General features: G+C 40.4%; 15 protein-coding genes and 1 long non-coding RNA gene across 28 annotated transcripts; 9 read left to right on the top strand and 7 right to left on the bottom strand.

The window, feature by feature from the left end:
• Positions 1–3,293: 3,293 nt before the first annotated feature.
• Positions 3,294–6,670, bottom strand: LOC112195214 (bifunctional protein FolD 1, mitochondrial). The gene is made up of 5 exons (XM_024335585.2): positions 6,355–6,670; positions 5,555–5,871; positions 4,380–4,616; positions 4,122–4,289; positions 3,294–3,693 (listed from the first exon to the last, which is right to left on the bottom strand). The coding sequence occupies exons 1-5, from the start codon at positions 6,641–6,643 to the stop codon at positions 3,523–3,525; spliced, it is 1,182 nt and encodes a 393-aa protein (XP_024191353.1). The 5' UTR covers positions 6,644–6,670; the 3' UTR covers positions 3,294–3,522.
• A 17,229-nt stretch (positions 6,671–23,899) lies between these two features.
• LOC112191704 (protein SCARECROW) lies at positions 23,900–27,596 on the top strand. Its single transcript, XM_024331107.2, has 2 exons — positions 23,900–26,625; positions 27,052–27,596. The coding sequence occupies exons 1-2, from the start codon at positions 24,710–24,712 to the stop codon at positions 27,509–27,511; spliced, it is 2,376 nt and encodes a 791-aa protein (XP_024186875.1). The 5' UTR covers positions 23,900–24,709; the 3' UTR covers positions 27,512–27,596.
• A 265-nt stretch (positions 27,597–27,861) lies between these two features.
• Positions 27,862–33,393, bottom strand: LOC112193219 (probable galacturonosyltransferase 7). The gene is made up of 10 exons (XM_024333291.2): positions 32,870–33,393; positions 32,642–32,673; positions 32,504–32,548; positions 32,334–32,393; positions 30,848–30,929; positions 30,712–30,761; positions 30,274–30,575; positions 29,592–29,946; positions 28,985–29,500; positions 27,862–28,750 (listed from the first exon to the last, which is right to left on the bottom strand). Exons 1-10 carry the CDS (start codon positions 32,985–32,987, stop codon positions 28,472–28,474), a joined length of 1,839 nt encoding a protein of 612 aa, XP_024189059.1. The 5' UTR covers positions 32,988–33,393; the 3' UTR covers positions 27,862–28,471.
• A 1,040-nt stretch (positions 33,394–34,433) lies between these two features.
• LOC112192375 (leucine-rich repeat receptor protein kinase HPCA1) lies at positions 34,434–40,567 on the bottom strand. Its single transcript, XM_024332073.2, has 19 exons — positions 39,909–40,567; positions 39,477–39,600; positions 39,313–39,384; positions 39,033–39,107; positions 38,855–38,926; positions 38,603–38,764; positions 38,418–38,492; positions 38,179–38,250; positions 38,021–38,092; positions 37,860–37,928; positions 37,701–37,775; positions 37,510–37,581; positions 37,293–37,427; positions 36,741–37,201; positions 36,504–36,653; positions 36,248–36,387; positions 35,930–36,149; positions 35,435–35,670; positions 34,434–35,173 (listed from the first exon to the last, which is right to left on the bottom strand). Exons 1-19 carry the CDS (start codon positions 39,976–39,978, stop codon positions 34,661–34,663), a joined length of 2,865 nt encoding a protein of 954 aa, XP_024187841.1. The 5' UTR covers positions 39,979–40,567; the 3' UTR covers positions 34,434–34,660.
• A 1,767-nt stretch (positions 40,568–42,334) lies between these two features.
• LOC112192377 (leucine-rich repeat receptor protein kinase HPCA1) lies at positions 42,335–45,759 on the bottom strand. The gene is made up of 14 exons (XM_024332075.2): positions 45,244–45,759; positions 44,849–44,972; positions 44,635–44,706; positions 44,416–44,490; positions 44,207–44,278; positions 43,940–44,101; positions 43,756–43,830; positions 43,609–43,680; positions 43,442–43,513; positions 43,293–43,361; positions 43,123–43,197; positions 42,945–43,016; positions 42,725–42,859; positions 42,335–42,623 (listed from the first exon to the last, which is right to left on the bottom strand). The coding sequence occupies exons 1-14, from the start codon at positions 45,326–45,328 to the stop codon at positions 42,566–42,568; spliced, it is 1,218 nt and encodes a 405-aa protein (XP_024187843.1). The 5' UTR covers positions 45,329–45,759; the 3' UTR covers positions 42,335–42,565.
• Positions 45,760–53,933: 8,174 nt separating this feature from the next.
• Positions 53,934–56,841, bottom strand: LOC112192376 (leucine-rich repeat receptor protein kinase HPCA1-like). Its single transcript, XM_024332074.2, has 14 exons — positions 56,577–56,841; positions 56,218–56,341; positions 56,015–56,089; positions 55,798–55,872; positions 55,639–55,710; positions 55,387–55,551; positions 55,220–55,294; positions 55,064–55,135; positions 54,896–54,967; positions 54,737–54,805; positions 54,575–54,649; positions 54,417–54,488; positions 54,189–54,323; positions 53,934–54,090 (listed from the first exon to the last, which is right to left on the bottom strand). The coding sequence occupies exons 1-14, from the start codon at positions 56,659–56,661 to the stop codon at positions 54,033–54,035; spliced, it is 1,224 nt and encodes a 407-aa protein (XP_024187842.1). The 5' UTR covers positions 56,662–56,841; the 3' UTR covers positions 53,934–54,032.
• Positions 56,842–59,832: 2,991 nt separating this feature from the next.
• On the top strand, positions 59,833–61,061 carry LOC112195383 (pentatricopeptide repeat-containing protein At4g38150). The gene has a single exon (XM_024335803.2). It carries the CDS (start codon positions 60,012–60,014, stop codon positions 60,939–60,941), a length of 930 nt encoding a protein of 309 aa, XP_024191571.1. The 5' UTR covers positions 59,833–60,011; the 3' UTR covers positions 60,942–61,061.
• A 5,672-nt stretch (positions 61,062–66,733) lies between these two features.
• Positions 66,734–67,492, top strand: LOC112194043 (pentatricopeptide repeat-containing protein At4g38150). Its single transcript, XM_024334305.1, has one exon. The coding sequence runs from the start codon at positions 66,734–66,736 to the stop codon at positions 67,490–67,492; it is 759 nt and encodes a 252-aa protein (XP_024190073.1).
• A 1,224-nt stretch (positions 67,493–68,716) lies between these two features.
• LOC112194042 (chaperone protein dnaJ A6, chloroplastic) lies at positions 68,717–71,410 on the bottom strand. The gene is made up of 6 exons (XM_024334304.2): positions 71,060–71,410; positions 70,804–70,872; positions 70,457–70,552; positions 70,235–70,320; positions 69,785–70,029; positions 68,717–69,049 (listed from the first exon to the last, which is right to left on the bottom strand). The coding sequence occupies exons 1-6, from the start codon at positions 71,288–71,290 to the stop codon at positions 68,973–68,975; spliced, it is 804 nt and encodes a 267-aa protein (XP_024190072.1). The 5' UTR covers positions 71,291–71,410; the 3' UTR covers positions 68,717–68,972.
• Positions 71,411–72,359: 949 nt separating this feature from the next.
• On the top strand, positions 72,360–74,920 carry LOC112195382 (pentatricopeptide repeat-containing protein At5g02860). The gene is made up of 3 exons (XM_024335802.2): positions 72,360–72,396; positions 72,953–73,693; positions 74,130–74,920. Exons 2-3 carry the CDS (start codon positions 72,967–72,969, stop codon positions 74,828–74,830), a joined length of 1,428 nt encoding a protein of 475 aa, XP_024191570.1. The 5' UTR covers positions 72,360–72,396; positions 72,953–72,966; the 3' UTR covers positions 74,831–74,920.
• A 5,951-nt stretch (positions 74,921–80,871) lies between these two features.
• LOC112195381 (pentatricopeptide repeat-containing protein At5g65560) lies at positions 80,872–83,861 on the top strand. The gene is made up of 3 exons (XM_024335801.2): positions 80,872–81,004; positions 81,469–82,202; positions 82,810–83,861. Exons 2-3 carry the CDS (start codon positions 81,473–81,475, stop codon positions 83,517–83,519), a joined length of 1,440 nt encoding a protein of 479 aa, XP_024191569.1. The 5' UTR covers positions 80,872–81,004; positions 81,469–81,472; the 3' UTR covers positions 83,520–83,861.
• Positions 83,862–84,682: 821 nt separating this feature from the next.
• On the top strand, positions 84,683–87,524 carry LOC112191459 (pentatricopeptide repeat-containing protein At5g02860). Its single transcript, XM_024330808.2, has 3 exons — positions 84,683–84,821; positions 85,265–85,989; positions 86,440–87,524. The coding sequence occupies exons 2-3, from the start codon at positions 85,278–85,280 to the stop codon at positions 87,144–87,146; spliced, it is 1,419 nt and encodes a 472-aa protein (XP_024186576.1). The 5' UTR covers positions 84,683–84,821; positions 85,265–85,277; the 3' UTR covers positions 87,147–87,524.
• A 1,798-nt stretch (positions 87,525–89,322) lies between these two features.
• LOC112195100 (pentatricopeptide repeat-containing protein At4g38150) lies at positions 89,323–90,621 on the top strand. The gene is made up of 2 exons (XM_024335457.2): positions 89,323–89,408; positions 89,573–90,621. The coding sequence occupies exon 2, from the start codon at positions 89,584–89,586 to the stop codon at positions 90,301–90,303; it is 720 nt and encodes a 239-aa protein (XP_024191225.1). The 5' UTR covers positions 89,323–89,408; positions 89,573–89,583; the 3' UTR covers positions 90,304–90,621.
• A 112-nt stretch (positions 90,622–90,733) lies between these two features.
• On the bottom strand, positions 90,734–92,142 carry LOC112195099. The gene is made up of 2 exons (XM_024335456.2): positions 91,999–92,142; positions 90,734–91,681 (listed from the first exon to the last, which is right to left on the bottom strand). Exon 2 carries the CDS (start codon positions 91,648–91,650, stop codon positions 90,877–90,879), a length of 774 nt encoding a protein of 257 aa, XP_024191224.1. The 5' UTR covers positions 91,651–91,681; positions 91,999–92,142; the 3' UTR covers positions 90,734–90,876.
• Positions 92,143–118,281: 26,139 nt separating this feature from the next.
• Positions 118,282–120,355, top strand: LOC112195022 (AAA-ATPase At2g18193). Its single transcript, XM_024335313.2, has one exon. The coding sequence runs from the start codon at positions 118,308–118,310 to the stop codon at positions 119,697–119,699; it is 1,392 nt and encodes a 463-aa protein (XP_024191081.1). The 5' UTR covers positions 118,282–118,307; the 3' UTR covers positions 119,700–120,355.
• Positions 120,356–136,495: 16,140 nt separating this feature from the next.
• Positions 136,496–140,248, top strand: LOC112191568. Of its 13 annotated transcripts, none has more exons than XR_005808893.1 (7): positions 136,496–136,775; positions 137,322–137,504; positions 137,723–137,867; positions 138,169–138,281; positions 138,355–138,437; positions 139,293–139,354; positions 139,505–140,248. It is a non-coding gene; the product is annotated as an uncharacterized LOC112191568 (long non-coding RNA). The 13 variants fall into 13 exon arrangements; XR_002933011.2 differs by having other exon boundaries at positions 138,518–139,354; XR_005808889.1 differs by adding an exon at positions 138,518–138,575 and having other exon boundaries at positions 138,169–138,437.
• The last annotated feature ends 418 nt before the right edge of the window (positions 140,249–140,666 follow it).

Raw genomic sequence — 140,666 nt, 5'->3', positions numbered from 1 at the left:
ATCCCCATAGAGATATGTTGTTACCACATCCATAAGGTGAATGTCAAATTTTTCAGAAACTACCAAACTGACAAGATAGTGGAATGTTATGACGTCCATTACAGGAGATTATGTCTCCTCATAGTCAATTCCAGGGCCTTGCGAGAAACCTTGCGCCACAAGGCAGACTTTATATCTAACAACCTCATTTTTCTCATTATGCTTTCTAACAAAGACTCATTTATGGCCAACAGGCTTTACATTTTGGGGTGTCAGTATTATAGGCCCAAATATTTGTCTCTTTGTTAGTGAATCCAATTTATCTTGGATCGCTTCTTTCCATTTAGGCCAATCTGCTCTTCGTTGACATTCTTCAACAGAGCGAGATTTGATATCATCATGTTCTATAATTCCTTGAGCAATAGAATATGCAAATGCATCATCAAGGATAATAGAATCTCTATTCAACATCTCATGTACACTAGTATAATTCATTGAGATCTCTCTATTCTCTGGAATATTCTCTGGAATTGGTTCTGACATTGGAGCGGCCCCCAATGATATCTCTTGGACATAACCATAATCCAGAATATTCTCATGAGATGAATTATTTATATCGATGATTAACGGATCATTTTGTGCCAAACTCGCTTTTTTTTCTTGGGCGAGAATCCATCGAACCTTTGGGCCTCCCACGCTTCCTCTTAGGGAGCCCAATCTGAGCCACAACGCCATCACCACTAAAGATGGCGCCGCCGTGCCCATTATCCCTAGGGACAACGTCATGTCCTCTAATTTTAGGGACATCAATCCTTGCATGCATATTTGCAGCAGATATGTGTGATCTCGTCACTTTTGCTATATCAGTAAACGCATCAGGCATCGAATCTGCTACTTTCTGAAGATCAAGAATTCTCCGCACTTCAATGTTAGACTGTGCAGTTCGTGGATTAAGATGAGACAAAGTAGGGACAGACCACTACAATTCATGTCGTTCCTGTTGAACATTGTTGTTCTTATCTCCCCCTAACAATTGGAAGACTATCTCATTAAAGTGACAATCCGCAAATCTTGTGGTAAAGAGATCGCCTGTCAAGGGTTCTAAGTAGCGGATAATGGTTGGAGAGTTATATCCAACATAAATGCCCAATTTTCTTTGAGAACCCACTTTGGTGCGCTGTGGCGGCGCAATTGACACATAAACTGCACACCCAAATATGCGCAAGTGTGAGACATCAAGCTCATACCTAGTCACCATCTAGGACTCAAAAAAGGGTTGAATGGTAGTGGGTCTCAGACGAATAAGCACATCTGAATAACCCCAAGCAGAAACAGGGAGATTGGTGCGCATAACCAATGCTCGAGCAACCATTTAAAGTCTTTTAATGGCAGCTTCTGCGAGACCATTTTGGGTATGAACATGAGGGATTGGATGTTCAACTTTAATTCCAAGGGACATGCAATAATCATCAAAAGTTTTTGATGTAAACTCCCTAGCATTGTCAAGACATATTGACTTAATAGGATGATCTGGGTGGTGAGCCCTTAACTTAATAATTTGTGCTAGGAGTTTAGCAAATGCAGCGTTCCTTGTGACCAAAAGCATGACATGTGACCAATGTGTCGATGCATCAACCAACACCATAAAATATCTAAATGATACGCAATGTGGTTGAATAGGTCCAGAAATATCACCTTGGATTCTTTGCAAGATTGGTATATTGTCTTTAGTGTCCTTTGCATAGGATGGTCTCGATCCTAATTTTGCCAAAGAGTAGGCTTTGCAGAACGAAAGATGGGTTTTAGAAGCAACCAAGGAGGATTTTGGTTGAGCCATGAAGTCACAATTGACTTTAGAAGTAGAAAAGTGGTCAAGGAGGCATTTGTGGCATCAAAGCCACTTGTGGACAGCAGGGGGTAGGCGGCGCGGGCCTTGGATGGTCGGATTTGTATAGGGATGGCACCGTGAGGTGCATGGTTGGTCTGTGTGGCTCCTCGAATCAAATTTTGATTCATACTTCTCTTTGTTCTGAAGAATGGATGTTCGTGTGAAATCTTTAATATACAGATCATCATGTCACGACCTAGGTGTCCCAAACGGTCATGTTAAAACCTATATGTGTTGGAATCCCATAGATCATCTCTCATGACATGGTTAGATTAAATGATTTGAATAGTGCTTGCATACAACCCACTAGAACGACACATAAATTTATCTAATACTCGTTTATGTCCGTAGTCATTAGAGGTGATGCAAAAGAACTCTTGTCCATTCTCACAATGTGTTTCCACATGAAAGCCATTGGCTCTTATATCTTTAAAAATCAATAGGGTTCTTCCAGCCCTAGAAGCATATAGAGCTTTAGTGACATTAAGAATTGTGACATTAAGAATTGTGCCATTTGGCAACATAAATTGAGCTGGTCCTCGACCATGAATTAATTTTGATGACCCAGCCATCGTAGTCACTGAAAATCGAGTAGGCGACATCTATAGGAATAATTGCCTATTTCGAAGTATAGCGTGCGTTTGAGCACTATCCACGAGGCATTCTAGCTCTCCGGTAAACATATTGTTGAATCGGAGCTTGAAAGCTTGAAGCGAGGCTAACGTGCAAAAGACAAGGCAGGGCTAACCGTGTGCAAGCGAGGCTAACCGGTGGGCTGCGAGGTGCGTGGGGTGTAGGCGAGACGTAGGTGAGGTCGGGGGTTGAGGCTAACCGCTGGGTGAGAGGGCGCGCAGGGCAGATACTAGCGAGGCTAGCTGGCGCTGCAGGGATGCCGCAGGGGCAGCAAGGAGGACAAGCGCGCAGGGGTGCACGTGGGGCAGGGCTACAGCAACAGCAAGGCTAGCGCGGGCTAGGGGCAATCGAGGCTAGTGAGGGGAGGCTAACGGTGGGGAATTTTTTTCGGTTTTTGGACTTTGGTTTTTAGGGCTAGGGCTCATGATGATAACATGTTTAAGGAAATTGGAATGCAAGAGAGATTGATAAGAGAATTGTGTATCCATTCATTGATAATAGGAGCCCTATATATAGGGAATTGTACAAGGATTCCTATTCTAACTTGAATTGAGAATTCTCTCATATTACAACTATAGAACTAATCTTAGTTTGATAGGCACACCAATAATCAATATTCTTCAACAAACGCAACCTCGTACTCCATAAAATTTGATTTCTGGTGTCCATCTAGTAGAAATAGGCTTAAGAGCTGAAGAAGAAGCTGATAAGGATACCTTTACATGGTAGATACCTTGGCTCGGGGGGTGAAACAAAAGGTGTCTACGTCACACAGGATGTAATTTCAAGGTAATTCAGAAAAAATAAAATCATCCCTTTTGTTAAAACAAAATTGAGTGTATTTGGACACATTGAGTAACTAAATACACATTAGTTGTAATTACACATTGAGTAACTAAATACACATTAGTTGTGATCAGGGTTAAAAGTGGACCGAGTATCCAGCCCAGTAGTTCCCTCACTAAGACCTCAAAAAAGTAGTTCAAAGACAAGGAGAAAGCTATACATTAACAAATTACGGTTCAAGTAAAGGCATAGGCTCGCTTTGCTGAATCAAGAGTATTTGATAGAAGCATAGCAATTGTCATGGGTCCAACTCCTCCAGGAACTGGGGTAATGGCTGACACCACCCGCACTGCTTCTTCATAGCAAACATCTCCTATGAGGCGATAACCTCGCTCACAGCTAGGGTCCTGCCAATACAAATTGGGTTTCGTCAGGTAATTAGTTGGTGTCATTCAAAATGTTAATCGAAGTCAGTTTCTACTTGTACTATATAACAGTTCAATTAATTGTATGAATTCCACCTTTCACCATCAACCTACAAAAGAAAAACTAAACGCTCACATGCAAAGGATGCTATAGTTAAGTAGTCATAGAAAAAGGTTTCTTTCTATTTTTAACCTCTAGACAATAGAAACACTGTAATCCTTACATTTCTATAACATTACATTCTCATTCCTTTCCCTTCCTTCAAGACTTAACAGTTAAAATTCCATTTCTTTATTGCAACAAGTGACATTGGTCACCAATATTTCGAAATTGAAATTAGTAGTGTCAAAATGTAGTCTGTATTTGACTCTCTAAACATTATAATCCACAACGAATGTAGACTGTTTACCACAACTGGATTGGTCCCAACGTCGATGACAACTGCTCCAGGTTTTAGCCAATTTCCACGGACAAGATTAGGCACCCCTGCAGCTGTGACCACAATGTCAGCTTCACAGGTGATATGTTCTGGGTTCTTTGTGAATGCATGTACAATGCTGACTGTTGCATGGTGCCTCTGCACAACATTTGTAGGCAAAACATCATCAATGTATAAATTCTTTTATTATTTTTTTTCTCTATCATTTGAAAAGGAATGTGATATTACCTGCAAAAGCAATGATGCAGGCAATCCTACAATATTACTTCTGCCAATGACAGCAGCTTTCTTCCCAACGATTTCCACGCCAGACCTGAGCAACAACTCAATGCAACCCTTTGGAGTGCATGGAATAAACATAGGCTCCCTTCCTCTCATGGCAAGATTTCCCATATTAATTGGATGGAAGCCATCCACATCTTTCTCTGGACTCAGCACATCCATAATTTTTCTCTCATCCAAATGCTGTCCCAGACAGTTTGTTGTAAGTCATCCAAACAACAGCAGCAAGTTCTGACATGTAATGCATCAAACCTCAACTATTTAGTTGCCATACATGCGATCTAAGAGACATACCTATCCACTAGGGTGTTCATGGGTTAGGTCTTAGTTCTTGGTTTATGATGGAGGGTTCTCTTCAACCAACTTGACCATGTCAGCTTGGGACTTAAAAAGCCTGAAAAACCAGCCTATGGGCTGTAAACCCCAAATTCCCAAACTCTGAACTGCATGGGTTCATACATTTTCCAGATACCATTTTACTTGAAAAGTTCAAAGATGTATGGAGAAACAGTTCCTAATAATAACGTGCAGCAGAAGTGAAAAAAGATTGAAAAGTTGAAAGTGTAAAACACCTAAAGTGATACTTATACCCTTCAAGGACATAAATCGCAATGGGGCAAGCATTTATCGACAGACAAGAAATCCCAAATGCAAACTAATCTTGAAATAAATAAGACTTTAAAAATAATTCAGAAAGCTTCTAATTGGTGGTTGGTTGTGTTAAAGACTTAAAGATTTAGGCTACCAATAATTGGTATTCCTTTTAGTGAGTTTGGTTTAGTGAAGTGTCTATTAAGAACTACAAAATTTTATTACATCATTCTTAATCAAATTATCTGTCTAGTTGATTAAGTATTCTAACAATTCAAGTTTTCTAGGCTTATATCCAGGAAATTATCTACGGCACTCGGGGAGGGAGGAAGGTGTTTAAGTTACAATTATCACTTCCAGATTGAAACTATCAAGCAGCAGTTTCTTACATTCTTCGAATGAGGTAGAACATAAAAGAAATAAAAAACAATATCACAGAGAGACCATTTGGAATACAATTTATAACTTCAATTCTATATGCATATAACAAAGGCTGAATAAATGAGTATTGGCACAGATTAAGAAATTACTTGTGGTAGAGGAAGTTGCACGAGAATACCATGAACAGAGGGATCCACATCAAACTTTGACAATGCTTTAAGAAGCTGATCTTTTGTACAATGCTCAGGCAGGTGAGCCACATTTGATTTGATTCCAACTTCTTCACAAGCCATCATCTTGTTCCGGACATAAGTCTCAGAGTCCTTTCTCTGACCAACCATAATTACACCCAACCCAGGCACCATTCCAATGCTCTCTTTCATCCTCCTTACCTCACTCCCTATTCTTGACCTAATATCGTCTGCGATAGACTTCCCATCAATAACAGCAGCAGTCTGCTCATGGGCTATGGTAAGCATAAGAAAAACAGGGACCCAAATAAATATCATCAAATTTATCAAAAAGGCACTATCACAGATCAGTTTACCCAGAAGCAACATCACCAAATATCACACATTATGATTGAAAAGCAGAAAGTTACAAAAGATTACAGCTTTATTAGAACTGGGGTTTAGCATACATATTTTATAACACCAATCAAATTGGTTGAGAATTGGGTTTTCTCCAGAGTCCAGACCATCACAACATAGTGATTTACCCACAACCAAACTAATGAATTAACACACCCAGAAGCAAAATCATCAAATATCACACATTAATTACAGCTTTACTAGTATATTCATATATTAACACCAATCAAATTGGTTAAGAACTGGGTTTTCTGCAGACCATCACATAGTGACATACCTAGAAGCAAAACAATGAAACACCACCCAGAACATCAGTAGACGAAAGATTGAAAAAGCAGGAAACTTGGGGTGAAACGTACAGCAATTGATAGGAAAATCAAAATGTGAAGAGGGTGGAGAAGGAGTCCAATCGTCAGGAATGTCTAGAGAGACAAGAGGAGGAGACACGATAATTGGGCGGGAGGAGTGAACGTCGTCGTTTAAGGTGTTGAGGGCTCTGGTTCTCCATGGGATTCTCATTATGAGTCCATTGCGCCATGACATGGCCACTCTTGGCATCATTGTGGCTTTGCGCTCTCCCTCTCTCTCTGCCCCTCCTAAACTTGTAATTTGTATTATTCTGAGCCTCCTCGCTTTGCGCTTCACCATTCCAGACTTTACTTATCTACAGAAACCAGTCCCATTGGAGAAAGATTTACCAATCCTCTTAACTTGGGCCTTATCAACAAAACAAAAACCGAAAAAGCCCATTGATACGCAACCCTGCGGTACGTCAATGATTTGAGATAAAACATGCACTGAGAGAGACATAATGCCAAAATCAGCGTTTTGGACACTAAAAAAGCGTGCTGTTATGTGAGTCACATTGCTACCTGTTTTTTTAGGCGTGAAAGCAATCGGCGGTATCAACAAACATGTCACGAATTGATGCACGTGTTCAGCCGTAGGGCACTAATCACTGTCATTTAGAAAGGGAACAGCTGGTTCCATGCACTCCGATTCAACAACCACAGCAAATGCCACGCCAACTTTTAGATCTTGGTGATTCCTTCGAGACTATCACACAAAATGCTACACCAGCTAACTGGTATCAAGTGTACGTCACGCCCCGATTTTTAAACACAAATAAAAATCAATATATAATCTCATAATTATATATACGTGCAGGGCCGGTCCTGACATTTTGGAGGCCTGAGGCGAACATTCATATGATTTTTTTTCCTATAATAAATGAACTCAAATACACTAGTAGCAATGAAAAAAATGGAACAAAAAAATCTATATTGTATTCTTAAATTAGAAAAGACATTGGTAGAAATGAAAAAAAAGAAAAGTGTTTAATACCAAAAGAAACCAGAGAGAGAGAGAGAGAGTATAAAATGAGACTATTTTGTAGCAATGAGAAAAAGAAAGTGCTTAATACAAAAGAAACCATAAAAAGAAAAAGCAGCAGTTTTGCCTCAAACCTGGGTGGCATTCTAAGCCACACTACACAATTACCGCTGATCTAGAATAGCAGCTTGCTATTGTGGTGGCAAAAAATATATATATATAAAGGCTTATTGAACTATAAATATACATAAAAAATAAAAGCTGTCAGAGGCCCGCCTAAGACCGGTGGCCTCAGGTTGCAGCCCTCAGGGCCGGCTCTGCATACTCGATGGTTCAGCCATCAATACAAAATATCTGAAAAAAAAACTTTTTCCTTTTAATCCAAGTACATACTTATGTCATAAACTCACAACGTCGATATATACTCACTCCGCATAGTCATATATTACACGAGTTTACGAATTAAATTGTCACAACAAGATAAAAGTAAATGCTCCTCAGAGCTTACTACATAGCGAAAGTCATATTAATGGCAAAGCCAACAAAATTTGCTTCCTACCCGTTTTGTTGCCAACAAGTTATCTCAGCTTCAGCCACGATTACCTTGACCTGCAGGATTAACCCCTACACCATTGAATAATATACTGAGTTGTCACACAACAAACCCGATAAGCTTATGAAAGCTTGTATGAGTAACTCATGAAACATCAATCAACAACTCACACCAATCAACTTAAGGAAACAATGCAACCATGATTCCTTCCAACATTCCATGTCCTTTCTACCGAATGGATAACATAAGTCACCACCACGACAAGTACTATTTGCTAACTCAACAATGCAATAACCAAACCAGGTCTCATCTAGACAATAAAAGAAAGAATATTCTCGCGACTCTCTTTTAAACTACATACTTATGAGTCTCCAGTAACCTCGACCGTTACCCCCATAAGTTATATTGGCAGATAGACTAGAGCTCTAGCTGATCGTAACCACTCGCCTGGCCAAAGGCGTGATTTTCGATTTCTTGCCTTAGTCACCATATGCGACCTGTCACCATCTATGACATATGATTTTCAGACCCGTTTTGGTCTTAGAATCAAACGTTAAGTAAGCCGCGCCCGACCTAAAAATGTTACATAAATCTAATTGAAGATTTCTCCATCCTTGCTCACCATCTGTGACTCTTGGTATAAAGATTAATACATTTAAAATAAGTCACACTTGACTCAAAAATGTAACCACAAACTCAATACTTTTCAAACAATAGAAAACATCTTTTTACACAATATTGTTTCCCGAAAAGTCACCTTCAACAATAATATGAACACAATCATGCATATTATTCATCACACATCACTCACAAGAATACACACACACACACACACACACACGTAGTCATTCGCTCAAAAATGCCTACCAATACCAACTATAGTTTGCAGTTAAATAAAAAACACCCAAAACAAGAATGGTAACTCTGTTCATAATGAATCTTGTGAGATTACTTACCTCTGAATCTTGTTGCGTCTATAATACAGAACAAAGCAGCACAACCACAAAAATATCAGTCCAAGAGTACTTCGTCAGGTACCTAATCACATATGGTCTCAACTTAGTATATGAATCACAAGCGATTTAAGTCCGAAACCTCCGTTTTGAACTAAAATTCCCAATGTCAGTCGAGGCGAAACCACATTCGAGATTACCCAAAGTCTCCGGAATACTTCTATGATCGATATGACAAAATCACAAGTCGATCGAACGCTAGAATCCTCACGGATTGAAAATCGAACGGTTCGAAACTGTAAAAATTATAACATATTTATTCGATCTCCAAAAATTATGTATTATATATTGAAACGCTCGTATCAATGAGTAGATGATATATAAAATTATAAACTATCCCTTGCATGGTCGGAATGCCGCCACAGGCAGTGGTGTTGCCTCCTGGTCAAACTCGACCACCAGAAAATCAAGGCCAACAAACATGATCATCATGAAGAGTTGAGCAACTTTCATACCTGGAGCTAAGTCTAGTTCGGTCTAGATCATCCTAAATCAAACTTGCAAGATCGATCAATCTCTGCCATCTGATCAAGCTCCAGATTCGTTGTGCACCGCTGATTTTCAAACTTTGATCTTTCACTTCACAAGCAAAATCGTCCTACAAGGCGGGTATGGGGATGACCAAGAGGAGGAAGAGATTCCATAACCGGAAAGGATCGGTATGGGGATGACCGAGTCGGTCCACCGCCACTGTTCACTGCTCCGATCTCCTTCTGGGTTTCTCCACCGGTGAAACTGACGCCAGGCATCGACGGAAGAAGGCTGGGTGAATCGATATGGGTCGGGTCCGCCGCCATACGTCACCGGAAAAGGGAGATGGGTCAGGGTCGGGTCGGCTGGAATTCGTCAGGTCTGAGGAGAGAGACCAAAGAGAAACTGGGGGAGGAAAATGGAAATATGGAAATTTCTAGGTTTTATGAAAAAAAAAATCCGGAAATTTCTATATTTATAAATTTTTTTCCAATTTTCAAATGCTAATAACTTTCTCAAACAAACTCCGATTGATGCGTGCCATATGTCCACAAACTCGTATCGATGTGCTCTACGATTTTTGTGAAGGAAGTTTTTAGAGATTCTCAATGTATAAAAAGTCAAACTTCGTACCCCCCTAAATCCACACTTCTCGAATAATTATTCGTCTGAAAAATAATTCTATTTCACATACGACTTACGAATAAAGCAAAATACTCATAATTCGTACAACTGGTCCATTATTAATTATTAATTACTAAAATTAAATAACGAAAATTCAGGTCATCACACCAAGATACCTCTGAGATCTGTTAAAGAAAACACACAACGTCAGAGCTGTAAACCATACCAGACGATTTATGCCTCTCTGATGCTGAAGTCAGGCTACGTAAGTAATTTGACAGAGTAACAATAGCAAAGAAAGAGTTATTACCCTCTTAAAGGTGGTTCAATTTGACTTATATACTTGAGCATGGGAAAAATGTTTGCTATTTCTTTGATGTGGGATGCAGCTCATCCCTTTGTGGTTATAGCAGGTTCTGGTGTATTCTTCAATGAGCTCCACTGGATAGGCTCGAGACCTTTGTCACCAAGGTGTCGCCCATTGTGAGCACAGACATGGTGGGCACTGATACCCAGTCCCCAATATGATATATGGCAAATCCTGCAGGATCTGGCGATAGTACCAAACTTTGTGGCAGTCAAATAACTGGCAGTATGTATAAGTCCCCCAAGTTCCCGTTCAAGATGTTTCTTGGGTGGGGACTTGATTAGTTTTGGCATAAGGTTTGGTGGGCATTATGCCTGTATGGAGTCCCCCAAGTTCCTGATGAAGAAATAACTTGATCGGGTGGCTTTGAGTAGGGTCACTGTAGGTAGCTAGACTACAGTGTCATGTACCAGGTGGGTGAAATGAGGGCTCAACCTCTTATACACAATTGGATTGAAGTGATGACTTGAGCCCTGTACCTGATGGGACAAATGAGGGTGTTAATTACTTGTTGTACCCGGTGGGGTTGAATAGAGGGTTTGGGCCCCTTATACCAAATGGGGTTGAATGAGGGCGTGCCTCTTGTACCCGATGGGGTAAATGAGGGTGTACCCGTGGGGTTGAATAAAGGGTTTGGGCCTCTTATACCCAATGAGGTTGAATAGAAGGTTTGGGCCCCTTATACCCAATGAGGTTGAATGAGGGCTTGAACCTCTTGTATTGATAGGGTTAATGAGGGTGTTAATCTCTTGTACCCGGTTGGGTTGAATAGAGGGTTTGGACCCCTTATACCCAAGGAGGTTGAATGAGGGCTTGAGCCTCTTGTACCCGATGGGGTAAAGGAGGGTGTGAGCTTCGTGTACCCGATGACATAACACTTGGTGTGCATGCGAGCCACGTGGTTCGTCGGTTACCAAGGTGATAATAAATGTGGGTCTCTTCAGTTCTGACTGTTGTGTGCATTAGTAGTGGAAGGGGTGTGTGGGACACGTGTCCCAATTTGACAATTGGGGCGTTTCGATTTCGACAGTTGCAATTGCTTTTTGTTTGAATTTAGGAGGGAAAGTGGCTATTCGCCTTCACTTTTCGTTGTTTCTGCAAGTTTTCCTGGGGATTGTCGGCATTTCATTGTGCAATGAAGTCGATCGCAAAGTCGTCGAGGGGAGAAAGGCGGTTTGCATCAAAAAAAAAAAAGGTAAAGCACTGAAAACTCTTCTGTACCGTTTCACTTTCTGCGTTTTCTCACTTCTCTCCCTTTGGCTAAGTTTATGTTGTATTTTTTTTTTTTTTTTTTTTGTATAGATAATGCTTTGTGTTTGGACCAAAAATGAATATTTTGGTCTGACAAGACACGTGTTGGAGAAATTGAGCCAATGCCAGTGGCTCAATCTATATATTGTCGACAAGTTCGAAATATATTATTTAGAGGCTAAATAAAGCCTACTATGGAGAATTATGCGAGCTATAAGAAAAGGAAATGATGGAAGCATGGAAATGAAAAGTCAACTTTAGCACATTTTCTTACTTCGGCTAGGAGAAACCGAGCTAAACAAGGAAAGAGGGGCAGAAGACTAACCAAACAAGATTCAAATAAGTTGAAACTTTCCAGATTAATACTAGACATCCCAATGATCATTTCTTATGAAGAGTACCAGAGCTAGTTTTTAGTGGAAGACCTTCAAACAATCAGTCCAATTTTATGCAGAAGCAAAACTGGAAAACTGGACCTGTAAGAGGTCCAACAGCATTTCCGGCCCAACCACATGGAAATAAATTCTGAAATTTTACCACAGTAATCTACACTCATGGTGGATAATTTCATATGAAGAAGTCGAAGGCTCATACTGAAGTCTTGTTGGAGAAATAATTGAAGGAATAAAGGGGCAGAAACTGACCTAAAACCAGCTCAATATTCACATGTTCATGTTTCCTACCCACATGAAGAAAGCTAGATGCTTTTCTTTTTTTCCTTGGATATATTTTTCTACTACAATCTCTTTAATAGATCATCATCACTTCTATGTTTCTGTACCTTCATGCTTTGCTTTCATTTCATCATTTCTCTATCTTTTCCATATTTTACAAATCACTTTCATACTCCACTTTCATTATATTTCTTCCACTCATCATTTCACTCTTCTTTTTCTTCCCTATATAAACACCTTCTCCTCTCATTCTCAAACACACATTCACAACATCAAAACATCTCTAAGATGATCTAAGTTCTCTCTAGAGCAACCTCTCTAAGAGCAACTCCTCTCCTTTTCTTTCTCTTACCGGTGATCACACTCCTAGTCCTAGTCTTCTCAGAAGCCGACTTTCAGTGCCGCCAAATCCTCTGTCAAAGTACTTCGGTCCTAGTCTCCTCGAGAGCCGATTGTAGTACCACGACCAAACACCAACATCAACACATTTTCACAACACAACAACATCTCTAAGATGATCTAAGTTCTCTCTAGAGCAAACCTCTCTAAGAGCAACTCCTCTCCTTTTCTTTCTCTTACCGGTGATCACACTCCTAGTCCTAGTCTTCTCAGAAGCCGACTTTCAGTGCCACCAAACCCTCTGTCAACGTACTTTGGTCCTAGTCTCCTCGGGAGCTGACGGTAGTGCCGCGACCACAACGGTTACGGAACCAGCCAAGCAAGAGTAACGCCCTAGCAACCCAGCCAAGCTAAAGTCACGCTTTAGCAAGTTCTCCTCACTTCCCGGTGGTTCTCGCTCTGCTCGATCTACAACATCGAGTATCGATTGTGTGATTTTCAAGATGCTCAGCAAAAGTCCTCACCACGAGGCACAAAGAATCTCACGACGAGGTTGGTGCTCTCCTCATCCACAATCGCTTGATAGAAGTCAGGTCAAGGGACATCCTCGACGACCGCACCCGAACAGTGCTGGCACTCCCGCGCAGAAAAGAGACTGTTGACTAGCTGCAACAATTCTGGATTCAAACACTTTGCTCTAGTTTTGTGTTGACAATAGTGAATTTGCAGTAGTAAGCAAAACTCGAATAAAGATGCAATCTTTGGCTTGGAATAGAAATCCACATATGGTTATTTGGGTTTTTCTGGTGTTGTTTTGGGGTTTTTGGGTTTTCAAGTGGGAGTGGGGAGTGATTCATGCTTCAACGAAGCCCTAGATTCGTAATTCTAGGTTGACTCCTTTGTTTCTAATTATAGATACCAGATTCTAGGGTACACGTAGGCTTTAGGATGGAATTAGAAACAAGAGCTATGGTGGGGGAGAGGGATCATCTTACCAAGCCTCCTATAGATCGCTATTTTGCAAGCAGCGGTACTCGGGGAGGGCATAGGGCCAAGGAGTCCGCGTCCTCCACAGGAGTGGTTTCAGAGAGTTCGGGAAGTGCGGAGGGAAGTGAGAGCTAGGAAGGATAATTTGAGGTCTGGGGATGAGGTGACAGTTACTATCCCTCAAGGTGTGCCCAAACCTAGGTACACGCTAGTGGACGGGACAGTCTGCGACGAGTCAGGGAGAAGCATGATGATGAAGGAGATCAACTCTCTTAAGCGGAAGTGGAGAATATCGGACCGGGTGGAGCTCAGGCCATTAGATCCTGGTGAACTGGTCTGCAATCCTCCACCTGAATGGGTGGCGTTCCACGAAAATCAATTTCATCAGGGGCTCTCGTTACCGTTGCCCAAACCTATCCAATTTCTTAATATGATATTAGATGCTCCATAGCAATGTAACCCAAGACCCTTGACTTGTAGAATAGTTCACTACATGTCCATGATATCAATGCATTCGTACTTGGGACAGGCATTGTTAAAATTATAGCAACTATTAATTATTTTGGCCTATTACAGTAGGTGGAGCTTTGGGACAATGCGTCGATACTCTTAAAGAGTAAGGAATTCTTTTTTAGACATTTGCTATTTTTCAGAGTCAAACAATGCTCATGGCACTATTTACTTTCTTAGAGCAAGACATTAAGTATCCAGTCACTAGTACTTTTAGAACAAAATGTGGTACCTTCGTAAGACACAGAAACTTTTGAAGTAATAACCTAATGGTACTTTTAGCTCCTAGCTAGTCACTTCATGCTTTGTAACAGTGTTGCCAATGATCCTTGACCTAGCTAGCTATAAGCGGCAGAACCAGGATTTGAAACTGAGGGGGGGTCCAGATATAAAACATGAGATATAAAGAATAATAATGTTAATTTTAAGAAATTTGACGCACATTATTAAATTTTATAATAAAACAATTGAACAAATTAGACATCAATAATAATTTATTACAAAATATCTAAACTTAAGCAACATTTCTATACTACTTATTATAAATTGAGTAATTAATACATACACATTAAGTACTGTTAGTTTTAAATTATTTCTTTACTTTTTTTCTCTACTTCTTGCTGCCATTGATTGGGGGGGGGGGGGGGGGGGGGGGGGGGTCCGGACCCCTTCATGATATAAGATAGTTCCACCCCTGCTAGCTATGATCGAACTAGCTAGTTCTCTACATGTCCATGCTTACATTGGTACTACTAGATTTTGATTATGAAGAAATTCATAATTATTAGTACTTTGGGATAATATTCCATACAACAAAATTAGTCCGGACCCCTTCATGATATAAGGTAGTTCCGCCCCTGCTAGCTACGATCGAACTAGCTAGTTCTCTACATGTCCATGCTTACATTGTAATTCTAGCTTTTGATTATGAAGAAATTCATAATTATTAGTACTTTGGGATAATATTCCATACAACAAAATTAAGGGACAAATCAAAACGTTTATAGCACTCCGAAATTAAATTATTACTATTTATAGTGTATCTGAGCTAATACAATAGCCGTTACTCTCATAATTTTAATACTTGAGAACATTGAACATTAGTCTTAATCATTAGGAACCTTTTAAATATGAGGAGCATCGAGAGTTGTGAGCTATATATATGATCAATGTGTCAATATGCATGCTGTCCATTGCAATTTTTCTTCCGAACACCAGGAAGAAAGAAAATAAAAAGACGGAGACAAAAGTGGGAGAAGAAAAGGAAGAAACAAACAAGAATGAAAACAGTGTTATGTACGTAGAAAGGGTGGACAGTTAGAATCTCCTGGTGAGAGATATTGTTGTGGAATCACTCTAATGTAATTTTCCCGCGTCCCATCTCCATCTCTACATCTCTTCTTTTTCAATGGAATAATGATTTCGCAATAATTTGCATGAATGTTTCATTATATGCCCACATATCACAGATCAATATCAAATCCAGAATATCTGAAAACTCTATACAAAAGACCAAGAGGGCCGGCTAGGGTAGTACTAGATCGATCATTTTCTTCGAAAAAAAAAGAGAGAGGATCCGTTGCCGGGGAAGGACCGGACTCGATTGGACGTCTTGGAAGGGATGGCAATGGCGTATGTATATGTATGATTGCCTGCTCATTGCTTTTTCAGACCAGGAATAATAATACTAATGCTAAGACGTCGAACTACTACTACTACAGCGGCAAGGTTTTTGGCCTAATGCTGCCAGCCACATTCTAAGTTTTAGGTTGATTTTAAAGGGTTGCCTTTGTTGTGTTGTTGAGGATCGAATGTTTGGTACAGCACTGTGCGTCTTTTTCCTATCAAATGCAGGTTATCGTTTCTGCATCAATATTTTTTAACCTAATGTGCATTGTTCGATCCATATATATCGATCAATCCATGTGATCTTGCACTTGCCCCCAGTAGTTCATTCCAGTTGCTTTAACATGACACTAATGGCTTAATGCGCTGCCCATGATCCACAATACATTTATGTACCCAACAAACACTAGGGATCACTCAACTATAGAATAAGTCTGTAAATTTGATCAAAATGGGAAGTTGATCGACTTCAAATGAGCTCAAGCTAAACGAGATAGATAGTACTTAGATACTAGTCATACTACTAGTTAGGTTGGTTAATGGAGCATTAAATTTTCACGTAGGCTTCCATGTCTACATAAGTACATATACATGTCATTAATGAATACTCCTATATGGATATTTTGTTTAGGGTTTCCGATTCGAACCCACCGAGGTGATTGATAGGATATTTTTTTTGAATGGTTCATCCAATAATGCAAATTCGATCAATATATAGTATGTTTAGTTTAAGAAAACTAATATTTTTCGGCTAATCTTTTTTTTTTTGAAACAAAGGTTCATTGCATTAGATGACCAACCAAAAAGCCATAGTCTAACATACACTTAAAACAGAAAAATGGTGGGGTAACTACCACGCTCCTATCTAAGTAACGTAAACTCATTACAAGTCGATTTTGAGCCTGCTTTGGAAGCGGACCCATAAACAAATAACAACTCCGTGTCTTCTAGGGCAAAATCATTGACTAACATCCCCATTAGCCAAGCGCGCAATTGCGGTACCAACAGAGAGCCACTTCCCAGCAAACAAATAGAAGTCAGTTCCCCATCCATAAGCCGCTTCCTCCAGTCCAAACTCAAGATAATTACCAATTTCGAAGAACCATGATCTGAATTAGGACTGGCATTTTAAAAATCCTAAGCCCATAATGTGGGCCTAGGTATAGCCCAGCAACCCAAATTTGAGCCCAGGCCCAAGCCCAAACTCGAGCAGCCAAGGCAGCAGCCCTAGCCCCAATAGCCAAGCCACCCTTGCCGCCGTCCAACCCTCCGGCGGTCGACCGCGACGGAGCCTGGTCATGGTGACCTCAAGCTTCAAACCCAAGCCGGAAAACCAAGACTGCCCGACTTGCAGAATGATCGGCTCACGATCCGGATCCACCGACGAGAATCAACGTCAAACCACTGTTCTTGCCGGACCTGAACCAGTCCAAGCAACACCGCTGCTAGATCCAACAGAGCCTGCAAAGACAAAGCTCCGCCGTTGTGTTATGCCCAGAATCTGGCGAGCCCCGTACCGGAAACCACCACGATCGACTGCTCAGATCCAGACCTACACCAACCAGAGACCCGATTGGAGCAAGCCAGGAACCAAGCCGCCGTCGCCGTTGAACCAGACACCATCCAGACTAAAACGCAGCACCTCTGCCACACTGTCGTCTCACCCGAGAACGCGCCGTAGCCTTGCCTGGTCTGGGGAGCGAAGCTTCACCGCCGCCAGCAACACGAAACCTAAGTTTCGTAAACCAAATTCGCTCCAAGAAATTCGGAGGCCTCCTTGAATCTCGTAGAAAGGTACTACCACCTGTAACCTTACTCCACCTACGATATTTTTACAAGTTTATATTTGTCGGCTAATCTGATGCTACTCTTTATATAATATAATGTAAGAATAAACTTGCATTAACATCTCATGAGTCGTTACATTCATTTACATAAAATAAAATTTAAAGATGCGAGAAAACAATGATGTCCAATCCGACAATGAACTTGTTTAGATAGATTTGAAATAAATGACAATAATTCTATCCAAATCCGATGCTTATCGGATATAGATTGATTAACTCGATCAATTAATACGCCTATACATCAATTTGGATATGACTTTAAGTCAATCCGGTTCAATTATGATTCGTTGACATGACTCCCTCTATGCATATATGGTGGTTCAAAGTTTGAATGAAAATGTGTCTTTCAATTTCCCAAACAGTGATTGTAAGCTTTTAGTCGGCTACCAATGTGAATCTAAAGCTAGCTGAATGAGTAAAGATCTTTGTTTTTTTTTTTGAAGAGATGAGTAAAGATCTATGTATGAAATAGTTTAACAAATCAAGTAAAACTGTTCATACGCAAAAGATGAATGAAAGTCTACTGCTGTGGGGTAGATTAGGGCACATCCCATGTTACCCACAAAGAAAGATTTTTGCTTCAATTCAATTAAAACTACAATCTTACTCATATTTTATCTTAAATTATTTCATAGTTGTACAGTTGTTCTATTTACAGTAAACCCCCTCGTGGCGTCGTTAGATACATTTTGCATAATGTTGTCTCTTTTTTGCCGTGGATTTTTATTTTTTAACATGTCCATCAATGTCTAACATTCTTTAAGCAATTGATCATTGTAAATACGATCGATGGTCTAATTTTTAGTGCATGCAAAGTTCCAAGATTCAAACTCGTCGAAATCGAACTATCAGGGCCGGTCCTGGCATTTTGAAGGCCTGAGGCAAATAATTAAAATGTGGCCTCACATAAAAAAACCATATAATCGAACAAATTTATATATATATATATATATATAAATTAAACCTCTACATTAATAGTAATGCAAAAAAAAAAAAGGTGTATAATTCCAAAATAATTTTTCTTTTAGAAGGTGAAAAAATAAAAAAGAACAGAATATAATATATTCTTTACCGAAGAAACCAATGAAAAACAAAGGGCAAATACATTAGTATTCAATTTCAGAATATTCTTTCCATAGAAGCTAGAAAAAGAAGGAACAAAAAAAGTTTAATTGCAAAGAAACTAATTAAGAAAAAGAAAAAGAAAAAGACAAAAAAGTGCAATTTAACTAATTAAGAAAAAGAAAAAGACAAAAAAGAGGCCACTATGCTTCGAACCTTGGTGCTGCCAGCAACAACAAATCTATGTTAGCGTGGCCATATTGTAGAGTATACGCAAAAGACAATTATAATTATACAATGAATATATGTAAAATAAAAAAAAAATAAAAAAACTTAGCGGAGGCCCGCAGGAGAGTGGTGGCCTAAGGCGGCTGCCTCAGGGTCGGTCCTGCAAACTATGTTACATGGTCAAATACACACACTTCTAACCCTAAGAAAGAAAAATATCACACCTAACATAGATCATCGGAGATGGTCAAATAAGACCAATAGTCATCAACATATATAGAGATGTCAAATAGCCCACCCATATCTATACCGACCAAAAATCTACGACGGCATTCAGCTGCATATTCACCTTTTTTCCTTTGAATGGTGTAAATTTTATGTCCGAAGAGGGTATACATGTTTTCACTGTGGGTGTTAATTAGGGTATACATGCTAAACCTTTATTATTAGGACAATTCGGGTGAACTAACATATTCACCCCATTGTCGATTAACATATTATTATTTAATAAATTTATAATCCAATAGTCCATATATTAAATTAGTCTTTAAAGATCATCTCTGTAAAAAATTAATAGAATCGGAAATCGTTTAAATATCTAATTGAATCAAACAAATGGATGATTTTAATAACATTTACTACTATTATAATGAACTGTCCACGTATTTCATAGAAATAAATAACTAAAGAGTCTTCAATTTGATTGATTTTTTACATAACTAATCTTTATATTACATTATACAACATGAATGGTTGGATTAGAAAATTAGAAAGTTATTATGTGTTAATCGCAAGAGATTGTGAATATGTTCGTTCACCCAAGGGTGAATCTAAGAATTGTTCTTAATATTAGCATATGCAGTACTGGGCTGTAAAAGAGGGTACACGTACATTTTGTTTTGGCAATATGTAGAAGAGAGTACATACTAGTTTTCACTATCTTGGTTAATTTTCCAGAGGGGAGGGACCATAGTCACAGTACTGGAGTATTCACACAAGAGGGAGGGTCCTCAGTTTCAGAGTTGCAGGGAGGGTGCTCGTCAGAACTATTATCCAAGAGGCAAGAACAGTCACCAGTATTTTTGACACAAGAAACCGAACAAGAACAGAAACTTATAATGAGACATGGCATGGGGCTGTAGAAAGAACCAGAGAGAAAGGAAAAAGGGAAAAGCTGATGATCGATAATGACGATATGGATCCGAAGGGGAATTCAGAAATCTGAAAAGGACTGATGTGGTCGCCAGAGAGAGAGAGAGAGGGAGAGAGGGCTAGCTATAACTTGGCTCTGGTTCGAGCTGGGAATGTGAGGTTAGTGATGATGCGTCTCTCTTTCACGTGTTGAAGTTTGTGACTCTGTCAGTGTAGCTCTGAAACAATTCTGGATTCAACTCAGAAACTACGGAAGAGAGACAAAGAACGACGACCTAAAAAGACGAACAACTTTTTACATGCATATGCAGATACCAAACCATGCATTAATATAAATATTAGTTACACTACTTCATTGAGGATCTACTAGCTATTTGATTATTACAGCAACTGTGTAAACTTTTTTCAAACACGTCAGCTTCTAGGGCTACTTTTTGGTAGTAGAACGTGCTCGCCTTTTTGTTCACTACTGTCCTGCTTCTCTAGCTTAGCTGCCACATTCTGTTTTTGGGGAGAAAGAGTGAGGGAACTTTGCTTAAAATAACAAGCGGTTTTATCTCAAGTATGCTGATAGTTCTTTGGATCCTATTTCTTTTTAGTTTCTTGTTGAATGGAGAATGAAACATTTTCAAATAACCACTGCAATGTGAAAGAGAACGCTATATATCAATATATGTACTCAATAATGTCACCTGGAATCCTTTGGGATGATAGGAAAAACTGAAATCCAATATTTGAAGCCCGAATCTAAGATATAAACACGATCAATGTGAATTGATAAAGCCGACTCCACTTGAACAATAATTATGGGTGAACTAAGGTGCCACGACCTAATTAAAAGAACTAGGCGGCCGACTACTGTGCACGGCCTGGGCATAAGAGGTGGAAAAATCTAATATTTTCACACAATCTCTCGTAGTCTCGTACTACAAATTAAAAAAGAGAAGACAATTCACACAACATAAGACATAAAATGGAAAACACAAAGACCACTAAATATGGTTTCAATTAAGTAAAATTGGAGATTATTTGAGAATGAAGTTAAATCTCATCGAGTTTTTTAATTAATCAACAAACTATGCCTGCCATTACACTTCCACTTTTTTTCATACCCATTACAACTAGTATAATATATTACACAGTTTCATACTCCTAATTTATATTAGACAAATTAATTATTAGCCAGTGAGGGATGCATGGAAGAGTCAAACAAGGCGCACATTACTCTTCTGCTTGGTAGGTACAAAAGTAAATGTAAATAACTAGTAATAGATACTAATACAAATAAAATAAGATCAAGAGGAAAAAGTTGATGAGTGATAATGCAGTTGAAAGCAAAATGTCAAACACTAGCCTTCATCTTTTCAAAAATCTCTCAACTCTCTGTGCCCTTTCGACAGCTACTTCTCTGTTCCTGCTTCCAGTTGGGTTGGGTCACGAGGCCGAAGCTTAGCTAGCTCCCTCCGACCCTCCCAATGCAGCTTTATATATACTATATCATATATCTATATAGTTATTTACATTTACTCCTCTTCCATTCTAGCTTAGCCTTTCTATATTAATTTACTTCATCTTCATCGACTGTGGAGCAGTTGAAGAAGTAAAACTGGAAAATGTTAGTTTAACAATATCAACGTACGAGGGGCTATATTTTCTTTGCTGTTAACGATGCTTAAAAAATAATGCAACTTTTAGTCTAGCTTGGGGTTTGGTTTCTCAATCTGGTCTCGGAATTTGCATGACATGTTTTGCTTGGTAATCTAATCCTGTAATTAATTAATTAGTTGATCTGATTAGCAACGATTCCCCATGTGATTAGTAAATATTGAGAAATGGAAAAGTGACTTTTGTGAGTCAAATACAAATCAAATGCACTGGAATTACGCGTCGTTTTCTTCCACCAAAAAGCAAACAAAAAAAAATTGATGCAAATTATGTACTGTGTTTATATAGTTAACTTGTAGTCTAATTTAACTAGTTAAACAACAATATACAAACTAATAGAGCCAGAGAGTCGATATGGCGGAAGGAACAATACGTGCATACAATTCATAGTATTATTGGCATGGATCAAACCATTAAGGGCTTGCGTTTTTGTGAACCTTTTAAAACATTTTTTTGTCATAATGTGTTAGGTTTGGTGCCTATCCTTCTTTGGTGGAGATATTTTGCATGACATGAATGCATGATATTAATTGTTTGTGCATTCAAGGTGATAACTTATGCATGAAAAATTAATTTGTGCATGGTCAAGTGCTTGCATTGGGTATAATGCATGGTCAAGTTGATGCATTGAGAAGAAATGCATAGTTAAATTCATGTTTTGACCTTTTTAGTCTTCCTAGGGAGTTATGGTGGGAGAAGGGTGATTGATTCATGAAGGAGCATTGATGGAGTGATTCTAGAGACTTCTATCGTTGGTATAAATAGATGCTGCTTGTGTGGAGGCAAGCAAGGTGAGGTCAAGAGCAACTCTAAGGGTCTTCGTGTATAAAAGTAAAGTGAGTTACTTTCAAGAGTGTGAATAGCTCTTGGGGTAGAGTGATCTTCTAGGTTGAGATAGGGTGTACAAGGGGTATCCATTTGGATACAAGGGATTGGGTTGGACATAAACTTGAGCGGTATAATCTTGTACTTGTGTAATTTTCTCATTAATGAAGGTGAAATTCTCCGAGGACGTAGGCAAGGATATTTGCCGAACCTCATTAAATCTTGTTGTCTTATTGGCTTGCTTATTTCTTCTTTCCATATCTACTAATAGTACTTGCGTGGCGGGGGATTAATTTCCTAACACAATGAAAGTTTGGCAACATTCAAAGAACTAGGATGGTTATCTGGTTTGTCATGTATCATGTCATCGTGAGGGGAGCTTTTCTTGTTTCTAGCTTATGTCGTTCTAAAGTAAAATCATGAATGTAAAAAAAGATTAGTAAGAAAATGCATGTTGATCTTTATTTATGTTAACTATATATATAGAGTAAGTTAATGCATCAGTATATCGATTACATTACTTTGGTACTTGAAAATGTAAATTAAGTACTTCATATATGATGTATTTTTTACTTAAGCATCAATAATAGTTATACTACACTTATCGTGACTAGCTTGTTTTGTAAAATTAGTTATTTACACATGGGATCACTCGACTCAATCATATCACATAAAATATCAATGAAGAACAATTTTTTCCATTCGAACCACTTTCAATGATCTGCATGGGATTGAGTATGTCTTTTTTATATTTATTTATTTATTTATAGGCAAAAATATATGTGACTAATGTTAGTACCATTGACAAAATATTCATGATGTTCAACATTGTTATATAAATTAGTTCACATTCTAGTTTTATTGAATAGTATGGAAAGAAAACATGTTTACGACAATGAAAAGCTATAAGGAATATTCAGTTGTAAATATGTTAGCATAAATTTTATCGATGTCCTTGAAATTAGCATAGATGGTAAAGGAAAAAAATTCAAGTTAAGATTAAACTAGATTAAAAATTTGATTCCTTTTATATTTTACGAATATGGCAACCGGGTCATGCAATAACACTAAATTTGGATCGTTGCTGTCTGTCAATATTGCTTTGTATTTTACTTCTTATTTTGTTCAAAATCTGGAGTTTAAATTCAAAGAGCTGCACCCATATTAGTGCATTTGCAATTTTTAGTCCATTATTCACTTCACCCTTCTACTCCATCACATTTACCTATCAATCTGACAGGATAATCATTAATATGTTTTCATAGTGGTTGCACACTATCATAAGTACTTATACCCAAAAATTGCAATACCTATCTTTCCATAGATCACAATAGTTGCCTGCAAATTCAATGCTCTCTATCAAACTAGAGGGAAAATAGAGACAATAGTCAAGGACGTTTTGTTTACGGCAGGTGATAGAATTTATTGAAACCATTAAAAACTCAGCTAACCTATTAGCTTTAGCTAGGGCTAAGCTTTGTCCCCTCATTGTGCTTATAGCAACAACGATGGTAGCGGACTAGCGGTATATATTCTCGGGGACACTTTGCTTCGTAATGGTCGTTCCCAACTCTAAACCACAATGAAAACGTCAAGCACTTGACGACGCTCCTTGCTCCAAAACACCCCCATCACTCCAGATCTCTGCTCCTAATGTTTGCATCGCTTAGGTTTAAACCCATCTTCAAGATATCGAACTAGAGAGAGCTCCAAGAAGCTTACGCTCTGTATATAACAGTGAAATCCATAACTGTACCATCCACAAAAGGACGCTTAGCTAATCGCCACCATCCCCACCACGAGCTTAAACCCTCTTCTCTCTCTCCCTTACCCTTTTGTTCTCGGTTATGTTAAAGCTGGGATGCATCCAAAAGGCATAGCTTCGGCGTAGTTATATTATAAAATTCAGATAGACAGAGAATAATAAAGGTAGAAAGAGGGATTCGATTAGATTACTACTTGGGACTTGGGAGATCGTGTTGGGTTTGAGATTTGAGACCAGCCCTCTAAGGAATCCCAACGCCGCTGTCTCAATCTTTACACCGTTATCTGTTTGGGACATTGCTCCATTCCTTCTCTGCTTAAAGCCTCTTCTTCGTCCTCTTTGATTCTTCATCTATGAAGCATTACATCGAACACCTTGCACGCACTTTCATCATCTCCCCAAGAACCAGAACCAGAACACTTCATGGCTGCTTGTGCTTTGCTGGGTGACAATGGCGACCTTGTCAGCGGCAATGGAAGCAATAACAACAACAACAACAACAACAACAGCCCATTGAACTCCAACAGCCAAGGCAGCAGCGTGGTCGAGCAGCAGAACCCGGTTCGGTCGAAAATGGTGAGGAAGAGAATGGCTTCCGAGATTGAAGTGCAGCCCACCAACAACACCAACCCAATCAGAATTGGCAGCAGCAACAATAACGGTGATAATTATATGAGGGTTTCGCGTAATCGGAGCGTTATGCTAAATCCAAACCCGACCCATGACAAAGTGAATATGGTCTCCAACTACTCCACCACTATGCTCAATCTACCAGTACCATCATCGTCCAACAATTTGACCACGCTCATGACGTCAGGAGGTGGTGGGGTTTTATCAACTGCTTCCGCTTCTTCTTCCCCTCCAAGCTGGGGTCCTATCGATCCCTTGTCGCTCCATCACCCGATTCACCATACCCAGATCGCCGCGACCACTCCTCCTCCCGCCGTCTGCGGCTTTTCGGGGCTCCCTCTCTTCCCACCGGAAAGAACGTCTCCTCCCAATCATACTAGTACCACGCTTTCTACCGTTATGGATCAAGACAGCTCCGCCACGGCCTGGATCGACGGCATCATAAAAGACCTCATCCACAGCTCCACCAACGTCTCCATTCCTCAGCTCATCCAGAACGTCCGAGAGATAATCTTCCCTTGCAATCCCAACCTCGCTTCGCTGCTCGAGTACCGCCTCCGCTCCATATCCGAGCCGCCCCCGCCTCCGATCCCACTCTTCAACAGAAGAAGAGACCAAGGTCCCGGGCTGCAGCTGAATCTCGACTCCAACTCCTCCGGCATAAATGACGTCACTGTTTTCCCGTCTTCAACCACCAGCGGTCACCATGTGATGAACCAGGAGTTGTTTTTGAACTGGGGAGACACCCTATCCCAACAACAGCAGCAACAACCCAACCCTACATCTTCCCCTACTTGTAACGAAAGCAACATCCAGGTTCAACAACACCACATTTCCCAGGTGGTTCACCCACAGCAACAAACACTAGATAAGCAGCAGCAGCAACAACAAAACTCTCCATCCCCGGCCGCCGAGTCTACGCAAACCACCACTGCACCAGCACCGCCATCTACAACAGCCCCAGCCACGCCGTCCCCGGCGGTACTAATGCGAGAGAAGAAAGAAGAGATGCGGCAGCAGAAGCGAGACGAAGAGGGACTGCACCTGCTCACCTTACTCCTCCAATGCGCCGAAGCTGTGTCCGCAGATAACTTTGAGGAAGCAACCAAAATGTTACTCGAGATTTCCGAGCTCTCAACCCCGTTCGGCACCTCCGCGCAGCGCGTGGCGGCCTACTTCTCCGAGGCCATGTCAGCCAGACTAGTCAGCTCCTGTCTCGGATTCTACGCCTCCCTCCCGGTCTCCGCCGCTCCCATCACCCATTCCCAGAAGCTCGTCTCCGCCTTCCAAGTCTTCAACGGAATCAGCCCGTTCGTCAAGTTCTCCCACTTCACGGCCAACCAAGCCATCCAGGAAGCATTCGAAAGAGAAGACCGGGTGCACATAGTAGATCTCGACATAATGCAAGGCCTACAATGGCCGGGGCTGTTCCACATTCTCGCCTCCCGGCCCGGTGGGCCGCCCTACGTCCGCCTCACCGGTCTAGGAACCTCCATGGACGCTCTAGAAGCCACCGGAAAACGCTTAACCGACTTCGCCGACAAGCTAGGGCTTCCGTTCGAGTTCTTTCCCGTGGCGGAGAAGGTAGGCAGTTTGGACCCTGACCGGCTCAACATAAGCAAGAGAGAGGCCGTCGCCGTCCACTGGCTGCAGCATTCTCTTTACGACGTCACCGGCTCCGACGCCAACACGCTCTGGCTTTTGCAGAGGTAACGTCAATCTGACATTTTATATATATACATTGAAAAATCACATCAAAATTGGGTGGCGTTGCATTGCGCTTTTTGGTGTTTTTGATCGTTGTTGCATGCTAAAGTTTCAAGGCTTTAATTAGCTAGCGCTGACTAATTAATAAACAATTAGTTCATGGGTTAATGCTAGATTGGCCTCCATTGTTGTTAATGTAACTTTTGGTTTGTCTCATTTCCTTATAGTAACCAGTCGCTGTATCTTTTTCCTTGCTGCGGCCTATATATATAGCTGTAGCCAATCCCTTTTCTGTTTTACCCTACTGAGTTAAAGTATAGCCAAATAGTAGGCTGTCAAATTGAACATAGTAGAAGAACTTTGTACATTATTGTGGGAGGCTGGGAGCTATTAGTTTCAGTGATTTGATATGATTGATTTGACTACAGATTGGCACCGAAAGTAGTGACGGTAGTGGAGCAGGACTTGAGTCACGCCGGTTCATTTCTAGGGAGGTTTGTGGAGGCCATACACTACTACTCGGCCTTGTTCGACTCTTTGAGTGCAAGCTACGGTGAAGAAAGCGAGGAGAGGCACGTCGTGGAGCAGCAGCTATTGTCGAGGGAGATTCGGAATGTTCTAGCCGTGGGAGGCCCGTCGAGGAGTGGAGAAGTGAAGTTCCATAACTGGAGGGAGAAGTTCCAGCAGAGTGGGTTCAGGGGGATTTCTTTGGCGGGAAATGCAGCGACTCAGGCAACCTTGCTGCTTGGGATGTTCCCTTCTGATGGGTACACACTGGTGGAAGACAATGGGACTCTTAAGCTTGGTTGGAAAGACCTTTGTTTGCTGACTGCTTCGGCTTGGAGACCACCTTATCTTGCTACTACCAACCCCAACCTTCACTACTGAGCTTCTGTTTGAATGTCTTATTTGTAATGCGTTGCCCGGTTTTAATTTTTGTTTAGTTGAAATCCATCTATTAGGAGGTTTTTGGAAGAAAATTCGGTTTCGGGTTTCATCCATGTGTGCTTGGCATTAAGATTAGTTAGGTGTTGAGATAAAGAGCTAAATTACTTACGTAGCAACACAGAACCCTCTTTAATAAGCGGACCGGAGTAGGGGTCGGGACTCGAAAATGGGTAATCACTAATCACTCACTTAAACCAGCATTATTAAGACGAAAAAGTCGGGTTCACAAAGGGATACTTGCCACAGCCTTGAAGAGGTTGGGATTGTAGAGTAGTTGTAACTAATATGAGTGAAAAAGAGAAAATTGACAATGCCCAATTTTGGCAAGGCAAATTGAATTGATTTGTTTCACAGAACTGATACAGTATATAGAGGAAAAAAATAGGGATTTGAAATCACCTAAGATAAACAAAAGCTCAAAAATAAAATACAAGCCCAAAAGTCAAAAGGAAGAATGATTTCTCTGGTAGGCACAAGACTACTCGCTTTCTCAACCGACAGTCAATTATATCACGAATGGTATTTGAATCACATTGGACAAACAAAATTATTTGCTGCACGGCTTTTCCACTAAGCAAAATTTTTCTTCAAATAACTCCCTGGGACTTGGTTGTCCATCAAATCACCTTCGATCCCCAAATCCGGTAACTCCAAGCTTAAGCTGCCATCCTTCTGCTCTTCCAGAAAGAAAAATAAATTTTTAAGGTCCTTTTATTTACCAAAAAATTACAACTATGTGTTTGTGAAACCCAGCGCGGCTATTGCTTCCACAGAATCAAATATGCTTTGGAAGCCTGATAAAAAAATTTAGGCACCCACGGAATAGATATCGACTGGTTAGTGCTTCTCAGTCCCCATGTTCTGGAGAATCTATAGCAGTAAACAAGGGCAATCAGCTCACTATGAATTCACATTGCAGTCAGTTAAGAACTGATCGTCTCGGTTCAGAAATTTCTTCCAGAAAACCTTATATTTTGGGATCCCTAAATCAAGCCAAGGTTTCATCTTTCCGTTGTAGTGCAGCACCGCAGCTTTTATTACTGCAGACATATCTATATTATAGTCATTACCCAGTCCGGAGAGAGCCCACACACCATCAAGAGGATAAATCAAGTCCTTGAAGGTTAGCAAGCTAGCATACAGTGCAACAGCTTCATTTAGTTCCTCTTGCGTGCTCACCTGCCATTAAGATGCGCAAACAAATCAGAAATTTTGAATGGCTCACGAATAATAGGCTAGACAGAATTGCACAGATAAAAGTGAAGAATGGGGTCAAGCATTCACAAGTTTCCCTTTTCAGTTTATTTTCCTATGTTTTATATATGGTTCAATGCAAAGCATCATCAAAACCTCAGGTAACTCAGAATAACTGCTCTGATCATAGATATTAGGACAACTTGCAATGATACTCACCTCATTTACAAACCTTCGGTAAGTTTCAGTGAGATCAAGTTCTCTCCACTTAACCAGATCAATGACATTCAATCCAGACATCCAAGCACATGAGGTTTTATCAAAACTGTTCTCACCAGTGAATCTCTTCATAAGATTACTCAACTTCACAGAGCAGAACTGTACAGCAGCATTAACTTTTCCTTCCATGTTAAGGCTCCAAAGTGTAGACAAGTCCTGCTGTACAACAACATCTTCATCCAAAACCACAACTTTCTCCAAATTCGGGAATATCTCAGGAAGAAGATAGTGTGAATGAGAAAAAATAGATAAGTATTCCGTTCTAGCTTCAGCGCCAATGCCAAAGGAAACACGGAACTCCACAGGCAACGACAGGTATAATTTGCGGCTGTCAAGCTCCTCCAGGTTTAACACCTGAACTATGGCTTCTTTGTAAGTATTTCTAAAGAACCATAGTTTCATCGCAAAGTAATTCTGTTGATCCGTCAGCACATGAAAAACCAGTTTTCCACTTTCCTGAAACATTGCAAATTAGTTATTCAGTGTTTATCACCAGAAAGAAAGCAATTAGCAGTCAAATACATGTGGAAGAATGTCTGAAACATACTTTTGCTTGCATTACAGTTGAGTTGATTACAACTGATAATGCAAGTACATTGGTGGAGAGTATGACATAGTGCTGCAATGCAGGATCATTGAATTTGCTCGCTAGAGACTCCTTATCATAAACAGGATTTCTGAAAAATTCCACAGTCAGTCTCATAGACAAGCAGTGGAGACTCTTTGGCATAGTCTGGACTGCAAGTTGGTAGAGGAAGACACTTTGTTTCATGTGGAAATTAGCTTCATCTGCAGTCATATCAAATATTTGTCTCAGCTTCTTGTCAACATTATGACATTCCACAGGGAAGGTTTTGGCTTTAGCTATCACAGCATGCATCCTCTCAAGCTTCTTCCCAATCCTGATAAAACAATTGGAATTGTGCTTAGTTTGTTGGTAAGTCAGACATATTGGCAATACCCAATATCAGAATAAATTTATGAAAACCAGTATAGAGCCTGCTAAAAAAAAATTTGAAATATCAAACAGCCGTATGACTGAGCAACAACAGAAAATGAATTATGAAATTTTGTGCACTATCTTTACCAGATGGATAAAACATGCAAACTCTGACAGCAGATCTTAAAATATCGATTGCAACAGCCATAGATGTGTAATAGTAGGAATCATTACATGAATATCATTGACGATGATCAGTGGGGAAATATGAAAATTTGCCATGACTTACTGTGATGGAAGATCAGCATCTGTAGTACTTTCACTAAGAACTTTCTCCAGCTCTTGAATGTTTTGTTTCATTTCACCAGAGAACTTGCGTTGAGATGGAAGTTTTGCAATGGTAGGAAAATATGCTCTTGCCACAAATAGTGAATCCTTCAATCTCTTCACCATAGAATCCTTCATTTCTTCTTTATGTTCTTGCCGCCAACGGCAGTAACTCCCAAATTTCAATTCACATGACTTTCCACTTTCATCAATACCACCTTTGGCATAATCAATCATTTCAACTTTTTCATCAACTTTAGAGTTCTGTAACAAAAAATTAAAATTAGTCAAAACAGTAGAGGACAACTATGTGAGAACTAGAAATTGTTAGTGTGTGTGTGTAGAGAGAGAGAGAGAGAGAGATAGAGAGAGAGGGAGAGGGAAATTGATTCATTTGTACATTTTTTAGAGAAGGGGATTGTGGAACGTCCTGAGGCGGGGCTGGAAACCCTGTAAGTATTAAAATAAAATATAAGTTAATATCTATCAAGTGACAATCAAAGAGACCACGGGACAATATTGAGCTATAAACAGACCTTTTCCTCCTTCATTGTTCTGCACGGTAACCTGATTTTTGGTTTTATTTTCAGCTTTGTGTGAGATATTCTTTAGTATTTCCTGATAAAAAGGAATAAAAGGAAGAGAAAACAATTAGGTCACATGACTTTAGATGCGTGCATCACGTCAATTTAAATCACTGAGCTTGTATGTCAACAATAAATATTAGACTGGAAATTTTTTTTTAACTGAATGCCCATCATGCTGTAGAGAATAAATATTGCTAAAATGCTCTTCAAACATTTCGAGGCACAGCATATACTGGAAATTAAAAAATAATTAGAAATTTGTTGCAATCACCCTTAAATGTGAATAGATCAAAGTCAAGGAACTGATTCCTATATCAACACTTAACCCACACCACTGGCACCTCAGTACGTCAGTGCCCCCAACATACAAATGCTTTAATATGGAAGCAACCATGGCAGAAGGGAAAGAGCAGTTAAACTTAAAAAAATCAGAAATGGAGAAATTTAGGTTTGGAATCAAAGGGAGAACTCTTGAACTTGTGTGATAATATAAAAGATACAACAGTCACCACAAAACTTCAATTATTTTCTTTAAATACAGATTAAATGGCAACATTGAACTTATAGATGAATGCATTTCACACATCAACAATATATGCAGCATTTCAGACATCAAACCGATATGTAGAAAAGCAACAGGACCATTACATTTTCCTTAAAGTCATTATAGTAGATGTGTCAGAGAATTAGGTAGCTTTCATATTTTGTTTACACTATGTCCAACAATCCTTCACTGCTTTTCATTCAGCATAAAAATGACAGGAGCACAATCCATGCATCATCTTGAACTGAACCTTGACACTTAACCCCCACCATTTGTTAAGGGATGAGAGGTCACTAGACCCAGCAACCATTGGTTGATTAATTATGTTAAAGGCAGCGAATACCTAAAAGTATAAAACACACAATAAAAACCTGCCAATTCTATAGGACCTGTTACCATGATAAATTCATAGCGACACACAGATGTTTCAGAGCTTAATTTGTATTATAGTTGTAATGCGCCATGGTTTAGAACTTGAGGACTATCCTAACTCAAAGACCATGGTAGATGAGAAAGTTGAAGAATACCACAGGTGCAGGCGCGTACAGCCAAAAATAAACAATATGCATAAATGCCCTTCACTTATCCCGCCTTACTAATCTGAAGCGGATTAACAAATTCCTGGAAATAGTTTCTCGTGCACGAGGCCAACTTAAGAACATGCTACAGAAATTTAACACAAAAATCTGTCTACTTTTATCAATGAAAAGAAACACATATCAGTAAATGTTATCTAGAATCTACTCGATGACTCAACTACAAGCTTATTTCCCATAACTAGTAGAGCATTGTGATCATTAAACGTAATACCAACCAAATGCAAATAGCAGTACCACCAACAACTCGACGATAAAGGCAAACCTATGACCATAAGAGCAATACAAAACAAACCTGAAAAATTGGTGGTGCAAGCTGTTTCACAAGATTCTCTACACGCTTTACATGATCCTCCTGCAAGAAATCAAAGTATCTTTCATCTCTGACACAAAACAACAATCATACAAGCAATGTGTGTGTATCCCTAAGATAATTGAACCAAAAACAGACGGCTAGTATGATACCTCGGCTTGATTAGAATTGGTATTGATGATGATTGGTGTAGTATGCTGGAAACATAAAAACAAATAAAGATCAACACAAACAATGCGGGAATCAGAAATCAAATCCTAACCAAAACAAACCAGAAACTAAGTCCTTACCGTAGGCGAATTAGGCTGCTCCGAACCATATCCTGCACATTGCAAACACAAAAAGCAAAAGGTAACACAAATGAGAGAGAGAGAGAGAGAGAGAGAGAGAGAGAGAGAGAGAGAGAGAGAGAGAGAGATCCAGAAGTAGAGTCACAAAATCGATTTCGAATCAGATCTGATACAAACAGAAGAAAACAGATCTAAGTGAGAGTGAACCGAGCAAGGTGCTTCACTCACCTTGAAAGCCATTGTGAATACCGAGAAGGAAGAGAAGAGGAACGAGCATAGAAAGCAAAACGAGGCCTAAGACTCCTACCACCAAACCTCTCCATCTCTTCTTTCCGGCGTACGCCATCTCTCTCTCTCTCGCTCTCGCCTCCTAATCCGATATCATACCACCGTAAATTTCACCATCCACGGCGACGATTCCAACCGCAATCCTCCGCAATTTCCGCTTCTCCTTCGTCTCTAGCTTCTTCTTCTTCTTCGGGTTCTCAAATGCGGCGAGCCACTCTTGGCCGTGGAATCAAAAACCGACACGCCGTAAAAGGTGTGGTTCTTCTCCGGCACGTATCATTCAGATTCTTCCAGTAGGATTAAGCAGCTCTCTTCTTTCGCTTTGTCTATCTGAGAGTCTGTGTCACTGCGATTCAAATCAGCCTCGGGCATACGGCATTCCCTAAATTGACACAAAGTGTGGATTCTGTAGAAAAAGGTTGGGGCAGAGCTTCACATACTCTTTTTATTCTCACCATCGCCTCTGGTTAAAGGTCAGTAATTATTGCCCCCTCTCTCTCTCTCTCTTTTTTTTTTTTTTTTTTCTGTTGTTAGTTTATTATTATTATTTTTTAAAGTTTTTGAGTCAGATCCACATCACATCTGGGAGGTTGTCAGTTTGTCACTAGTGACTTACGCTCAACCTTTTTTATTTTTTTTTTCTTTTCCTTTTTAATTTAATTTTTTTGTATATTTTTGGTGATACTTTTTCTATTTTAGGGTTCCTCCAGGATGCCCGCCAGAAATAAAATTCTGAATTTTTATTTTCATGGAACTCTTAAATGATAAACCAGTCTCTATCATTCTGTTATTTTCATAATAAATGAGATGGTCTTCTATCATTAAAACCCTATATATGTAGTGGGAGCTTACCTACAATATATTAATGAGATGGTAACTAGAGGGAAAAGACATAAAATGAAAATGTTTTTGTTTTTGAGAAAGCAATGTCAAAATGAGAGAATTTTAGATAAGGAAGACGTGTCACGTAACCAGTACGCCCAACCAAAATCATGATTCATGCAGGGGTTAGTGAGGGATATTTTTGTGTATTTCATTTTAGTAAAACAGAGGTGGTTTCAGGATACAGTTAAGAGACAAAGAAATAAGTTTAGCTGGACGTACCTTTCAAATTTAAATTCATGCAAAGCCGTAGTGTAATGGTAATTCAGTTTTTATTATTATGACGAAAATGATTTGTCATATACGAAGGTCAATAGTACGGAACATTGGATATATGCATTCATATAATAGTTAATTAGTAGTACATGTGAATTTAAGAACGAAGGATTGTCGGTTATCATTAAAATCAATTATAAATGTCCGAATAATCATTGAGTGAGTTTGAGACACATTTAATAGCTCACAATTCCCCATAAGGGGAATGCTGCTCTTTTCTTTCTAATCCCATAAAAAGAATAAGAACATGAGTATGCTTAACGGCACTTGGCTTTTCTTCCTGGAGGGGTTAACGGTACTCAAAGTAGAAAGAAATGGAAAATCTGTTTCTGGTCTTACTAAAACATAGTAAAAATGTGATGCCATCTTTCAGGTCTTACTAAAACTTTTGAGGCACTCTCAAACATTGCAAAAGTAGTAGTATTACATACCTATTTGACAGTTCAAATGTAGAGGCTACATATATTCTTTTCCTATATATATGGATACAGAAAATATCAAAAAATACATGTATGGATACAGAAGGGGCAATTAGAAAAGATGAAATTATGAGGAACTGTGCTGCACCGATTGCTATTTCGGTTCTACTTTCGCAGAAACGGTGTATCCGCCACTGTATTCAAAGGCGCTATTAGTGTCAGTCACATCCTTCTTTGGCAAACCGTCGTTGTATGGATGTTTAGGAGCACTTTTTGAAGAATTAAAGTCAGTGGCAGATGAAGAGGCTGATGTTGAGTTTGTATTCATCCCATCATTCTGTAGAATGGTTTCAACAGCCTTGACAAGATCACTCATTGTTGGACGATCTGCAGCTGATTCTTCAACGCATTGCATGGCCAACTCCAAGAACCTCGCAAAACCTATAAGGGGTCCTGAGTTTCTAATGTTTCGATCTATTAACTCCCCCAACCCATAGTACTCTTCATCATCCTTGTTCATTATCATGCGTACCTCGCGGACAATGTATTTTCCCTTCTCAATCGGTTGCTTTGCAGTTATCAATTCAAGCATAACCACTCCGAAACTGTATACATCACTCTTCTCAGTTAACTGTTGAGTCATGTAGTATTCAGGATCCAGATATCCCTGCAAACAAGTAGCAGCTTGCAATAAGAACTCAGGGATGTGTTACCCGGCTCTGGCTTACTTGAGGCTTATCGTAAATTTAGCAATTCAAATGAATATAATGGAGAAACAATAGAGTAAAAAGAAAAAAAGAAAAAAATTGTTTGGAGTGAAGTGGAGAAAGCATATTACACTTTTATCATCTGTATGTGAATGAAAGCTTCCAACTTGGTGTTTACCAGTCATAATTGATATAATAAGAAATGCTACTGTAAAACCTACCAGTGTGCCTTTGACCTGAGTTGAAACATGTCCTTTTGCACTGTCAGAAACCAGCTTGGACAAGCCAAAATCTGCAACCTTTGCCGTTAAATGTTCATCCAATAGAATATTGGTGGTTTTAATATCTCTATGGATTATAGGAGGGTTTGCAAGCTCATGTAGATATGCTAGTCCTCTTGCTGAGCCAAGAGTGATGCGGAGTCTTCGCTTCCAGTCGAGATGAATGCCAGATCTCCCTACAGCTCATATTTGCACAAAGTCCATCACTACATGATATAAAGGTATTTGTCTATTTTCTATAGTCTATACTATCACTAGGGAATCATGCTTTTATTGGCCTTGGTGGATGTACTACTTGTAAATATACATATGTATAAATTAGCTCATAAAGAAACACGGGTGAACTAGCTGGAAACTAAACAAAGTGATGATTGCTTTCTGTCTTCCATTGTCAACAAGTTATCTCCAGGCATATATTAGAAACCTAGAACTGACCTGACAAGCTTTCCCTAAGTGTTCCATTGGGCATATATTCGTAAACCAGCATCTGTTCTCCTTGTTCAAAACAAAACCCGACAAGACCGACAAGATTTTTGTGATGAACTCGTGAGAGCAATTCAATTTCAGTCTTGAACTCAAGACCACCCTGCATTGATCCTTGCTGAGCTCTTTTGATTGCCACAACTAGTCCATCAGCAAACATGCCCCTGTAAACCTATAGATAACCAACCAAAAAGGAAAAAAAAGGTAAGTCCTACATCAGCAACCTGAAGCAGAATTTTATAGATGTCAATAGAATATTTGAATATTTACCTTGCCGTAGCCGCCGGATCCTATCTCATTATTGTCAGAGAAATTATTGGTGCACTTCTTAAGCTCCTCATAAGAAAACCATCTTGCTCCCTTTAACTGTGGTGCACCCCCACTATCTTTTCCGCTGGGTGCCCAAGAAGCTGAAAGATACAGAAGCGTAATGATATCAGCCAACATAATACTAATATTGTACCTTTGAAACATACTGATGCCAGAATTTCAGTCCAGCCAATTATTATCAAGAACAATGACTGACCAAATGGTCTGCTTAATCCAATGGCTCTTTCTGCACGTTTTTTTTGCCGAATGGCATATATTCCGACTCCCACTAAGCCCAAAACCAGAAAGGTACAACCAATTGCTATCCCAATGACAACACCAGTGCTTACAGATTTCTTATGCGCGGCTGAAACAAGTTGGATTCTCTAGTCAGTTCACTTAATCCTCTAATGACCCAAACATATATATGTAGTAAAAATATGATTCAAATTACCCCGGAAAGTATAAGGAGCTGGAATAAAAATATAGGGACCAAACTCCGCAGGCGGCTTGTAAGTTTGATTGCTCAGATCAAAACCAATCCTCAGAATCTCTGACCTATTAAAATAGGTTCCCATAGATGGAAAGAGTGCCAACTGTATTTGAAGATAGTCATCAATGTTGAAGAAAGGGTTCTCAAGAGCAACTGAACCAGGATTGAGGCCAAGTTTCGACCACAGGCTCATTTCTAGGGAGTGAAACTTATTTGCATCTGATAAATCCCTGAAAGTGGGTGCTCTAAAGTACAGTGTTCCTTCAAACGGATATGCACACTGACAACTCTGAGGGCTGAGCTTCTGATCCTCGGGGCATTTAGCGTTTCCACAACTAATGGTGGTAGAATATACTGTAGTTTGCGGAATCTGACAATAAGGGAGACCAGTGGTTGTGTTGCACACAGGGTTCCCTACAAGTCTGCAATATGGGAAAGTGACAAATAAGAGGGATGGCCTGGTGAATATATAAATCATAGAAGAATCAGGATAACACCCATGAACTGACTTACATTAATGAATTTTTGTACTCATAACCTATAGTGACTTGGGAAATATCATTGTTCTGCAGATCAACAACATTTAGTTGTGCACCGATACTATCACCCAAGTTCAGTGTGTCGTTAAATGCATTATTTTTCAGTTTCCTGTAAAATAGAGAAACATGAGTGGACATTTTCCTAAAATGACAATAAAACTACAGTAATATTTATTTATATATTGACTTACACTTGCTGTAGATCTTGTAGGCTGAAAAGCTTCTCTGGCACAGTACCTTGAAGTGGTCCATATTCTACAACCCTGGGTGCCATAAAATTAGAGAATTTTAACAAAATTTCCACTATCATTTTCAGACTTGCCTTCTTTAAGACTAGTTAAGAGACACAGAGACAGTTTTATGCGACCCGCTATGGACTTACAGAGTGGTGAGTACGGGTAAAGCTGAGAACCAACTTGGTGCTTCTGATGGATCAAATGAGTTGTTACTAAGGTCTCTGAAAAGTAAACCATCATGAGGTATCAGTACATCTTGTCAGAAAACTGAAACTAGAAATGACAGCTTTACACCATCTACTCACAAATAATTGAGGGAGTTCATTCCAGTCAAGTCGGGCAGAGGGCCTGTCAAATTGTTAAGGGCCAAATTTCTGGAAGAGAATATAAAGTCATGTAAAAACTGATTAGTCATAATTAAAACTGTGGTAAGAGAACATCAGAGCATTACAAAATTTATACTTACAATTCATTGACATTTGTAAGGTTGTTAATACTTTTTGGGACTGGTCCCGTCAGAGCATTTCTATCAAGCCGACTGTTGCATATAAGAATTTTTAAGTCCAACAATTGTCATGAAGCAGATACTTATATATGGAAGAGAAATCAGGTGTTTTTACTCACAGAGCCTCAAGAGTCTGAACTTGTCCTATTGTTGATGGAATAGTCCCACTTAATTTGTTTCCATCAAACAACCTGCAATTGAAGAATGAAAGGCAATTAGATGAATAAAAATACTGAAAATATTATTGGATCATGGAATCAACTTACATGTGTATCAGGACCATCTCAATGCTGAATAGATGCAAATAGATGAATATACAGAACAGAAAATGATAGATTGGATCATGGAATCAACTTACACATGTATCAGGACCATCTCAGCGCTGAATAGTGTGGCTGGAATTGAACCTGAAAGCTGGTTCTTGTTGAAATGGCTGCGTGTTCATAAATCAATTTAAAGTTTAAGCAATATGTGTGGCATAATTCCAATTAAAATATACTAAATCACAATGGAGAAAGAGTAGGGAACAGGAAAGATACTCACAAATGTTTAGCTTTCACTAGTTGGTCCAAGCCTGGGGATGTCGCAGATGAAACTGGGATAGGTCCAGTCAACTGATTTTCTGCAAGGTCCAGCCAGTAGAGTTTGGAGAGTTTACCCAAAGAAGCAGGTATTTTACCGGTCAAATTGTTTGTATTCAGAGCCCTAAGAAGCACCAAAGATTTTATTAAGTTGAGAAAAGGATACTCATTTTGGTTTATGTACTAACAGTATGATTATCGTTCCAATTCTTACAAGAAGGTTAGCTCTCCAAGATTTCCCAATTCATCTGGAATACTGCCAGTGAATTTGCAGCCAGCTAGGATCCTAAAAGATAAAAGAGTCATGTATACTTATTCGACAAAATTTTCATTTCATATTCAAATTCAAAGGTGGAAGACCAAATGAAAATTGCTTGCTTATGTGTTCTTACAGAATATTTAACTTTTGCAGCTGCCCTAATTGTGGAGAGAGAGGACCAGTAAGTCCAGGGTTGAATGAAAGGTCCCTGCATTGTTAACATGTTTCAGATTTCTATTAAAAAAGAAAAAAATGATAAAGGATGCGATGCAAATCAAGATCTAGAAACATCAAGATTAACTGATATTGCAAAAGAAACATGTTTTGTGCATATGCTTGGATATTGATTGGGTTGCAGTGGTTCAATTCATTATGTGCTGGAAACATAATGCAGGTACTCTTTTGATACTCACAAGGATGTTAATTCAGTAAATGCCCCAATGTCGCCACTAAGATCCCCTACCAGGCCCATGCCTGATAATCTCCTGCACACAATAAAGGCAGAACAGGTGATATTTACTAATTTGTTCAACAAAGTGACCATTGCATCAAAACATAAAGATAGAACAACACTCACATTGCAGTCACACTGGATTCCTGATTGCAGGTGATTCCTTCCCACCCACAGTAATCACTTGACCGGTCCCAGCTGGGTGGATAATTTCGCCAGACGGCCTTGAAGGATTGAAGCCCAGCAGCTGCTGTACACACGCTTATAAAATCAATCGGCTAGTTTTAAAAAATAAAAGTATATGCACATGTCTAAGATCTTCATATTAAAATCAATGTTTTGCCAAAACTTTTAAGAGCAATCAGCATTAAATGAACTAATAACTAATTCGGAAGCAGAAACATGAAGATATGAACAACAAACAATGATAATCCAGTTTGCAAAAGTCAACGTTTAAAACAGAATCTCCCCTAGTTAGCAACATTACAAACTATACCAACCCCAAATTCCCACTAACATGAAAATATGCAGAACAAACAATGATAAACCAGACCATACCGTCATCGGAGAACACCACTTGAATCCCAGAGCACAAAGCCAGAAACAGCAGCAACCTCACGGTTGCCATGGTGATGGAGCAAGCAAAATCTTTTTTTTGTTCCTTCAATGGAGCAAGCAAAATCTAGTAAAGATGTAAACTTTAGGTATCTGGACGGCTGATCAGCTATCAAGAAGCTTCTGTCAAAACCCCATTTCTAGAAAACACCCAGATGTCAAAAGCACTCAACAAAATAAACGACTCAAGTCTTCCACTTTACCAACCCCCATCAATGTGTACATTTGCAAGCCCCCACTAAATGACCAAACTTGCTTGTTTCTGAGAAAAGGAGGCCTCTTTGGTGAGTTGGGTTTTCAACCCTGTGTAAGAATAAACCTTCAGGCACGCTGAGACAGAAAGATAGAAGCAAGAAAAAGCAAAAAGCTTTGGATTGGCCCTTTTGTGCTTCTTTTAAATGATTAATACTTGTCTTAGAAGCCAAACTTTTAAGCACTAATACCAACCGCAGTCATCATTATTCCCCCTCCCCAAACAACAAAGCGATGTTTTACCGGTTCCTCCGCCCGCCCGCGCAACCCAATAAGACAAAACAGAAACTCCAAACCTCTACAGCAACGACTCTCCAATATTCTCACTGCGGCCAAAACCCAAGCACTCGCAATGCGTCCAAACTAGCACGACCCATTAAACAAGCCCTTCTTATACAACTTGCACCATAAACAAAAGCCATTCAATGGTCACAGTTGGCTTTAGGTGGAGGAGGGTCCCCCCATAAGATTGACATCAAATTCAAGCTTCTGGGTCTGGACCATTTCTCCCAACCATGACTTGATGGATGATTTTGGGGTTCTTCATTATTATTATTTTCGTGAGGAAGTGGATAATGACACGATCCAATGTCTCTGTTACTAAATGCAATGCCTCCCTCTAGTAGAGACTGAGAGGGCCTTTTCCTAAATGTGGCGTCCTTTTCCATCTTTTCTTACGTACGACCCAAGCAAATGTTCACATTGATGAATGTAACCATTTCCAAAAGGAAGAATCCTATTCAAAAATGTCTTCCAATTAAAAAAGAAAAAGAAAATTAGGGTTCTAGGAGCAGAGACCAATTCTAAAAAAGTAAAAAACGGTGACTTTTTGTTTAAGAAAATCAATAGTGCACGAGGTTGTCTAGGGTTGACTAGTCTCAACCGTGTCCTACTACTGCGTAGCTCACACAAAGGAAAATGTCTTTTTTTTTTTTTGTCAACTTCCTGTGACAAGGGACCAACGTCCTAGTACTGCGTAGCTCACACAAAGGAAAATGTCTTTTTTTTTTGTTAACTTCCTGTGACAAGGGACCAACGTCCAATTAACAAACTAAATACAAAAATTAATTGGAAAATCATGGCCGGCCGGCCAGTTTAGTTCAAATGGTTCTCATTTCCGATTATGGGTGAGCAGTGGATTGTTATTTGGGGGAGGTAGACCCGTGCCTTATGACTTTTGAGGCTGCATGCAAACCACGTAAATGTTTCATAAAACTTGTTTTCTTATTTAATACCAAAAAACGTGGTGGCAAATTCGTTAGCTTAATTAATTTGTGCTCGATTATAATTTTCTTTTTGGTTGATATTGTACTGTCCTGTTCATTAAGCTTCAATCCACATGATTTGGTCACCCAAAAGGAAGAAAGAGTACTAGAGGAGAAAAGGATCGGAGAACGAAGGACCCAGAGTTCTAGTTTCTTTATCATGTGGCTCAGCCTCAGACAGCAACTCCAATACCCTAAAATAACTGACTTCTTAACAAATACCAGATATGAGTGCGTGACTGTCTTCTAACTGATGTCGTACTAGACGAACAGTTGTTAAGACAATTATCTACTTCAATTTATGTCAACAAGCTCCTCTATCCCAAAGCCAATAGCTGTCACACCTGGATTAAGAGCAATCATGATAACAACAGTCTAGTTCATTTTCTCCTTAACATTTAGCGATCGAGAAGGCCAACATCTTAGGTTCCTTGGAAACAAGAGAAACCACATAACGTTCCGGGGGTGTGACGAGTGGCGGACTGGCGGTGTGTACCGCTCGGGTACTTATGCACCGCAGCATGCTGATTTACGATTACTAGCTATCCGAACTCCATGTTCCCATTTTTTAGGCTTTGTTACTGTTGGGGGAACAAAAGTAACCTTTAGAGCCTTAAAAGGATGGATAAGCAAGCTGCCTTAAGAGCTTTCGGGCTACGAAAGGTTTTCTGCTACTAGTCCATAAATGCAATAGATATTAGCTTGGCTGGTTTTAATGTTTCAAAGTTAAGCACTGGACATGAGGTATTCATGCAAGAACTTTATTTGTCAAGGCAGAATGAACAAAATCAGTTCAGAAATTTAAAAAACAAATGGGAGATCAGGAGCTTAAGTTCATCCATAAACTTTCATAGGTTTCCAGAATCTTTCTAAAATTTCATTCAAGTTAGATGAGACAAATTTTTGAATCCATAGAATAGAAGGCTTTATTTGAAGAGAAAGAATTAAATAATTCCCCATTTACAAGATTGGCTTATAATTTCAATGTAGTTGCACAGCTCATGAGGAGGTTTAGAAAATCCTATAGAAGATGTTGCAGCACCCTCTTTATTCCAAATCTTGCACCTGCTCTCATTTTCATTTTTACTGACACCAAGTAGTGTTTGATAGACTACCGGAGCATATCGGGTTCCCTTTAAGTCTGCAATATGTAAAAGTGACAACAAAGAGTATTGATCAGGTGAAATATTTACAAAATGTCTCCAAGAAATTAAGGTCAAGGCCCGTGATGAACTGTCTTACATCAATGCATCTTTGTATTCTTCTTCTATAGTGAGCTGGGAAATCTGATTGTTCTGGAGATCCACAAGCTCCAGTTGTAGACTGATGCTATCGCCCATGTTTAATGTACCATTAAACGTATTGTATTTCAGTTTCCTGTCAGAGTTAGGAAAAGATGAATGAATGACCAATTTCCTAAAGCTAATATCAAAATTTGATGCATTGCTTCCTTGGAACTTACACTTGCTGTAATTCTGGAAGGCTGAAAAGCTTCTCTGGCACAGGCCCTTGAAGTGATCCAAATTCCATAACCCTGAAAAATTCATATGAGCAAGTCCAAATTCCATAACTCTGGAAGGCATTGTCCTTCAAAAAATAAAAATAAAAAGATACAAAGGCATTGCCTACGAAGGACTTACAGAGTGGTGAGTGTGGGTAAGGTTGAGAACCAAAGTGGAGCTTCAGATGGGTCAAATGAGTTGTTACTTAGGTCTCTGAAAATTATATCAGTGAGATGTATCAGTAAAATGTTAGAACATGTTTGAGGAAAACTGAAACCGAAAATGACTGCTACATTGCATCTACGTACACATAATTGAGAGAATTCATTCCAGTCAAGTCAGGCAAGGGGCCTGCCAATTTGTTGTTGGCCAAATTTCTGAAAGAGAAAACAATACCTTATAATGTAAGATTATGATTCAAAAGAACAATGAGCATCCTTAAGAAGTCGATACTTACAGTTCATTGATATTAGTAAGGTTGTTAAGGTTTGAGGGGACACTTCCGGTCAGAGCATTTCTATTAAGCCGACTGTTAAAGACAAAAAAAGATAGTGAGTCCAGTAATTTGTCAAGAAACTGATAATAAAAAGGGAACAAGTTAAAATCAATGTGGAGTTTACTTACACCATCTCAAGAGTTTTAACAAGTCCTAATGTCATTGGAATACTCCCAGTAAAATTGTTTTCGTCAAGTAACCTAGAATAACAAGTATTAGATGATAAAAGCTACAGAACACATGACATCAGTGATAATGTTAAGGGATCAGCTTACGCATGTATCAATATCATCTCCGAGCTGAAAAGCTCAAGTGGAATAGAACCTGAAAGCTGGTTCTTGTTCAAATGGCTGCATGTTCATAAAACCAAGTTAATAATGTTTATGCAAAGCAGTAGCAGATCGCAACTAAATCATTTTCATTTGTCATAAAGCTGTTCGGAAATGGAGAAGTACTAACAAATGTTTAGCGTTTAACAAGAGGTCTAAGCCTGGAGAAGTGGATGTCGAAATTGGTAGAGGTCCGCTCAGTTGATTGTCTGCCACATCAAGCCAGTAGAGGTTGGAGAGCTTACCTAAAGAAGGAGGTATGCTACCAGTGAAGTAATTTGTATTCAGAGCCCTGATAGAGGAGAAGAACCAAATGTTTACAACTTTACATAAAGTTGGGAAAAACTCTCAGAATTGGTTTATGCATTAACAGTATGAGTAACATTCCAATTCTTACAAGAACGCTAGCTGTTCAAGATTTCCCAACTCATCTGGAATGTTGCCACTGAAGCTGCAGCCAGCTAGGATCCTAAAATAACACACGAGTCATGTATACTCTTTCAGCATTAAAAGATATATGTTGATATATGTTGCACTGCATGTACAAAGTTCAAAAAGGCAGAAAATATGTATCAAAATGGCTTTAATTTGCCTACTTGTTCTTACAGGATATTTAACTTTGGGAGATCCCCTAACTGTGGAGGAAGAGGACCTTGGAGTCCAGGGTTGAATGACAGGTCCCTGCACAGTATTAAAGTCTCAGCTACAATAAATAAATCTCATGCAAGATCAAGTGATATCAAAATGCTTACAGACTAATAAGTCATATTGTTCAACTGGCAAGCATAATGCTGGTAAAAATTGGACTACTACAATCGTACTCACAAGGAGTTTAGTTCAGTGAGTCCCTCAATGTAGCTACTGAGTTCCCCTATGAGGCCCATGGTTGATAATCCCCTGCACAAAAAAGCAGATCGAAGAGGAGCAATTCAAAAATGTGCTCAAGAAAGAAACATCGATTATAGTCCTTAAATACCAGAGTACGTATGTCAGTCATATCCATGCCAATTTGAAAGGTTGAACAGTTAATAGAACTGACAATTCAGTCACCCTTGCACCGCTGCAGCTGACTCCTTCCCATGGAAAACCACAGGGATCAGAAGAATTATCCCAGCTCGGTGGCGTGTTTTTCCAGGACACTTTCAAGGCATGGAGAACAGAAGCTGGATTGGCAGACATAAATCAACATCTTAATTTATGTGTAGCATGTTCATTTTACAATCAAAGTTCAGCTAAAGCTTCAATACTATTTTGAATTATACCAAGATTACATTGACAATATGAGAAAGGATGATTCACATGATATGGCAAGATCATTTCCTAGTTTAGACATATAACGTAGTCCAAAAGCACAAACTACAAAACTCAAATTTCCCATTAATTAGGTGAAGAGTATAGAATAAGCATTGACATGTGAAGACTTGAAGACTATACCGTCATTGGGGTCCGTAAGCGAGGAGATCACATGAATGCCTGCAGAATATAGAGCAAAAAAGAGCAGCAACCTCATGGTTGCCATGGTATCTGATACAAGTCAAAAGCACTCAGCAACTGCAGCCCTTGACATGCATGATGTGCATTCCTATATATACTACAGCCATTTCTTGATAAAGAATTATTGTAAGAATTGCAGATAGTCAATTTGATATTAACAAAGTAAACTGTGTAACTTTGAGGTTTCCATCGCCCGCCCGCACAACCCAAATGGCCAAGGAGATAATACAAAAGCATGTATATTGAATATGTACGTACAAGTAGAAACTAAAAACAAAAGCTGGCTACATCGTAACATTGAGTTTCACATAATTACTTTAGGGAGGGAAACTACAAATCAATGAAACGAAAACTTGATCGAATTCTGAGAATACAAACTGTTCCTCTGTAGTGGCCTCCATCCTTGCTAATATGTCGTGCGTCTTGTTGGTGCCAATTTCGGCATCAACGAGTCAACATAAGTTCCATTGAAACCCAAGTGTAAAGTGGTGGGGTTTTTTTTTTTGTTTTGGGTTGAAGCAGGGTGAGGGAGGAGTCCATAACACCCCAAAAAATCTATTAGAGAAAAAGAGAAGTTACAATGGAGGGGGACTACCAACACCTCCATACCAACAGAAAACCACAAAGAAAAACAATCTAACGAACTCTATACTTCGGAATACCCAAACGGTCTTCATTACAATTTGAAGCAATGAAACTAGGAGTTGTATCCCACCACACAAAGTCAGTAGAAGACGTACCATAGTTTGCTAAGGCATCAGCAACATGATTCCCTTCGCGAAATATATGAGATGAATGAAAATTCATTTGAGAAATGCGAAACAAACAATTATTCCATTGAACCCGAAGCTGCCAAGGTACCAAAGAAGGAGACCGAAGAAAGTCAAGAATAAGAGAAGAATCAACTTCCAGCCATACATGTTTCCAATCCCTCACCCAAGCTAGTACAATCGCTTTGATTACCGCCATAACCTCTGCTGCAACCGAGCTTGGGATGTCAAAATTAGAAGCAAAAGCACCAAGAACATGACCTCTGTAATCCCGAAAAACCGTACCATACCCGCCACGCGCCGAATCATGCTTCCAAGCTCCATCTGAGTTGATCTTGATCCACCCCAAAAAAGGAGGATGCCAATTCACCTCTATTGTTCGTGGAGCATGACGCGGACAACATGTCACACCAAAACATTTCAAAATTCGGAGATCTTGAATTGAATTGTGCATGTGGCCTAAAGCAATACGACTAGCAGATTGAATATGTCCAAAGACTAGCCTGCACACCCCCACTACAGTAATAAATCTATTGTCATATTTGGCCTTGTTTCTAGCATGCCAAAGGAACCAAAGCACTGAAGTGAAGCATGCTACCCATAATTCCTTTAATTGAGGGCTGCGACCATTAGTCAATCCCAACTGAAGCATGTCATATAAAGACAATGGGGGAGCAGCAAGCTCAAACTTTGCTATCATGCAGCTCCAAATGGTTTCAGCAAAAGGATAACTTCTAAAAATGTGACTCAAAGATTCACAATCCTTCCGACATAGTACACATCTAGAAGCTAAGGCAATACCTCTTTTTTGCATAAAATTGTCACAAAGTACTCGACCACGAAGAACCTTCCAAGTCAACAGCGACATTCTTGGCAAAATAAATTTCGACCATATACACCTTCCCCAATCAACTGAAGGAGAAGGCTGGCGCAAAAAGTGAAAAGCAACTTTTGCAGTAAGCTCGCCAGATGAGGAAGAGGACCATACCAAAGTGTCTGTCGTGGATGGGTCCAAAGCAATGGGAACTTGGCTGACCAGCTCACACAAAGCAGGGAAATGAAGCTGGAGCAATGGAGGAAAAACCCATGATCTGTCTACAATAAAATTAGCTACAGAACCTGAGAGGTTATCAGCCATACCACTATGAGATCTGAAAAAATCAACAAGAGGCCGACCTATAAAATTATCTTGCCAAAAAGAAATATCCCCAGATCCTATTAGCCATCTTGCATTTTCTTGTATAACAGGTCAAAATTTCTTCACACCCAGCCAAATGGATGAAGGAGAATAAGAACGACGAACATTACCATTACGCCAAAAGCGATCACGAATAAAAGAACAACCCTCTGTCCTTGTAGAAAAAATCTCCCAACCTCGCTTCAAAAGAAGAGACCAATTAAGAAGCACTAGTTGTTTTAGGCCCAGCCCACCTTCATTCATTGGAGCACAACAAGATCGCCATGCTACCAAAGGAATACATCTTTTCTCAATAGAACCAGACCAAAGAAAGTTCCTACACCAGACCTCCAGACGCCGAAGTAAAGATATTGGCCATTCATACACTTGAAAACTATACACAAGCATGCTATAAATCACTGATTTAATTAATTGGAGACGACCAGCCATAGACAAATATGAGCCCATCCAACTTGAGACTCGCAGACGAATTTTGTCAACAATTGGTTGGAAATAAATTGCCCTCGGACACCCATGAAAAATAGGGACTCCCAGGTATGTAAAGGGTGTTGAACCAATAGGAATAGCCAACGAGGTGGCAATAGAGTGACGATGATGATAGATGTGCTTACTAATAAAAACATGAGACTTTGCTTTGTTGATAATTTGCCCAGAAGCACTACCATATTCAGAAAAGAAATTCATAAGAAACGTAAGATTGCGTGAAGTGGCCCGACAAAAAATAATTACGTCGTCCGCAAATAAAACATGAGAAGGAGCTCGAGTATCACGTGGCGAAGATATAAGCTGCAGTTGACCAGAAGCCACTAATGTAGATAAACCCCGGCTAAGAACATCCTCAGCGATACAGAAAAGTAAGGGAGACAGAGGATCACCTTGCCTCACACCTCTACCACAAGAAAAATAACCCACTTGTCTGCCATTAATTAGAAGAGAGAGCTTAGCAGAAGAAAGAAGAGCTCGTACCCAAAGAACAAACTTTTGATGAAATCCAAAGGCCTCAAGAACACGAAGAAGAAAATCCCAAGAGATGGTATCAAAGGCCTTAGTGATATCTGACTTGGATACACATTTACGCAAGCGTACGTATCATTGTCAAGATAGGGAAATATTATGCCCAAAGTTTATCGTACCACGGAGATTAGTGGCTAACCCACAATCCTTGGGTAATCGGAAATAAAGACACTTAGCAAACAAAGAAAAGAAAAAGAAAATAAATAAAAAAATTAATCTAAGGCACCAAGCCTTAGCAATGCTCGGCTTTGATTTTCACCAAAGCCTAATAAAAACTAAGAGCCTAGTGGTGGATATGTACAAATGAGTCGAAGTTCAATATTTTGGATAGAGGATTTTAAATTAACAAAATGTAATGAAATGAAAAGCAATTAATAAAAACATAAAGAAATTAATAAAAGTATAAACAATATAAATGGAATGTTGGGTGCTAGGGAGGTTCCTTCACCCAAATTCTATGTGTCGGAAGCTAATCTAATATAGATGCATATTTCCTATTTTGGCGGTAGTCGTATCCAAGGCGGTTCAAGGCTCAAGGACCGAAATTCCCTTTCATGGTATTCCTACTCCGGTTCAAGGGCCGTAGGGACTCACTTGGCATGAATTAGAGCCGGTTCAATGGTCACTAATTCACATCAAGAGGTGTAGAGATCGAGGAATTAGACTACTAAGCGACCCGCCCGTGCAATCACGCAACGAGTGTAAATCACCATGCTTATAACCCCTCGAATACGAAATTGAAGGTTTCTAGCTTAGGAATTAGAGGGAGTCAAGCCCCTAATTCCATCCTAGACATGCTCAAAATACACACCCTAGAGTTGACTAGGCTTCTAGACATGCATTTTAACCCAACAAAAATAGATATAAGCATCCATCATATGAAAATTACATCATTATATTAAATTAAACATCTTTTACACAAAATTTTGGGTTAGGGACACAACCCTAAAACCCAACAAGAAAATTACTCACAACCCATAAATATGAACATCAAATATACAAAATTCAAAGAGAAAAGATTATAGAAGTGTAGGAGAACACAAAGGTAGCCACAATTAGCTAGGGAGCTAATATGACTTCCCTTGAATTACAACTCCCACAAATACCTAAAGCTTGAATCTTGTAGCTTTTGATGAATCCTTGAAGCTTGTGTGAGAAATTCCTTGAAATCCCTAAAATAAAACTAAAGAAAAGAGGAAAAATGGAGGAGAGGAGAGGAGAGAGAGCAGCCCAAAGGGGCTGCCTCTATTTTGGTCTGTGCGGCGCTCTAGGGTTCTCTTCTCCCAAATGGTCGTCTATATATATATATATATGAGGTGCTGGCTATGCTTTTGCGTCAGGGGAAGATAATAAGGCTGATGTGTGTAAAAGCAAGGAAGGGAGCAGCCACGTGTCATGGTTTGTGTGGTCCAATACAAAAGAAGAAAGAAACCAAGGCTGCTGCACGTGTTTCTCACACTAGCCATTCTTAATTAAACATTGATTAAGTTTAATTAAGTTGGCTGCTAGTGCCTTACTAATTAATTAAGCAATTAATCGTCTGATTAATTATCTTAATTAATTAAATTGCATTTCTTCTTCTATCTTCGATTTTTACAATTCTACGGCACCACCGCACGCAATATATATTGTGGTTTTGGATTCCGCTTCCTTGATGGCGTTGACCGTGTTGACCCGCATTGACTATTTCGTCCTTTTGTCGGAAACTCCAATTTGCTCCAATCTCACACCATTTTCTCTCGTTTCCGCAATTCCACTTATTTCTACAAAATAATGAAAATGAATTAATCACATATTAATTAAGAAGGGGATTGGCTTATTTATAGTGTTTTAGATATAATTATACGCATATAAATGCGTATAATCAATATCTGCCTTGATCGCGACATTCCCGCCATAGCACTTAGAGTCTAATAAATTAAAACATTCCGAAGTAGTTAGAATACAATATGAGATGTTTCAGCCTGGGATAAATGCATGTTGTTGAGGAGAAATTATCCGAGATGCAATAGAGCCAAGCCGAATAGCAAGAATCTTCAGAATAATCTTAAACACAAAGTTTGTAAGCGCAATGGGACGAAATTGTTTAATCGAGTCAGCATGATCAACCTTTGGAATCAAAATAATGAGCCCTGTAAAACCATCCGGACCCGGAGCACTATCAAGATCCAAAGACTTCACTGCAGCTAAGATTTCCTCCGGTGTAGGAATAAGAGTAAGAGCTGAATTTTCATCCACAGTAATTAAAGATGGGATAACACGATCAACTAGACCATTATCCAAATAATCCGCATGCTTTGCAAAAAGATCCGAATAAAAGGCAATAATATGGTTCTGAATGGAGATCGGGTCGTCAAACACTTGATTATCATCTCGAAGGAGAGTAATAGAAGACCGGGTTGCTTTCTTGAAGTGGGCCTATCTCTTCCTTCGATTAGTTTGATTATATGTGTGGCCTTGGTTGTCCATCTCTTGTGATTGAAGGTATGGCCTCGGGCTTCCTTCGATTGATGTTGGACCTCCAAGCTCCTTGATGGGTGAAACTGATAGTCTCGTCTCGGGATTCCTTCACCTGATGTTGGGCCTCCAAGCTACCTTGTTGGGTGAAACTGATAGTCTCGTCTCGGGCTTCCTTCACCTGATGTTAGGCCTCCAAGCTACCTTGTTGGGTGAAACTGATAGCCTTGCCTTGGTCTTCCTTCACCTGATGTTGGGTCTCCAAGCTCCTTGTTGGGTGAAACTGATAGTCTCGTCTCGAACTTCCTTCACCTGATGTTGGGCCTCCAAGCTACCTTGTTGGGTGAAACTGATAGTCTCGTCTCGGACTTCCTTCACCTGATGTTGGGCCTCCAAGCTCCTTGTTGGGTGAAACTGATAGTATCGTCTCAGACTTCCTTCACCTGATGTTGGGCCTCTAAGCTACCTTGTTGGGTGAAACTGATAGCCTCGCCTTGGGCTTCCTTCACCTGATGCTGGGCTTCCAAGCTCCTTGGGTGAAACTGATAGTCTCGTCTCGGACTTCCTTCACCTAATGTTGGGCCTCCATGCTACCTTGTTGGGTGAAACTGATAGCCTTGCCTCGGGCTTCCTTCACCTGATATTGGGCCTCCAAGCTCCTTGTTGGGTGAAACTGATAGTCTCGTCTCGGACTTCCTTCACCTGATATTGGGCCTCCAAGCTCCTTGTTGGGTGAAACTGATAGTCTCGTCTCGGACTTCCTTCACCTGATATTGGGCCTCCAAGCAACCTTGTTAGGTGAAACTGATAGTATCGTCTTGGACTTCCTTCACCTACTGTTGGGCCTCCAAGCTACCTTGTTGGGTGAAACTGATAGTCTCGTCTCAGACTTCCTTCACCTGATGTTGGGCCTCTAAGCTACCTTGTTGGGTGAAACTGATAGCCTTGCCTCGGGCTTCCTTCACCTGATGTTGGGACTCCAAGCTCCTTGTTGGGTGAAACTGATAGCCTCACCTCGGGCTTCCTTCACCTGATGTTGGGCCTCCAAGCTACCTTGTTGGATGAAACTGATAGCCTCACCTCGGGCTTCCTTCACCTGATGTTGGGCCTCCAAGCTATCTTGTTGGGTGAAACTGATAGCCTCGCCTCGGGCTTCCTTCACCTGATGTTGGGCCTCCAAGCTCCTTGTTGGGTGAAACTGATAGTATCGTCTCAGACTTCCTTCACCTGATGTTGGGCCTCCAAGCTACCTTGTTGGGTGAAACTGATAGCCTCGCCTCGGGCTTCCTTCACCTGATGCTGGGCCTGCAAGCTCCTTGGGTAAAACTGATAGTCTCGTCTCGGACTTCCTTCACCTGATGTTGGGCCTCCAAGCTACCTTGTTGGGTGAAACTGATAGCCTTGTCTCGGGCTTCCTTCACTTGATGTTGGGCCTCCAAGCTACTTGTTGGGTGAAACTGATAGTCTCATCTCGGACTTCCTTCACCTGATGTTGGGCCTCCAAGCTACCTTGTTGGGTGAAACTGATAGCCTTGCCTCGGGCTTCCTTCACCTAATGTTGGGCCTCCAAGCTCCTTGTTGGGTGAAACTGATAGTCTCGTCTTGGACTTTCTTCACCTGATATTGGGCCTCCAATCCGCCTCCAACTGGCAGAGCTTCATGGCATAGATATTTTAGCATAGTGTTGGGAGAAAAGAGAGAGCTGAAGTCCCCTCTTTAGCCTTGTGAAGGCTAGGTATTTATAGGAGAAGAGAGTTGACGTGGAAAGGGAAAGGCATGGCTGGATCCTATAAAATCGAGGTGTTAGCCCCCCACTCTCTGCTTACTGACACTCTAGGATGGGTTTGACAGAGTTGGTGGCAGGTGTCACCACATAAACCATCCTTTGTCCTCGAATCACTGTTTACATGACAAGAGAGCCATACTTGGTGTCGGGGCTTGACACGTGGAAAAGTTAGTGAGAGTTGGTCACTACCATGTCTCCTTGACTGTGCCTAAGTGTGAGCCTGAAGGTCGAGGCTTTAGGCTTGGAAGTCGTGGCCATGATCCTTAGAGGTTGGGGCTTCTAAGCCCTGGGGGTTGAATTCTTGGCCTTGGGGGTTGAGGCTCTTGATTCCTTCGGACTATTCTATTCTAATAGCCAGGTCACGATATGTTCTGACCTTGCCATCCAAGATGACAAGTCAATAACATGGTGACTATCCAAGACCTAAAGGTGGAGGTCCAAGGTCAAAGACTTGGCATACCATGGCTAGGCATCTCACTAGTCATGGTTATTTATGTCTAAGGATTCCTTTTCTTTCTAGATGAAAGGTTTAAGTGCGTTGAAAGGTCATAGTCCTACGTAGACTCTTTGACATTTCAACGCGTCCTACGTGAAATGGGTTGAAAAGTCAAAAATATTTGTCGAACCAAATTATGACATCAACACGTCTTTTGACCAAGACCAGGTTCATGGCATCGACAACGAGTTTGGTGTCGCCTCTGTTATATGGGCCGGCACTCTATAGTAGTCTGTAGATAAGCAAACGAGTTGAGGAGCCCCAAATGGGGGAGTCAAATTATCGGAGGCGAGTTACTTGTAGACAAGTAAGAGTAGGAGAACCTATTTGGAGGGATACCCTATTCGGAGTTCGATCGAAAACATGTAAAAAAAAATTATTCAAAGGGTACCTTCCCTCGGTATCCATTTTGGAGATCGATCAAATATATGTTGCAAACATTCAAAAGGGTCTCCCCTTTCAGATTTCAGAGGCAGAACGTACAAATTATCACTACTCACAGTTCAGTCACCCTTGTATCGGCGTAGCCAGTTCTTTCCCATGTCAAATCACATGGATCAGTCGAAAGACACCTTCAATATATGGAGCGCCGAAGCTTAATTGATTGACACACTTATATTTGTTGAAAAGATATTGGTCTGTAAGTGTGTCAATGATCAAGCTTCCGCACTCTGTATCTTGAAGGTGTCTTTCGACTGATCCAAGTGTAAATCTGAAGCTGAATTTCATTTGAACAAAATCAGTTCACCTTTGGTCTAGCAACTTTCATAGGTTTCCAGAATATTTTTTAAAATTTCACTTGAAGTCAGATGAGACGAATTTTGAATCCGTAGGACAGAAGGGTTTACTTGAATAGGAAGGATTGAATATATAGCTCCCCGTTTACAGTATTGACTTAGAGTTTCAATGAAGTAACACAGCGCATGAGGAGGTTTGGAAAATCCTTTGGAAGATGTTGCAGATAAAGCCTCTTTATTTCAAATCCTGCACCTTCTCTCATTTTTCTTTTTACTGACACCAAGTAGTGTTTGATAGACTACCGGAACATATCGGGTTCCCTTTAAGTCTGCAGTATGTAGAAGTGACAACAAAGAGTATTGGTCAGGCGAAAAAAAATACAATGTCATCAAGAGATAAAGGTTGAAGGGCCAAGAACTGTCTTACATTAATGCATCCTTGTATTCTTCTTCTATAGTGAGATGGGAAATCTGATTGTTCTGGAGATCCACAAGCTCCAGTTGTAGACTGATGTTATCACCCATGTTCAGTGTACCGTTAAATGTATTGTATTTCAGTTTCCTGTAGAGTTAGGAAAAGATGAATGAATGGCCAGTTTCCTTTAGTTAATATCAAAAATTGATGCATTGTTCAGTGTTCTTCCTTGTAACTTACACTTCCTGTAATTCTGGAAGGCTGAAAAGATTCTCTGGCACAGGCCCTTGAAGTGATCCGAATTCCATAACCCTTTCAACAAAAAAATTTCAATTAGTTTTCCATAATTTTATTTATTCGTTTATAAGATACAAGGACAATGTCTATGAAGGACTCACAGAGTAGTAAGTGTGGGTAAGGTTGAGAACCAAAGTGGAGCTACTGATGGGTCAAATGAGTTGTTGCTAAGGTCTCTGATAATCAGTATGTATCAGTACAATATTAGAATAAGTCTGAGGAAAAATGAGAATGGAAATGATACCTCCATGCCATCTACTTACACATAATTGAGGGAATTCATTCCAGTCAAGTCTGGCAAAAGGCCTGTCAAGTTGTTGTTGGCCAAATTCCTGGAACATATATAATACAAAATCTTGTACGATATGATTTTGGTGAAAAGAACATTTAGAGCATCCTGCTTATACGAAGTCAATACTTACAGTTCATTGACATTTGTAAGGTTGTTTAGGTTTGAGGGGACACTTCCGGTCAGAGTATTTCTATTAAGCCGACTGTTAAAGACAAAAAAAATTGAGTCCAATAATTTGTCAAGAACTGATAATTAAAGGGGAACAAAATAAAATCAATGGTGGCCGGTTTTTACTTACACCATCTCAAAAGTCTGAACAAGTCCTAAAGTCATTGGAATAACCCCGGTAAGTTTATTTCCATCAAGGAACCTGTAGTTGAAGAGTAGCAAGCAGTTGGATGAACTAAACTACAGGATAGATCATCTCAGAGATAATGTTAACGGATCAACTTACAGATGAATCAGTCTCATTTCAGAACTGAAAAGCTCGGGTGGAATCGAACCTGAAAGCTGGTTGTTGCTCAAATGGCTGCATTTCATATAATCAAGTAAATGTTTATGCAAAATGTAGTGGAGGAATATCATGTCCTCCATAAAGTTGGAAAACTGAGAAGTACTCACAAGTGTTCAGCCTTTAACAAGAGGTCTAATCCTCCTGGAGAAGTAGAGGTTGAGATTGGGAGAGGTCCAGTCAGCTGATTGTCTGATAGATCAAGCAAGTAGAGGTTGGAGAGTTGACCCAAAGCAGAAGGTATTGTTCCAGATAAGTTATTTGAATTCAGAGCCCTGAGAAGAAGAACCAAAGGTTTGTTTAAAATTGGAAAAAGAAACACTTATAAATATTAATGATCATCATTAATCCAATTTTCTTACAAGAAGGTTAGCTGTTCAATATCTCCCAACTGATCTGGAATACTACCACTGAAGCTGCATCCAGCTAGGTTCCTAAAGTCAGACTAGTCATATATACTCATTCAACAATAAAAGCTGTATATTGCATTGGTTTGAAAGGGCTTGTTTATATAATCTTACAGGGTATTTAACTTCAGGAGAAATGATATTTGTGGAGAAATACGACCTGTGATGCCAGGATTGAATGACACATCCCTGCACAATGTTAAAGTTTCAGCATAATGGTCTCAAGATTGAGTGATACTATCTATTAAAATGCCTACATACAATAACCTGTTATATATTGTTCATTTGTAAGCATAATGCTGGTAAAAAGGACTACTCTTATCGTACTCACAAAGACGTTAGTTCATCGAGTTGCCCAATGTAGCCGGTGGAAAGTTCCCCTATGAGCCCCATGGCTGATAACCTCCTGCGCACAAAACCAGATAAGGAGCAATTAAGTAAAACATTTGCTTGAGAAACAAAGTGAACGATTAGTGCCTTCATTGACCAGGATCAATCATATCAAATTCCAAAGGTAGAACAGTAACTACTTACAATTCAGTCACCCTTGCACCAGTACAGTTGACTCCTTCCCATGGCACACCACAGGGATCATCGGAGTGTTCCCAGCTAGATGGTGTGTTTTTCCATGAATCTCTCAAGATCATCATCACCGCAGCTAGATCAACACTTATAAATCATCATCTCTTAGACATATATTTGTGCAAGATGTTAATTTTACAATCAAAATTCTACCAACGCTGTATGATAAATTTGAATCAGACTCATTGACATGATATGGAAAAATCGTTTCCTACTTTACATAACAATTCAAAGTTTCAAACTATACCTAAATTTCCCATTAATTAGGGGATGAATATATGAACAATAATCATTGGCATTTGTAACTATACCGTCATTTTGGTCCGTAAGAGAGGAGATCACATGAATCCGTACAGAGTATAAAGCAAGAAAGAGCAGCAATCTCATGGTTGCCATGGTAGCAGATGATACAAGTCAAAAGCACACAGCAGGTGCAGCCCTTGATTTTTAACGAGGATTTGACTAAATGCATCATGATGTACATTACTATATATCACAGGGCACTTATTAGTAAAGAATGATTATTTTCTGAACAAGGAATCCAGATAGTCAGTTTGATATGAACAAAGTAAACTGTGTAATTCTAAGGTTTCCATCGCCCACCGCGCAATTAATCAAAATGGCAAAGCAGATAGTACAAACATGTATTTAGAACGAGTACAAGTACAAACTACAAACTACAAACAACAGCTAGCTCTCACGAAACCTTGAGTTTGACATAATTACTTTAGGGAGGGCAATCCCAAGTAAACGTTTATAGAATATGTTATCTCTACAAGACTTCCTCTTGCAAGACCGTGTTTGTTTGTGGCTTAAATTAATAAACCCATTGTTTAAGAAAATATGATCTGAGGAGAAATTGTTGTGTAATTCATTCATAATAGGGGCCTTCTATGTATAAACGATTACAAGTATAATATTCTTGGAGTATGGAGTACAAGAAAAGAATGAATCCTATTTATAAATAGGATGATATTCACCCTATTACATTTATGCTAAGTAGCATTGTTTGGACTAGGCACATAAGTATTAAATTTCCTGCAACACCCATCAATTATCTTTTAGACTAAGCACTAAGCTCACATAATTAACCTAATCCTATTAGGCTTTGGAGTTTGCCTCATGCACATATAAATATATGTTTTCGGTCACCAGTGTTAGTGTCGCTGACTTGTTTTGTCGCATTGGTTGAGCTTGTTGCCCAAGCCACTGCAAATAATGCAAGAGAGTTCTTATTTTATTCCCTAGCTTCTTTCTAAAACACAACACACCTCTTCTTTCTTCAATCTGAGAAGTGAGAGCGAACACCGCAATGACTATCTGTGGTGTTGTAACAGGTGATAGAGTCAGAGAAGACCCCGTCGGTTTGACGCCTGCGCCTTATTCGGTGACACTTGCTCCGCTGGCGGTGCCACCTCCATCGTTGAGGCTAGGGTTTGGTACTGTTGGTAAACGAGTTCGAGTTTCTGCCTTTATGAACAATCATTCAAAATTGGATGAACAATTTTATTTGGACCGACAATGTGTCTTCTAGAGCCTATTATCCGATTTTTTGGAATAAGTGTTGTGCTCCATTGAAGGAGGGTGGTTTTTTTCAGAAATGTGGGCAAAGGTGTGACTTTTGATTTTGAACAGGGTCACCTACTGAATCTGTTCAACGATGTAAATGAGTACCAAAAAAATATTTGTCACGTGCGATGGGCAGAATTTAGGTTCAAGTACTTTGATTCACCTTGGTCTTTCTTGTCTGCTTTAGCTGCTGTCATACTCTTAATCTTCACTGCAATTCAAGCCTTCTTTGCTGTTTATGCATATTTGTTCCCACCAGAATCTAGTAAATTAGGCAAGCATTAAGCCTTATGCAGTTATGATTGACTCCCAAAGAGTTTAGTCTCTCCACTATACTTGATGATTGTGGATGTCGTTGGAAGCTGAATGGAATAATCAAATTTCACCGTTTAGTCTATTTGTAGAGGCAGTATGGGTGTTTGTCTATTTGGCTATGTAAGGTTTCTTTTTATGTAGTAACTTTTTTTTTTTTGAGTAAAAAGGTCATCCATTTATTATAATTTAGCAAGCAGTACAAAAACGACGTACCCCTAAGGGTCGTCATAAAACGTCGTTTACAGAGTACTCTAAATTCCTACTCTAAAGATAGAATAAGAAACCAAATACCCCAAGTACACCCACCTTTTAAAGTTACGCACTTTTATTCTAAACAAGAACTAAGAACTCCGAAGGTTTAAAAGAACAACAGAGTTAATAGTTCCTGCGACCTGAAGAAAAATTAAAGAGCACTAGGAGAAGAGGATGAAAAATCACCCTCAACTCCATCATCTGAAAAAATAAAGTAACATATAGTTAGGGCCCAAGACACCCTACTCCAGCTGCCCCAAAACATAGAGCCAGCCCACACCCAAAAGAAAACTGAGCCCAAAAAGCCCAAGCCAGGATACCCACCGCTAGGGTTAGAGCTCCAATTTACCGCCGCCCAGTGGGTGACACCTGCACTACCACCACCTCCGTCCCGAGCCGCCGCCGTAAAGCACTGGTACAATTCCACCAACAAGCCACCACTACCAAGCCGACACATATCACTCCCAGGCGAAACCAGACCGCCATCCTTCACCAACATCAGATTGCCGCCTCCAACAGCGGAAGCCCGATCCAGTACCCGAGCATCAAACTTCGCCTCTGTAAGCCAGAGGGTGACGTTAGTTATACCTGGCTCCCACAATCGCCAGCATACATCTCCACCAGAGAAGATCCGGTCAAAGCCCAGATCAACCACATCATCAATAACCAGCGTATCCACGATACCAGCATCAGCAGCCAGATCACGCACCATGCCATCAATACCCAGCGTATCCACACCGACACCATCAGGGACCAGATCACTCACCTTGCCATCAACGTCGACCGTCGCAACAAAGGGAAAAGGTAGGCTAAGGCCTACAAGCAAAGCGTTCCGACAGAGAAGCCCGCCGGAGACACCGAGATAGGGACCATAAAGAAAGGCTGATCCTTTCTTCCTGATCGCAGGCACACCGCCGCCGCCCCTTAAGGGAGGAGGCCAACAGGGAAACTCTCTTGCGAGAGGCAGAGGGTTAGGCATAGGGTTTTTTAGTGAGCGACTAGACTTTTGTATATGGATAAAGTTATTTTTATGTAGTAACTTTAAGTTGCAGTGTGGATTTTTATTTTTATTTTAATTTTTTTTATATACAAAAAAGGTACATCAGACAACTAAAGGGCAAAAATATCATATGAGTGTTTCTTTGGTGATTGACTCTTTGTATATCATGTGAAATCTAAAGGACACCTTCAAGACATGGAGCACCGAAGCTTAATTGACACACCTATAGAACAATATATATGCAGGATGTTCATTTTACATTCAAATTTTAGTTAAGTATTCGAAACTAATATGAATTAGATCAGGATAAGATGGACAAATATGAGAATGGCATGATTCACATGATATGACAACATTTTTTTTTTTTTTATGACAACATTATTTCATAGTTTAGATATATGACACAATGGGCCAATTCATTAACCCACAAATTGCAAAAAAATTAACAAATACTTCCCAACCAAAAATTTGGTGACAACGCTACTAAACCATTCTGTCGTAGTGTCGTTGCTCTGAGAAATTAAGGAAGCAAAAAGCCAAAAGCTCAAACACCGCGATCCCACTGGTTTGGATCCAGCTGTTACAACAACAGTGAGAAGAGTAATCAACAATGGCCGCCAGATTGGTATCTCGCTCCTCTCTTCACAACCAATCCAATCCCTTCTCCCTTTTCTTCACCAAGCTTCACACAACCACAGCTCCAATCAACCACACCCACAAACTCATCTCTTTCTCTTCTTCTTCTCCTTCATCCACAACAACCCATAACAGCAGGTCTCTTCTTCCTCCGCCACCATTCTCTTCCTTTCGCCTCTTCAGCTCCTCCGAACCCAACACCAAGCGTTCCACCCTCGTCAATTTCTCTCTCCCCTCCGACGACGAAGACGACGACGCCGATCAGAAACCAAACGACAAGTCGTCGTCGTCGTCCCTCCCTCCTCCCTACGACCCATTCAACAAGAAGCCGGCGATCGAAGACCCAGAAGACCCAAAAGACTTGCAGGAAGTGTTCCACAAGATGCGCACAGATGGGCTCCAAAACAATGCAGTCAAGATGTTCGACGCTTTGTCCAAGGACGGCCGCACCCACGAGGCCTTAGAGCTCTTCGCCCAGATCAAAGACAAGGGCCACATGCCCGACGTGGTGGCCCACACCGCAGTCATCGAGGCCTACGCCGCCGCCGGAAAGCCCAAGGAATCTCTCAAGGTGTACATGCGGATGTTGGCGTGTGGGGTTGCACCAAATGCCTACACTTATAGCGTGCTCATCAAGGCACTCGCTGCCGACGCCAGTTTCGTTGGGGATGCGAAGAAGTATCTGATAGAGATGATGGGGAAGGGAATGCGGCCCAATGCCGGGACGTGCGTGGCGGTGTTTGAGGCGTTTGCGGCCGAGGAGAGGGTGGAGGATGGGAGGGAGTTGCTGGAGGAGATGAAAGGGAAAGGGTTTGTGGCGGACGAGCAGGCGGTGAGGGAGGTGCTCAAGGGTAGAAGAGGAGCTGTGGTTAGAAGTGTCATCAACCTTCTCTTTGGAAAGTAGATTGATTGCTCGTTTCGTTGTGTTTGCTGAAAGTTAGTACGTAATGGAAATGCGTTTGAGGACATAATAACTCTGTGTTGTTTGAGTTGGAAATTTAATTGCTATGAACTTGTTCGCTAACTAGAGTAGACCGAAATTATGAACAAAATACTGTTTGTCCCCAGAAATGATCGAAATCGTTCCGCTGTGATCATTAAAATCTGACATTCTTCGTTTATTTGAACAAGTGAATGGTCGAGTGCCAAGATAGACTTATTTTCAAATTGGGTTTCACCTAATATTTGTCTGCAGTACTTACAAACTACTGCTTCAAGGTAACAGTTCATCGGCGTCTCCATTTTGGCCAGCTCCGTTCTTTAATTTATTTGAGTGTGTTTGCTTCTGTCGATGCTTTTTCTTTCTGCCCAGTTTACTGTTGTCTTTTTCTCTCTTTTTGGTTTCCTTGTCTTCCGTCTCGTTGGAGTGACTTGATAATCTTTGCTTGTTGGGCCTTGTATCTTGCTTGGGCGCATGGCCTTCTGATTGTATCTTGTAGCCTTGGGATTGTGTAATGAAGTTTCATTTGACCCAAAAAAAAAAAAAACACAACAAATGTAAGGTCATGTGGAAATTCAAATTTCATTCAAGTTTCACTTCACATCAAAGACTAGGGCTGGGCGTTTAAGCCCGAAAACCCGCAAACCCGGACCGGCCTGTCAAAGCCCGACCCGTTCGGGCCGGGCCCTATTTTTTTTTTAAGCAAAACGGTTCGGGCCGGGCATTCAATTTCAAAGTTACGGTTCGGGCCGGGCCTTCACTTTCAAAGTTGAAAAAACCCGTCCGGCCCGTTTTAGTTAAAATAGACAGATGTCCATATATTATTGGTCAAATATAGGGCTCAAAATCTTACCATAGTATCGGACGCACTGAAATATATTCCTCACTAAAATACCTAAGCTCCTAAACGACTAATCTGTCTCAGCAGCCTTCATTTCTTCAATTCTTCCCAAACCCGATCTGAACTGAGAGAGGCCGCCATATCCGCCAACGCCGAGACTGCTCTCTCCCTCACTTCACCTGCACCGCGAGACGCTGAGACTGCTCTCTCTCTCTCTTCACATCACGCTGTGAGTTTCTTTCTCTTTGTTCAGTTTCTTTCTCTTTCTCTTTGTATCTCTGTATCTCTCTCCCCCTTTCAATCTCTCTGTGTTCTTACTGTGTTTTCGTTTGTCAAGTTTTAAATTTGTTATTGATTTGCAGGCGGTTCGCTGGGTTTGTGTTTGGTGCCAAGGGGACTGTGATTCAGTCTGTGGAGTATTTCTGCTGTGATCCCAATCTAATTTTGCAAGTATCAAATTGGGTTTTAAACTTTTAATCGGTTAGGTATCCAATCGAGCTCCTCTTTCCGTTAAGATTTAAGAAAGAAAGAGACTGCTCTGGGCCATCGACCACTTAAGGTACTCCAATCACTTCCTTAATTATTGTTTTTGTGAAATTGAAGGACTGGGTTTCAGTTTAATTGTCAAGGGAAGGTAGTTTGTGCATTGAAGGCTTGAATTAGAGGGTTCTGTGGTCAATTTGTGGGGTAGTTTGGATTTGAAGTGTTTTAAGGGTTTTTAATTGAGTAATTGGTGAGCAAACGATTTGATTATGAGAATTTGACTTCTTTGGAGCTATATGTATAAACTTTATTTTGCTGAAATTGCAGGTGGTGCTTAGGATTTGAGTTTGGGGTTCCATATATGTCAAGAGTAAACAAGAAGCTCAGCGTTTAGATTTTGATTTTATAAAGGCTCAGTTTTTGTTTCTTACTCAATGTTAGATATCTACATTTCAATTCGAAGAAACCCAGTTGACATATTCACAAGTTTAATTAACCCCAAAATCATTTAGACAGGCCATAAACTCTGCATTTGAATAGTCTTGGTGGGATTGGATATGGTTTCTTTGCTCGCCCTTCTTGCTAGTTTCTATCTGTGACTTATAATGTTCAATATATGGCTCACCAAGTCTCTATTTGAATTAGGAAATCAAAATGTGTGAATTGTGAACAAATGTATGACGAAGTTGACTACAAATCATTACTTGTAAAAATTGTCTTTTTTATTTTTATTGTTATTTTTAAACTTGATCAGCTACTGGATTTAATAATCATGTATTGATGTAGTTTGCTAAAACTCTCTGTTTTATTGGAGCATAAAGACTTGCAAGTTCAAGACTGTGGTCATCTCTGTGTTTTTTTACTTTTTATATGGGTTTTGGTTGCAGCTGGTGTTTGTACGGCAATTGGGCAGCTGTCCAAGCCTTTAACTAATGTAATTCTGTATGGGAAAGAGTTTGAAACCGCTGGCGGCTTCCCTTCCACTCATTCCTCTGTAAGCTAGAAGAATCATTTCGACGTTGGGTTTAAACGGCGACTAGCTGCTGTGGAAGGAAGCTGTATTTTAATTAGGACTTTCTATTTCATTGCATATTTGTACTTGAATTTGGACTTCGTATTTAAATTTGGACACTTTGTATTTCAATTGTAGCTTTAATTGTTCTTGATGAGTACTTGAATTTGGATATTATGTATTCTGGATATTCGAATTTGCAGCTTGAACTTTGGATCTTGATATTGTGTTTTGATTCAAATCTTCACCAGGTTGTGATATGAATGAAATTTGGATATATAGCAAAGTAGATATAAAAATAGTAAAATACAGGTTTTTGGGCCCGAAAGCCCGCAAGCCCGGCCAGAAATGAAACGGGCCGGTCCTTGTTTGTGTCAAAACGGGCCGGTCCCGGGCCCAATGAAAAACGGGCCGGTCCCGAGCCCAGTGAAATTATTGTTGGACCCGGCCCGTTCCCAGCCCTATCAAAGACAATGAGTCAATGATGTTTAAAAAAAGAAGACAATGATGTCTTCTTTTTATTTTTTTTTATTTTTTATTTTTATAACTTCTTCGTTTTCACAAGAGTACACAAGTTTTTTCTCTCCTTCACAAGAGAAACCAGTCAAACCACATATTGTACTACTAGATTACATTCTTGTACATCAGTTGTTTTTTCTACTGGCTAACAAAGAGAAAAGTAAAACAACACACATTACAGGACAATGATTCGATTTGATGCCATCTCTTTCATAAAGACAATGATGTCCTTAATATTCGTCTATTTAACATTTGGAAGATACTTATAACCGTTGAATAGCCAAAGTCATTCTCATGTTTAGTAAATCTTCTATTTGTTCACTGTAGAAATAAAAGAAGTCGACGGTATGTTGTTCTGAAAAATGGATTAATTCTAAGTGAGGGTTGACATAAATGGTAAGGCACTTATTTGAATGAAATCCTCATTCAAGTTCGAGCTCCAACGATTCGTATGAAAATACCTAGAGGCCTAGCTCTGTTAGGGTTGGGAGAGTGCCGCCTCCGACCTCTCTGTACCTTCCTCCATCATCTATGGAGTACTGTTCTGGTACTAGTTTCGGTGTCGGCTGTCTCGCGTACGGCTTCTGTTTGGCCCTGTATCAGGTTGTGGCTCACTTCTTGGCCTGTGACATTCTCTTCCTTTCAGACTCATTTTGACCGTGGCTTTGTTCAATGGGGATCGAGAAGCGATGGCTGCGTTGGCTTCTCGAATCAGGACGGCCCCAAGAGTCGGGTGTCTTCGGCCATCTTGGGCACGACTCAAAGCAACAGTGTGTGGCCTTGGACTGGTGGCGAGTGATGGGCTAGTGAGGGGTAGGTTTTTGATTCAATTTTTCTGGGCAGTGGAGCAGCGCCTGGGCACTGGGTGGGATCTGCGCTACATTCTGTGGTAGAGGCGGGTGGAGTCGCATTGGTGGGGCTGGGTTGTGCCTTCTTCGACGACGGGTGGTGGAGCAACTGTCGGGGTCGATGTCAAGGCTAGTGCCTAGTGTGGCTTTGGGTGCCCAAAGTAGAACCTTGTGGGTCTGGGCCTCTGCTTTGTTGGATTGCTCAAGCAGGGCTTTGGGCTGGGCCTTCTTTCTTGGGGTTTTGCAACTGGTGAATGAGCTCGATGCTGTTAGGGTTCGCATTTGGGATCCAGGAGACTTTTTATGGGCCCTAAATTTATCTACACGTTGGAATTGCTTCTTTGGTTACTTAGGTAGAAGATTGCTCTCTATTCAGCGCATTATTTTGCGTGGAGTAGGCAAGGTCGGTCACACTACCGCCGGTTATCTTGATAGAAGGTTACCCTCTATTCGACGTATACTTTTTGCGTGGAAGTATGGTCAGCCATACTATTGGTACTGTTTTACATAGCCCGAATTTTGTTCGGTGCCTCATCAAATACTTAATTGTATCCCTTCGTACTCTTGTTAGATTTATTTCCGATGCTTTGTTGTATCTAGTATTGCTCTTGCTATTTTATATTTTAATATAGTTTCTACATCTATAAGTTGTAATTTTTTGTATGATTATTGTTAATAAAATAGTTGTCTATTACTCTAAAAAAAGAAGAAGTTCGAGCTCCAACATTCATAAATGTTGCATTGGTAGCTAGGTTGCTGATACATGAGATGTGATGTTAGTGAAAGTGTCAGCTTTCACAAAGTCTGGCTTATTACAAGGCTCGACTACGGGCTTTTAAGGTGGAAGACCTTGGACCAACAGGGTCTGACACTCTGACTGCTCTAACATGTTAATCGGTGCTAGACCTAGATGTTAGTTGAGTTATTGCGGGTTATAGTTAATAATGTTTATGAGTTGGGGGGCTGCTTCGCTCTAGTCCAAATACCCTCATCCAAAAAAAGAAAAGATTAATTGGTTATTTTCTGGGTTAAATTTGAATTTAAATTAAGTTCTAGTGTGACATTCATATTTATTAGTTTTGCATAATAATCGAGTCAAACGTGAATGTCATGCTAGAACTCAATTAAGATTCATATACCACCAACAATGATTTTCTTTAGCTAATGAGTTCATGAATTGCCCCGGGTGGACTCAATTGAGAAGTATAGGTTTTCTTTCATTGTCACACATCGACCGACAACCCCCTGTTTTGTGACTTGAGTCACTTGACTGATTTCAAAAGATCATCGTGGCATGTTAACTAGTGGCAGTATACTCATTTGTGCTCTGGCCTACAACCATCATAAAAATCTAATTATAATCTAGAAGAAATATTGTTTTTATGAAAATTCTGTGCGATAGTAAAGACAATCTTTTGAGATACGCACACACTAACAAGTCAAACTATTCAAATTTTAGTACATGATAATGTTCTTACTATTCGTTCAGTGGTTTTAATTTTTAAACGAACAAAACTAGAGAATATACAGAAAATTGAAAGGAAGAGAACATATCTCGCAAAAGGAATGGTAGTGCTCGGACCCTTGACTGAACCGGATCAAAACTGTCGGCATTACTTGATCGGGACACCTTGGTTCGCTGGTCGGTGTATTGATGCCGAAATGTGCAGCTTTAGTTGCGACCTCTGTGTAATGAAGATATCTCCGAAGTACCTTAGGTAAAATGGATCAATAATCAATTATATCGAAAAGATAATACGTGTAAAGCTGCAATCATAGCTTTCCAGATGAAATGACAACACTGTTCAACTTTCCAGTATGGCTAAGCTATCTTTCACAAAGATGGCAACCTGTGCCATCTATCTCCACTGTAACAAGCTATCATTACTTTTTCCCACTGCCTCCTCTGACTAAACTTAACTCTTTCTCCTTTTTCTTCAATAAGAATCCGATTCTGCTTCTCCATCTTCCTCACTTTAGCAAACCAACTCAAAGTCATTTGAAGTGTTGCAAACTTGCAACCCTTTAACCCAACAACAACAACAACAACACCATGATGAAATTCAAGGTTGACTTCACCGGCGCCGGCAGCTCAGGCGGAAAAGACGACGACAAGCCTATACTGACCTTGGGCACGGCCAAGCTCAAAGTCGACCAGGAAAACAAAACAGCCACCTTCATAGTCGACCAGTCCAAGCTCCCTGCTCGTCCCTACAGCTCCAAGCCCGAACCGATCACCGTGGGCCCGGAAGACCCTACGGACTTGCGACAAGTCTTCCAGAAGGTGGAGACCACCGAAGGCATCATCAACAATGTGGTCAAGATGTTCGACGCTCTACTCACAAAAGGCCACGAGCGCGAGGCTGCGGAGATGCATGCTCAGATCGACCAGGGTTTCATGCCCGAGGTGGTGACCTACACCGGCGTCATGGAGGAGTACGCCGGCGCCGGCAAGACAGGGGACGTTCTCAAGGTGTACCAGCGCATGTTGGACTACGGGATCAACCCTAACAGCTACACTTACAGGGTTCTCATCAAGGCGCTGGCGGAAGATCCGGACTCGAAGTTTCTCGGAGATGCGAAGAAGTACCTGATGGAAATGATGGACGTGTGTTTGCGGCCCGATGCGGTTGCGTACACGGCTGTGTTTAAGGCGTTTGCTCGGCTGGAGAAGGCGGCGGAGGGGAGGAGGTTTTTGGAGGAGATGAAGGGGAAGGGGTTTGTGGCGGACGAGAAGGAAGTGAGGGAGGTTCTCAAGGGCAGAAGAGGACGTTTGGCTAAGAAAGTCATCAATCTTCTATTTGGCAAGTAGATTAGTTGGTGATGATGGTCATTAGTTAAGAACTACTATGGTTTGAAGCTTTGATTAGTGTTAAGAACTACTACGGTTGAATAACTTGAATCTCCGATTAGTGTTGAGAACTGATGTTTGATTAGTATGCTATTATTAATTTACTGACTTATGTTTGATTAGTGTTAGGAAACTACTTGTAAATGTAATGGAATTGCAATCTCTGTGTGGGAACTGGGAAGAGTACAATCGTACAAAACTTGGGATAATTCTTTGGTTCAAAAATGCTCGTTCACAGAATCACTGGCCCTCTTTTGCCAACCTTAAAACTTAAAAAAATATTCCAGTAAAAAAAAAAAAAAGTAGTTAATTCCAAAATTATTTGACTGTCCAATCACTTCAATAGTCCAAATGTATCAAATAAATATAGGATATTGATATTTCTTGTCAATCACAAAAAGGAGTAAAAAAGTAGTAGGTTTCACCCAAGAATTTTCCAAAGACGTAAAAGGCCTTTTAAATAAAGAAAAGAAACTATTGCCTTTCTCCTCAACTCGGCATTTTTTTGTGACACTAATTTGTCTCCCCGTTTGATAAGGAAAGCTTGTGTTTCCTAGTCCTATAAGTTATAGGTTCAATAATCCTATATAAGCACTAGTAATAGACAATAGACATCAATTCCCAATTATCTATAACTTGGTGATTGTCTAGAATCCTAGCTTGACATCAATATAAAGCGATACATGTCGACCAGCCAACCCAATATGGTTAAGGTAAAGGGAGTTTTGCAGGAGATCAAGAAAGCTATGGGGATTGATCAGGGTGACGAGAAGGCTCTTAGAGGAAGCAGGAAAAGACCTCCGGTGGTTAGAAGAATTTTCAAGATTCTCGTTGGCAAGAAGCTTGATTAACTGATTGCCCACTATGTTCAAATATAGATTGCTATATGAAATTAGGTCAAAGAAGATTCAAATTTATAGCTATATGTCTATAGGTTTGGTCTCCATACTTATTTAATATCAAGTTCTCTTGCTATATTGCTATATCAATTGGGTACTGTTATTTTCAAATTCATTGTCTAGACCTGAACAAAACATGTGCCTTGAGTAGAACCAGTGCTGAAGCTCTCAGTTTCTAACAATGGTTTAAAGACTATCTTCTATAGTTCTATGTCAAGGCATCAGATCGAATAACATCTGCACACCTTACTAATATGCCATTTGAATGCAAAGCAGCTCCAATATATATGCCAACACGCATCGCAAGCACTTGTTAACATACACTCATCGCCCATGTATTCGAAATTCTCATCAGGTCTCAAACCAGATTAATTGGTTCTCAAGGATACATGCTTACATCTAATTCATATTTGAGAAAGAGCCAACTACAATCAACTCCACAGCAGATTGCTTGTCTGTTCCTAAAACATCAGTCCTACAAACTATAGAAATAAGTACTCATGTAGATGTTAATTCATTTTCTTCGCTGGTCTTCTTGAAGTTCATTCATTAGCAGATGTACCAGACTTGTATGCCATCACCTGCTTTGCAATCATCTTCACAACGCAACTTCTTTTCCCTGCACTTATTGTACATTAGTGATTAGACTAGTAGATAGGTAGAACAGAAAGCATTGTGCATTTGCAAAATAAAGAGATGTTGGTACAAACTGTACGTATTTGGAGATGAAGTATATACTGAACCTTAAATAATACTGATCACATGAATTCATGAAGATATATACATAAAAAGGTTATTCACTAGTCATTGAAAACCCTACAGCAAGCACACTTATCAGATCTTACTGGCTGTTAGGTTTAGTAATGATTGAACTGTGAGCACAGAGCACTTTGTGAAAATAAGTAAAAATTTGAAGCCTCAATCACTTGAAAGAAAATGTAAAAGCAGGTTAAAGGGTAGGCAAGTAGTGTAACAAAAGAAAAAAGGGTAGGCAAATAGAACAGTAAAACACCGAGCCTCTTCACCAATAATGAATGAAGTTCAGTAACTAAAATCTACGAATCACAGCGAGAGGTGGTGAACATGCTTATCTAGCTAGGTATATAATTTAACATATTGCTACCACAACTTATCCTATTTTGCTAATAAATTGAGCTCTTCTTGCTTAACAGTGGGAATATTAGGCCAAAAGGGTAACTAAATTAAACCTAAATTGGTCTCCACACAAGTCACTAATGACATCAAATTTAAACAATGCAACTAGCACAAAGAGAAAGAACAAATCAATGAAAACTAAAGTTAGGGAGACCAATTTAGGTTTTAGTCTATAGGCCAAAAGGGTAAAGACTAGAACCTGGAATAATGGCTGCAAGTCCCAAAAACAGAATGATTGATACTGTCACGGCAGTAGCTATCACAGTGCCGAGTCCTCCTGTTCCTCCAGAACCAGTACATGATTTGATGCAGTTATCAGATTCAGCTCCACTCCCAGCACAAGCATCACATGCCTCAACATTAGATTTAGATTCTGCTCCACTTCCACCACAAGTTTCAAATGCCTCAGCAAACGAAACTTTAATTACAATGGGTTCTTTAAACCTGCAACATGGAAGTTAGAAGATTGACCAAGTCATTTGAAGGTTATGGTAATAGCATACTCTTGCAAAGATGCAAAAGAATATTGAATTCCATTTTTTTCACACGAAGGAGGAATGGGGAAAACACGTCAAATGTTGAGGCAAAAAAGGGAATGTTTTGACAGGAATATAACCAATTAACGCGAACTGCACAGCTAAACACTTACCGAATTTCATATATCTGGCTTCCAGTGGACTTGACATTGACGTTAATGCCTCCTGATTCACCCGTTCCATAGAACTGAAAAGTGACCTAAGTTGATCATTCATCAGAACGCAGTTAAATGATTAGTTCCTTCACTAGAAAAACAAAAGAACTACTGTGTATGAATGTTTGTGCATATGTCTATATTGTCTACAAGACCACAAAGAGTTGGTCATGATCGTACCCCGGTTGAACCTGTCGTCCAAGAACCATAATCTCCCTGTAAGCCTGCATCACCAGAGCGATCATATGCAGTTCTCTTCTCATCATCTGATAGGACCTACACAACTTCTTCATTACCACATGAACGGAAAAGGAAAGCGTTGATGCATCATGCAATACATTCACTAATTTTACAACTGCTGAATCCATCCAACATCAAACAATACATCACCAATGGACAGGAATTTATGAAACTAACACAATAACTCAATAATAGTTGGTCAGAGGTATTGCATTTGGCAAATACAGAAATGAAAAACAACACCATACTTTTAAGGAAAGGTGAAAGAAGCAAAAAGTAGAACTTACCTCATATGCAGCAGTAATCTCTTTGAACTTCTCCTCAGCTCCAGAGTCCTTGTTCAAATCAGGATGATACTGTTCCGACAATTAAAATTTATTCACAAAAAAGTTACCCTCCTTTCAGAAACAACAAAAAGATTAAAGCTTTTTGATTTCAAATGAAAAAAAGATCTAATCTTTGTGCTAAACAAGCTTTCAGATACGTTAAGAGCAGCTCACATTTTCATCCAACTGATAAATTTACCACAAGGGGAAAGCTAACCTGTAGAGCGAGCTTTCGATAAGATGTCTTTATCTCCTTCAAGGTGGCATTTCTGTGGAGGTTGAGGGTCTTATAGTAATCAGTTCCGGCGGCCCTGATGACCAAACGTGGAGGTTTTGTACGGGTGAAATGAGCAAAATTGGGTTTCAAAGTTGGGTCTTTTCCGGAGCTGAGAATGGAGTTGGGGAATTGGGGGAGCTTGGAGGTGAAGTGGGTTTGGATTATGGCCATGCTTGATTCTTGGAGAGTTGGAGTGGAATGGAAAGTGGAGAAAGATGACAGAAAACTTGGAGGGGGTGAGAATGTGAGAGATTTTGGGTTTTGCAGAGGTTTTAGGTTGGGGGGCACCCCCATGTTTCTCTTTTATTTAAATGATGATTATATTATATGGGTTTACTTCCTTGGCACTGAAAAATTCGAATCGATAAAAATAATTAAAATCGAATTAAATCGCTAAAAATTATAAGACTAGCCATCTGCATACCCCATGCTCATAGCTCGATATAGTAATAACCTGATCAAAGCTAAAAACAGACTAAAAGAATAGACGCATTAGACTCAACATCTGAATATATTGAATTTTAAGAAGACGATTTGACTAAAAGGCTGCAAGAACATTCAGTAATGGTTGTCAAATTCAAAAATTTTAATTATGGGAATGTTTTTTTCACCGCTGAAAACAGTGGTCAACAATAGTTTTCAATTTGAAAAAAAATTAAATTAGGAAATGTTCTTTGTCGAAAAGTTCGTCAACAATGGTTGTCAAATTTAAAAAATTGAATCAGTGAATGGCCTTTGGTGAATGCTATAAAATTTGTAAAATATCATTGTAGAATTGGTATAAGATTGAGATTGTTATTGAGTGATAATTTTGACGTTCCACTTTGCATAATATTTGTTCACTTACACTCTGTTCTTAAAATAAAACGTAAGCAACAAAATGGATTGCCAAAATCACTGTCTTCATTCAATTCATAAATTACCACACTCTTTTAGCCTTTATTCCATACTTACCCGTACCATATTCACGCTCCTTTTTATTTCTTTATTTCTTTTAGCTTTGTTTTGTCAACTAAACTAATTGGCGATTTGGGAATTTCCAAAGATGGAAAATTCTAGTTAATGGAACACACCTAGCAACAGGTAAAATGGCTAATTAGCCAAAAGAAAACCAAGATAATAAATAAAAGACAGGATTAATAGAAGTTTCTCGAAGGGCTAAAGGGTTTAAGGCAGCGCCTTTCCATATATATATATATTGTATTGCCTCCTTCAGTCCTTCATATCAACTAGTCTTCTTCCTTACTCCTCGCCACTCCTACACCAGAGGTAAAAAGGTCAGTTCTTTCCATGAAGAATTGATTGTAATGATGTATTAACGTACCTAACTTCAATATATGCACCCTCATCTTCACTATTTCAGAGTTTTGATTGATTTCATTCTCTAGGGTTTATGTTGAGTATGAATCTGTAACCCTGAACTTGTTTTACACTAGATTTTTTGTTGTGAGAAAGATGAAGGAAGTGTTTGTTTATACTATTCTTTTGCCTTGGTTGGTTCAATTTTTTATTTTTCAGATTCTTGAAAGAGTACTTGTTTTTCCAATTTATGTTTTTCTAGACTGAAAAGTTAGCAATGGCAAGCACTAAACCAAAACCAAATTAACAGCCCCCAATTTGAAGAAATGTTGGAGCTTTGACCCATTTCTATTTCTAGAGTATTGTTTGGCTTGAGTCTGTAGTTTACAACTTGATTTAATTTACACTTAACTTGGTTGTGACAAAGCTGAAGAAAGTGTCTATATATATTTTCCTTTTCTCTTGGTTTGCTTCAATTTTTGATTTTTCATATTCTTCATTGACCGGTACTTAAATCCTGTTTATGTTCTGTAGACTGAAAATTAACAATGGCAAGCTCAAGGTCAAGGTCAAGGTCAAGGTCCAAAACCAAAACCCAGACTACGATTAAGGTTAACAGCCCCCACATTGGTAGCATTGTGTTTGACAGTAACAGCCTTCCTCCATCTCTTTGGGAAGACGGCTACAGGCCAGGCATCGTGGCTGGCCCAGGGGACCCGGAGGACTTGCCTGAAGTTTTTGACAAGGTGATGAACAGCCCTGAAGGCTTTATGAAGAATTTTGTGAAGATGTTTGATAACCTGTTAACAGACGGCTACAAGGACTTGGCTGTGGAGATTGGGAATAGTCTTACGGAAGAGGGTGTTGTACCCCAGATTGTGATCGTGACAGGGATTATTGATGAGTATGCTGAGGCTGGCAAGACCATGGAGGCTCTTTATGTGTTCAGGATGATTTGGGAACATTGTGCCCTCAATGCTTACACTTACAGTGTTATCATCAAAGCACTAGCTGCGGATCCGGAGCCCAATTTTCTTGGGGTTGCCAAGGAATGTGTGATGGAGATGATGGGGAAGGGAATGCAGCCCAATGCCAAGACTTACACGGCCGTGCTTGAGGCGTATGCAGGGCATGAGAAGATGGAGGAGGGCAAGATGTTTCTGCAGGAGATGAAAGCTAATGGGTTTGTGGCAGACAGGAAGGCAATGAGGGAGATGAGAAATGTTCTCAAGACTAAACGATCTCTGGTCAAAACCATCATTGAGATTCTGTTTGGTAAGTACAGTGTACCCTGAGCATTATGTACTAATTCCCTTTGCTCTGTTTTGTAATCAAATGGATATGTTTCTGATGTGGAAGCTTTTATCTTGTGTGGGTTTGAATTAAGAATATAGGATTGCTAGTTAAACCAGTTTACAAATTCATCTTTGTACGTAATGTCCTACTTTTGGTGCTAATGTGGGTATAAATTAGGAGTTCTAGTTGAAATGTTGAACCATTGAATGAGTTGGTAAATGCGTCTGATACCTAGGTGCTAATGGGTTGTGTGGGAAATTGCATGTAGATTGCTCTTGCTTTATCTATGTTTAATACTTTGGTGAGTTCTTGAAATGACATGGACATGTTTCTCATCTCCTCCTGGCTTCTGTGTGGTGTGGAATTGAATTAGGATTGCTGTTCTTTACTAACTTTGACTAGTTGTTGGCTGTAGATAACTCGGAAGACTATTCAGGTGACTCAGAAGATGATGATGATGCTATAAAGAAGTCCAACAAAATGATGGAATATTTTAACTGCCCTCCTGATGGCTATGTTGGCAGCAAACACGTCATTGAGGACGATCCAGAAAACCCCAAAGATTTGGAACGAGTCTTCGACATAATGTGCAAGACAGAACCCCTCATCCACACTTTCACCAGGATGGTGAACATGCTAAAAAAAGATGGATTTCTGTCCCAAGCCCAGGAGATAAGGGCTGAGTTTGACTTGGGAGTATATATACCTGAAGTCGTGACCCACACCGGCGTCATTGAGATCTATGCCAAGAGTGATCAAGCCAAGGAGGCTCACAAGGTTTTCCTGCGCATGTTATCCCTCGGAGTTGCTCCAAATGCATACACTTATAGTGTTATCATTAAGGCACTTGCTAAAGACTCCAACTTCCTTGAAGATGCTAAGAAGTACTTGCTGGAAATGATGGATAAGGGAATGCAGCCTAATGCCAGGACATACACCCCTGTGTTTAAAGCCTTTGCTCGGCTGGAGGAGGATAACGTGAAGAAAGGGAAGGAGTTTCTGATGGAGATGAAAGCCAAGGGATTCAGGGCTAAAAAGAAGGCTGTGATGGAGGTTGTCAAGGGAAGAAAAGGACCAGTGGTTGAAACCGTTATCAGTATTCTCTTCGGCAAGTAGATCACCATTCTGTTGTCTTAACTTCTCTGTTGTGGTTTTGTGGGTATGAATTAGGATACCACGGAATGAATATGGGAATGTTTCTGATCATGTCATAGGACTTTTGTTATGTGGAACAATATCTGATTTCCTAGCTGCTAATTTTGTGTTGTGTGGGCAAGTAGATTGGTCATTCCTTTTGTGTTGAAAATTGACTTGTGCTGAAGTTCAGAACTTGAAATGGAAATGTGTCTCATGTCCTAGCTTTTATGGTGTGTGGTGTTCATATTTCTATTCACAATTTTTGACCTGTTTGAAACTTTGGAGAGAAGTTACAGAGCTTGTGATGAGATTTAAAACCCCTTTGCTAAAGAGTGCATAAAACGCCTCTATTTTCCACAAGTTGGCTATCTGTAGATATATATTTGAACCAGAGCAGAATTTCCGGCTGTTCTGTATTTCAGTTTCCTAACATTTTACTGGACTTGATGCATTCATCAGGCTTCTCCTCATAGCTGTAATTGAAAAATTTGTACTTACAAGGCTCAAGTATTTCCAGATTCAATAGCAGTGTATTTCAACAAGTGAAGTAAAAGTTTCAGTTTCCTATCCTTAGACTCTTTAGTAGATAGAGGTATTTTAAGTGTGGATGTTGAGAACCAAATTGGAGCTTCTGATTGGATAACTGAATGGTTAAGGTCTCTTTAGAATTATAGGGTTTCATCAGTCCAATTAATTAACAAGAAAATCTTTTGGAAAAAATTGAAGTTTTGAGCTATAACTTCAACCTCCATACCATGGATCTAATAGTCATGCATATGACTACAATTTGCTCTCGGTAGCGCAGAGGCTGTAAATCTAGTTAACCCCCCTTAACCAAGCTGCTCTGAAAATGATTTGATTGTCGAGGAAACCGAAGCTCTACAGTATACAATAATACAACTGGAAGTCTGGAACTGCAAAATGTGTGTTTCCAACCGCGGTAAGGAAGCAAAGTAGCACCGGGCAGAGTGTCGCAAAATTTTCTCTAGTGAGCATTCATTTTCTCTTGTATTAAATTAGTGCCCGGAATTAATGGCTAATGAAATCAATTGACGACTCAAATGTTCATAATTTTTTTTAATTAAATAAGGAATTAGGTGATATTAGTTTCTCTAAAACAAATGATGTATGATGTAGAGAGCAAGTCGTACACTTAATTTCAAAATAAAAAGATCTGCCACACTCTAGCACCCGCGGCATGTCCAAAGGTCTTTTTTTCTACTAAAAGCGCTTATAAGGTGGCTTTTGCTTCTTTACACCCTGGTATTTCGGATCATTCCTCCTCTATGGTGATCCCAACTAGTTGGAAGCATTTATGGGATGCGTCTGTGCCAGGTAAGGTTAAGGTGCATGTTTGGAAGGTTTGTGCATCTATTTTGCCTACTGCTGGTCAGCTTAGGGAACGCAGAGTGCCTGTTGGTGAGGGGTGTCTATTCTGTAATAGGGAGGAGGAAACCATTTCCCATATCAGTAGGGAGTGCAGTTTTGTGAGGGATGTTGTTGGTCTAGCACCAGACCTTGGATCTGTGTTCGGACTACCGCCATGTTCCTTATTGGAGTAGTTGGCTTTGTGCTATACTGTAGTATCTCCGAGTTCTTTCTCTCTGCTAATGATGTTATTATGGGGGGTGTGGAAGGAGCGCAACCAACATTTGTGGTATGGTCAATTCCGCTCTGCACATCAAGTTTATTTCCAAGTTGTTACTTTATTTCACTCTTTCAAGGCTGCAAGGATTCCTGAGAACGTCAAACTGGGGCGCCAAGTTAAGCCTTGGTGTCCTCCTTCAGCTGGTTGGCTTAAGGCCAATATAGATAGGGCATTTGACATGACCACCCGGTCTGGGGGTTTGGGTGTGGTAATCAGGGATTCTATTGGCACGGTGGTGGCTGGTGCCTGTGGGACTTGTACTGATGTTGCTTCTCCTGTGGTAGTTGAGGCCTTGGCTTGTCGGTTGGCATGCAAGGTAGTAGTGGATAACAATCTGGGGCCAGTCATGTTTGAGGCTGATTGTCTACAAGTTGTGCAAGCTATTTGCGCTGAAGGTGAGGATACCTCAGTTTTTGGCAGAATTATTGATGATATCTCTTCTTTATTATCTTTTCTGGCAGGATCATTCTTTTCTCATGTTTATAGGGAATCGAATAAACTAGCACATAAGGTGGCTAAGTATGCCTTGTTGTCTGGTGCACAAGTTTCATGGAGTGGGCATGTCCCTCCAGGACTTTTGATGGATTTTTTTCTACTCTTTGTACACGTTAATTCATCAATAAAGTTTGTTGTCCTTTGCTTCAAAAAAAAAAAAAAAAAACGTTCATAACCTTTCTTAAGGCATCCACTTACGGAATGTGGAGGTTGGAGGTAATTAATTGCAAATTACGATTCTTACTGCTACACTAAAGGTTTGTCAGCAAGTAAATTTGAATTAAAAGACGACAAGATTGAAGAGGCAAGAGTGTTGGGTTGGCCATCACTGAACGGGCCACTAGGCCAAGCTTTCTTTCACAAAAATGGCAACCTGCTTCATGGTCCCTTGGCTGTAAGCCTGAAACACTGCAACGCCCGGAGCTTTTTAACCTTTGCTGTACGCCTAGTAATAACTCGCAGTAACCAAGACTTATCGAGGCAGGTCGGCAAGTGGTAACAAGGAACTAGGGTTTCAGATTGAGCGGGCTCCCCAGAAATTTCCAAATTTTATAAAAGGCAAAAATCCAAAATCTCGATCTGCTCTTAGAAGCTCTTAGAAGCAACAAGGACACGTTTCGGATTGTGATAGGTCCAGAACCCTAGTTCCAATTATATAAATGTCGGAAATGGTAAAAGCAGCTGCACCCAAAACCCTCTCTCTCTCTCTCTCTCTCTCTCTCTCTCCCCCCCCTCTCCGGCAGCCATGGACGACGAGAAATCAACCGTTGATCTATTCGATGTTGTGTTCAGCGTAGGCTTCACACTCTGCCTCTGCCATATCAGATCCCTTGCCTCCGGTCTCCCTCGCCGTGGGATTGTGGACTTCTCGCTCGTCTGCGCCTTCGCCACCTTTGCCTTCGCGTCTTTCATGACGGTGTCGCATCTCAACCTCCGTGTGCGTCTGGTCGCTGCTGCGGTGACTGTTATGGTCTTCCGGGTCTTTAAGCTTGGGGGACATCCGTAAGAAGCTTAGGGTTTCTGGACCCAGTTGGATTAATTTAGTTAAATGAGAGAGCTTTTGGCTAATTGAGGTGGTTTAATTATAGCTAGTGGTGTTAATCTGCTGATCTCTCTGTAATGGATCTAGATTAGCTAGCTGTTGTAATGTGGCTTAAGTAATCACTCTATATGATTATGTAATTTCCAGTGTGTTTGATGGGTTTTTACGTATGTGTATTTTAAATTAATTAGCAAGTTTCCCATGCTTATGGCAAATTGAAATCTTGATTGATTGACTGATATGAACAGTTGATATGATTAAATGATCATCACTATTTTCTCAGGCAAGTAGATACATTGACCGATCCATTTAGATTATTAACTTTTTGTTGTGCAAAAATACGCCTGGTGCATGTCTCTGATTAAAGAAATGATAACTTCAATAATCACAACGTTTTTTTTTTTTTTTGATTTTGTCAAGGAGAACCCAAAGATAAACCCTTCAGCGCATGTGAAATGCTCTAACTGTACATTGTAGCACAGTGTCTGGTCATTTTGACAGCTTCGGGATTCGAACATAAGTTGGAGAACACATCCAACTAGGCAAGAACCACTAAGCCACTTGCAGTGGTTATAATCTCAACTTGATAAACATAAAATCAATTGATAATACACGTTTTGTTCACACATCTAATCAAATCAGAACACAATAATAGACGTTTTCAATTGAGTAAATTTCTAGTCATCACTGGTGTTTACTTGATCAGTTGCTGGCAAGGGCAAAGGCCTAATGGATCCTGTGCTCCACTCAATTTTTGTGAAAAATAATAATAATATATATAGTATATTAATATTTTATTACAATTTGATTTTGTTATATATTTTTAAATTAATTTTAAACTTGCTAACGATGATGGACTCATGTGCTCCTTTTTTGGTTCTTTTTTGTGAGATTTTGGTGCTCCTAGCCTCCCAACCTTGATAATTAATCACTGTAAATATTATTTAATATTTACATAATATTTTTCTTTTCTAAATTTTTTTAACATTAATAATAGAATCTTAATGATTCCTATTTTCATATTACTTACAGATTTTCAAGTCTAATACATATACGATTTAAAAAAATATTTTATTATATCAATAACATGTGTGTGTGTGTATCGTCGAGTAACGATTATCAGTATTTTCTGCTATGAACGAGTCTTCACTAGTTTACATAGTCGGGTGACAAGTTTATGAAGGATTGCTTGATTTCATATATTGAGAAAGAAAGTTTTATTAGTATAAATGATGAGACTATTATGCAACGATTTCAAAATATGAAATCTGGTTGAGCATAATCACCATTGTAATTGATAGAAATTACATTTAAAAATTTTGTACATTATTATTCTTTTGTGTCCCAGTAAACTTAAATTCTTGACTCCGCCATTGGTTGCTGACAAAAAAATTTGGGGAGTGAAATTTGCACTCCCATTTTTGAAAACCACACACCCTCTTAATATTTTAATAGTTTTAGTTGGCTGATGCTTTTTCCTCTTCCTAAAATATCCCTGCTCAGTTACTTTATTTTCCCCTGCTCTCTAATCTCTCTCCAACAGTCCAACTCGATAGAAAAAACCCAGCAACAAGGCCAAAATTATGAATACAGTTGTTCATAATCCTCTAATAGAGTCATCATGGCAAAGGAACTGGGAAAGCCCAATTCAAAGTGGCTCAATGCTTGTGGCTTTCATTTAGTTTGATAAAGTAGTTTCGTACCAATTAAAAGGTTTTAGAACGTGCCTCACGCGCAGAGAGAAGAAGAATAGAGGAAAGCAAGTTCGATCTCCCGGCCAAACGATGCCGGTGCTCCCACCGTTACTTTCTGGTCCGGGAGAGGATCGTGATCCTAGGCGAATGGTTGTTTTATCTTGGAATGTGTAGATCGATTTCAATTTGTTCTTCTCAGATCGGGGGCAAGGGCAATCGAGGAGACGAGTCGGGCTGTGAATTGCCGGCGACGGGTTTTGGCATCACCGCTGTAATCGAAATCTGGGCAGTGGCTGAGATTTCGATCTCATGGCATAGACAAGCCCGGAGAGGGTTCGTCTATGTCTTAGGATACGGTCTTGAGGTACCACTTGTTTTATGGGTTGTTCCTCTTCAACCTTTTGAGTTTCAATCACAGTCAAAACAATACGAAATTCAATTTATTCGGCAAATCAAGATTGTGAAAAGCAAAGGAGAGGAGATGTTTGGTTGTTTAATCACGAGACAAATCAAGATTAAGAGAGATTGACAATCAGAGAAAAATAATCTAATTAATGTAATTCCCAGATTAGGTAACAAAACCAAATGAATGATCTAATTGTGTGATCAGAGATATGGGAAGATGATGAGAAGGAAGAGAGGTTCCACTGAGTGAGAGAGAGAGAGAGAGAGAGAGAGAGAGAGAGAGAGAGATGGAAGGACTCAAAAAGTTATGGTGGTAAGGGCAATGTCGGAAAGAAATATAAAGAGAACAAAAGAAACTATTAAAATATTAAGAAGGTGTGTGGTTTTCAAAAATTGCAAATTTCACTCCCTAAAAATTTATGCTCAATAACTTTTAGATTTACAACTAAAGGTGGAAAACAAAACACCTTAACTTAATAATAATTATCTTTACCATTGGATTTAAATCTAATGGTGGTTAAACATTATTTTCTTGAACAATAACTGACCAGTTATAACGTATGATACGTCAAAGTAACCGCTCAATTAATACTTAACAAATCAATGTATATAATGAGTTTTCTAGACGCTTTGTCATTTTATTGATAGTCTAAAAACTGAAATTTAACGGAACCCACTTTTTTTTTAGCAACAGTGTTTTTTATTTAATTAATAGATTTTTTTTGGAAGGAAAAAAGACCAAATGGTGAAGGCCTTTCCTCAAATTGAATTTGCCTCCTCGAGTCCTTGATAGCAAATAAGAAAACCAACAGTGTTGAGTCTTCTTCTTCCTGCTCATCCCTGCTTCTACACCGGAGGCGGAGGTAAAGGTTAGTTCCTCCCTTCGATGAAGCATTGTAACAAGTCTTCACTTTTCAATTTGCACCATTCCTTACTGTTTTGATAAAAAAAAGCCTTATTTTGTTGGAGAAATCTGCGAGCTTTACTAATTTCTAGAATTTGTTTGCTTTTTACTCTGCTTCTCTCTTGGTTTGCTTCAATTTTCGTTTTTTTTTTCAGATTGTTCATTTCCAATGGCAAACATAATGACACCCATTAATGTCTTTTGGGTTTTGCTGAAGTTTTCTTTTTTTGGGTTGACATGAGCTTTGTTAATATATGAACAATGGCAAATACAATCTCTTGGTTGCTTTATTTGTTTTTTTCCTATTTTACGTTTGCTAGATGATTTTTTCTTTGATGCAATGGTGAAATTTAACAATGGCAAGGATAAGCAAACATGGGGTATTGTTTAATCTGCTAAAGTTTGTCTTTTTGGGTTTTTACTTAACAGAATCATGTACTCTGACACAAACTTGAAAGCAACAATGGCAAGCACAAGCTCCAAACCCAAAATCAAGACTAGGATCAAGATTAACAGACCCCTTTATATCAACTTACTGTTTGACAAGGAAAAACTTCCTTCATCTCTTTGGGGAGGCGGGCCCACCATAGTCCCTGGACCAGGAGGACCGGAGGACTTGCCGGAAGTTTTCAACAAGGTGATGAACACCACCGAAGGATTCATGAAGAGTTTTGTCAGGATGCATGGTAATCTGTTAAAAGACGGCTATGAGGACTTGGCTCATGAGATTGAAACTCAGTTGACGGAAAAGGACATTGTTCCCATGATTATTGTGGTCACCGGCATCATTGAGGAGTACGCGGATGCTGGCAAGACCATGGAAGCTCTGGTGTTGTACCTGATTCTTTTGGTCTCTAATTGTGTCCCCAACCCTTACACATATAGTGTCCTCATCAAGGCACTGGCTGCAGACCCGGAACCCAAATTTCTTGAGGTTGCAAAGGAGTGCATACTGGAGATGATGGAAAAGGGATGGCAGCCAAATGCCGAGACCTACACTGCCGTGTTTAAGGCATTTGCTTTGCAGGAGAAGGTCGAAGAGGGTAAGAAGTTTCGGGAGGAAATGGAAGCCAAGGGCTTCGTGGCAGACAAGATGGCTGTGATTGATGCTCTCAAGGGGACTACAGGACTGGTGGTTAAAAGCATTCACAACATTCTCTTTGGTAAGTAGGTCTCTTGCTCATGATTCAATTGTAATCGATATTTGTTTTGTCTTTGAACTTGTAATCAACTGGAAATAGCTGGCTTTTGTGTTGTTCTGTGGGAATGAATTGTGATTACTAATTAAATAGTGGACTAAATTGGTAAATGTTCTGATGCATGTCCTAGCTGATCTTATTATGTGCTTGCAAATACAGCGCTGATTCATGTTGCTCTATCTATATGTTTAGTTAGTATCAGAAGTTAAAACCTTAAAATGAAATGGAGGAAACGTTTTTTATGTTGTAGCTTTTGTGTTGTTGCATTGTGTGAGTGTAATTTTGCTTTTGTGCTGGTGATTTGGATTGGTAAATGTATTTGACGCTCTAGCAACCTTTCTGTTTATGTGCAATCCCTTTTCCTCTTATAATGTTTGATTCACATTAAGGTTTAAAAGCTGAAACGAAGTGGAAATGTTTTTGATGCCCTCCTAGCTTCTGGTGTTGTGTGGAGATAAAATAGGATTTACTTTTATTTACCTTGACCAGTTGATTCAGGTCTGAACCCAAGACGAAGTTTAACACCAAGGTTATCTCTCTCTCTCTCTCTCTCTCTCTCTCTCTTATTCAGATGACTCAGAGTACTCCGACTCAGATGACGATGATGATATAAAGAAATTCTACAAACTGATCGACTTGCAGAAGCTTTCTCCTTATAGTTTTGTAACTCCTCTCCTCAAGATTCCTGATATTGAAAATGACCCAGAGAACCCCAAAGATTTTCAACAAGTCTTCAACAAGATGCACACCGCCGAAGGTTTTGTCAAAACTGTGGTAAGGATGTTCAAAATGCTAGAACGTGAAGGCTTCCTATCTCAGGCTCAAGAGATCAGGGCCAAGATATATTCTTTTTGTGAATCTAATGATATGCCCGAAGTCGTGATTCACACCGGCATGATGGAGATCTACTCCAAGGCTGACAGGTCCAAGGAGGCTCTCAGGGTGTTCCAGAGGATGATATCCCTTGGTGTTGCTCCCAACGCATACACCTATAGTGTTCTCATCAAGGGACTCACTAAAGACCCCAACTTCCTTGATGATGCCAAGCAGTATGTGCTGGAAATGATGGGGAATGGAATGCAACCCACTGCCAAGACCTACACCACTTTGTTTTATGCTTTTACCCAGCTGGGGAAGGATAAGTTGAAGGAGGCTAAGGAGTTTGTGAAGCAGATGAAAGCCAGGGGTTTTGTAGCTAACAAGAAAGCTGTGAAGGAAGTTCTGAAGGGTAAAAAAGCACCTATTGCTAAAATGGTCATCAACATTCTCTTTGCTGAGTAGATATATCGATCAATGCACTTGCTCCATTCAGATTAGTGTCAAAACTTAGAAACCTGGAATCCGGTTATAATGTCTCATGTCCCAAGTCCTAACTACCGGGTGAGCAGGTATATATGAACTAGCTAGGATTGCTACTACATTAGATGAACTATTAAGTGGCTTAGAAGTTGTTTCTGATCTCATAGCTTTTGTGTTGTGTGGAATCGTGTGTAATGTCCTTGCTGCTCAGCATGTAGATTGCCGATTCCTCTTCCGTATGTTTTTATTAGTGTCAAAACTTGAATGCCCTCTTCTCTCTTAGTTACTAAATATGACCCGGTTTAGTCTTTTGACATAATGAGTTGCCCATTTACAATGTTGAATTAGAATTTGAATGAAGAAGTAACACGTACAGCTTGTGTGGTTTTCAGTCGAGGATGGCAGTTCAGTTTCCTAATTTTACCGGGCATTCCTCACTTTTCTGCTTATAACTTACTATTAATTTTGCTGTAGAAGTCACAATTGCATCCATATTTTGCTGTCATTGTTGATGCCGAAAAGTTTCTCAAGCATGCACAGGCCTTCGAAGTGATCCAAACTAACACTCAATAGCTAGCTTCAGCCTCCCTGCCATCTTCAGGCACACAACTGAGGGAATTCATGGCAGAGGATAAAAAATTAAGCAAAGCAGGAGTAACCATCCACAGAATTAATGGAAAAAGAACTTGAATTGTATGACAAAGTCTTAGACGTACATAATTTTACCCATGATTAGTCCAATTAAAATGGATATTTGACCAAGCTCTTACAATTTGGTGCAAGTGGTGAGCGAAAGTTAAGAATCGAGTTAGAAATAGATCAAGTTACAAAATGACACATGCAAAGTCCATTTATCCTCCAATAATAATAATAATAATAATAATAATAATAGCTCTTTGCATGTAATTTGTTACCATTTGAAAAAATGAATTAGACTAGATACAGATATACATTGTCGATGAATGTCAAATATACATTCATAAAAGATAATAAGATACACACGTAGAGATATTATTATTATTATTATTTTTTGGATCCCATTTTCCCTCTTTTGCAAGTTTCCATTTCCGAGTCATAGATTTTTAACTTGAAATAGGGAAAATACTCCTAAACACCAACTCAATAAATACCTGGCTAAATAACCGAGAAAGCAGAAGTTTCTGGAAAGACTAAAGGGTTTTAGGCAAGTTCCTTAACTCAGTTTCAATTAAATTCGCCTCTGAAGAAAAAGAAGAAGCAGAAGAAGCGTCTTCTTCCTCGCTCCTCCTTCATTTGCTACTCGAGGTAATCAGTTCCTTCTATTAAGCGCTATAGCAGCATAGCTTAATTTGTGCGCCATAGCTTTTCAATATGTTTTGGTGCCTCAAATTTGGAAGAAATATGTGAGCAATTTTGACTGCAGGTTTCGTTTTCTAGGGTTTTTCTGTTTAGGCTCTTCATCAATCTGTGATTAGGACTTGTATTTTCGTACTTGGTTTTGTTGTGAGAGCTAGTGTTCGCTAATTAATTAGGCTCAATTTCATGTTCTGTTGCTTGCTTCAATTCTTGATTTTTCAGATTTCCAGTTTGATTGGCTGTAGATTTCATTTTCTAGGGTGTAGGTTCGTCAAGAATCTGTGACTTGGTTTTGTTGTGAGAGAAAGATGAAGCTAATTAATTAGGCTAAATTCCTGTTCAGATTTTTTTTTGTTCTGTTGATTAATTGCTTCAATTCTTGTTTTTCTCAGAAATTGATTAACAATGGCGAGCAAAAGCTCCAAATCCAACACCAAGATTAGCACGATCAAGATTAACAGCCCCCACTGTAGCGATATAGTCTTTGATACCCCCATTCCTTCATGTCCTTGGAAAGGCCACCGGTTCACCATTGGCCTTGGACCAGGAGACCCCGAGGACTTGCCGGAAGTTTTCGACAAGGTTAGGAACACCAGTGAAGGCTTTTTCAAGAGTTTTGTCAAGATGTTCGACAATTTGGGTACAGACGGCTACAGGGACTTGGCTATGGAGATTGGGGATCTATACGCTGACCATGGTGTTTTGCTCCCGGTTGTGACCATGACCGGCATCATTGATGAGTATGCTGAAGCCGGCAAGACCGCTGAGGCTCTCCATGTGTACCGGATAATGTTGGATTCTGAAAATTGCGCCCCCAATGCTTACACTTATAGTGTGATCATCAGGGCTCTGGCCAAAGACCCCAACCCCAATTTTCATGGTGTTGCTAAGGAGTTTGTGATGGAGATGATGGGGAAGGGATGGCAGCCGAATGCCAGCACATACACCACTGTGTTTGAGGCATTTGCAGGTCAGGAGAAGATGGAAGAGGCCAAGCAGTTTCTTGAGGAGATGAAAACTAGTGGGTTTGTGGCTGACAAGAAAGCAATGAGGGCTTTCAGAAAGGTTCTTAAGGTTAAAGGGCCTGTTGTCAAAAGCATTTTCGATATTCTATTTGGTGAGGAGATTCAACATTATAACTATGTTCCTTTGTTATGTTGAAAACATGAAATCCTATGGATATGTTTATGATGTCCAAGCTTTTCTTTTGTGGGTTTGAATTAGGATTGATGGTTAAACTAGTAGTGAATCCGTAGATATATCTGTTGTCCTAGCTTTTGTGTTGTCGTGTGTATGAATTGAGATTTAAACCATCAACAATTGAATGAATTGATAAATACATCTGATCCCTAGCTGCTGTTGTGTTGTATGGGAAATTCCATGTTGATTGCTTATTCCTTTTTCTTTATCTATGTTTGATGAGTGTTAGAGGTACTTGAAAGGTACTTGAAATGGCATGTAAATGGTTCTGTTATCCTTCTAGCTTCTGTGTCATGTGGATTTGAATTATGATTGCTATTTTCTAATAACTTTGATCACTTCTTTGATGTTTCTTACTCTTATTCAGATAACTTTGATGACTATTCAGACGAGTCAGACGATGATGATGATGTTGTAAGGAAGCGCACCAAAGACATTGACTGGTCGAAGTACCCCCCTGAGAGCTATGTTCCTTTCAGCAAGAAACAAGTCATTGAGGACGACCCAGAAAACCCGAAAGATTTGGAGCAAATGTTCGACACAATGCGCAGGACTGGAGCCCTTGTCAGCACTGTGACCAGGATGCTCAACATGCTACAAAATGATGGATTCTTGTCCCAAGTCGAGGAGATCAGGACTGCGTTAGAAGTGGATCATAATCTGCCTGAAGTCGTGACTCATACTGGTGTCATCGAGATCTATGGCAGGCATGATGAGGCCAAGCATGCTCTCAAGGTGTTTTTGCGCATGTTATCCCTTGGAGTTTGCCCAAACGCATACACTTACAGTGTTTTGATTAAGGCACTCGCTAAAGACTCCAACTTTCTTGGTGATGCCAAGAATTACTTACTGGAAATGATGGGTAAGGGAATGCAGCCCAATGCCAGGACATACACCCCAGTGTTCAAGGCCTTTGCCCGGCTAGAGGAGGATAATGTGAAGAAGGGGAAGGAGTTTCTTATGGAGATGGAAGCTATGGGGTTTAAGGCAAACAAGAAGGCTGTGATGGAGGTTCTCAAGGACAGAAAAGGGCCTGTTATTAAAACAGTCATCAAAATTCTCTTTGGCAAGTAGATTTATTGCTCATCCCATTGCTCTTTCTAGACAACCTGAAATCAAATGGTATTCCCTCTCCCCGTTGATGTCCTAAGTTCTATGCTGTGCTGTTGTAGGTAAGAATTACGATTGCTATTTGTTAGATATACTGTCACAGGTGAACTAGGATATAGTACCTGATGTCCTAGCTGCTTTTGTATTGTGTGGGCAACTAGATTGCTCATTCAGCCATTTCTATCATGCCGATAATTGACTTAGGCTTATGTTCAGAACTTGAAATGCAATCGACATGTTTCTGATGCCTAGTTTCTCTTTTGTGTGGCTTTGCTATTTCTGTTTACAATTGTTGGTCCAGTTCATCTTTGTAGACTTACATCTAAATGAAGAAGCTACAAAGCTTATGAGGGGGTTATAAAAGCCCTGTGGCTTTGTTTTGGCCATTATGTTTTTTAACTCGTTTTTTTTTTTTTTTTTTTTTTTTTTTTTAAGGAGAAAGGGATTAGGCGATATTAGTTCATCGGAGACAGACAATGTAGGGTACAAGTCCCACCCTCAAACCCGAAGGTGAAGGGTCTTCCCCACTCTGGGAACCCACCGCCCGTCCCCCAACTCAAATTATTAATAATAAAGAAGAAAAATACATCGTCCAAGAGATAAAACAAAATTAACAGCGAAATAAAAGAGAGGGAAACTTCCCCCTCGTGAACAAATCTACAAAAAGAAAAAAACAGCCACATAAGTTTCCTAACGCTAGTGAAACTTGATGCATTCTTTAGTTTTTTATTTGTAAGTTACATTTACTGGCTGAAGAACAGCTCTGGCACAGGCCCTTGAAGTCAACCAAATTTTATTTCAAACAAATGTTTCACATTTCCTATCCTTGGGCATTTTTTGTTTAATTATCTAAGGGGCCTTGACTGCTGAGAAGTAAGTGGAGCATCTGATGGGACAAATTAACTCTTTAGGTCTCTGGAAGCAGAAATCATTATGATTTATCGGTACAACATAAGAGATTTTCTGGAAAATAGAAGTTGTGTGTTGTAAATAATAGCTTCAACCTCCATCTCCCATCTCCTCATTACATAATTGAAGGGAAATCTTTCATTCTCATGTACTTGTTGTGAGCCAATATATGAAGGGGATACAAAATCATATAAAGGAAGATTAAGCAGGATCGATAAGTTGTAGTAAAATAACCTCTGCTTAATCAGAGCATCAATCATCTGATTTAGCAGGATCAATACCCCTCCATCTGTTTGAACATTCCTATGTTATTCTTGCTAAGGTATTGCACAACTCTTCGAAGCGGTATTTCATAACATTGGCTTGATATTCTTACAATTTACCAACAGTAATGGCAGAAACAGAGGATTTTCCTCGAACAGAAATTTAGGTGCATTTAACTCACGAATGTGGAGGGAAGCTCCAACTCAAACATCGAAGTCTCTAAATCCTGTACCATTGATTTCTAGACACGTGTATGGTAGGAGATTAAGGTGCACCGTATCTAACATGCACATAAGTCCTGCATTTACAGATTTCTCTGTGCAACTGTGCTAGCGTGAGAGGACAAGACCCATCGATGGCTGCATATATAGGACATGGGGACTTGATTTGGTTCTTGTAGACTAGGCCAGAAACTAGGCAGAGATTTCTTGTACAAAAAAGGCAACCTTACCTCCTCCCCCATGCTTAATCTATTGCAAGCCTGCAACTTTTTTTTAACTTTTGCGTGAATCACCGAATCAGTGAAACACTACTTTTACTAGCTCAGACTGAAATGTTGCACCCTTTTTTATTTTTTTATAATGACTGCACTTTCATATCCTTTTCTTTCAAGAATATTACTTTTGTGCAATTAAGAAATACACTTTTGGAGTTTTGGAGGTTTCTTTCAAGAATATTATTTTTGTAGGATTTTGAAAGGAAAAAAAAATGTTGCAATGTTATAATTCCCATTACTATAGTTGGAATTTTTTTTTAAATAGTAACAAAAAAAAAATTGGGCGGGTAACCGCCGTAATGGCACCCGCTTAAATTTGGGCGGGAATGTGGACAAAAAAACACCTATCCCGCCATATAACCCATTTTAAAAAATGCAAAATCCAAAAATTACAATTATACCCCAAATTTGATTTAAATTTTCATATTGAGTAATAAATACCAGAAGAGAGAGAGGTTTTAGCAGCGGTTTCCAAAAAATTCTATTGCCTCCTCCAGTCCTTCACTATCCACAAGAAAACGTACAGTCCCATCTTCTTTCTCTGTAGTCTGTACCAGGTAACCCTTAATTCCTTCACATCAAATTTCACTGTGTTCTCTATCTTTCTAGGGTTATGTTCCTCCCCAATCTTTAGTCTCACACTTTGTTTTGTTGCTGAGAAATTTGAGTAAAATGTCCCTCTTATCTTGATTGCTTCAATTTTCGTGTTTGGTTTCTATAGGGATTACTACAATGACAAGAAAAACCTCTAAATCCAAGAGCAAGACTAAGGCGAAGGCTAACACTTCCGAGGAGATAGAGAGATTATTAGAGATTGACAATGTCTACGACCCCGTTCCTCCTCCTTACCAACAGGGCCCCGAGCCCATTGTGGTCTGTCCAAATGACCCCAAGGACTTGGCAGAAGTCTATGAGAAGGTGAACTTCTATGCCGCCGGTGTTATCTTGAGTGTTGTGAAGATGGTTGAGGGTCTGTCGATGGATGGCTACAACCTTGAGGCTGCGGAGATTGGGGCTGAGGTCATGGACAAGGGTAACATGCCTGGGGTGGTGGTCTTCACCGGCATCATTGAGGAGTATGCGAAAATGGGCAGGACCTTGGATGCTCTCAAGGCATACAAGAGGATGTTGGCCTCTAAGGTCACACCCAATTCTTACACTTACAGTATTCTAATTGAGACTCTGGCCGGAGACGCTGATCCGAAGTTCCTTGTTGTTGCTAAGAAGTACATGCTGGAGATGATGGGGATGGGAATGAAGCCCAATGCATTGACTTATACTGCGGTGTTTAAGGGGTTTGCGCAGCGGGGGAAGACAGAGGAGGCGAAGCAGTTCCTGGAGGACATGAAAGCCAAGGGGTTTGAGCCGGACGAGAAGGCTGTAAGGGAGGTTCTTATGGGAAGAAGGGGACCTATGGTTAGAAGCCTCTTCAACATCCTCTTTGGCAAGTAATGCTTATTAATCTTGCTTTATGTTAGGTAACTAGAGCAGTGTTGGAAGTTAAAAGACTGAAATCAAATGGAAAGCTTTTGGTGTCCTAGGTTCTGTGTTTTGTGGGTATGAGAGGTGTCATCGAGATTCTCTTAGGGAATTGGATTGCTCATTCCATTACCTATGTTATAGATTCGAGTTAGAAGTTAAACTTTCGGAATCAAACGGAAAGGTTTGTCCTAAGTAGCTTTTGTTTACTAGCTCTGTGATTGACTACTGTTTAGGACATTGAAATGTAATTGAAGACTCTATGATATCCTAGCTTCTTTTGTGATTTGTGAAATATGAATTAAGACAGTTAGTGTAAAAAAAAATACTGAAATAGAAATGCAATGGAGGTTTATGATGTAAATTGAAATATAGAATAAGGATTGCCATTATCTACCAACCTCAGAGAGGAGTTTCATATTGACTTGAAAAAGTTACAGAGCTCATGAGGAGGTCCCCTCCTGACTATGGAAGAGGTTACAGTAGCCTCTACATTTCAAGTTCTGCAGTGCTGCACCTGAGTGCTAATGTGCTATCGCCCATAACTTAGCTAGGCGCGACGCGTGCTGATCTGCGTGGCTTTGAATCACAAACGCAACAAGCCCAAATAACGAAGAAGAGGAAAGAAGAAGTAACTAAGCATTCAGAGATATATATCATTCCGTACTTAACAACACACTTTCCTGACTGACTCGTCAATTTTCCGGTCCGATTATTCCAGGAAAACCTGAAATCGACCTCGTCACAGGAGACGACCAGCCAAACACGTCCCGGAGGCATTAGTCTAGACATAAACCACACCTGAGAGCTGAGTTCGACTCCGAAACTCACCACTTCACGAGAGGAGATTTCCTCTACCACTTTTTGGCCAAGCCATTCCTTCCACACACTCAATTTCAACTCCACACGAGTCTGGTTACTTTTGTTCAAAACAAAGGAAGGACGCGGCTTTTCCACGAGCGTGAAAAGGAAGTAAGAACCGAGCGCGTAGCGGACATCGGCCTGGACGCGTTTGTAATAGAATTTGAAGTTGTGGTTGGGGTTGGTGGCGAGGAGAGTGATATCCCACTGGGCGGTTAACTTAGAGCCTTCTGTATTGAGCTGAACAGTGGCCGATTCGACCTTGAACTTGGGGGTTTTGGGTTGCATGACTAACAAATACACCACCCAAACGATGTAGCATATGAACAAGAGTTTGCGGAAGACGGAGGTGCGCGGTCTAGTGATGTGGTTGTTGTTGTCTGGAATTGGGCCGTCTACCTCCAGTGGTGGTGGGGCGGCTTCGAGTTGACCTGGGTGAGCCACATAGCCAGGCACCATCTTAATTAATTGTCTTGGGTGGTAGTAGCCACTGAGGAAGAACAACATAACCAGTAACATAAGTCAATACGATAGTAGCAGATTTGAACACAAATATTGAAATTTTTTAGCAAGGTCTACATCATCGAAACTCATGTGATAGTAGCATATTAGAACGCAAATACTGAGACTTTGAGCACGAATATCATTATAACTCATGTGATAGAAGCAGAATCGAACACAAATACTGAAACTTCTAGCAAAATAAGGTCAAAGATCATCGGAACTCATGTAATAGTAGCGGATTCGAACACAAATAGTGAAACTTAAGCCCAGGAAATCCATATGGCATTAAAGAAAAGAGATGACCTTTTGCACAGTTGGAGTTCGAGGAAATGCCCTCTTCACCAATTAATCTTAGTTGGAACTGAGCAACTTTGGTATCAATCTACAGAAAATCAAAACCCTAGGACTGTGGCGTCAAGAATAGCCATGACAGATATGAACGAGAGCGGAAACGACTCAAGCGAGCATCACCAGAATTATCGATTAGAGTTTGAAAGCTAAGCTACCTCAAATAGGCATAACAAACCGAAACAGAAAATGACAGCTGGCAGTCTTCACATTCTTCATTTTAAACAAATAATTTCTTCATTTTAATACCCGTTTAAAATGTACTTTTGCTTAATTCTAAATCGAACCGATAAATACTAGCTTCTAAAAATTTATTTTTTCTTTTTATATGCCTTATCCATTTTTAATGTTGAAGTTCAAACCCAAATTGGAATTCATAACTAGTTCAATATAGAGGTAAACTCTCTATATGTATTAGTGTATGAGTTTGGCTTGATTTCGAACTAGTCTATCTTTTCTATTAAAGTAGTCTGCTTTTGTATAAATTTAGTCTACTTGATAAACCCATATATTAATATACATTTTTAGAAATATTCCTATTAAACTTCAAATTCTTAACTTCAAAGCAAACCAAAAGAGCAAACATTCCCTCTGTGTCGGTGTTGGTAAACCTGGGCTTGGGATTGACACTCCCCATTGCTAACTGTTCGACCAATGTTGTAAATTGTTTATATCCAATATTTTGCATATCAGTCTATCATATTTTGTATATCTGTCCATCACATCTTGATAGTTGAATGAAAGTAAAAAAAAAAAAAGATCAAGATAATAATTATACGAATGAGATTATCTTGAGCAGTTGAAATCGGATGCTAGATAAGAAGAAGACACCGTGGAAAAGAATGTTTGGTTTTATTAAGATCCTCATTAAGGTTAAGATAACAAGGAAATTAAGGTCAAGAAACTTCTTTTGATAATTAAAACTCAAAACTACTACTACTCAGAAAACGAAATTACCAAAATGAAAACCCAATGTTAGAGAATTCCTAGAATCCACCCATAATTATCAAAGCAAACAAACCAAGCGTCACTTTTCCTTTTTTGGACTTCTTCGGCCGCTGCACAACTGGCGGGTTTCCATAACCCGCGGCGGGGTAAGCCATGACGGGCTCGGGTTTTGGCTCGGGCTCAACCCAGTATTTCTCGCCCAACTTGTACCTGAAGCTGACGCTCCCTTTGGATCTGCCCTTGCGCGTCACAAGCTGGTAGCTCACGCCCGTGCCGGAATACTGAAGCAACTCCTTTGCCGGAATAACGACTTTTCCGATCTTGGTGTCTCGGAGGGTGCGGTCCGAGACGAGCTGAATCTCGACTTTGAGGTGGTCCTGGTTGAGAGCGGCGTTGTCGAGCGTGAACTTGAGGGAGTGGTTCCACTTGGGATTGGTGCCATGATGCAGAACAAATGGCAGCCCAATTTGAAGAACAATTGGATCGTGCTAAAGGAGGAAAACGAAAAGTGACTAGTAGACGCGAAACGGGCTTTCGGAGTCCGATTGGGACGCACCTTACCTTTCCAGAAAGGAAATCGCGCCAGAAGTCAAACTCATCGCTTTGCCACGACCTGTGACCTTTTTAGGGCTTCCGGGGTCGTTTAGGGCCTCAAAACTGCATTTTTCTATTTTTCGTCGTTTTGGTTTTCTTATTTATTTTCGGGTTGATTTCGTTTTTACCCATGGGCTTTAGGGTTTCATTGTTAGTCGCCCTAGGGTTTATTTTCTTATAAATAAGCCGCCTTAAGGCTGCAGAATGGATCTTTTCATCTTTAATCAATAAAATTGAGATTATTCTCTTTTATCTCTGGTGGACTCCAGAATCCTTTGCTTAGGTTTATTGCTGGTAAACCTAGTTATCAATTCGACTGCGTCAGGTGGTATCAGAGCAGGTCTTCCCTGTCTCTCCTATTTACCTTGGTAGCAATGGGTGAAGTTACAAAATCAGATATCGAAGCTCTCACGGCAGCGTTTACTGCTGCCATCAACACCATGAACAATCGGATGGACCAACAGATTGGAGAAATTCGTGGGTTGTTGGGAGAGAGAAACAACCACAACAACAACGATCGAAATAGAGGCAGGGAAGGAGGCCAGCGAGTTAGGGCTCCACGTAGAGAGGTTGTTGTTCATACTTCAGAATCTGAGTCTGAAGAAGAAATCGTGCAATATGAACCTCAAGGACAAGCTGACCAAGATTACAAAGTCAAGGCCGAAATTCCTTTCTTTTCAGGCAACTTGGGTGTAGAAGATTATCTAGATTGGCAGCTTCAGGTGGACAGGTTCTTTGAGATTATGGAAGTTCCTGAACACAAGCAGGTTAAGCATGTTGCATGGAGATTGAAGAGTACTGCTGCAGTTTGGTGGGATAAATTGCAGAACACCCGAAAGAAGCAGAGGAAGCAGGGTGTTAAAACATGGCGAAGAATGAAGCAACTGATGATGGAGAGGTTCTTGCCGGACGATTATGAGCAGATTTTGTACAGGTTGTATATTGAATGTGTCCAGGGAACTAGGACAGTGGCTGATTACACCGCTGAGTTCTTACGCTACTCAGAGCGTAATGAATTAGGAGAAACTGAAGGGCAGAAGGTGGCTAGCTATGTTAGTGGGCTGAAGCCTTCCATTCAGGAGAAAATCGGGTTGCAAACTGTTCATACTATGGCAGAAGCTTCAAACCTAGCATTGAAGGCAGAGTTGTTAGAGAAGCCTTCACGAGCTTCTTCTTTCTAGAGATATAACTACCAAAGGAGCACAGATTTAGTAAACGCCTCAACTGACAAGGGTAAACCCACACTGCAGAAAACAGAAGGTGCTTTTAGGATTTCCAATCCTCCTTTTAAAGAGGCTGGCAGTTCTAGTGGTGCTCAAAATAGGGCCCCGAACCAGAGGCTTAATAACCCTTATGCTAGGCCTACAACAGAAGTTTGTTATCGATGCAACAAGCCTGGTCATAGATCTAATGTATGCCCTAAGAGGAGAACTTCCCTTATAGATAATTATGATGAGGATGAAGAAGAAGTTGGAAGAGATGGCGATTATGATGGGGCTGAGTTTGCGGAGGAGGAATCTCCTGAGAAGGTTAATATTGTGTTGCAGCGGGTTCTACTATGTCCTAAAGAAGAGGGGTAGCGGCGCAATATTTTCAGGTCACTTTGTTCCATTAATAACAAAGTGTGCAATTTAATTGTGGATAATGGAAGCTGCGAAAATTTTGTAGCCAAGAAACTGGTGGAGTATTTGCAGTTACCTACGCAGCCTCATGAGACACCTTATTCCCTCGGGTGGGTCAAGAAAGGTCCATAAGTTCGAGTTGTTGAATCCTGCAAAGTACCGGTATCCATTGGTAAGCATTATAAAGATGAAGTTTTGTGCGACATTATTGATATGGATGCTTGTCATATTTTGTTTGGACGTCCTTGGCAATATGATGTGGATGTGACTTATAAAGGCAGGGACAATGTGATGTTGTTTATGTGGAATAACCATAAAATTGCTATGGCTCCTGTGTGTCAATTTGAGAAATCTGGTGTGAAGAAAGGGGAGAGTTTCCTGACCTTGTCTAGCAGTGAACTTGAGATGGACAGGGTCTTTAAAGAATCTGAGGTTTTCTGTCCAGTGGTGATAAAGGGGTTGTTGTCTGCAGAAAAGGAAGAAGTGGTGATCCCCAAGGAAGTGCAGGACATGTTGGGGGAATTTGAGGAGTTAATCTCGAATGAGTTGCCCAACGAGCTACCACCTATGAGAGACATTCAACATCAGATTGATTTTGTGCCTGGAGCTAGCTTGCCCAATCTGCCACATTACCGAATGAGTCGCAAGGAGAATGAGATTTTGAGAGAGCAGATTGAAGACTTGTTGAAAAAAGGGTTTATTCGAGAGACTATGATTCCTTGTGCAGTTCCAGTCCTCCTTGTTCCTAAGAAGGGCAATCAATGACGGATGTGTGTTGATAGCAGAGCCATTAATAAGATAACTGTGAAGTACAGGTTTCCTATTCCTCGTTTGGAAGACATGCTTGATGAGCTAGAAGGTTCCAAAGTGTTTACCAAGATAGACCTTCGAAGTGGATATCACCAGATTCGAATTAAGCCAGGGGATGAATGGAAGACAGCTTTTAAGAGCAAGGATGGCTTGTACGAGTGGATGGTTATGCCATTCGGGTTGTCTAATGCACCCAGCACTTTTATGAGGCTTATGAACTAGGTTCTTCGCCCTTTTATAGGTTCATTTGTAGTAGTGTATTTTGATGATATACTGATATATAGCAGGACCAAAGAAGAACATCTGGTGCATTTGAAGCAGGTTTTGTGAGCTTTACAGGAGAATAAACTGTACATCAACCTGAAAAAATGTACATTCTGCACCAACAAGTTATTATTTCTGGGATTTGTGGTTGGAGAAGAAGGCATGCATTCAGTTTGATGAAGAGAAGGTACGAGCTATAAGAGAATGGCCAGCTCCAAAAAACAGCTTCTGAGGTACGGAGTTTTCATGGTTTAGCTACCTTCTACAGGAGGTTTGTGAAGAATTTCAGTACCATTACTGCCCATATTACTGAATGTTTGAAGAAAGACAAATTCCAGTGGGGAGAGGAACAAGAGAAGAGTTTTGCCTTGATCAAGGAGAAACTTTGTACTGCACCAGTTCTCGCTCTTCCTAATTTTGATAAGGTTTTTGAGGTTGAATGTGATGCTAGTGGCGTGGGAGTAGGTGCTGTATTGTCACAAGAGAAGAAACCAGTAGCATTCTTTAGTGAAAAGCTGAGTGAAGCTTGTCAGAAGTGGAGTACTTATGATCAAGAATTTTATGCAGTGTTCCGAGCATTGAGGCAATGGGAGCACTACCTGATTCAGAGAGAATTTGTACTGTTCACGGATCATCAAGCCTTGAAATACCTTAATAGTCAGAAAACTGTGAATAAGATGCATGCAAGGTGGGTGAGTTTTCTGCAGAAATTTCCTTTTGTGATTCAACATAAATCTGGTACTCTTAATAGGGTGGCAGATGCTTTGAGTAGGAGGGCTTCCTTGCTGGTCACCTTAGCTCAGGAGATTGTGGGGTTTGAGCTCTTGAAGGAGTTGTATGAGGAAGATACTGATTTTAAGGAGATCTGGGCCAAGTGCAGTAGCAATAATGCAGTTGCAGATTTTTATGTGAATGAAGGGTATTTATTCAAAGGCAATCGGCTATGTATCCCTAGTTCTTCTTTGAGAGAAAAACTGATTAGAGATCTGCATGAAGGGGGTTTGAGTGGACACTTGGGCCGAGACAAAACTATTGCAAGCCTTGAGGAGAGGTATTTCTGGCCACAGTTGAAAAAGGATGCAGGAACTATCGTGAGGAAGTGCTACACCTGCCAGGTTTCTAAGGGTCAGTCCCAAAACACAGGACTTTATCTTCCTTTACCTGTTCCTGATGATATTTGGCAGGATCTTGCTATGGATTTTGTGCTAGGATTACCCCGTACCCAAAGAGGTGTGAATTCTGTGTTTGTGGCAGTTGACAGGTTCTCTAAGATGGAGCACTTTATAGCTTGTAAGAAGACTACTGATGCGTCCAATATAGCCAAACTGTTTTTCAGGGAGGTGGTTCGTTTGCATGGAGTGCCCAAGTCCATCACCTCTGATAGAGACACGAAATTCCTTAGTCACTTTTGGCTTACGTTGTGGAGAATGTTTGGAACAACCTTGAACAGTAGCAGCACAGCTCATCCTCAAACTAATGGACAGACAGAGGTTACTAATAGAATTTTGGGTAACATGGTTCGGAGTGTTTATGGAGATCGGTCCAAACAATGGGATTATGCTTTGCCACAGGTGGAGTTTGCTTATAACAGTGCTGTGCATAGTGCAACAGGGAAGTCCCCATTCTCCTTAGTTTATACTGCTGTGCCTCGACATGTAGTGGATTTGGTAAAGCTTCCTAAAGTTTCTGGTATTAGTGTTGCTGCTGCAAGCATGGCCAAGGATGTGCAGTTTGTTAGAGAATCAGTTAAGGCCAAGTTGGAACAAACTAATGCAAAGTATAAAGCTGCAGCTGACAAGCATCGGCGAGTTAAAGTGTTCCAGGAAGGTGATGACATGATGGTGTTCTTGAGGAAGGAGAGATTTCCTGTTGGTACCTATAACAAGCTAAAGCCCAGAAAATATGGTCCTTTTAAGGTGGTGAAGAAGATCAATGATAATGCTTATGTTGTTGCACTTCCAGATTCAATGGGCATTTCTAACACTTTCAATGTTGCTGATCTGCATGAGTTTCGTGAAGATGAGACTCTTTATCCTGAAGAGAACTCTGGGTCGAGTTCTTCGGAGGTGGAGGAGACTGATGCAGGACAAATGGCAGCCCAATTTGAAGAACAATTGGATCGTGCTAAAGGAGGAAAACGAAAAGTGACTAGTAGACGCGAAACGGGCTTTCGGAGTCCGATTGGGACGCACCTTACCTTTCCGGAAAGGGAATCGCACCAGAACTCAAACTCATCGCTTTGCCACGACCTGTGACCTTTTTCGGGCTTCCGGGGTCGTTTAGGGCCTCAAAACTGCATTTTTCTATTTTTCGTCGTTTTGGTTTTCTTAGTTATTTTCGGGTTGATTTCATTTTTACCCATGGGCTTTAGGGTTTCATTGTTAGTCGCCCTAGGGTTTATTTTCTTATAAATAAGCCGCCTTAAGGCTGCAGAATGGATCTTTTCATCTTTAATCAATAAAATTGAGATTATTCTCTTTTATCTCTGGTGGAGTCCAGAATCCTTTGCTTAGGTTTATTGCTGGTAAACTTAGTTATCAATCCGACTGCATCATGCCACCTCCCTTGTGGACGGGGGTCTTGAGTTTCTGCTTCTTGGCGCCGCCGGTGATCGAAACGACGACGTATACGTTCATCTTGGAGAAGAGGTTGACGTACTTGATGTCATGGGCGGAGACCAGCGTTAGCTCCAAAGGCGTGCAATACATTGATGAAGATTGAATACTCGATAAAAATGTCGAATTTGATGAGAGGATTTTGGGCTGAGAAGAATCCGAGAAGTGTTTATAAGGAGAGAAAGATATGGAGCGGATTAGGGTTTGTATATTGTGCTGTGAAGTGAGGAACAAACCGAGTGGAATATTCCTAATTCTCTACTACATTGTATGATGCGCGTGAAAAATAATCAAATCGACTTCATATACAAATGGGTCGGAGTTGGATATAAAATCCTAATAGAGTAAAGATGATTATTGATTAAGCATCTATATTACAATCTGTTAGGGAGCTGCACAGTTTTGACGTTTACAGTGTTAGGCAGCGACAAGCTAACAAAATGTTTCAGTCGAGTAATTGGATGTGATCTAACCACTTACAAATTATATCTTCATATTAGTCATTTTTCTAATGTATGATTTTAAGTTCAGATCCAAATCAGAATTCATAACTAGTTCAATATAGAAATAAACTTGTTTTATGTATTTGATTTCGAATTAGTCTACTTCTGTATCGAATTAGTATATTTGACGAATCAGTATATTAATATACTGTGCAACTTTTCTAGAATTATTTCTAGGGTTTTTGTCCATTTACCCCATTTCTAGAGATTTTTTTCCCACTTTCCTCATTAAGTTTTTTTAATTTCCTCTTACCCAAAACAGTCTAAGGAGGTTTTCCCTAATACACCATTAAGGTTTTTATTTTTTATTTTATTTTTTAAATTTTTTTAATACCATTTTACCCTCACCTCTTTGTTACTTAGAGAGAGAGAAAAACCATAGGAGACTTTGCCAGAGATAACCGGATTCTGGCCAACTTTCTCTGGATTCCGGTCACCGACCACCGCCCACAGAATGCCATAAATAGATGTCTATTGCCCCCCCCCAATAGACGTCTATTGCCCCCTAATAGACGACTATTGCCCTCCAATAGAGTACAATAAACCTCTATTGCCCACCAATAGACGTCTATTGTTCCCTAATAGAACTTTCGATTGCCGGAATGGGAACTAATCTTCCTAAAATTAGACAAATAAAACTTTAATTAAAGAAAAAAATAAGGAGATTACATCTAATTCAAAACTTCTATTGCCCTCCAATAGACGTTTATTGCCCCCCAATAGACCCATATTGCCCTCCAATAAAACCTTTTTTTTTTTTTTTTTTTCTGATGGGCCTTATGTTTTGCAACCCCCATCCAAATTTTCAAAAAAAAAAAAAAAAAAAAACAACGAAACAAATCATACCCCCATGCAAACTCTGAGCTACTATTGAAAATCCACCCAATGACAACTCCTAACATGTTTCAAGATATCAAAATTTAACTCACTCCCCATTTGGGAGAAGGGAGATCAGAAGAGAGATTCAGAGCAGAGTATTGAACAAAACGAGTTGGAAGGTGAGCCACTGAGGCTCTTTGTATAGTTTGACTTGTGTGCAGAATAAGCCATAACCGCCACAATCACGACAGGTCGACTGCGAACAGATTCTCTGAGCTGAGCCACACCACTAGCCCACTGTTGAGCTGACCGGACATGGAGAGACTGGGCCGAACAAGAACCCTGCTTCGAAATTCCCTGAAATCGGACCCGAATCTCACCGGAGATGACTGTTCTCCGGTGGGCTGCAGTGGAATCGAGGAGAAAGAGGCTCGTCCCCGGCGTCGTGATCTCCAGCAAAGATAATGTTTTTAAAGGTGTGGAGAAGGCGGCAGAGGAGTGAGTTTGACGGCAGTAGGAAGCTGAAGAAGTCGCGGTTCCAGACCTTGATCGTCAGTGAGAACGAGATGTCCAGGGTGAGCTTCTCCGATGTGGTTGAGTTGGATCAGGCCGGGTTGGAGGGGAAGAGGAAGAACACGGTGACAGAGCCTGAGAGAGAGAGAGAGAGATAGTGAGTGTGTGTGTGTGATCTAAGAGCAATAAAAGAGAGGAGAGAGATCGATGGCATTGATGTAGTTTTTTTATTAGGCTGAGGTCAAAATTGTTATTTCACTTTAAATTGTGTTAGTGGGAATAAAAATCTGTTGTTGGGGTAAGTGGGATAATTTTTAATACAAGGTGAATACTAAAAAGTCTCCTAGCGAAACCCTGGTTTAGAGCCTAAGCGGTGGGGTCGGCAGCTATCTATGTACAGCGTAGGTGATACGCTTGACGGGCTTCATAGGATAGGCATGGTGGTTTACTTGATCGATCTCTTGATCGGTGGTTGGCTGGTTTTGGTCGAAACTGATGGTTTATTTGCTCAACGGAGGCGTGGCTGGTTGGCTTGAGGTTTAAGGGTCGGGTCAAAGGATTAGAGCGTCGAGGAGCAGAGCTGTTTCGTTCGATCTTCCCAGTGAGTCTTGGTCGAGGTTCGGGGAGTCTGAGGCACCTGATCGACTTCAGTTTATTAGGATCGAGTTTCCTGACCGGTGGGGTTGTTGCAGGTTCGAAAGGAAGGCAGCAGAGCCAGTTGTAGGTGATGGGGTGCTGGAGGGGCCGGCCGCCTGAGAGCTTGGTGGCGGCGACGATGGATTGGCAGAAACTGTCTAGGAGTTCTGATATTCTTGCTCAGGTTTGGGTTTGGGCCTTTGGGCTTGGGCTCAAATTTAGGTTGTTGGGCCCTATAATATGAGCCAGTAGGGAGGGTGTCTTGCCACCCTCTTTTGTCACTTAGTGATGAGGGTGGGCCTGGCCTGAGGTGTGGACCTTCTTAGGCTTTCAGGTCGACTTATGGTCCAGGACCAATCGTTTCGGATCATGACTTTTTCAGGAGTTGGTAATTATCTGGAATAAGATTGGTTGTCAAGCGGCTTATAGATGAGGAGTTGCTCCTATTTGTTTGTTGGGAAGTGGCTTTCTGTTGATACCACAATTGCGTGTCTGGCTAATGGGAGGCTAATTTATGATTTTTTCCCTAGGAGACACGGAGTAGTTCTTTGTATTACAAGCTCGCTTTATTGTGAGCTCAAAACAGACTTGTAATGAGTTTGCATTTGCTTGATAGAGTTCGGGATTTGTCCGTATCCTATTCAAGTACATGGTAGACTCTAGCCCTTTATGACTATTGAATCTAATGCAGTCAATATCCTTTTTTTTTTAAAAGTGGGATAATCTTTGTCAATTTTGGTGCTTTGGGTCAAGGACCCTTATTTCTATTAAATTTCAAATCCTTAAGCTTAACGCAATTGCAGACTCCAACTTCAGAAAATACATATTACTTGTAGCAGAAGTTAGATAACCATCTTATGATTGCCTTCGGAGAAATGTGTTACTCAAGTGCAGATCATAGACTACAGCTCGCCTGAATCGGAAGAAAGAACCACTCATTCGGCCACACCGCCTGAGGAACAGATCGCCGCACATCCCATAGCACAGATAGCGCCTGGCCCAATTCCCGGTGAAGTGGCTCAAGAGCCTACACTGATAGCAATCCTGCACGAGCCTCCGGCCGCAGAGGTACACTCGCTTAACATAACGTCTTGATCCTTATTTTATTCCTTGTATATTCTAATGATTCTTCCCTAACCACACAGAACCTTGATCGCGTCGAGGAAGCGGCTGTCGCTGCGGAAGTACTTGGCTCCAATCCTGCCGGCCCAATCGGTGAAGACATGGTGATCCAGGAGCCTGCCCCCCATGCTACTGAAGCGGGAGAAGGGGTGAATGTCGAACTGGAGCCAGAAGCGACCCCTGTTATGGAGCCTCATGAGGCTCATGCTACTGTTGCTCCAGGTCCACTTCCTGAGCCTCCTTCCAGACTGGAAAGGCTAGTTCGGGTACTTGAAGTGGCCCTTCCCGGAGTTATAGATGAGGCGAGGGATGGTCTCCAACGCCTTCTGAGTCCCGACATCGTACTACTGGGCGCGTCCGCCAGAGCTCAGGAGTACTTGATGGTTCTTCGCCGCTAGCGAACCATCACTGAGACTGAGTTCACCGAGATATACGAGCTGCTACAAAATCTTCCCCAAAGGATTAATGAAAGAGCAACCGCGACTGCGCAAGCCAGGCAAGCTCAGGCCCACTATCGGGGCCTCGCACAACAGACAGATACTTCTCGCGACTTCTTGGGTGACAGGGATATCCTCGTTAGAGACTTGCGGATTACGCAAAATCATCTTCGGACCCAAATCTAGGAACTTCAGGCCCAATTGACAGTGGTGACGGCCCGGCTTGAACATGAGGAGCCCTTGCTAGAGCAGCCCCTAGCGGCCTTTAAAGCCTTGTCCCAAAACCTGACTCAAGCTCGCGAAGCGGCCCGACAAGCGGAGCGAGCTGCTGCGGACGCCAGTTTTCGCTTGGACGAACATTTACTGCGTCTAACTCATGCGGGCCGAAAACTTTAGGCCTTTTAAATTAGGCCCATTTTTCTTTTGTATGAACAATATCATTATTAACAAGTTAAATATTTAGCCCACTTTGTTTGGCCCAAATATCACTTCAAATTGCTGTGGTTTATCACCTCTTTATTGACATCGAAACTGTTGAAAAGATAATTCCAAATTGGGCGGTTACTTCCTTGGAGACTGCCCTGCTTCCCACGCGTTTTCAATTTCCTTCATTTCCGAGATTCTAGCATTCAATTCCATTGATACTCTCATTGATGGTGTTGAAAGTACTTCAACTGCCCATCGCACGGTTGAGATTACTGCGGCTGGAACTATAAATACCCGCACTTGGGGAAAGCATGAAGCCAAGAAACTATGTCTTTTCCAGAGATAACCTCGCAAGCCTTGCTACTGTTCCTTCAGTTTCTAAAATCTTCTTCCCATGATCTCACCCTCAGTCATAAACTCATAGGCTTCATGGCTTAATCTCAAGACCTGGGTAGGCCTCATGGCCTAATCTCAGGTCCGGTGGCATGTCTTTGGTCTCTGGAAATCGGGATGAAACTCGCTGGTTTCAGTTAGGCCGAAGAACACCCCACGCTACAAACGCGGCTGAACCAGATTTTGAGGGGTCCGTCTCCTCCGATTGTCCGAGTGGAGCTGGAGGGGGAGAGGTGGAAGGCCACTTTGAGGCTGACCGTTCTTCTTCCGCGGTCTACCTCCGGGGTCCGACTACTAGGTTTCTGTTTTTCCCCTGGAGGTAGATGTGGTTGTGGGTCGCGCTCGCTCTTGAGACCATCTCCATCCCGGAGGATAGTCACCTGGAAGGGGCATGATGGATTATTCCCTTCCCTCTTCCTCCGGTACAAACGATAGCAGCTGCGACTCAGATCAGAGGAGGATCTGGGTGAAGAGAGGAAGAGTACCGGCGGTACTGCCCAGATCCTCCTTGCCGCCACCAGATCAAGCAACTTTTAAAATCTGTGTCTCTTACGATCTTCAAAGCCACATTTGGCCTTATAATTACAAGTGTAACCGTGTTGATCTGTTTTTTGTACTGCCTTTGGCCGCAAAGCCACTTTATGAATGAATGTTTCTTTGAGCATAATGCAAAAGTTTGCAAAAAATTGTTGGCCTGAATAAAGCCTCATGTATATGCCATCACGTACATTCTTAACACACAATTACTTAAAATCTGATGAATACATAACATATGGCCTCAATTAAGGCCTGAATATATATGGAGAGTTGCCCCCTAATGTTCATCGGTGAAGCAAATACATGAGTCGAAGGCCACAAGAAAAAGGCCTGAATAAATACTTAGAGTTGATGTGAACCGATGAAGATTATGGTTGCCCCCCCCCCCCCCCCCCCCGTGTGGGCAGAAGGTTGATCAGGTGGATCCTCGAACTCCCAAACACTAGGGTAGTACTTCTTCAAAAACCGCCCGTTGATGGGGTTGCGATGGATGTCGCCATCCACGTCTTTGAGGTGAAAAGCCCCGCGTTCCAGGATACGATGAACAACAAATGGTCCCTCCCATCGCGGAGTCCACTTACCGCAGCCGGTTAATTTCTCACCAAAGGGTAAAATAGCTTTCCAAATAGGGTCTCCTTCTTTGTAACTACGACCACGCGTCCTCCTATCATAGGCTCGGGCGATACGCTGTTTCTCCATTACCAAATTATCCAAAGCCGCTAAGCGCTGCTCACTCAAATCTTCATGTTCTTGCCACATCGCCTGGACGTAATCTTCACCGATCAAGTGATGCTGCTCCTGTACGCGTAAGGAATGAACGTTGATTTCCAGGGGTAAAACAGCGTCATGACCAAACATGAGTGCATATGGTGTCGTAGCGGTGGGATTCCTCTTAGACGTACGATAGGCCCAGAGTGTCTCATACAAAGTATCGTGCCACTGTCGAGGGTTTTCTACCAGCATGCATCTTCTTTAACAAGGTAATAATAATCTTGTTGCTAGCTTCCCCTTGACCGTTGGACTGAGTATAATATGGAGTGCTGTGGATGAACTGGATGCCGAAATCATTGACAAGTTGCTCGACAGGACCTCCCATGAATGCTGCCCCCCGGTCCGAAACGAGTACCTCGGGGATACCAAACCTACAGATAATGTTACAAAAAATGAACTGGCGGATGGTGGTGCCAGAGGCCTCCTTCAAAGGTTCAGCTTCGACCCACTTGGTGAAGAAGTCAGTAGCCACAATGATGAACTTATGTTGGAGAGAAGAATGAGGGTGAATCATCCCAATCAAGTCCAATGCCCAACCTCGCGCAGGCCAAGGCTTAATTATAGGTTGCATGGGAATGTTAGGGACATGCTGGACTGGACTATGTGCTTGACAGTCTTCACATCCTTTGGCGAATGCAATGCAATCCTTTAAAATGCTGGGCCAATAATAGCCATGTCTCCTAATGAGCCAGCGCATCATAGGTCCTGCTTGATGGGCTCCGCATATCCCTGTGTGCGCTTCAAGCATTAATCGTTTCGCTTCACGGCCATAGACACACCGGAAGTCTATGCCATCTTCCCCACGTCGTCGCAGCTCATCACCACTAAGGAAGTAGTTTAAGGCAAGAAAACGAATCTTCCTGTCGGCTGTGGGGCCAGGTCGCTTGAGGTAATCGATCAGCGGGATGCGCCAATCCACATAAATAGGTTTTAGCACTGCGACAACTTGATCATCAGGAGGATCAGGTTGCGCGAGCCATGAAGGTAGTGTGTGACGCTCGACTTTCAGAATACGTTCGCGAAACCCATACTTCATGGACGACCTCCAAGGTCGCGATTCGATCGTAGGCCTCTTTTTCCACCAAGTATGATGACAGTCGTTCGTACAGCGAGTGGAAGGCCTCTATTCCGTCCCCTGAGAGGTCGTAATCCATTAATCATTCAAGGGTTTGGACACAGCGTGGCCAGACCTCTCTAAGCCTTCTTTTGCGAGCGTAAGCCCCCACTGTGCCAATTTAGAGGCCGTCACCCCTGTAGGGCGGCCTTTGTCATCGATGCCACTAACTTGCAACGGAGTGATAGGCTCCAAATAGTACCTGGCATCTACATAGTTCGCGGAGACTGGGAACGGACGAGGATCCGCTTTGATCACCTCCGCTGTATCTGTTTCCCTGTTCCACATAACCAGTTCCTGATGAAGAGTTGACGGCACGCAGTAGCTTCTGTGGATCCAGTCTCTGCCCAGAATAGCACTATAGGCAGCATAGCAATCTGTTATAAAGAAAGCATAAACTCCCTCTGCTGGGCCAACCTTAATGCGTAAGAAAAGCAATCCTAAGGTCTTTGTTATAGTTCCCGCGAAATTCTTGAGCGTAAGAGATGTAGACTGGATCTTCTCCCTCTTGATCCCGAGCAAGTGCATGGTCCTGGTAGTGACGACATTAACAGTGGCTCCGGTATCAATCATGATTTTACTAACTTTGGTACCGCCAACCTCTGCTGTGATATATAGCGGTCTCATGTGTTGGACCATAGCTGGCGTTGGCTTGGAGAAGTTCATGAAGGGCCCTTTGTTCGAAGCATCCTCGGTCTCATAAAGGATGGCTTCTTCCACGGGTGTTGTGGCTGCCGATGTGATCTGCAAAGGCTGCACATTCTCTTCTTCAGCTTCCAAACAGTCCTGAGCAGCGACTGGTAGTGCATACCTCGCGGGGAGCACATAAACCATATTGCAAGAGGCGTCAGCCATATCTGTCTCCTCCATGTCATCTTCCAGATTAAGCTTGGGTTCATTGACAGAAGTGTCTGCGTTGAATTGCTTAGCCAAACGGTCCACCAATGATTCTTCTGTAAGGCCTTTTACCTCGCATTGCTCGCGTTCTTGTACCCCGGAAGCTTGCTTAGGGGTTTCCGGTTTCGGTTCCCTTGCCGTGCGCTCATCTGAGGCAGCGATGACTATACTTTGGACTTTCTTGGGTCTCCACTGTAAGGTATCGGTAGTCTTGTCCTTGCCCCCCAGTTTCTCAAAGACTGAAGACTTGGCTTCCGGTTCTTCGCGAAATAACCTGCGCCTAACATGTGGTCGCCGAGTGGGTGAGTTCTCCTTTCGCGCAATCGGAGGTGTTCCTTCCTTAGTAATCCTGCAAAAAACACTGGGCTTAGATGCCCCTGTTAGCGAACTCGCTTATCTCCGAAGGCTGCGGGGAGCCATTAACGGCTTAGCAGCTAGTGCCTCCATCTCCTTTTGATATTGCTCAGGTGATTTGACCAGTTGTGAAGGCTTAATCAGGCCCTGGTCCAGAGCCTCTAGCACGCGCTTAGCTTCCCCAAACCTGCACTGCAGTTTCCTCTTCTTGGAAGTGCTTATTTCCACTGCCTTCCCCTTGTCCCTGGTGTACCACTTTCCTTCCTTGATGGTGGCAACTGGCGCATGTGGGATGTAAGGCTTGGTCAGCACGTCTTTGCACTTGTTCGTGATATTCTTTTCATGTTTCTAATCAACCGCGACCGCTCTCAGCTTCTTGAACAAATTGGAGTCCTTTGGGGATGGTGGTGACTCCATTTTCTCTTTTTCTCTCGGGCTAGAAGGTTGATAGTTCTGCCATGACGAAGCCCACTTGACGGGCGGTAGAGAGCCAAAGCAAAATGTTTGCTCGATTTCTTCATGCGACACTTGGATGCCACACTCTTCTTTGTATCGCGAGCACAGGACCACCCGTGAGGCTTGACTAATTGATTTAGCCTTCTCCATTGCAGGTGTCTCGTCCGCGGTAGACTTTTCACCTCGCTCCCTTGAGCTCAAATCCAAGGTCGGTTTCCTTTGCTTCTGTTTGGTCCAATTCACTTCAACCATATTGATCCCAATATCAGGGAAGGGTTCTAGGTCTACTAGTGCTGCCGCCGTGACCGGAGCTTCCACCTGCAAACTGCCATTATTAAGCCATACCTGAATCTAGTCTTTGAGTTTCACACAGTCTGCGGTGTTGTGATTCCACAAGTTATGAAACTTGCAGTACTTCTTCCCTTTTAGCTGTTCTGGTCGAGGAAAAGGTCCAAAATCAGTCTTCACCATCTTCGCGGCGATCATTTCGTCTAGAAGCTCATGCGCCTTGTTAGCATCATATGTATATGTCGCGAACTCAGGTTTGGTGAAGACCGCCGATTTGAGCTTGACAGGTTCCTTGGAAATTTTCAGTTGCTTCAAGGTCAGATTCTTTTTTCCGGTTAACTCGTAGGCAGCGATATCATTCTCCTCTTCCTCGCCGTCATCCTGGACCACTTCTTCATTATTGTGATGGTAGTAAGGGTCATAGGTAGCCGGCTGGTAGCTCAAGGCCGCTACGGTACGATGTTTTCCTGGTACGTATGTCCCTCTGGATGCATTCTTCCTTGCATCTGTTTCTCTGAGGAGATGTTCGAAGCTGCCCACCTCTGTGATGAGTTCTCCCATTGACTGAATCATGCTGCCATGCTGCTTCTTTCGTTGACGTGGTTCCAAACCCTTGACCGCCAGTTTGACTAACTCTTTCTCAGGCAGGATGATGTTCAGCTTGGCTTTCTAGATTTGAAAGCGCTGAAGGTAGGCCACTGCTGACTCTGTAGGCTGTTGGGCCATCTGGGTGAGAGAAGCCAAGTCTACCTCAGGCTCGATAGTTCCTAAAGTTTCTCGGAAAAGCAGTTCCATTGCAGGCCAATCCGCTACTGTTCCGGGCCGAAGCTTGGAAAACCATCTGAAAGCAGCTCCTGAAAGAGAAGTATCAAAGATCCTGCATTTGAGGATATCATCATTCTGGTACCGGCCACATTGTACTCTAAACTTGGCCAGATGGGTCGCCGCATTCTCGTTGTCTTCCCCTGAAAAAGTAGAAAATATGATATTCTTATAGCCCCTGGGAAAAGGTGCGAGCATGATATGTGGTGGGAAAGGTCCCTCATAGACCCCATCCGGCTGTGCCCTAGGGTTAGCCAACCTGATCATCTCCTCTACTTCTTCACGTCTTACATATTCTGGACCCGGAGGAGGAGGTGGTGTTTCCACAATCTGGCGAGTAGCCTGCACAGGCACTGCTTGGTTTACAATCGTCGGCCCCTCTCCGACGTGTACCACGTGGGTTGTAGCCTATTGCTGAAGAGTCAATGCTAGCATGGGCGCTTCCTTTGACACAGCTGTTATCTTGATCGGGTTGCCGGAGTGGTCAATCCCGCAATAACTTCCTGGCAGTTCCTGGTATACATTTTCTGCCCAGTCGCTATCGTATTGAACGAACGTAGCGGAGTTGGATGTGGTTCCCGCAACCTTCGAGGCCTGATGCTTCTGTCTGGTGGCCTGTCCGCTTGACGAGGTAGTATTTTCCTTGCTGCCGCAGATAACTAGAGCTTGCTCTTTATTCCTCAGCGGTGTAGTAGCAACAGTAGCTGAGGGAGAAGCAGTATTGCTGCTAGTCCTCTCTCGCTGATTTGGCGGCACGTACTTGCCCGAACCGGATGGCTGGCCAAGAGAGCCAAGGATAGCATTAGGATCCCCTAAAGCCTTGTTCAACACTTATCTCGCTTGGTTCAATTCTGCTCTTTGCATGGCCACCTCGGTTGCGAGGTTAGCACCATCCTTGCGAAGACCTGCCATGTCTGACGCGGTCTGCTTGGTTTGGTTCGTGATAGCCTCCATGATTTCTCTTTGACACTGATTCTGCTCGCTAGCTATACCCGCGGCATAGGCCCTTACTGCATTCTCTGATTGTGCGATCTGTTGTCTAGTATCCTCTGCATGTCGGGTAATGCGCTGATCTAGTTCGCGTATGAGCTTATATGTCTTTGCGGTCTCTCTTTCAAAATCGGCGGCTATCTTCTTGCGATGATTTTCAATATTCTCTATGATGATCGCGAACATTACTTCGGAGGTCACTCCTTCTGGAATAGGTTTCGCAATGAAAGCCTCTCTTTCTCCACTCTCCACTGTAGTGGTGACAGTGGTGGGGATAACAGGCTCGCTGGCCTGAGTAGTATTGACATTCTGACCCTTAGTAATGGTCGGATGAGTCTTCTCCCGTGCAGTTGACATGTCGGTTGAGAATGCCGAGAGAATCTTTGAGTTACTTGTTCTTCATAAAGACCACGACAGTCCGCGAGAGAATGCGGTCTGTAACTGGAGGTCTTATGCTTTGAGCAGTTAGCGTAAACCTTTTGATAAGGGTTCTCGCTAGACTTCCCAATGGTTACGGTCACGAAAAGACACTATCGCAGGTCCCACTGGGCGTGCCAAAATGTTTGGCTCCAAAACTAGTTGGCGTGCAAATTGTCTCTTTTGAGCGTGTGCGCAGGCGTGCCAGCACCGTGGGGTGCAGTCGTCGGGGGAGTCCCTTGACCTGACTTCTTCTTCAAGCGTTGTGGACGAGGAGAGCACCAACCTCGCCACATGATTCTTCTCTAGCCTTTCGAGAAATGACTTTTTGCCTTGCGGGTAAGGACTTTGGATGTGATCTCTTCGGTCACCAAATCGATACTCAATGTTGTAGGTTGAGCAGAGCAATCACTGGGAAGTTCTGAGAAAGCACGGGTTCTGCTAAAGCGTATCTTTAGCTTCGCTGGGTTGCGAGGGTGTTACCCTTGCTTCGCTGGTAGTATCTGTGGCAGTAGTACTGACAGTCGGCTCGGAGAGACTAGGACTGAGAGTACGGTCGCCGGGTTTCAACAGGGTTGAAGGTTTGCTCCTGGGAGGCTTTGTAATCGCTGGGATTGATTGATTCGAGAGAGGTCCTTTACTTTGCCGCTTAACCCTGTATTTATACACCTAGGGTTTCGACTTCTCCTTGCTTTAGAGAAATCATTAATTGAAGTTTCCTATTCAATTTCTGCTACTCGATCCCAATAAGGTTTTGTTTTCCTTATGGACCACGGAATGAGCGAAGCTATACCCCAAACCCGAGTAGGCTTATTTTTGGGCCGCAGGTATCGGCCCACCGGGTCAAATCCACCAACGGATCTTGCCAAAAATACTTTTGGGCTCAAACAGTAATAGTAAAGTTTGAATTACAGTCTTCTGTAGGACTCAGGATACTACTTAAATCATCCTGCAGGAGGAGCTCAGGAGCTTTGAGGAAGCGATAAGTGCATGTGTGATTTCCAAAATATATAGTCCGAAACAGAGAGGGATAATCTTCAACTTTCTGCACCTGCTTGGTTGCTCTGCAGCCTTGATCGTACTTATGGCTGCACCTAAAGTAGTTCCTTCATATATAAGAGACAGAATAAGAAACTGATAAGTGGGTAGCAGAATTTTTGTGCATGCTTACGTACGTACCTCGGGTGGGTGGCATTGAGGATCTGTTTCTGTCCATACTTTCTCCATGCATGACCATCGTTAACCAAATCTGGAGTGTTTCTGGTCCATGAATATGGAGTCTTTCTGCTAGTAATTTACAGTAAGTTGCAAATGATAATCAGACATTACTATCTACTGAGCTAGCTAGAAAGTAAGTGGATCTCTTTTGTATTATCGATGTTATACTGGACTCGGTAGTATCTAAACTTGAAAAACATCAAATAGGTTTCTGGACTCGAGAAAGAATACGTTTGAAATAGATTACATGCATGAGTAATTGTTGATTACCTTCTCTTATAACAACCTCTACGGTCCTTGGACGTTTCGGTACTCATAATAGCCCTATGTCGTCCCTCCTGTGCATTCCAAGACGATGAATTCACAATAGTAGGCGCAGCAAAAGTAGTGTTGGCTCGAATATGAGGAACTAGCCCCCCCTGATGATTCCCTTTTAAGATTGAAAGGCGATTCGAATTCGTAAAAGAGCTCGAGATCTTCGTACCAAGAGCTTGGGCCACCACCCATCGACCATGATCTCCATGATCATCAAGAAACTTGCGAAGTTGATTCGCAAATTCCTCCCCTCGAACCAGCTCTTCTTCCATCACCCTTTGCCGATTCTCCGAAGAGAAAACACTTTCAGGCCAAGGACACTCCATTCAAAATAGAAATTACATGCAGTTCAGCTCTGTGCGTACGTATATAGTGTTAGTCCTTCTGTATATAGATGATGTCACAGATGATCTCATCCTTTCACTGAAAGAGATATATGTTCGCGTCATCTTCATGATGTAACACACATAGGTCATCATCACCACGTGTCGTTTGTGCGCACGAGTCTTCGCTCCTGTACCCACAATATTTCATTTTCTTCCAAAGCTGGAGAATTTTTGAGCGCGGGAAGCTCCCTGGAAGCTCGGAAAATCAAGCCTCCCAGTTTAGACCAACAATAAATATTATCTCATCGCTATTCGATAAACCAAATTGTTGTTGAATACTTGGCTTCTTCTATGGTTCATCATCCCTGACAACACTGTTGAATGTTTCTAAAAATATTTGTTGTAGTTTCTTCTCTGACAAACGACCAAAGCCGCAGACGTACGTAGTTCCTTTTATACTTTAAAACGAATACGATTTGAGAAGTTGAATGAAACATTTCTGTCGTTTCTTTTACTTCAGATTCTAGAAGGCAAAAAATCCAAATTGGGTTCCGAGATTATGGAGAATATATATATATATATATATATATATATATATTTTTTTTTTTTTTTTTGAATCAATCGATAAATGATTGTCATTATAAATCTCAGGCCAGAATGACCATTATATACCCCTCTGCTACCATTGACAGATAGGCAAGAGGTTGTGGGGGTACCACATGGTACATATAGGGACTAAACCAATCATTATATAACCAGAGCTCACTTATCAAAGCAAGCCTATTACTACGATAGCCTAGGACGTAGTAATAGACCGAGTAAAACTATCGTAGTAATAGGCTTGCTTTCAACACTACTAACAAGCATAGTCCATAGAAAAGGGTTATTAAAAGCAACACTACTAACAATCTATAGCCCTAGGTCCAAACACTTGGCCCAAATGACAAAGTGAAGGCCCAGGCCAATAAACAGTAGCCCTAAAGGATAGCCCACTAAGGCCCAACAACGAAGCCCAGTCCATCTTCTCTCCACAGCCCCAAGCCTTCAAGCTCCACGCACGTCTGCAGATTGCCGCCGTGACCCCGCCTCACCTTCACCACCTCCGATCTCTTGCCCAACCCAGAAGAGAGAGACGAACCGCATCACAGATCGAAACTGGACCCCAACCTGGTATGGGTTGCACACTCACCGTCGTCCGGAGCGAAACCCAGCTGCAGTTGTCCGGATCGAAATCCAAACAGGGGCAGTCCGGATCGAAACCCAGCCGCCTCCATCAGGAACGAAACGAGAACCCAGTCGCCGCCGTCGATCTGAACCGGTACGCACGAACCTCCCCCCCAAGCTGTGTCAATCCAATAAAACCAGCTACCTATCAAACCCATAAGCAAAGATCCCAAGGGCTACGCCATGTGTCTCCTGTCCGGCAGCATCACCACTAAATCAAGGCGACGACGGAGAGCCACCGGACGAGGCTAGAGCTGCCTTTGCCGCCGCAAGCTTAGTGTTCTCGAGAGAGAAAAATATATAGTAGCTACTATAGAGTAAATATTATTATATACAGCAAACCAGATAAGTATGGACCAATATATTCTACGAAAAGTTGTTGAGACATCGTTTTCAACTTGGTGGTGGGATGTTCTTCATTATCGGCTTGACCATGTAGTGATCGAGATACCTGAATAATTGCTATAGTTTCTCCAGTGTTTATATACTTACTGCAGGTACGATCGAGGGTTGGCTAGCTAAATCAATTATTAGGACTAAACATGTGATTAACTGAGTGTTATCATAGTACTTCCTTAATTTCAACCATTCATAACGACAATGCTATTTTATACTAATTATTTTTAGGGTTATAATTACAAATGGTAACTGAACGGAGCATCTCCAACAGTAGAATTTACATTTTAGTTAAATTTAGCTAAAATTAAGAAATATAACTATTGATTTAAAAATGTTGCTCCAGTAGTAGTAACTATTTGTAAGTGATATACTATATTTTATCGAATTGTAAATTGACATGTGGACAAAAGAGAAGAGAGAAATATAAGTTTTGCTTTAGTTATTCTTGATTGTCTAGCTAAATATAGCTAGTCATTTTAGCTTAAGTTAAATTTAACTTAGCTATAGCTAGTCTATTGGAGTTAAGTTTTCCTCAAAAAATAGTTATATGTAGTTAAAAATTGAATTTAGCTTTTCTGGTAGAGATGCTAATATCCTCTATCTTATCGATAATACCTTAACTTCAAATTTGATCACAACATGTACCTCAACTTTTCAATTTTATTTCAAATGGTACATATCACTAACTTCCGTTAATGTTCTATTAAAAACTGACATGTGCCAAACATGTGACCCATTTTTCAAAGATAAATTTGTAAAATTACTTTTTTTTTTTTGTAATATCACTTATTTTCACTTATACTGTGGCTATAAAAAACGAGACTATCAAAAGGAAAAACTTTCAACTTCAATTAAAAATATGAATGACTGGAAAGAAAAAGAATTACGAAAGTTTTGATAAGGTTTTGGTTTTAAATGTCTTATAGTTTGTCCAAAAAAAAAAAGTTTGATAGTTTTATTTGAAATGTTTTGTCTTTATGTATAAAACAAATTAGTTTTTGTTGAGATTTTATTTTTAAATTTTATTTTCTTAAAAGGGTAGAGATACATTTTAATTTCTATTTTTAATTGAATTTCTATTGTTATTAACATATTAATTGATCAAATATCTAGTAAACAAAATTATTTAAATGGGTATTTTCGTGAAACTACTCTTGAATATAGGTCATGTGCTTTACACATGTCAGTTTTTAACGGAACATTAACGGAAGTTAGTGATAGGTACCATTTGAAATGAAATCGAAAAGTTCAGGTACTGGGTGTGATCAGATTTGAAGTTTAGGTACCATCGATAAGATAGATGATAAGTTCAGGTACCATTTGTGATAATAACCCTTATTTTTAATATGAACCCGTCATCAAGAGTTAAATACCTAATTTATTGATAGGAGCATAATTATGCGATATTAATAACATTAACCTCTATACTTTCTTTGTTAGTTAGTGTATTTTCTCTTTATTTACATTGTTTACTTGTTTTATAGGTATTTTGAGCAAAGAAGGAGAAAGAAGTAAAAGAGGGATTGAAAGGCAAAATCGGCAAATCTGCCTGTGCAGATCAGTCAAGTTCGACAGATCACTGAGACCAGCTCACAATTATCCAGAGGATGATCTTTATATTGATGGAAAGCTTCAGATGTCTAGTTTCCAGTTCTTTTTACGGCTCGTCAATATCATTTTTCTATAAGAAGTTATGGCCGATTTAGTACAAGAAGGTCAGGCTGCGCGTGAATCTGAGGTTGAACGAGAATTTATGTTTTGAAGCCCAAATCACACCGAAAAGCCCGAGGACGAGTTTTTGCATCATATTCTGACTTAATGGGCGATGTGAATGGTTGGAATAAGTCATCAAGTTCAAGAGCCAATAGGAAAACTCCACCTAAGCACGTGAGCCCTAATTCTTTTAGGTTTTGGATTTCCTACACAATAGAAAGATGAAGGCAACCTCTAAGTATATAAAAGGAGATAAATCTGCAGCAGCTCGGGGCTTCTCTTGCCGGCTCTCCCTCCCCTCTCTCCTGCAACTTCTTATTTTTCTCTTTAGCTTGTTTTTGTTTTTCTTTTCTATGAGAAACTAACTCTTTTGTTAGGGGTTGTTGAAGCCCCAAATCATGATTGTAAACTTGTTATGACTTTCAATTAGTTTTGTTTATCTATTGGATGAGAATCTAATTTCTATCTTCACATTGATGATTCCTTTGCATGTTTTCTTTGGTGCGCAACTTAGATTGCATGTTTAGGATTCTATTGCTAAGAATGATCATTGCCTGTGCCTTGTTTCGAGGGTTCCGTTGAGAGTTCTAGAGTAGTAAATCGTCTATAAGGCGAGTGATTAGGTTCCTAGGTTAATTGAGACGCGTCGTACTCAAGATGCCTTGTGATGTCTCGTTTTTCTATTGCGTAATGATTTCTATGTGTTAAATCTAGAGTTGCGTCAACCTAGGTTGCATTTTAGAAAATAAGTTAGGTGTTGAGCGTCTCTCACCTAGCATACAAGTAAGGAAGAACAATAGGTTAATTCAGGCGTTGGGTTAACTTGAGCATCTTCATCCATAGATAAAGGAAATTAGGTTGAACATGATTAGTTTACTTGATTGATTGGTGGTGGATGCAATTTCTCTAATTAACTTGTTTTATCTTTGATTTTCAAAACCCTGAATCAAGTCTTTTTATTTTCGGAGTCATTTAGTGTTTCGTTTTTATTTAATTAGTTCGTCAACCAAAACACCTTCAAAAATTATTAAACTTTGTCAGTACTTAGTTTATCATGTCTAGAGTCTGTCTGTAAATTTTCGTGACATTTAGAATAGTTTAGAGTCGTCTGCCAGTCAGATCTTTATAACTGGACAGTTTAGGTTTATTTTGTTTTGAGTCTCTAGATTAGTGATTGGACCACAATCTCTTGCGGGAACGATCCCTACTTACCTATACTATTTTCGACATTCTTGTAGGGTTAAGTTATAGGCATTTTTGTGCATCTATTTAGGTGTATAGAAATAGCCTATCATTTATCCGTCTTTCAATTCATTTTTAGGGAAAAGTTCAAGAAGAGTAACTGAAAATAGGGCCACTACGAATTTCTATACATAAATTAAACTTTAGTGCATTAAATTACAACTCCAACCCAATATATGTGCATGACGTCACTGACGGTGTTAGTAAGTGTGCCACCTAACATAATTTGAGGGGTAATTTGGCCTTTTCTAATTTTTACTCTGGGCACCCAACTCTCTCTCTCTCTCTCTCTCTCTCTCTCTCTCTCTCTCTCTCTCTCTCTCTCTCTCTCTCTCTCTCTCTCTCTCTCTCTCTCTCTCTCTCTGCACACACACTAGTTTTCGTTGTGCTATGAGAACAATTAATAGTTACGTAAAATAGATAAGTTTTGATAAATTTGTGTTTTTTTTTTCTATTACATGATCAAACTCAAATTAAAATAATTAGTCTTTCATGAGTCAAACTTACAGCCTCCCACTTGCAAAAGAGAGATTAATGCCACTACACCAAATGTTACTAGGCCGATAAATTTGCTTTTAAGGTCCTATTTGTATAAAAAAAAACTAAAATATTTAGTAAATTTAAATGTAGAATATTATGATAAATGACATGCACTCTCTCTCTCTCTCTCTCTCTCTCTCTCTCTCTCTCTCTCTCTCTCTCTCTCTCTCTCTCTCTCTCTCTCTCTCTCTCTCTCTCTCTCTCTCTCTCTCTCTGTGCACACACACACTAGTTTTCGTTGTGCTATGAGAACAATTAATAGTTACGTAAAATAGATAAGTTTTGATAAATTTGTGTTTTTTTTTCTATTACATGATCAAACTCAAATTAAAATAATTAGTCTTTCATGAGTCAAACTTACAGCCTCCCACTTGCAAAAGAGAGATTAATGCCACTACACCAAATGTTACTAGGCCGATAAATTTGCTTTTAAGGTCCTATTTGTATAAAAAAAAAAACTAAAATATTTAGTAAATTTAAATGTAGAATATTATGATAAATGACATGCTGTCTCTCACCGATTATCTATGAAAAGTCTTAAAAATAAATTATTTTTATTCACAATTCTTAGCTAGCACCCAAGTTCCAAGTCAATATTAATACCATGTTTGTTGCAAAAATGGAAATCAGTTACCATGCTTTGCTTTTTGAATCACATGTCATGCTTCGTCTTTTGAAATCCATTGTCATGATTTGTTGTGAGATTAAAAGGTTGATGAGGGTCTAAAGTTGTACATGCCTAATAGGAGGATTCTCTACACGGCTTGAACACTGAAAACACTTGGAGCCCAAGCAAACCAGCGCAGACACAATTTTTGTATCTGCCTATTTGACATTTGTCCAAGACTATTACTTATCCAACTCTCTATAAATCAAGACACCATCATCTTCATCCCTCGTCCCATCACTTGAATTCGGAGATGCACAGTCACATTTCCAATGTATCCTCTCAGTTTCAAAGACATGCCCACCTCGGCTTCGTCCTTGTTTTCGGCCTATGCCTCATTGGCGGCATTCATCATGTTGGTCCGCTCCATAATGGACCAACTCTTGCCTCATGAGTTGCGCTCATACATTTTCTCGATCTTCAACAAATTCTTCTACACCCCTCGATCTTTGGACATGACAATCATTATTGATGAGAAGTGTGGCTACATCAGCAATCAAGTTTATGAAGCAGCGGAAGTCTACATCCGAACCAAGATTAGTGATTTGAATGAGCGTCTCCGAGTGAGCAAAACACCAGGGCAGAAGACTCTGAACATTGCCGTTGACAAAGACCAAGAAATCATCGATTTCTTTGATGGCATTAAGCTTAGGTGGTGTTTTGTGTGCGCCGAAGACAAGAAAGGTGGTTCTGGTAATAATGAGAAGCATCAGTTTGAGCTAACTTTCAACAAGAAGCACAGGGCCAAGGTGATAGACTCGTACATGCAACATGTGTTGGCTCGGGCCGATGCAATTAGACAAGAGGAAAAGGTTCTCAAGCTTGATTCCCAGTATTCGGGTCCAATAGATCTCGAGCACCCTTCAACTTTTGACACATTGGCTATGGACCCCGAGCTTAAGAGGACAATTATCGAGGATTTGGATAGGTTTGTGAGGAGGAAAGAGTTTTATAGGAAGATTGGCAAGGCTTGGAAAAGAGGGTATTTGTTGTATGGTCCACCCGGTACTGGCAAATCAAGTTTGATTGCAGCCATGGCTAATTATCTCAAGTTTGATGTATATGATTTGGAGCTTACTAGTATTTATGACAACTCAGAATTGAGGAGGATAATGCTGTCTACTTCAAATCGTTCTATTTTGGTCATTGAGGATATTGATTGCACCGTGGACCTACAAAACAGAGAATCAGAGGAGGGCAATAATGAACAATCTAATACCAGGTTAACACTCTCGGGACTATTGAACTTTATAGATGGTCTGTGGTCGAGCTGTGGTGACGAGAGAATTATTGTATTCACCACCAACAACAAGGATAAACTAGACCCTGCATTGTTGCGTCCTGGTCGAATGGATGTGCACATTCATATGTCGTATTGCACCCCGAGCGGGTTCAGAGTCTTAGCCTCTAACTACCTTGGCATTCATGAAAGCAACGCTCATCGCCTCTGTGGAGAAATTGAAGGTTTAATAGAGAGCACCGAGGTGACCCCTGCTGAAGTTGCAGAGGAGCTAATGAAGAGTGATGATGCTGATGTTGCTCTTGAAGGACTTGTCTGTTTCCTCAAAAGAAAGAAATCCGAGAGCAGCAAAATCAAAGGCGAGGGGACTAACAACATTGAGATTGAAGAAACAGATGAAGATGCAAAGAAAAAACAGACCTGATCAGTAACCTAATGACAACTTTGCATCTTCCCGTTTTGAATTTTGAGTCTTATAGATAACCATAACCCCTTTTTGATATCAGATATATCTTCCGCTATGATTCGGATGCAATCCTAGATTAGATGGTCTCCCTTTTGTTGGGCCTTGTGACTATTGTAATCTTCTTGATAGTAACGGAAAAAGAGAAAAAATGTGTCTATGCTAATGCGCATTTTGGTGAGTCAATTTGATTTGATAGCTCATGGGAAGAAGGGGACCTGTAGTGAAAAGCCTCATCAACATTCTCTTTGGCAAGTAGATTTAATGCTTATTGGTTTTGCTACATGATAGATAATTGGGTCAGTGGTAGAAGTTAAAAGCTTTGAAATCAAATGGAATGTTTTTGGTGTCCTGTGTTCTGTGTTTTGTAGATATAAATAGAGTACTGTTAGAAGTTAAAAACTTGAAATCAAATGGAAATGTTTTGGAGGTCCTAGCTTCTGTGTACTGTGGCATGAACTAAAGTTGCTGTTGTTTACTAGTTCTATGATTGACTAGTGTTGAAAATATTGAAATGTAATGGAATGTTAGGGCTTTTCTAGCTTATGCTGTGCAGTTATGCATTTGGATTTGCTAGTATTTAACAAGCTCTATGGCGATTATTGTTATAGTTGAAATTCAAGAGATTTGTTTATGATGTCTTACGTTCTGTTTTGTGGAAGTATGAATTAGGATATTGCTGTTATATAGTATATACCAATTTTGAATAGTTTAATGTTTGGGTAATGATACCACATTTACAATAGACTTCTAAATGAAGAAGTTACAGAGCTCATTGGTTTAAAAGCCCTTGTTATGGAAGAGGTTGTCACAGCCTCTAGTTTAAAAACCCTAAACCCTAAACACCTGATGCAGTCTGATTGATAACTAGGTTTATCAGCAATAAACCTAAAAAAAGGGTTATGGAGTCCACCAGAGGTCCAGAGATAAAGAGAAAATTTTCTATTTTATTGATTAAAAGTTGAAAGATAGGTTCTGCAGCCGTTTAAGGTTGCTTATATATGGGAAAAGAAACCCTAGGGCGACTAACAATGAAACCTTAAAGCCTACGGATTAAAACAAAACAAATCCAAAATAAACTAGAAAACCTAAAATAAAAAGAATGTAAAACTAGCCTAAAAATATTAAATCACAAATCGGATAATTAAGACGATACATTTTGGCCTAAATCTGATAGGGCTCACTAAAGTGAGTCTTGAAGATCTCGTCGTTCACATTATGGAAATGTATCATGCGTCTCAAACGGACATTCTGGCCAAAAGTTAGTTAAATCTGATTCAAAATCAAAAGTCAAAACCTAACTTTTCGCATGAGAAACCCGAAAAGTCCAAAACCAAATCTTCTTGAATATTCCAGCGGCTAGTAACCTGATTACGCGTGAGTTACCTATTTTCCAATCACTTTTCTTGATTCTACGCCACTTTTTTACTTTTATGGTTTTTTCTGCTAAATTGGGTCAATTCTCGTCCTACAGCATTCTCCTCCACTATGAAAGAACTCTCCCTCGAGTTCCTCTTGAATAAAGGACAAGAATAGGTAGACAAAAGACCTGAGAAAAAAATAGACAATTGAACTTATAGATTATTGGCCGGATCTTCTGCATACTCTGATGGCACAATCATGAACCCAACACCAAAGATGAGTTTGTCATATGCATTTTGGCTTTCATAGGCAACCTTAGTATATTGTTCTCAGCTCTCAAGGTTGCATTCTTGAATGACATCTGGTTCTGAATCATTTATCTCAGGCTCCAAAACTTCTTCATTATTAATAACCATGTCAACACGAGCAATTTCATATTTAATCTCTTCTTCATCATGGATGATTTCCTGTGGGGCTTCTTCTGTTGAAAAATTTTCTATCTTCTCTTCAGTTAAACTATTACTCTCAACGGGCAAAGCAAACTCTTTGGACTTTAGCTTCTTCTCAAAAACCTTAGGAGGATAATTCTTGAAACAAAAATCTCTAGGGAAAATTTTTTCGTTAAGAAGACCTTTCATCTTCCTCCATGTTCTAACACGCTCTTTTCCTTGCCTCTGACGAGAACTCTGCAATTGATCCCACCAATAAGCAACATCTGTTTTTAGCTTCTGAGAAACCATCTTAGCCTGCTTGTGTTTTGGAACCTCCATGATCTCAAAGAATCTATCCACTTCAACCTGCCAATCCAGAAAATCCTCCACGCTCATGTGACCAGAAAAGTAAGGAATATCACCCTTGGTTATGAGAACCTCGGAATCATAGTTAATATCACCTCCACCACCACGTGGAGCTCTAGCACGTTGTCCTGCCCCGCCTCTGTTACATTTGTTGTTGTTGTTTTTTCCTTCCAACAACCCACAAAATTCTGCCATTTGAGCGTTCATGGCAGCAATTTGAGTAGTCATCTGAGCGGTAAGGCCATCCAAATCCGCTCTTGTAATTTGGGCTGTACGTTCGTCACCCATGGATAATCGAGGTAAATAAGAGAGACAGGAAAAACCTGGCTCTGACACCACCTGACGCAGTCTGATTGATAATTAGGTTTACCAGCAATAAACCTAAAGAAAGGGTTCTGGAGTCCACCAGAGATAAAGAAAAAATTCTCTATTTTATTGATTAAAAGTTGAAAGATAGGTTCTGCAGCCGTTTAAGGTTGCTTATATATGGGAAAAGAAAGCCTAGGGTGACTAACAATGAAACCTTAAAGCCCACGGATTAAAACAAAACAAATCCAAAATAAACTAGAAAACCTAAAATAAAAAGAATGTAAAACTAGCCTAAAAATATTAAATCACGAATCGGATGATTAAGACGATACATTTTGGCCTAAATCTGATAGGGCTCACTAAAGTGAGTCTTGAAGATCTCGTCGTTCCCATTATGGAAAGGTATCATGAGTCTCAAACGGACATTCTGGCCAAAAAGTTAGTCAAATCTGATTCAAAATCAAAACCTGACTTTTCGCACGAGAAACCCGAAAAGTCCAAAACCAAATCTTCTTGAATATTCCAGTGGCTAGTAACCTTATTACGTGTGAGTTACCTATTTTCCAATCACTTTTCTTGATTCTACGCCACTTATTTACTTTTATGGTTTTTCTGCTAAACTGGGTCAATTCTCATCCTACATCATCATGTGCTGTCCTGAGTTTCAATTAGCAATATATTTCTATTTACTAACTTTCGCTAATCTTTGGTGACAATAAAATTGAATGATTCCCCCATCTATACAAATATTGTCTCAAATTCAAGTGGAAGAAGTTACAGAGCTCATGTGGTGGTTCAAGAGCCCTGTGGCTGTGGAAAAGGTTCAAAAAGCACTCATTTTACTAGCTATTTGAACAAGTGCACAAGCTCTGGTTCTATAGCTAAACACGCTGCAGTTGTGGGTTGTTATAACCCATGTTTTAGTACATGGTTAAATAGGTTGTGTCTCAGCTTCCTAAATTTAATGCAAAAACATTATGCATTCCCATGTTTAAGTATGCTGTGATTGTGGAAGGCTATAGTTTCTCTCTTGCACAGACCTTGAAAAATAACATTAGAAAATTCATCAAAAAAGAAATCATATTGAAAAGTTTCATCGTCTCCGGACTCAATTACTTCTTGGAATGCCATTTTGATTGAGAATGGCCAACGTCGGAGATGGTTAAGGTTAAGGTAAAATAGCTAATAACATTTCGTGATCGGTTTTTATTTTGTGGAGACTTAAAATTTTGGTTACTCTTAGCCAAATAGCCATAAAATAAAAAATTAATAATAATAATAATGTTAAAGGAAAAACATATTGTGTGCCTTCGTCAAAGTGATTGACAGAGAGGGAATCAAGCAATTACCGATTAACATCAATCAGCATGGATTACGAACCAATCAGTAGTTAATGTCATCATTGTAATTGTTCTTTCCATTGTAATTCTCTCCCTATATAAAGGGGTTATGAAATGAAATGAGTAGACCAATTCCAATCTCATTTTACTTTAACACGTTATCAGCATGCTCAGAGCCAATAGCCAAAGATATAAAAAAAAAAATCCTAATTTTCTAGTTTTCTTTCTATCGAAAAGAAAAAAAAAAACCTAGAAGAAAACCATTTTTTTCTCCTTTCTCTGCCGCCACCCAATTCAGAAGAATTTTTTTTCTTCCGGCCTAGCTGGCTAGCTTTGCACACCGTCTGCTCCCCTCCACACCAATCCCAGCGGCATTCCCCAGCAGTCCCCCAAGAGTAGCAAGCCCAGCAATGTCCGGTTCGGCCACCAGCTCATCCAGATCGGGGACCGCAAGCCCACACTGGCTCCATCCATATCAGCAGCAACCCATCTGCACAGCCCCCGTTGCAAAGCATCAGCCACCGCCTGCGCACACCACCTACGACCTGCGCAGCCCAGCATCTGCCACAGTGCCCAGCAACCGCGCCTGCAGCAGCCCTTCACCAATCGCTACCCATCCCCGCGAGGCCCCTCGCCCATCCCCGTGCCCATACACCGCAGCTCGCCTTCAACCTTGCAGCCCCGCCTTCAGGGTGTACCAGATTGGAGTCGCCGACGCTGCCTCCACTGGTACACGAAAGGAACAGAAAAAAAAAACAACAAAGAAGAAGACGCAAAAAAAAAAAAAAACAAAGAAGAAGAAGAAAAAAAAACCCTGGCCCAAAGAACAGGACCCGGCCCAAGAAAAAAAAAGTGGTAATTGAAAAAAAAAAAGGGCTCTGCAGCCCAGCTAGAAAAATAGAAAAAAACAGGCCTTGCGGCCCAGAGAAAAAAAGAGAGGCCCTGCGGCCCAGACAAGAAAAAAGGCTTGCAGCCCAGAGAAAAAAAAAGCAAAAGAAAAAAAAAATAAGGCCCACTGCTGAAAAAAAAAAGGGGAAGCAGCCAAGTTTTTCTCAAGTCCAAAAACATCGCTACGCACGCCTGCATCAACACGCGCGTGTACTAGGATTGTTTTATTTTCTCAACAACAAGTATGTTCTCCTTCATTTATTTATTTTCATACTCTGATATATTTTTATAATAATTAGACCTTTTTGAGCATGTTTGGTTAGGTAATTTTAATCATTTTAAGCATGCCTTGTTATTTATGTTTTACATAATTATGTTTAAGCATGTTTCAATTATGCTATAGTTTATACTTTATATTGAACATGCCATATATATTTTATTATATATTATTTATGCAATTGTGAACATGTTTTGTGAATTTTATTTACTCTTATATATTCCTAAGCATGCCTTTATGTTATGTTATTGCTTATTTTACGCATGATATATTATTGCTATTATTATGTGTAACATATATTTTGGTATATATTTGTGCAATTTGAGCATGCCATGTAATTTATTTTAATATATGCTATGTTTTTATTATTTATTACGTACTATGATTATTACTTGTTTAGAATGCTAACAACATATAAACTCCATTTTGCCATGATAATGAAAATTCATGAGCATTATACATACATACTTACCGTGATAATGCATTTTCACGTAGCATCGGAAAAAAAAATGTGACCATTAAGAATCTTGGTCTTGAAATCTAATTCATACGTTTGGAAAATAATTCACGTGGATGTCTTTATGACTGCGTAATTTATTTATTATCTCTTGTTTATGTAGATGACTGATCCAACTCGATCTGAGTTTGACATTTTGGACTCAGACGGACTTGAGTACCACCGTTGGGTTTCCGATGTAGAAACTGCCTTTGTGGCAAGAGATTACACTGCCACCATCAAAACTCCCACTGACCCCAAAGACGATGGACAGTCTGATAAGGTGAAAGCAAATGCCTTGATGTTTCTGAGGCGACATATTGATCCTAGCCTCCGCTGGGAATACCTTCAGTTGAAGACACCAAAAGAACTGTGGGATGCCCTTAAGGGACGTTTTGGGAACATTCATGACACATTGCTCCCAGAACTGACCGTTCAGTGGAATGAAATCCGCTTGCTTGACTATAAAAGGGTAAATGACTTCAACAAGGACATGTTGCACCTAAAGGCATGTCTAAATTTCTGTGGAAGGGAAATCACAGAAGATGATATGATCCAGAAGACTCTTTCCACTTTTCCTACTTCAGCAATCATACTAGCGAACCAGTATAGGCTGGAGTATGATAACAAAAGAATCACAACCTTCAACAAGCTGATCAACCTACTGCAAGTGGCTGAGAGGCATAATGAGGTTCTGTTAAACAACAATGCCAGACCTATTGGAACAAAGAAAATTCCTGAGGCTAATTATGGAAAAGTGAACGGTGGAAAGAACCCCAATGCAAAGGGGATTGGATGTGATGATCCCTACCCACGTGGCAACAATGCACCACGTGGCAAGGGACATGGGGGTCATAATATGGGCCGTGGAGGCCCTCCCAATGTATGGCTCAAAGATGGTGGTGCTGGCCCTAGAGGTCATGGAAACAAGGTGCAAAGGGCACCTAAGAACCCTTCAGTCAAACATAATAGAGTTGGCAATGAACCATGCTACATGTGTGGAATCATTGGGAATTGGTACAAGAACTGCCAAGCAAGCAACAGAGTAGCAGCCAATTACAAGAGATATAGGGAGTCTAAAGAACAAGAAACTCACTATATGGAAGAAGGAGGCCATGACCCAGATGTCAACCTCATAATTGCAGACCTCAATGGCAACAAGAAACTTACTCAGTTAATGGATGCACTAGATTTTGACTGACCTGCTTTATCTATTTATTTTCCAAAGACAGTTGTGAAGGCATAATGCCTCACTTTTACTTAGACTATTGTTTTGGTCTTAAAGTTTATTTCAATAATGGTTTGATGAATTAGAACAAGACCTTGATTTAATTATCGTTGGCTCATTAATAAATTTTGAATTTTATTCTTAAGCACTGAATTTATTCAAATTTATTTACTACACATATTTACATGGTTCGAAATTGCAATATAAAGATGTAAAGCAATACATCTAGAAAAAAAATTATTATTAGAATGAAAAGATTATCATTTTACTAAAATAGAATTACTCTAAAGAATCTGAAATATATTTAAAGTCAAAGACGCTCTGTATGCACCAAGAGCTAATCGAACCTTGTTAATGTTTCAAAGCAATTTGTGCCAACAGTTATCATGTAAAAACGCACCGTGAGAATGGAACTGAATACCTTGATATTACATCTAATGACTGTGGAAGGAAACACATCTTAGAGAAACTTATGAGTTAATTTAGTGGCTGTACCTCACTACGATTCGGATCATTGAATCTTATACTGTCACCAATAATGAAATGTGGGACACTGACTCATACAGGCTTTTGCATGACCGCCTATGGCACCGAGGTCGTGACATGATGATCCGTATTTTTCAAGAACTCACACGGAAATCCCTTCTTTCGAGTGAAAAATGGGAGAAAAATCCGCCACACTGCAAGGTGTCGGTTCTAGGATTGCTCAAATGCAGTCATTGCTTTCTGAAGTACCAGAAGCACTACCTCCCTCCCATTATGCCTCATTGACTATTTCAAAGGCACATCACTCGTTTTGCAAGGCCTGCTCTTTAGCTAAAACAGGATCGAGACCTTCCTATGCTAAAGATACAAAACAAAACATTCCATTCTTACACAGTATACAAAGAGATGTTTGTGGACCTATCCATCCAGAATGCAGACCATTCAAGTACTTTATGGTTCTGGTGGATACTTCGACAATCTGGTCACATGTAGTTTTATTGTCCACAAGAAATGCTGCAATACTCCTAGCACAGATTATACATTTAAGGGCTCACCACCCTGATCACCCTATCAAGTCTATAAGGCTTGATAATGCTGGAGTGTTTACATCAAAAGCATTTGATGATTATTGCATATCTATTTGGATCGATGTAGAGCATCCTGTACCCTATGTGCATACACAAAATGGTCTCGCAGAAGCCACCATCAAAAGGCTACAGATGGTGGCTAGGGCATTGGTTATGCGCACCAACCTGCCTATATCTGCATGGGGTTATGCAATATTGCACGCAGCTTTACTTATTCGTTTCAGACCCACTGCTAGCCAACCATTTTCTGCGTACCAGTTGGTAACTGGATATGAGCCTGACACTTCACACTTACGCATATTTGGTTGAGCAGTATATGTGCCCATTGCGCCCCCACAGCGCACCAAAATGGGTCCTCAAAGACGATTAAGTATTTATGTTGGATATGAATCCCCAACAATTAAGTATTTATGTTGGATATGAATCCGCAACAATTATCCGCTATTTGGAACCCTTGACAGGCGATCTCTCTACCGCTAGATTTGCGGATTGTCACTTTGATGAGACAGTCTTCTCGTCGTTAGGGGGAGATAGGAAAAAGGATTTTCCAAGGGAACGACAGGAATTGTCGTGGTTTGTCCCCACTCTGTCTCATCTTGATCCCCGCACTTCATAAAGTGAAAGTGAAGTGAAACGAATAATCGATCTTCAGAACGTAGCAGATTCGATGCCTGATGCGTTTACTGATATCGTAAAAGTGACGAGATCACATATACCAGCTGCAAATGTGCCTGCAAGGTTAGAAGTCCCCAACAAGGGGCACGGTGCCTCAGATAGAGGCACTACAACCGCACTTAGTGGAGGTGTGGTTGAGGCCGTGGCTCCCCAAGGAAGAGGGGGAGGTCACTTGGTTCGATTGACACTCACCCAAGGAAGAAGAGGGTGAGTAAGGCACAAACCAATCATCAATGTATACAATCCCTCTCATGAGATTGTCTCTGATTATAGTTATGTCCATGAATCAATACTGGAGGACGCTCCGATGTTTGAAATGATTTCAGAGAACAAAGAAATCTCAAAGGATTATGAGAGTGCGTATGAGTTGATAGAAAGATCTTCCATACACATTGATGATATATATACTGTTGCTCAAGGAACCATAGAGCACGATGATATCGAACCACGCTCTGTTGCAAAATGTCAATAAAGAGCATATTGGCCTAAATGGCAAGAAACAATCCAGGCAGAATTAGATTCTCTGACAAAGAGACAGGTATTTGGTCTGGTAGTGCTAACCTCACCAAGTGTAAAGCCTGTAGGACATAAATGAGTCTTTGTCAGAAAGCGTAATGAGAAGAATGAAGTCCTGAGGTACAAGGCTCGCCTTGTGGCGCAAGGTTTCTCACAACGCCCTAGAATTGACTACGAGGAGACATACTCTCCCGTAATGGAAGTTATAACGTTCCGCTACTTAGTTAGCTTAGTAATTTCCGAAGGACTGGAAATGCAGCTCATGGATGTGGTTACTGCATATCTCTATGGGGATCTAGATTCAGAGATATATATGAAAAGTGCCTTATGGCCTTACATTACCCAAGTCAAGTGACTCTAAACCACAGAGTGCGTTTACAATTAAGTTGCAAGTCAAGTGGCTTATAGGCTTGCCTTACCTCCTACTATGTCTGGTGTGCATAATGTTTTCCATGTGTCTATGTTGAGGAAGTATGTTCAGGATGAGTCACATGTGATTGATTATGGTACGATTGAAGTGCACGCGGATACGACCTTTGTTGTTGAACCTGTTAGAATTTTGGATAGGTCAAGATATTGTGGAGTCACCATGACGAGGGCGATGCTTCTTGGGAATTGGAGTCGGATATGAGAGCGAAGTACCCACAGTTGACTTGGTCAAGATATTGTGGAGTCACCATGACGAGGGCGATGCTTCTTGGGAATTGGAGTCGGATATGAGAGCGAAGTACCCACAGTTGTTTGTTGATGAGCAAGCGTGAATTTCGGGACGAAATTCCTTTAAGGAGGGAAGACTGTGATGACCTGGATTTTTGTTATGTAATTTTGGTAATTAATAATGGACCAGTTGTACGAATAATTGTTATTATGCTTTATTCGTAGGTTTTATGTGGAGTGGAATGATTTTCGTACGTATAAATATTTGAATTTCACAGTTTAGGGGGTCGTGTGAAGTTTGACTTTTTATATGTTGGGATTCTCGGAAAACTTCCTTCACGAAAGTTGTAGAGCGCGGCGATACGAGTTCGTGGACATGCAGAATGCATAAATCGGAGTTCGTATGAGGAAGTTAGAGCTATCGGAAGAAGTTTCCGTTTTAGTATATAAAGGAAAAATCAGAAAAATATTTCATTTTCCCCATTTTCCTTTTCCGGAAGCCACTCCCTCTCTCTCTCTTCTCTCTCGTCCGCGCCTTCAGTATTGAAGAAGACCGACTGACCCGACCCGAACCCGGCTCATCCGACCCGACTTTTCCGGCCAACTGCGGCGGTCTCCGGCCGTGAAACTTGGCCAGCAGGGTCGCCTCCTCCGTCTGGTCGTCCCTCTGGTGTTCTCTTACGGCGATTCTCCGTCTCGGTGGCAGTTCAAGGCGGTGCAGATTGGAGAAATCGGACCCGACCGGAAAACACAGTTCCGACGTCAGCACGGCTTCGATTTTTCTTGGTTGGACTCAGAACAAGCTCCCTGGTCGATCCTTGGTGTTTGTTTCGACCGGTTTACGTGAAAATTCGATCAACACGGATTGGATCACTGTTCACGGCTTGTGAGGTAGTTTTCGATCCCTTAAGCTTGTTTTCTGACTTCGATCCAGTTATGAAAGTTCACAAGCATGCTTAGATGAAGCTTTTTGATGTTGGGAGTTTTGTGAGATTTTGAGTTTTGGCCGGCGGCGGTGCGCCACCGTCTGTGGCGGCGTTCCTGCGGTGTTCCGGCCATGTATGGGACTGTTTCTGGTATTATATTTCTTCTACTCGTCGATACGAGCGTTTCGATATATAATATGCAAATTTTGGAGTTCGAATGGATTTGTTATGATTTTTGCCGTTTCATATCGGTGAATTTATTCGAACCGTGAAGATACGAGCGTCCGATCGACTTGTGGTTTGGTCACATCGATCGTGGACGTATTCCGAAGGCTTTGGGAGGTCTCGGATGTGGTTTTGCCTCGATTGGCACCACTTTGGGGATTTTAGTTCAAAAACAGGGGTTTCGAACTTAAATCAAATGTGAATCATTACTAAGTTGGAACCATATGTGATTAGGTACTTGACGAAGTATTCAGACGAGTGGTTGGTGATAGTTTTGGTTCGGTTCTATATTGAAGACGCAGCAGGAGTTCAAGGTGAGTAAATCTCACAAGGACCTTTATGAACAGAAGTACCATTATTGTTTTGGCGTTAATTATTTAACTGCAAACTATAGTTGGTATTAGTAGGCATTCCTGAGCGAATGACTACATATATATATTTAGATGAAATATATATATCCTTGTGAATGATTGTGATGAATAATAATATGCATGATGGTGTTCATATTATTGTTAAATGCGACTTTTCAGGAAACGATATTATAGAAAAAGATGTTTTCTATTGTTTGAAAAGTATTGAGATTGATATTATATTTTGAGTCAAGTGTGACTCATTTTAGATGTATTGGTCTTTGTACCAAGGGTCACAGATGGTGAGCAAGGATTAGGAAAGCCGAAGCTAGGTGCTTGTAACGTTTTTAGGTCAGATGTGACTTACTTAATGTTGACCTCAAGACCAGATAGGGTCTAAGAAGATCTTACATCACAGATGGTGATAGATCATAGCTAGTAACAGGTTGCAGACGGTAACCTTGATGTTTGATTTCGTGACCAAATGAGGTCTAAAGATCATGCATCACAGATGGTGAGCAGAGATTAGGAAAGCCGAAGCTAGGTGCTTGTAACGTTTTTAGGTCAGATGTGACTTACTTAACGTTGACCTCAAGACCAGATAGGGTCTAAGAAGATCTTATGTCACAGATGGTGATAGATCATAGATAGTAACAGGTTGCAGACGGTAACCTTGATGTTTGACATCATGACCAGATCGGGTCTGAAGATCATGAGTCACAGATGGTGACAGATGGTGATCAATGGTTGAGCTGAGACCAGATGAGGTCTAAAGGTTATAGGTCACAGATGGTGACAGGTTGCAGATGGCGACCTTGATGTTGATTTCCTGACTAGACGGAGTCTGAAATCATATGTCACAGATGGTGACAGATCACAGATGGTGATAGATCACAGTTGGTGATCAAGGCAGGAAATAGGTAATCACGTCCTGGTTAGGACGAGTGATTACAATTTCAATATAGTTCTAGTTATCTGCCATGATAGCTTATGGGAGTAACGGTCGAGGTTGCTTGAGACTCATAGGTATGCAGCTTAAAGGAGAGTTTCGATGGCATTCTTCTTTAATTGTCTAGATGAGACTTGAATTGCTACTTGATGGTTAAGTTAGCAAATAGGACATGGTCATAGCGGTGACTCATGTTGTCCTTTCTGTGGAAAGGATATTGAATGTTAGAAGGATTCATGGCTGCATGTTTCCTTAAGTAGATTGATGTGAGTTGTTGATTGATGTTCATGAGTTACTCATACGAGCTTGAAGAAGCTTACCGGGTTTGTTGTTTGGCAACCCCGGTGCACCATTGTAAATGGTGTAGGGGCTAATCCTGCAGGTCAGGAAAATCGTGGCTGAAGCTGAAGGAGCTTGTTGGCAGCAGAACGGGTAGGAAGTAATTTTTGTTGGCTTTGCCAATATATGACTTCCGCTATGCAGTAAGCTCTGAGGAGCATTTACGTTTTATTGTGATGACAATTAAATTCGTAAATTTGTATAATATATAACTCTGTGGAGCGAGTGTATGTTATCTTGGATGATTAAGTGTATCAGTAAATACTTATTTTAAGGGAAAGATGTTCCAGGTATTTGTATTGATGACTGAATATTCACGCATGTATAATTATGTGATTATATATATCGATTTTTATTGTTGTAAAAATCAGGGGCGTGACAGCATATGTCCAAAAGTCAGGCGATATAATATGGACAAAGCACATCTTGCTAGCACTCCCATGATCGGTCGAAGTTTGGATGCAAGGAAAGATCCATTTCGTCCAAAGGAAGATGACGAACAAGTATTGGGAGCTGAAATTCCCTATCTAAGTGCAATAGGCGCATTATTGTACGTAGTCCAATTTACTCGACCAGTCATTGCATTCTCAGTGAACTTGTTAGCTAGATTTAGCTCAGCGCCAACGCAGCGTCACTGGAATGGTATCAAGAACATTTTCGATACCTAAAAGGAACCATTGACTTGGGACTGTTCTTTCCCTACAGAGAGACAAGAGGGACCGCAGATGGAATTGCAATCCCTGAAGAAAATATTGATGGCGAAAGTGCCACTCACTACACCGAGACGCCAAATGATGTTTTGGTTGGTTTTACTGATGCTGGGTATCTCTCTGACCCACATAAAGGTCGTTCTCAAACTGGTTACGTATTTACCAATGGAACACGGCGATATCTTGGAGATCAACCAAGAAAACCCTTGTGGCTACCTTCTCGAACCACTCAGAGATCATTGTTGTACATGAGGCGGTTCGTGAGTGTGTATGGTTAAGAACTATCATTGCACATATTCGAGGGATTAGTGGTTTGAGTTCTACCACTAAAGAGCCTACTTGCATTTATGAACACAATGCAGCTTGCATCGAATAGATGAAGCTAGGTTGTATTAAGGGTGATAACACAAAACACATATCGCCAAAGTTGTTCTACAATCAGCAACAACAGACCCTCCTCAAGATTCAAGTGAATCAAGTAAGGTCTGAGGAGAATGTGGCAGATTTGTTCACCAAATCACTACCTAAGGCCACATTTGAGAAACATGTGAAAAGCATAGGAATGCGAAGACTTTCCAAGCTCACTCGATTAATGTAATGATCAGGGGGAGATGTAGACGTCAGGGGGAGTCTAACACACACATGTCATTCTCAAATGTAGAAGGTGCGTTGTGCTCTTTTCCTTCGACCAAGTTTTATTTTTGTCCCACAGGGTTTTTATTGTTACTTGGCAAGGTTTTTAGTGAGGCAACAACTCATGCACCATTTCGTCTTTGACTTGGCACAAGGGGGAGTGTTAAAGGAAAAACATATTGTGTGCCTTCGTCAAAGTGATTAACAGAGAGGGAATCAAGCAATTACCGATTAACATCAATCAGCATGGATTACGAACCAATCAGTAGTTAATGTCATCATTGTAATTGTTCTTTCCATTGTAATTCTCTCCCTATATAAAGGGGTTATGAAATAAAATGAGTAAACCAATTCCAATCTCATTTTACTTTAACAAATAACTAATTGATTAACGACAGAGTGCTACTAATCAAGTAATTAACTCATTAACCTTACCTCTTTCTCATAGTTACTAATTAAACACAACTCCACTAATCCAGGATTAGCATGTATAAAACACAGTAACAGTAGCTAGCACCAATCCCAACACCCTAAAATAGTTGCAACACTGATAGCTCAAGGTGAACACCCTTAAAGGCTGTGGGTACTTTCAAGGAGGCCAAGGAGTTTATGGCTCATGTCAAGAATGGGTATGTACCCATGATTCTCACCTTGACCGGAATGTGTTAAACAGCGACAAGCGTGGCCCGTGGCCCACCATTGTACCGATACTGTCCCAACTTAACCACCTGACGGTGTTGGGTTTTAATCACAAAAGGCCTCAGTACAATTGGGTGAGATCCACCCACTTATAAGTTATATTTTATTTGTCACTTTTTTTCCAATGTGGGATCTTTCCTCTCCAACACGCCCCCTCACGTGCAACCTAACTCAAGGTCTGCACGTGAAATTAATTAATTCAATTTCACATTGGAAATTGGGACACAAGCCTCATATTAGAGACTTGGCCAATACAATCCAAGGCCCACATTGGACACTTGGTAATTTCGATGGCAATACAGGGAACCCCAATTTGGGCTCATGATACGTGCCTATGTAGAGACGCAATTGGAGAATGACCCGCTCTGATACCATGTTAAACAGCGACAAGCGTGGCCCGTGGCCCACCATTGTACAGATACTGTCCCAACTTAACCACCTGTTAGGTGTTGGGTTTTAATCACAAAAGGCCTCGGTACAATTGGGTGAGATCCACCCACTTATAAGTTATATTTTATTTGTCACTTTTTCAATGTAGGATCTTTCCTCTCCAACAGAATGATGGAGGAATATGCCGACGCCGACAGGACCAAAGATGCTCTCATTGTGTACAGGATGATGGAAAATGGCAAATGTAAGCCAACAGGCCCAATGCTTACTCTTACAGTGTTATCATCAAGGCACTGGTTAAGGACAAAGACCCGGATTTTCTTGGTGTTGCAAAGGAGTGTGTGATGGAGATGATGGGCAGGGGAATGCAGCCCAATGCCGGTACATATGTGGCGTTTTTCGAGGGGTTTGTTGAGAAGGAGAAGGCTGAGGAGGGCAGGGAGCTTGTGGAGGAGATGAAAGCTAAGGGCTTTGTGGTGGATAAGAAGGTGGTGAGGGAGGCTCTTGAAGGCAGAAGAGGAGTTTTGGTTGACAAGGTCATCAAGATGGTCTTTGGAGTCTTTGGTAAACGTTGGATTTAAGCCTTGATACTAGTGAAATCAAATGCTAGCTAGTGCTTATGCTTTTGATGTGCTAACTTTTGTTGTGTGGGAATGAATTAGGATTGTGATTATGTTATGTTAGATTCACTATCAACTGAGTAGAAGATCTTAATTCTGATGAAACTTTTTTTGTTATGTGGAAATGTATGTGATGTCTTAGCTGCTTTTGTTTTCTGTGGGCAAGCAGATTGAACATTCCTTCTGTGTTGATCAGTGTTAAAGTTCAGATCTTTAAATGAGGATTCATTAACTTTCACTAGCTTTAATCTGTTGGGAGAATGAGTTGAACCATTCCCCAAGTCTATAGATACAATATTGACTCAGAGTTTAGGTGAAAAAGTTACATAACTCTTGAGGAGGTTTAGAAACACTATGCGATGCAAGAGGTTGCAAGAACTTTCACTTCTAGCTGTTTGAACCAGTACAGAAGCTTTTATTGAACATAGTAGTAGAGACACTATCAACTAGATTAGAGTCATGTTGAAGCTTTTGTTCTTGTGTGGAAATGTTCCCGGTTCCTAGCTGCTTTTGTTTTGTGGGAAAATAGATTGCATATTCCTTTTGTGTCAATCAATGTTAAAGTTCAGAAATTGAAATGAAATATATTTTTATTTGCTTATTGTTTTACTTTGTGTTGTGTAAGCATCAGTGAGTATTGCCATTTCTGTTTGTAAACTTTCATCAGTTTTAATATTTGGAGGAATGAGTTGAATATTTCCCCATTTTATGCAATATTCACTCAAGAATTCAAATAAATAAGTTACAGAGCTCAGGAGGTTTATAAGATCTATGGCTATGCAAGAGGTTAAAAAAGCTCTCATTTGTAGTTGTTTGATACTTTGAATCAGTCCACCAGCTCTGTGTTTGTTCTGCAGATCAACAAACTGCAGTTGTGGCCACTATGTCAATAAACTCATCAGACGACAGAGCTCAGACAACAGAATGGTTGTTTTCTGTTGTCTGAATAATTTTAACGACAGAATGAAAAAATTCTGTTGTCTGAATATAGTGTATATCATGGTAAATCAGTTTTCTGAAAAATGGTTGGTTTCAGACAACAGATTTCTGTTGTGCATTAAACTGAGATTGATTTAGTTTTGGTTGTTTGGGTATTTTTTTTTTTTGAAAAGAACTGTTTGAAAAAAGATTATGTTTCAGACAACAGATTTCTGTTGTGCATTAAACTGAGATTGATTTAGTTTTAGTTGTTTACTTGTTTGAATTTTTTTTTTTTGGTTCCTTTCAGTTTGGGTTTTTGGCACAACGTGAAGACATATTGGTCTAACACCAAATGAAATTTTGGCCCGACAAATTTATCGGCACGCTCTCACTCTCAAACCTAAAACCCCACACCTGACTCTCAAGTAGATCTTCTCTCTTGCTCTCGCACACAACAGAACTCTCTTCCGAGTCTCAAACCAGCATCAATCCAACATCAATCTCTTCCAAATTCTCTTCAAATCGTTTTGGTTCGAGGAAAACCTAGAAACTGAAAACATCTCTCTCTCAGACTCTCAATCTCTTCGACAGTCGATGGCAGCGGCACGGCCGGTGGCGACACTCGATCTCCTTGACGGTGGACGACGAGTTCTCCTTGTAAGTCACTCTCTCTCTCTCTCTCTCTCATTCAAAAAGTGGATCTGTTCCTCTCTCAGATTCGATCTGGATGGAATTATTGATGGTTGAGAATTGAGATGGTGGTATGGGGCGATGGTTTTGTGGGGGGTTTTCTGGGCGGAGATTGTGGGGAGTTTTCTCACTTTCTGGGTTTTTGTTTTCTGATGTACTCTAGAGTCTGGAGGGAGTTGGTATTGGTCAGAATTAATTATTATTCGTTGTTGCAATTTTAATCTGAGCCTATCGAAGTTTAAAAACATAAATAGACAAAGCAGTTGAGATTAGAATATGGGTTCTAGCTTCTTGCAAACTGAAACTCAGTTCTAGGCTGAGCTGTGGGAGGGTTATTGTGTTCTTACTGGAAAACCAGGGCTATGTATCCTCCAGGTGGAGTTTATGCTCATCCGGGTATGGTCACGATATGATGTTCTTCCTCTGATATGATTATGTAACCTCGCATCATCAATAAATCATATCAGGCGGTTTCAACTTGATTAACTAATTGGTTTCATCTACTTTTGGTAGACTCCTACATCAGTACCACCAACAAATCCAGAGGTTGGAAGGGAAGGGCGTAGATGGGAAAGAGCGAGCTAACTTCAGCCAAAAAACCCAAGGGAGCTGCAGGAAATACATGTTTGGTTAGTGGCAAGGCTGGGGAGAGTGGAAAAGCAACTTCTAGTTCTAGAATGATGGAGTTTCACAAAGGTTAGTGGTCCTTGCATTGTATTCTTGGTGAATGAGCAAAAAGTTAATTTCCACAGTACTGTGATGATTAATTTACGAAGTGGTTAATTTGTGGTGGACTATGAGAGATAGAACAAATTAGAATCAAGAAGATTATAAAACAGCTACTGAAATTCAATTTGTATAATATTGCTTACAGTTTCTTTCGTTCTTATGTTACCGGATTTTGTGATCTGCAGGCTCTCCTCCTGGTTTTAGATAGCCCGATTAATAAAGCTGGGAAGTTGCGATGTGTGTATATGAAGACCGAGGATGGTAAACTTATTGAGATTAAACCATATGTTTGTATCCTAAGGACGTTTAAGCAGTTCTCTAGTGTCATGTGTAAGTCCATCTTATTTCCTTGTCTTACATTGTGCTTTATAAATTGTTTCTGTTCTGATAAAATGTGAGGAGGAATATCATCATGTTTTATCTTATTTCTGATGCTATGCAAATATATACTTAGCTCACATTGGTAAAACAAGAAAAGCATGTTGAATGTAAATGCTTGTAACGAGCAGCCAACATTGACCACCATCCATGTGGCGATGCCTTAGTTTAACTGACTTCTAACATGTTCTGTGCTTGTTTTTCTTGAATACCTGTTTTAGTGGCTTGTTTAATCCTGCCATTCACGTTGCAGTGCAGCTACTACAGAAACTGAGTATATCTGCCGTTGGTAAGCGTGAGAAACTTATGCGTATGATCAAGAACCCTGTGACACGGTATTTACCTGTTAACTCCCGGAAAGTGTAGGTGAGTATATTGTACTTCAGAAGTGTTCATGTCACATCCATTATGAATGTCATGATGTATTTTTGCATTTCAGGACTCTCGTACAGTTTAGAGAAATTAGTTAGCATTCAAAAATATGTTGTTGCTGCTGAAAACAATATGGACCTTGTCTTTGTGGTATGGTTTGTACTAACTTGGCGTTATCTTTATATATAATATGGTAAAAATGGAATTCTATTATAACACTGCATTTTCAGGTTGGTGCAATGGCTTATGGCAAAGTTGAGACAAACTATACTGATGATTTTGTATCAAGTCAGTTGATTGCAGATTGTGTTCTTTTCTGCTTTGGATTTTCTTTGTAAATTGGGGGGAGCACTCGCTTTCCCTGCATGTATATCTTTGCTTTTCGTCAGCATCATTTTTTATGCTTTTTGAGGCAGACTCCCCTTGCTTTTACTACTGAAAAGTTAACTGACCTACTGTTGGAATTCAAAATTATCTAAAGAGGTCCAATATGGTGAATGATTAAAAAAAAATTATTTGTTAAGAAAACCTGAACATTAGGATTCAAAGCAACATTGATAGACCTAGACATTATTAGGCCATGCATTTTCTTTATGGTCCATTGTATTTGAACTAATTGGATAGAAGTAATTATTTGAAATCATGCATTACTTCCGGTTATGTCTTCTATGTAAATATCTATTTATTGTTAATAGTTTAATCAAGCTGTTAAACTATAGAATATTAGCTGTTTTTTGGGGATTCAAATCACTCATCCAAATGGGGTCATTTTGTCAAAATTTTGATGACCAATCTGGTACCAGTAACTGCCTTGCATTAATGTACTAATGTAATAACTTTTCACAAGCTTTAGATTGCTCGAGGCTTTACCATTTTGCATTGATTAAAGCTTTAAACTTTTCACAAGTTTATATTTTGTGCTTTGGATTTTAGACTTTAACTTGGCCTAAGAAATAACTGTTGGTATGATTTTCTTCTAATAAAACGTGGTTGTTATATCATTAGGAGTATGGTGCAACCGTGCAAACAAGAAGGGAAGCTTTGACAAGATGCTTGCAGATGCTATGGTAATTTTGTGCTTTTATTTATTTATTTTGGTCTGCTATGGTGATCGTGTTCAATACACTTCCTTTTTAGGCTATATTGCATGTATATGTAGACATTGGTAAATGGTACTTGCATTGAATTTGGTAAAATGGTTTTCTCACATTTTTCAGGAGCAAATGCAAATGCGAAGAAAAAAAAACACGGCTTCAGTGCCTGGGAAGCCTCTAGTTTCTATGCTTGCAACTAGTCTGAATATGGAATGGACTTGTGGAGAGAAGGATCATATTATTACTTTTTTTTTTTTTTTTTTACCAAAAGCACTCACTGCTGATATTTTATTTTTTGCCAGATAACACTCAGTGTTCATATTCTTCCTCACATTTGCGCTGCTAGGCTATGTGAGTAAAACTTTTCTGCGTAGATATATTCACCAAGGTTGGATTCAGCTCCTCTTAGATGGGTCAATTCTGTTCATGGATTGCTACTTTTCCTATACCAGGTTTGCTTAAATCATGTTCAATTTATGTGTTTGCTGTGCGCCTCTTGTATTAATTAACATAACATTATGTGTACATTGGGATCTCTCCATTTTGTTATTGCCTGCTCTTTGGATAATTATCAGGTAGCTCAAGACTAAATAATAAACCTTCGATGTTGGACAAGGAGTTTAGAAGTTCAAAGCGGGCGACAGAGTTGTAGCATTTCACCATGTGAGAAGAGAGCGCCTCTGCTTCAGAATTGGAATGAACAGAAGTAGTAGAAGAAAATGCTTACAACTGAAGCTGCTCAAGGCACAAGGTTGTGTTAACTACTTGTTTCTATGTAATTAGTCAAGATAATGCATTGATGACTTGTACATCCGGAGTTGTTAATATAAAGATTCATATATATAAAAAATTGATTCTTTGGCTGTAGCTAGTACTTTGTCTATGTATCTTATTATGTCAAGATTGGAGGTGTTAGTTGACAGGCATAAGAACCAAAACAAGCTCAAATTTGAATCAACATCAAACAATAAAATTCAAGCAAATGTCTGTTGTCTAAAATCACCATAAACCACAGATGAAGCAGACTAACTATAGTTCTTATGCTAATCAGGCAACAGGAAGACCTAAGATTCAAACGACATATTTCTGTCATTTTAGTTAAACAGAAACAATAGAACTTTATGTATATATGTTGTTCATAATTGAGTCACACAACAGAAAGACCAAAAAAAGTTCATGCCTCTACATATTCAAACGACATATTTCTGTCATTTTAGTCAAAAAGAAACGATAGAACATAACAAATATATATTGTCCACAATTGATTCACACAACAGAAAAAATC

This window comes from Rosa chinensis, chromosome 3 (assembly GCF_002994745.2).
Source record: "Rosa chinensis cultivar Old Blush chromosome 3, RchiOBHm-V2, whole genome shotgun sequence".
NCBI classification, from domain to species: Eukaryota; Viridiplantae; Streptophyta; class Magnoliopsida; order Rosales; family Rosaceae; genus Rosa; species Rosa chinensis.
Note: the sequence above shows the minus strand (reverse complement) of the source record. Positions and strands in the feature narration are given on the sequence as shown.

Bases quoted from the DNA above. Each gene is read 5' to 3' on its own strand.
- LOC112191704 (XM_024331107.2), top strand. From the start codon at position 24,710: ATGGCTGCTTGTGCTTTGCTGGGTGACAATGGCGACCTTGTCAGCGGC. The intron at 26,626-27,051 runs GTAACGTCAATC...ATTTGACTACAG, and splicing joins ACGCTCTGGCTTTTGCAGAG to ATTGGCACCGAAAGTAGTGA.
- LOC112195100 (XM_024335457.2), top strand. From the start codon at position 89,584: ATGACAAGAAAAACCTCTAAATCCAAGAGCAAGACTAAGGCGAAGGCT.
- LOC112192376 (XM_024332074.2), bottom strand. From the start codon at position 56,661: ATGGCAACCATGAGATTGCTGCTCTTTCTTGCTTTATACTCTGTACGG. The intron at 55,873-56,014 runs GTGAGTACGATA...AACATTGTGCAG, and splicing joins CTCGATGAACTAACGTCTTT to GGATGTGTCATTCAATCCTG. The intron at 55,552-55,638 runs GTAAGAAAATTG...TCTTCTTCTCAG, and splicing joins ATTGAACAGCTAACCTTCTT to GGCTCTGAATTCAAATAACT.
- LOC112195099 (XM_024335456.2), bottom strand. From the start codon at position 91,650: ATGGTGCCTGGCTATGTGGCTCACCCAGGTCAACTCGAAGCCGCCCCA.
- LOC112192375 (XM_024332073.2), bottom strand. From the start codon at position 39,978: ATGGCAACCGTGAGGTTGCTGCTGTTTCTGGCTTTGTGCTCTGGGATT. The intron at 37,929-38,020 runs GTAAGTATAAAT...ATTCTCTTCCAG, and splicing joins CTTACAAATGTCAATGAATT to AAATTTGGCCCTTAACAATT. The intron at 37,202-37,292 runs GTAAGTCAGTTC...CCCATATTGCAG, and splicing joins GAGTACAAAAATTCATTAAT to ACTTGTAGGGAACCCTGTGT.
- LOC112194042 (XM_024334304.2), bottom strand. From the start codon at position 71,290: ATGGCCATAATCCAAACCCACTTCACCTCCAAGCTCCCCCAATTCCCC. The intron at 70,030-70,234 runs GTAAGTGTTTAG...TCCATGTTGCAG, and splicing joins AGCCAGATATATGAAATTCG to GTTTAAAGAACCCATTGTAA. The intron at 69,050-69,784 runs GTTCTAGTCTTT...CAATAAGTGCAG, and splicing joins ACTTGCAGCCATTATTCCAG to GGAAAAGAAGTTGCGTTGTG.
- LOC112192377 (XM_024332075.2), bottom strand. From the start codon at position 45,328: ATGGCAACCATGAGGTTGCTGCTCTTTTTTGCTCTATATTCTGCAGGC. The intron at 44,491-44,634 runs GTGAGTACGATT...AATACTGTGCAG, and splicing joins CTCACTGAACTAAACTCCTT to GGACCTGTCATTCAACCCTG. The intron at 43,198-43,292 runs GTACGTAGATGC...TATAATTTTCAG, and splicing joins ATGAATTCTCTCAATTATGT to AGACCTAAGTAACAACTCAT.
- LOC112195383 (XM_024335803.2), top strand. From the start codon at position 60,012: ATGGCCGCCAGATTGGTATCTCGCTCCTCTCTTCACAACCAATCCAAT.
- LOC112195214 (XM_024335585.2), bottom strand. From the start codon at position 6,643: ATGGTGAAGCGCAAAGCGAGGAGGCTCAGAATAATACAAATTACAAGT. The intron at 5,872-6,354 runs GTACGTTTCACC...TGCTTACCATAG, and splicing joins TGATTTTCCTATCAATTGCT to CCCATGAGCAGACTGCTGCT. The intron at 4,290-4,379 runs GTAATATCACAT...AATGTTGTGCAG, and splicing joins CTGCATCATTGCTTTTGCAG to AGGCACCATGCAACAGTCAG.
- LOC112194043 (XM_024334305.1), top strand. From the start codon at position 66,734: ATGATGAAATTCAAGGTTGACTTCACCGGCGCCGGCAGCTCAGGCGGA.
- LOC112195381 (XM_024335801.2), top strand. From the start codon at position 81,473: ATGTACTCTGACACAAACTTGAAAGCAACAATGGCAAGCACAAGCTCC. The intron at 82,203-82,809 runs GTAAGTAGGTCT...TCTCTTATTCAG, and splicing joins CATTCACAACATTCTCTTTG to ATGACTCAGAGTACTCCGAC.
- LOC112195022 (XM_024335313.2), top strand. From the start codon at position 118,308: ATGTATCCTCTCAGTTTCAAAGACATGCCCACCTCGGCTTCGTCCTTG.
- LOC112193219 (XM_024333291.2), bottom strand. From the start codon at position 32,987: ATGGCGTACGCCGGAAAGAAGAGATGGAGAGGTTTGGTGGTAGGAGTC. The intron at 30,576-30,711 runs GTACAAATGAAT...TTTTTGTTACAG, and splicing joins AATCCCCTTCTCTAAAAAAT to AACTCTAAAGTTGATGAAAA. The intron at 29,501-29,591 runs GTATGTTTCAGA...GCAATGTTTCAG, and splicing joins CAACTGTAATGCAAGCAAAA to GAAAGTGGAAAACTGGTTTT.
- LOC112195382 (XM_024335802.2), top strand. From the start codon at position 72,967: ATGGCAAGCTCAAGGTCAAGGTCAAGGTCAAGGTCCAAAACCAAAACC. The intron at 73,694-74,129 runs GTAAGTACAGTG...TGTTGGCTGTAG, and splicing joins CATCATTGAGATTCTGTTTG to ATAACTCGGAAGACTATTCA.
- LOC112191459 (XM_024330808.2), top strand. From the start codon at position 85,278: ATGGCGAGCAAAAGCTCCAAATCCAACACCAAGATTAGCACGATCAAG. The intron at 85,990-86,439 runs GTGAGGAGATTC...ACTCTTATTCAG, and splicing joins CATTTTCGATATTCTATTTG to ATAACTTTGATGACTATTCA.